The 138,476-nt window shown below is 34.0% G+C and overlaps 9 protein-coding genes, 1 long non-coding RNA gene and 1 pseudogene across 24 annotated transcripts; 8 read left to right on the plus strand and 3 right to left on the minus strand.

Moving 5' to 3' along the window:
- The first annotated feature begins 3,948 nt into the window (after positions 1 to 3,948).
- LOC142536659 (putative amino acid permease 7) lies at positions 3,949 to 11,892 on the plus strand. Its single transcript, XM_075641948.1, has 7 exons — positions 3,949 to 4,174; positions 4,542 to 4,778; positions 5,156 to 5,249; positions 9,085 to 9,299; positions 10,469 to 10,602; positions 10,705 to 10,932; positions 11,322 to 11,892. Exons 1-7 carry the CDS (start codon positions 4,084 to 4,086, stop codon positions 11,721 to 11,723), a joined length of 1,401 nt encoding a protein of 466 aa, XP_075498063.1. The 5' UTR covers positions 3,949 to 4,083; the 3' UTR covers positions 11,724 to 11,892.
- A 491-nt stretch (positions 11,893 to 12,383) lies between these two features.
- Positions 12,384 to 30,385, plus strand: LOC142536675 (flowering time control protein FPA). The gene is made up of 4 exons (XM_075641949.1): positions 12,384 to 12,631; positions 13,537 to 13,848; positions 27,610 to 28,835; positions 29,039 to 30,385. The coding sequence occupies exons 1-4, from the start codon at positions 12,629 to 12,631 to the stop codon at positions 30,174 to 30,176; spliced, it is 2,679 nt and encodes an 892-aa protein (XP_075498064.1). The 5' UTR covers positions 12,384 to 12,628; the 3' UTR covers positions 30,177 to 30,385.
- A 2,148-nt stretch (positions 30,386 to 32,533) lies between these two features.
- On the plus strand, positions 32,534 to 34,138 carry LOC142537842 (uncharacterized). The gene is made up of 4 exons (XM_075643328.1): positions 32,534 to 32,843; positions 33,657 to 33,733; positions 33,836 to 33,905; positions 34,101 to 34,138. Exons 1-4 carry the CDS (start codon positions 32,534 to 32,536, stop codon positions 34,136 to 34,138), a joined length of 495 nt encoding a protein of 164 aa, XP_075499443.1.
- On the plus strand, positions 34,031 to 35,012 carry LOC142538029 (uncharacterized). The gene is made up of 2 exons (XM_075643474.1): positions 34,031 to 34,208; positions 34,352 to 35,012. Exons 1-2 carry the CDS (start codon positions 34,167 to 34,169, stop codon positions 34,751 to 34,753), a joined length of 444 nt encoding a protein of 147 aa, XP_075499589.1. The 5' UTR covers positions 34,031 to 34,166; the 3' UTR covers positions 34,754 to 35,012.
- Positions 35,013 to 37,517: 2,505 nt separating this feature from the next.
- On the minus strand, positions 37,518 to 47,622 carry LOC142537844 (uncharacterized). Its single transcript, XM_075643329.1, has 6 exons — positions 47,531 to 47,622; positions 42,086 to 44,226; positions 41,817 to 41,998; positions 40,174 to 41,031; positions 37,910 to 38,113; positions 37,518 to 37,820 (listed from the first exon to the last, which is right to left on the minus strand). The coding sequence occupies exons 1-6, from the start codon at positions 47,620 to 47,622 to the stop codon at positions 37,518 to 37,520; spliced, it is 3,780 nt and encodes a 1,259-aa protein (XP_075499444.1).
- A 4,689-nt stretch (positions 47,623 to 52,311) lies between these two features.
- Positions 52,312 to 56,903, plus strand: LOC142536690 (C2 domain-containing protein At1g53590-like). Of its 8 annotated transcripts, XM_075641954.1 has the most exons (13): positions 52,312 to 52,763; positions 52,852 to 52,926; positions 53,398 to 53,541; positions 53,698 to 53,793; positions 53,893 to 54,024; positions 54,219 to 54,371; positions 54,509 to 54,550; positions 54,701 to 54,749; positions 55,022 to 55,114; positions 55,185 to 55,368; positions 55,737 to 55,860; positions 56,060 to 56,121; positions 56,437 to 56,903. In XM_075641954.1, the coding sequence occupies exons 1-12, from the start codon at positions 52,614 to 52,616 to the stop codon at positions 56,096 to 56,098; spliced, it is 1,281 nt and encodes a 426-aa protein (XP_075498069.1). In that variant the 5' UTR covers positions 52,312 to 52,613; the 3' UTR covers positions 56,099 to 56,121; positions 56,437 to 56,903. The 8 variants fall into 8 exon arrangements, with proteins under 8 accessions (XP_075498069.1, XP_075498067.1, XP_075498068.1 ...); XM_075641952.1 differs by lacking the exon at positions 56,060 to 56,121 and having other exon boundaries at positions 56,376 to 56,898; XM_075641953.1 differs by lacking the exon at positions 56,060 to 56,121 and having other exon boundaries at positions 52,312 to 52,745; positions 56,376 to 56,898.
- A 3,384-nt stretch (positions 56,904 to 60,287) lies between these two features.
- LOC142536694 (putative callose synthase 8) lies at positions 60,288 to 74,330 on the minus strand. Of its 3 annotated transcripts, none has more exons than XM_075641961.1 (41): positions 74,019 to 74,330; positions 73,318 to 73,418; positions 72,671 to 72,792; positions 72,508 to 72,589; positions 72,259 to 72,363; positions 71,996 to 72,115; positions 71,784 to 71,870; positions 71,600 to 71,691; positions 71,255 to 71,381; positions 70,603 to 70,740; positions 70,448 to 70,524; positions 70,187 to 70,343; positions 69,836 to 69,973; positions 69,634 to 69,751; positions 69,129 to 69,457; positions 68,666 to 68,718; positions 68,503 to 68,587; positions 68,017 to 68,098; positions 67,883 to 67,932; positions 67,671 to 67,757; positions 67,450 to 67,584; positions 67,272 to 67,366; positions 67,091 to 67,175; positions 66,849 to 67,009; positions 66,559 to 66,682; positions 66,360 to 66,454; positions 66,116 to 66,254; positions 65,779 to 65,930; positions 65,431 to 65,537; positions 65,210 to 65,332; positions 65,043 to 65,111; positions 64,759 to 64,927; positions 64,546 to 64,657; positions 63,615 to 63,734; positions 63,418 to 63,530; positions 62,720 to 62,803; positions 62,429 to 62,541; positions 62,115 to 62,344; positions 61,100 to 61,948; positions 60,828 to 61,013; positions 60,288 to 60,742 (listed from the first exon to the last, which is right to left on the minus strand). In XM_075641961.1, the coding sequence occupies exons 1-41, from the start codon at positions 74,266 to 74,268 to the stop codon at positions 60,509 to 60,511; spliced, it is 5,895 nt and encodes a 1,964-aa protein (XP_075498076.1). In that variant the 5' UTR covers positions 74,269 to 74,330; the 3' UTR covers positions 60,288 to 60,508. The 3 variants fall into 3 exon arrangements, with proteins under 3 accessions (XP_075498076.1, XP_075498077.1, XP_075498078.1); XM_075641962.1 differs by having other exon boundaries at positions 68,503 to 68,563; positions 74,019 to 74,329; XM_075641963.1 differs by lacking the exons at positions 73,318 to 73,418; positions 74,019 to 74,330 and having other exon boundaries at positions 72,516 to 72,589; positions 72,671 to 72,793.
- Positions 74,331 to 89,648: 15,318 nt separating this feature from the next.
- LOC142536695 (tyrosine--tRNA ligase 1, cytoplasmic-like) lies at positions 89,649 to 95,463 on the plus strand. Its single transcript, XM_075641964.1, has 10 exons — positions 89,649 to 89,804; positions 89,979 to 90,126; positions 90,838 to 91,127; positions 91,214 to 91,310; positions 93,443 to 93,548; positions 93,641 to 93,723; positions 93,816 to 93,961; positions 94,583 to 94,688; positions 94,813 to 94,872; positions 95,231 to 95,463. Exons 1-10 carry the CDS (start codon positions 89,725 to 89,727, stop codon positions 95,249 to 95,251), a joined length of 1,137 nt encoding a protein of 378 aa, XP_075498079.1. The 5' UTR covers positions 89,649 to 89,724; the 3' UTR covers positions 95,252 to 95,463.
- Positions 95,464 to 96,767: 1,304 nt separating this feature from the next.
- On the minus strand, positions 96,768 to 98,863 carry LOC142536696 (interactor of constitutive active ROPs 4-like). 6 transcript variants are annotated; one of them, XM_075641968.1, is made up of 3 exons: positions 98,603 to 98,863; positions 98,155 to 98,213; positions 96,768 to 98,072 (listed from the first exon to the last, which is right to left on the minus strand). In XM_075641968.1, the coding sequence occupies exons 2-3, from the start codon at positions 98,166 to 98,168 to the stop codon at positions 97,031 to 97,033; spliced, it is 1,056 nt and encodes a 351-aa protein (XP_075498083.1). In that variant the 5' UTR covers positions 98,169 to 98,213; positions 98,603 to 98,863; the 3' UTR covers positions 96,768 to 97,030. The 6 variants fall into 6 exon arrangements, with proteins under 6 accessions (XP_075498083.1, XP_075498084.1, XP_075498085.1 ...); XM_075641969.1 differs by having other exon boundaries at positions 98,155 to 98,207; positions 98,594 to 98,863; XM_075641967.1 differs by having other exon boundaries at positions 96,769 to 98,072; positions 98,155 to 98,246; positions 98,603 to 98,862.
- Positions 98,864 to 102,167: 3,304 nt separating this feature from the next.
- On the plus strand, positions 102,168 to 104,160 carry LOC142536698 (polyphenol oxidase I, chloroplastic-like; annotated as a pseudogene).
- Positions 104,161 to 110,174: 6,014 nt separating this feature from the next.
- On the plus strand, positions 110,175 to 110,807 carry LOC142538030 (uncharacterized). The gene is made up of 2 exons (XR_012818632.1): positions 110,175 to 110,520; positions 110,619 to 110,807. It is a non-coding gene; the product is annotated as an uncharacterized LOC142538030 (long non-coding RNA).
- Positions 110,808 to 138,476: the final 27,669 nt, after the last annotated feature.

Consider the following 138,476-nt stretch of genomic DNA (forward strand, 5'->3'; position numbering starts at 1 on the left):
TTTAATTTAATTTTTGTTCGTATTAAAATTTCGGAAGTTCGAGCATTTCATGTCGTTTTCTAAAGAAATCCCCAAACAAGATTACTATATGCAATAAATTACTGAATATTACTGTTAATTGTATAAAGATTTTATTTTATATATTATTCTAAATTTTCATATAATTTTAAATGTGTGGTTAAGCTCCACCTTGCTATATGCTCATATTAAATAAATAAAAAAAAAAGCATCATTTAAATAAATTAAACATAATAAAAATGTCATTGTATTTTCTTTGTTTTATAAGTATAAATTTTTTTTCAAAAAAAAATATTCGAGATATTTTAAAGCGTCCGACAAAAGAAAGGGAAATTAGTTGTACAGTACTAACCCATTTAAAACCTCTATTTTAAAAAATAGTCTTGCTTGTTGAAAAATAAAAAGTTGAATTATTGAATGTTGAAAATAAAAGTGGTAAATATTGAAAATTAATGTGTGATAATGTATGTAATGATGTATTTATTTTTGGATTATTTTCAAAGAAATTCTATAAATATGTCTCTCAATTTGTGAAGAGAAAAACAATTTAGTATAAAAAATTTTATAAAGTGTGTAATTTAATATATTTTGTGTGTTTGAGATTTTTACTTTTTACCATAAATTTTTACTTTTAACATGATATCAGCACGATACTCGAAGAATCGGTTCTCCATATTTTTCTAAACTCCAAAACACAATAAAAAGATAACAATATTCAAAAGTAAAAATATATTTTAATGTTTATTTATTTTTATTGTGTATATATTTAATATATAATATCATGTTATTATATAAAAGTAGTCTATGACATTTCATTATAATAACGTGATGTGATTATATTATTACACTGCTTATATAATTTATTGTGTCACTATTTATTTATTGTATATATAAATTTTAATAATATCATATTGTTATATAAAAAAAGTCCATGACACCTTTTTATAATAAAGTGATATAATTATTTCACTGTTTATATATTTTTATTGTGTTATAATTATATATATTTGTATAATGTCACATTATTATATAAAAGGAGTCTCTAACACCTCATTATAATATTATGACGTGATATACATAATTATTTAAACATGACTAACATTATATACATCATATTATTATCATAAAATTTACATATACATATATTTATTTTTTTAAGATTTTGTAACGGTCATAAACAGCTAATTTTTACCCTATAAATATGATTTTACAAACACGTTCAATCACTCCAAACTTACTATTCCTCGCTGAAAATTTTCTTCGTCAAAATTTTCGAAAAAGAAGAAGATAGTTCTTTCAAGGTTATTTGTATAATTATTTTGGTTATTATACTCACTTATCTCTGAATTTGATTTTGGTTTTCAGGTTTAAATTCATTTTTACTTACAACATTTGCTTCTGAAAATTCTGTTGATCCAGTGCGTCGGAACTGATAATTTATCATCAGCAGCTCGTTGTTCTTTTCCGTCACAAGAAGACATGCGATAAGTTCAGAATATCTCGCAAATCCACGCACTCTATATTATTGTTGTAGAGTTAAATTTGATGTGTGAAAAGTGAAAAATGTTTTTTCAAGCATTTTCAATTCCATAACCTCATGTCCACAATTTTAACTGCAAGATTATTCGATACATAGCCGAATTATAATCACTGACTTTTTAAAATTTTGGAATCTTAACGTATTCCATTCATCACGGGCGGTCGGAAGTATAAATTCTCTTATTTGTTCAAATATTTCTTTTAATCATTTCCATAAAGCCATGAGATATTCATATTTTAATCATTCATCAAGATGTCGACGCAAAAATATTATAGTGTTTACTTTTTCTTGTGATAATGAAATACTATTTTCTTTAATGGTCTCACTTTGACCCGATAACTCAAGTTGTATTTCTACATCGAGAGTCCATGACATATAATTTTTCCCGTAATGTCGAGCGTAACAAATTCGAGTTTAGCCAAATTTGACATGGTGGTACTAGAAAAATAAAAATACATTTTATCAGCTAAGTTCTAAATCTATTAATATGACAATAAAAAGTAACAGATAAATTATAAATACAACCATTCTTAAAAATAAAAAAAATCGCAAGGTGGATATTCTCCGATAAATACAAGACTAGCGAGTATAATAACCAAAATAACCTTGAAAGAACCGTCATCTTCTTCTTCTTCGAAAATTTTGATGAAGAAAATTCTTAAGGAGGAAGAATAAGTTTGGAGTGATTGAATGTGTTTGTAAAATCATATTTATAGGGTAAAAACTAGTCGTTTATGACCGTTACAAAATTTTAAAAAAAATAAATGTTTATATATGTAAATTTTATGGTAATAATATGATATATATATATATAATGTTAATCATGTTTAAATAATTATGTATATCACATCACAATATTATAATGAGGTCTTTGAGACTCTTTTTATATAATAATGTGACATAAGACAAATATATATATAATTATAACACAATAAAAATATATAAATAGTGAAATAATCATATCACGTTATTATAATGATGTATCATAGACTCCTTTTTATATAATAATATGATATTATATATTAAATATATACACAATAAAAATAAATAAACTGTAAAATAAAAATTATTATTTTTGAACGTTTTTACTTTTTTCTTGTGTTTTGAAGTGTAACGCCCCAGATTCGACGACTGTCCTCACTGTACCAAGACGAGTCTTTCCAGCGTGCTTATGTCCTCACTCACACGCACCCTAGAAAACTTCCCAGGAGGTCACCCATCCAAAAATGGCCCCAAGTCAAGCACGCTTCACTTTGGAGTTCTTATGTGATGAGCTACCGAAAAGAAGATGCACCTTCGTGATATGAGTAGTACAAATCAAATCTTTTAAGCCCTCTTCAACTGTACAGTCCATTACATTGAACAGTCTCGGAATCCCCTCTCATTCCCGTGTGGGTCGGTTCATTCATGTTCCCTCCACCTAGAAGCCTGCCAGGAGCCGCTCATTGTCCGTGCAACTGATGGCACCGTCGATCACCCCCCGCCCTCTTCGGCCCCGAGCCTCACATGCCCACCAGCTTCCGCTTGGTTCATCCCCGAACCACATCGTACTAAGAGAGGTCGGCTCTAATACCAACTGTAACGCCCCAGATTCGACGACTGTCCTCACTGTACCAAGACGAGAGTCTTTTCAGCGTGCTTATGTCTCACTCACACGCACCCTAGAAAACTTCCCAGGAGGTCACCCATCCAAAAATTGCCCCAAGTCAAGCACGCTTCACTTTGGAGTTCTTATGTGATGAGCTACCGAAAAGAAGATGCACCTTCGTGATATGAGTAGTACAAATCAAATCTTTTAAGCCCTCTTCAACTGTACAGTCCATTACATTGAACAGTCTCGGAATCCCTCTCATTCCCGTGTGGGTCGGTTCATTCATGTTCCCTCCACCTAGAAGCCTGCCAGGAGCTGCTCATTGTCCGTGCAACTGATGGCACCGTCGATCACCCCCCGCCCTCTTCGGCCCCGAGCCTCACATGAAGCTTGGCAAATTATGGTCAACCGAACATTCGAGTATCGAGCTGACAACGTGTTAAAAATAAAAATTTACGGAAAAAAGAAAAAATCTCAAACTCACAAAATATATTAAACCATATACTTTTATAAAATTTTGTCTACCATTGTGTTCGTTCTTCTTCCCAAATTGAGAGACATATTTATAGAATTTTTTAAAAAATAATCAAAAAATAAATACATAATTACATACATCATAAAAAACTAATTTTCAATATTTACAAATCCTATTTTTAATATTCAATAATTTCAACTCTTTATTTTCAACCATTTCTTTGTTTTTTTTTTTTGTTTACGTAAAAAAGATGCAAAGAAGACTAAATTAAAAAAAATGTTTGAAAAGGTATTTTTAGAACTTGATGGATAGCATTAGTAATACGTAGACAACAATCTATTTGGAACTTCGGACGGTTCAATAATTGAGGCAAGAATCACTGTTTGCTACTTCTCATTGGCAGTCGAACAGTCAAGGTTGCTAGCTGTGCCCAATTAACAGCCATCAAGTTGCAGAGTTATGGTTGAGGTTGATAAAGAAGACGACTGCACCACTCCGTTGCTCACATATGCTTCATCTTCAGATTCTCACAATTCCTTAAAAAGAACAGGTCTGTTGGATCATGTTTTCTGTCAAAATCTGATATTTTCATCATAGATTTGTGGGATACTGCCCTTTAATGGAATGGATAAAGTTAGTTGGTCGTTCTTGAAGCTAGATGGATTGAACTTTATGATTACATCTAATCTTGAAATTACTGCTTTACCTTTCTTGATTTGTTTTATGTCAAAAATGTGATAATTGTCATATTTGTAAATTTTTTGGTACTGCTCGTTAATGGGTAAAAATGTAAGCCAATTCTGTAAATTTTTACATATTTTTTTCTTGACGAAGGAACTGATTTTTTTGAATCTTGAAAAGAATGAAGTTTTCGGTTTTATTGTACTCATTGTTCGTTGTGTGATGTGGATGTGAAGGGACTGTATGGACGGCCATTGCGCATATAATTACCGGAGTGATAGGCTCGGGGGTGCTGTCTCTGGCATGGAGTGTGGCTCAGCTTGGCTGGATAGCGGGACCTGTATGCATGGTTGTGTTTGGAGTAATCACAATTATTTCTTCAAATCTTCTATGTGATTGTTACAGATATCCTGATCCTGTGGTGGGACATATCAGAAACAAGTCCTATGCTGAAGCCGTGAGGTCATATCTTGGTAATGTACATGCATTACTTCTTCCCTAAATTGGTAATCATTATGAGAGGCATTTTGTGTTGAATGGTTTTTGTGGTGCAAGCCTTTTATCTAAGAAATATGATTGAATTCATGGATTTGAAGTTAGATAAAGGAGGATGGTGTGTTTAATTGACTGATAAAGAGATTTAAGATCGATGGTTGGTATGACCTTGTGTGAGAAATTGAGCTGTGTGCTCTCGAATTTTCGTTTAGATGAACCAAGGAGAGAGTTTTAAGGATTTGTGGTATCGTCTTGCTTTTCGGCTTTTCCTGCCATACTTATGAAATCTAAAGAAGCCATCAAACATCTTTCATTTGAGATGTGATAAATTTTTTAAGAGTTATAATTTTGGCAGGAGAGAAGAGTATGTGGGTGGCAGGAATATTTCTTCAAGAAAGCTACTACGGATATGGGATTGCTTATACCATAACTTCAGCGATCAGCATGAGGTCTTAATTTTATTTCTTTTGGTACTACTCTGGATTTAAACTCCATGATTGGTATGACTTGCAATGAGATAATGATATAAAGAAATTGTCTTGATATAAGTTTGGTGACAATAACGAAGTTTCTAAAATTAAATTGAGGCAGTGAACACAGATTGCCATCACTGTTCTTATCTAGGTCTGCTACCTTGTTCAGAAAAAACAGAAAATGAATTTTTCATCCATCTTTCTGGCAATAAAAGATTGCTCAATTGTTGTATGAGTTTTTTTTCACTTTTTTCATATGTGAAATAATGCGCCCACCCTTAATATGAGTAAGCACTGGGATTGGGCAGTTGGTCGGAAATATCAAGAGTATCTAAGAGTCACTGTATTTTTCTTTATAATACAAGTTCGAATCAAGAAAAATGCTTCCATATTAGGTCTACAATAGGTTAATCAGACTCTGAGCTGCTCTTCCAAGCAGGGACGGATCCAGGAATAAAAGTTGGGGGGGCTTGAAGTCAATATGATAAGTTATATATTATTAAAAAAAAATTTACATTATATCGTTCAACGGAGTTGTGCCCTACGAGATTTTAAAACATAAAATTTATCAATAATAGAATTTACATCAATATGTTTAGCTAAATCTCGTTCAATATAGAGTGTCAAACAATCGGCAAGAAAGTCATCCTCCATTTTATTGCGAAGTGCCGTCTTCACATGCTTCATTGCTGAAAAAGCCCGCTCAGTAGTGGCAGTAGACACAGGTATGTCAAAACAAGATGAATCAATCTAGTCAACATAACATAACACTTGACCGTCCACTCTCGGTCAATTGCTGACACAACTCAACAAGTGTAGAAACCTTTAAATTCTGCATCACATCAAGTTTATAATGTATCAATTCATACTCCAAAGCAACAATTTCTTGATCTGTGAAATCTCCACGATAAAACTTCTTCGCAAGCTTGCAAATATCATCACTGTTAAATGAGTCAAATGAATTTTTAGGATCTAAAGCTGTACTAAGAGAAAGAAGTTCCACCGATGACTCATTGAACCGAGTATTTAACTCCATCAAAATGAAATCTATTGCTGCATTAAAAACATCAAAGTGGTAATGATGTTCTATTGTAGTTTGCCGACAGGAACGTCCAATCTTATATAGACAATCAAGGTCAGGTACATCAATTTCATTTCTTGAGCAAAAAACTTTAACTTCCTGAAGAAATTCATTCCACCCACATTCTCTAAATTCTTGAAGGCAAGTTTTGGTAGTAGTGACAAATGTGATAGCAGTCAAAATGTCTTGAGATTTTCTTTGAAGAATTTGACAAAGAGTATCTGTTGTTCTCATAATTTTATGCATTAAGTGCAAAATAAACACAAATTCAAAGCTTGCCATGTTTCTGTAAATCCCCCGAACTTCAGCCTTAACTCTTCCATTTGGAGAATAATCACTGAGAAATTCAAAAACTTTGCAAGTTGCAGTGTACATACCTATCAAGCTTTTTACCGAATCATAGTGAGAACTCCAACGAGTAGCTCCTGCTCGTTGCAAATTACCAATCTGGTTTGCACCACTTCCAGAATCACGTTCTCCAATTGACAACATATACTCAATTTCATTTCTTTGTGCAGTATGTAATTCAACAATGCGCTTAGTAGAAGAAGTGACAATATTAACAATATTGTCCAAATGAGAAAAGAATTCCCAAATAACACTAACATTCTTAGCTGCAGAAACATGTCAGTTGTAAACGATGTGCAAAACAGTGGACATAGTATGCATAGGGACAATCTTTGAGAAATAATGCTTGAAGTCCATTCCACGCTCCACGCATATTGCTAGCACCATCATATCCTTGGCCTCTGATTTTCTTAACATGGAGATCATGATGAACAAGAACATTTGATATCTCATTTTTCAAATTCATTGAGGTGTGTCACTAACACTTTTGATGGCAAAAAATCTTTTTGTCAAAATCCCATTATTGTTCACAAACCTCAATATAATGGCCATTTGCTCTCGTTTAGATATATCTCGGGCTTCATCAACAAGAATACAGAAGTATTTATCTCCAACTTCTTCACGAACCATCTGTCGTACTCTATTGGCCATAATATGTAAAATCTCTTTCTGAATTTCTGGAGCGATATATTGGGCATTTTTTGGAGCATTTTCATGCACAACTTCATCAATTTCTATATTCATTTTTGCAAAAGCCTTCACCAATTCAAGAAAATTTCCACGATTAGATGAAGATAGAGATTCATCGTTACCTCTAAAAGCACAACCTTGAAGTGTTAGCCAACGAACAGCTACAATTGAGGTGCTCAAACGCAAACGATTTTTCTCTTTTTCCTCTTTAGATTGTGCATGCATCACTTTATCAATATGTTGTGAGGGCTTCATCAAATTTTCAGCCCTTCTCTCACACATAGTATGAGATGAAGAAGCTGCAGAACCAATATGGGCAAGAAAAGCACATGTTTTTCCTTGGTTTACCCTTTTCCAATTGTCAAATCCTTCATTGACCAATGCCGAGATATTAGATGAATTAACATCATTCAGGAAAAGAAAACAATAGAAACAATATGCCTTATTTGTTGAAGGCGAATACTCCAACCAATAAAATTTCTGAAACCATTTTTTCTGAAAACGACGATTCTGGCTTCCAAATTTTGTACCTGGATACTCCAACATATCTGGTTGATAAGGCCCCATATTTAGATATGAACGTCTTATCTCATCTCGTACATTAACATGATATTCACATATCTGTTTTCTTTTTCCCGAATCTCGTTCAATAAAAGTAGACGAAGACTGATGATCGTCTCTAGGAGAGGAACATGAAGGAATTTGGATATTGGGAAATAGAAGACTTTCACTGGATTGATGTTGCATTGTAAGGACCGTAGGAACTGAAGTATCTTCACTAACTTGACGATCTCTCTTCTTAAAGAAAGAGTATATCAATGTTTTTCCTTTCTTTGCAGCAGATTGATATTCCATTTTGAAATAGTTCAATTTATAATCCTAAACAAGAATAAAATAATTATTAAACAAATAAACAAGTAATAGTCAATCAACAACTCAACAACAAACAATCAAGAAACCACAAATCACACACAGAGAAGCTATAAAAAACAAAATAAAAAATGTATAGCCGATTCTTACCTGGATTGTTGCCTTGCCGATGAGCAATTCGATTTCTTCGGGAGTCCGCAATTCTATTTTGTCGCTAAAGGGCTTGGGACTTGGGAGAGAAATTTTGTAGAATTGAGGTGAGGCGGATCAGAGGATAAATTTGGTCTCATCCTTGTAAATGGACGGGACTTGATTGGACTAAGACATTGATGTACGACGGTTTTTGAAAGAGCGACGGTTTTTCAAAAAACAGTCGCTATTTAGCGACTGTTTGAATAAACCGTCACTAGTAGCGACGGTGTAATTAAAACCGTCGCCGATCCACATCGGCGGCGGTTTTACTAATACCGTCGCAAATATTAGCGACGGTTTTTCAAAAACCGTGAATACATCCGTCTACAGCCCAGTACAGCCCTAGAATACATCCGTCTCTGCTTCCAAGTGAAGTTGTTGGCAAAGGTTTCGTTCAACGTTACAACTTGTTACTGCACCGGTCAACACCTTCAAGAAATTATTAATTTGATCATTTATGATCGTCTTCTTACCTTAGTACTAGACATTCTTAATTGATGCCTGGCAGTGACCTATCAATCTGAACTATGAAGCTAATTTCTATTACTCTTTAAAATAGAAGAACTTGTGTGCATTTCTTAGTATATAGCAGCTGTAAATATGATCTGTATCGCTTTTTTGGTTGTTTAGGGCAATTCTGAAATCAAACTGTTTTCACAAGGAAGGGCATGATGCACCATGTGACTACGGAGAAAGTTTGTTTATATTGTTGTTTGGAGCTGTTCAAGTCGTTTTTTCTCAGATACCTGACTTCCACAACATGGAATGGCTCTCAATAATTGCAGCTTTTATGTCCTTTGCTTATACCTTCATCGGACTGGCTCTCGGGCTTGCAAAAGTAGTAGGTATGGTAGTTCTGGTCAGTCTTGATCCTCAGTATTCATGTTCATTTGGATATGACTCCCTTTTTCGAGTCTATAAATTATGTTAGAGGTGAGAGGTGCATCATATGAGACCTAGAGGTGCACATGAGCCGAGTAATAGTCGAGCTATTGTTAATTGCATGTGATAATAAATTCACTACAGAAACTCGATTTTGAGTTCGTTGAAGATCTGAATTTTGGGCTGGAACTCGATGCACATAATATCGAGTTACTTGAATTCAGGCCCATAAAGCTTGAAAATTTTCAAAGTCAGTCGAGATCAAATTAAGCTTGAGAAAGAAAAATATGCTTGGGTAGTGGATGCACTAATTTATCTTTATGGTTTGTGAAAGTAACTGTCACAGTGTGATTTATGAAAAAATTAAGGGCATGACAAAAATTTTAATAATATAAAAATAAAAAACCAATATTACTACTCGAGCTCAAGTAGCTCAACATGTACTCCATCGATTCAAGTAAATGATCGAGCTACTCAATCAAAGCTGTCATTAAGCTGCTCATGAGCTACTTGGGAGTGACTCAGCCCTCTCGCACCCAGATAAGAGTTTTTAGAGTTACTATGTGGTTGGTCTCTTTGGTATGATAAACCTATAAAATTTCGATACCACCCTCTCCTCTAGGTGTCACACAAAAACCATATTAATTATAATTTTCCTGCTCAAAGTGATTTCTCACTAAAATCTTTACATACTATTGGAGCCTGGAGGACTTCATAATAATTATCATCATTTTTTTATATTTCAATGTTCCAAAAACACCCTCATATGTGATGTTTTTAGCCAATTAGGACTTCAGTTTACTTATGTTTAAAAGAAAATTTTAATTTTTATCTCAAATTATTCTCACTGTTTTTGGTTGGTTTTCCATGCAGATAAATTTTATAAATGTTTGAATGTGAAATTGCTTACTTTGAGCAGTTAATTTAATTTTGTGTCTTTTACAACATTTATATTAGTATCAAATCATTTAAATATAACTAATTAAAAATTGATCAAAAAGCTTATCTATTAAATATAATGGTTATGCAATGTATTAAGTTTGCCTAAATGACTAGTATCAAATGATATTTGAATACCATTGGTAGATCCTCTTTATCTTGCAGCGCGGTAGATAACTATTGGCCGATGCAGGAGATGGAGAGATAAGAGGTGACCTTGTTGGAGTACCCACGGATAATGTGGCTCAAAAAGTATGGCTCTCATCACAGGCAGTTGGTGACATTGCTTTCGCCTTTACCTACAACATAATTCTATTGGAAATTGAAGTAGGAAACGATCCTTGCCGTATAAACTTGTAAAATTATTTCATGTGTTTTTTATTGTCCATCTATGGAATTTGACAATTGATAATAAACTTGAAAATGAAGGATACTCTTAGAACACCTCCACCAGAGAACAAGACAATGAAGAAGGCATCAACTATAGCTATACTGATAACCAGTTTCTTCTTTATCTGCTGCGGTTGTTTTGGATATGCTGCATTTGGAAACCAAGCTCCTGGGAATCTGTTGACAGGATTTGGATTTTACGAACCCTACTGGCTCGTTGACTTTGCTAATGCGTGCATTGTTCTTCATCTCGTGGGAGGGTATCAGGTAGATCCCATTGCTCAATGCATCAGGCATATTGCTACTTGAAGTTTGAAATATTTGAATACATTCTTGTTTGGATTGATATTTTCCGTATAATTGAACAAAACACACAAAAAGAAAATGTCACCCTGCATTACAAGTTCCCTGGCTGATTTTATGACGTTTATGTGATAAAGAAAATTCTCAAGTACCTATATATGCTTATTGTCTCATCCAGGTGGATCAGATCACTTGATGATAATATGCTAAATCTGAAGTCCAAAAATATTTTGCAGTTGAACCTCATCTTCTGCAAGTTATTTAATGTGAAATTAATTAACTCTTGAATATTTATCTTTTTTGCACGTTCATCATCTTGGATCCTGGTATCTTCTACCTGTACTTTCCAATAGATATACAGCCAGCCATTGTTTGCGGTATTCGAAAGATGGATAGCAAGGAAATATCCAAGAAATGGATTTGTGAACAATGAGTACAGCATAAAACTCCCACTACTTCCCACTTTGAAGTTAAATCTTCTGCGTCTGTGCTTTAGAACTGTCTACGTTGCATCTACGACCGGACTTGCTTTACTCTTTCCTTACTTCAATCAAGTTTTGGGAGTTCTTGGGGCCTTGAATTTTTGGCCTTTGGCTATATATTTCCCCGTCCAGATGTATCTCGCGCAGAATAAAATAGGAGCCTGGACAGGAGTGTGGATATTTCTTCAAGTTTTCAAGATTTTCTGCTTGCTCTTCACTGTTCTATCTTTCATTGGGTCGTTAGAGGGACTGATAAGCAACAAATTAAGCTAGGAGTCATCAATCTGCAGGGTGCTTGGTCTTTTGGCCAATGTTCTTCTTAGTTTTGATTGGATACAAACAAACCTGAAGCCTGGATTGATATTTGTGTGTTGTGGAATGTATCTGAATCATATTCGATACATGCACTTGTTCCAATAAAGCTTATATCCTTTGAGATAAATGATAATGCGTGCAATATATTTTATTTCATTTGATTGATTAATCACAAAAATGAAATGAAAATAATGAGGTTCTTCACATTTTATAATCTTTTTACAAATTCAGACAATCAAATGTCATTAGTTTGAAAATTTTCTTTTCACTTTAAATGGATAGAATTATATATATATATATATATATATATATATAAGCACTTGATGTGCAAATAATTTATATTAAAACATTTAAAAAAATTTAAATGGATAGAATTATATATATATATTAAAAGCACTTGATGTGCAAATAATTTATATTAAAACATTTAAAAAATTTTAAAAAATAAATTTACGTATGTTTAAGTTTTAAAAATAAATTCATGTTTTAAATAATTATAAAATTTAATTATCTTTGATAGAACTTTACTAAGTTATTTATTTATTGCCTACCAATATTACTATAAATTGGAGAATAATTCATAAAAACATTATTTTTATTACGGTTATCCATGGAAATTTCCACTTCTCTTTCTCCAGCCGTTCGCCGGTGATTTGTGCTGCTTCGTTTGCCCTCAATTCAACCCTAATCGCTCAATCTCATGATCAAACCCTAATTGGCTTTTCACTCGGCGTGTATGGATGGAATCGGTTTCACGATCGATTATCTACGGAAATATGTTTATCAATTGTAAGATTAAGTGGAGAAGAAGCCTTGTTTTGCTAGCTCTTTGAGAATCTTTCAGTGCCTTAATCGAAATCTAAATGGTCCGTTTCTTTTTTTAATTCATCTCTCTCTCTGTAGTAATTAAAAATACGAATTTTACTGTACCGATAATCTTTTCATAGTAAAACATTCACTCCGCAGTTTTGGGTGTTTCATTTTTTTTTTTCCTTTCCATGAGTCTTCGATTGAATGGGGGTTTTTTTTTTTTAAAAATTATCTCACGTCTTCCTGAAGCCTTTTTTTCCCCCAATTACGTGTGCAGGTTACTGGATTTCTTATTGGTTACCTACATGTGCCCATGGTTGTTGTTAAGATCTATGAATGTACTTCTTGTTTCTGTTTTTTTCGGTATGTTCATGATATAGCTTATGAAAAAATTATGGCGGATTGCATTGGCTGTCCCCAGGAAAAATCAAATGAATGCTTATATTTCACTCGGGATTTATGCTTGGGATTTAAATATTTGGGGTATCAAAAGACTTTTGGTTTTGTGCGAGGGGTTTTCTGTTCTTTTTACATTTTAATAGGTTCTGAATGCAATTTACCCAATTTTCTGCACTGTCGGCTTTCAACTTACCATATACACATCATAGGTAAATTACTGGCTTGATTGGTGCGTATGTAAATGTTAGCATGCACCTTCAAACTGCTTTTTCAATGGCAGCATAAATTGCATAATCACTTTGAAGACATTCTGAACAAGCCTATTCGAAAAGTATAATTAAGTTTCTTCTTTCTTCGTTTTTTGTGGTTTTGTGGGATGCATGTTTTAATTGTAGTAAAACCCAAGGAATTTTGTGAGAAGAAAAGAACGTGGGACTCTTTGGTGTTGTGACACGTTCATTTTTTGCGACAAGAATCTATAACCTTACTTTTTGAGGTATGCATTAGATTGATAACACATTTTATGTAATTTGTGCCTAAGCATTTGAACATTCCTTTGCAGGGCAGCAGAGAAGGAAGAGGCAGGCCTCAAAGAGATTACCTTACCAGAACAGAAGAGAAAATCAGTCATGGCCGTGGAAACAATCCCCCATCAAGGCACCTCTGGGTTGGAAATATTTCACATAACTTAAATGAGAGTGCCTTAGTCCATCACTTTTTGCAGTTTGGAAAACTAGAGAGTGTTGCGTTTCAACCTGGCCGGAGCTACGCTTTTATAAACTATAGAAACGACGAGGATGCTTTTTCTGCTATTAAAGTGCTTCAAGATTATGTTGTTGAGGGCAATCCGCTTAGGATTGAGTTTGCTAAGGCGGTTAGTTTTGTCGATCTTTGTCTAGCTTTCTTTTGGTGCTTTGTTGATGTCCTTTATGTACATGTGTACAATTTTTTATTGGTTCTAATCTATGACTATAAAATTTAGTTAATGGCTATAGACTGTCGGAGCCATACCATCGGCTCATTGTGCCTTCAAATCCTTCGCTTCATTCATTTATCAAACATCATCCTTTGGAATGATGCTAAAACCAGTATGAACAGTTGAGCATAATATCTTTTGACTCACTCTTTGATCCAATAATGCTGCTACTTCTCATGGTGGCTGCTACTCTTGCACGGGGACGTCTATTGAATAGGGAATTTTATGAGGTTTTTTAGTTTATTTTATAACATGTATTTTTTGTACTGGTGGCATTTATCTACTCATCAAAACGAAGCAATTGCATAATATTTTAAATCAAATATATTATGTTTCATAAAATGAAGATATTTGTCTATACAAGCATCCATAGAAAGATAAAATCATGCGCCATTGACTATTGAAATAGTTCGCTACGGATTCAGGCATCATGAACAGGGTGAACATCTCGTAGAACTCATTTGCATGGAAAATATGCTAAGATTGAAGTCCAAACATGATTTAGATAGGCTACTATAACAAAATATTAGTTACTTGCAGTTTCCTGTGACTTGAACAAAAATATATGCAGTTGGCGATTGTTAGGAGATCGAAATAAATTGGCAACTCTATTTTTGATGACCTATCTATAATTTGGCAAGTAATATCCTACAAGATATTGAGTTGTTTAACAATTATGATGTTGTGGACATTCTATGATGAGATATCAAGACTTATTCAGGCTTGTGTCATTGAGTTTTTGTTTGTTGTTCTAGCATGGGAGAGTTTTCCGGCTTACTCCATTGTCATACGGTATGTGACTCTCAGCATGTTTTATCAGCCCAAATCTTTCCCACCCTAGCACTGGTTCAACTCCAAACCATTTTGTGACTCTTGAAAATGAATTCATTTCCTACTTCTTGGCTTATGTATCATAACATGCCTCAGATGTAGTTGATCTGATTAGATAGCCCATTGGACAACCAACCTAACCCGGCACATCCAATTCCGCTCCGATCAACAACTTGGAAGTATGGCTGACCACGCTTAAGGCATTTAGTAGCTTGGGAAAATTCTATATTCATCCCTAGACTCGGGGTAACCTAACTCATTGTATCATAGGGGTGGTGGAGACTAGTATCAATGAATAAAGTTACTACTAGTCCATCAAGTCCAACAAGCTATTCATGATACATGTATTAAGTTCCAATTTCCAAATGCAACTTAATAGCTTCATTGCTTGAGAAACATGAATTTCCCATTCCATGGTTACCATTCGTTGGAGTTTGATCAATTGATAAGCAAATGAGAGGATGATATATTTTTGCGTTATTCAGATGTGGAGAACGATTTTTTCTCTAGCATTATGTGTTGTTGGGTCGTAGTTCAATTTAATTTCAGCAAAATCAAAAGTTGTTAATCTTTTTTAACTGAAAATAATAAAGCTTATATGTCATGACAATACCAAACATCAATATGATGAAAATAGCAAAGGCATGCATCGAGCCATTATTATATAAACGAATTAATTTTCTGTAGCGAACCAATCAAGTAAACCAAACTATACTTCTGGAGTAATAACTAAGAGCCATACCATCAGATAACATTGAGATCCATGCTGTCAGATAATTTCCACAACACTTTTTTTTTCTTTTTTCATTCTCCTGATAATTTTTTTTTACATTTAATAATCTTATGTAATGAGGTAGAATTTGGCGTATTCACCAAAGTAACCTTGGTATAGAACAGGGGGGGCCCCAAGGAAACATATTTTTCCTTGCCAAATATTTCCCCAAGGGGAAAGAAAAAACAAGAACCATGACAAAGATGATTCACCAGAATGATCTCAATTTGTTATAGACTATAGGTTTTGAATGCAAATATTTGAAGTATGGTATAAGCGAATAAGTGTTAATAAAAGAAGAATGAATAACAATGTCATTGGCATTCTTGAAGTTGGGTTGTGTTTGAGGTCATATATATGATTATTGGTTCTGTATATTCTGGAAAAATGCCATATATATTTGTGAATGTGAAAGTGTGATGCTTTTAGTTGTGAGAGCCAAGTGATTTACCTACTAGAGTTATCAAGGATCAGAAGCAATTTGAGGCCAATATGTTTTGAAGCAATAAGTTGGATGCTTTACGCTAAGTGTTATCTTGGCATTTATCAAACAATATGTTCACTACAAGATCTTTCTTTCACCACCTTCTAACAAAAAAGTAGGGTTCTTAAAAGTTGTTTGTCAAGTATAGGGAAATGTCTTGTTTTTTTAAGAAACAAAATTTATTATATAAATTAATGTACAACTGAATAATAAGACATCTATCATATCAAAATTTGTAAACTATAGATCGAAAACGTGGGACATTATGTTGTTTGGCTCAATCAACTTGTGTAATTGTTGCCAGTTCTAATATAGGTTGCCAACCGATTAACAGTGAATTAGATGAAGTCTTTTTGAGGGCTCTATTCACTTATGCACAAAGTGCAACGCTATTATCTTGCATTTGAGATATGTGTCTTCACCATTATAGTCATCAAGCAACATGACTAGTATGCATTACGTATCATCATAAATCCAATTGTCAACTCACGCAAGCAAACCAAGAAGTTGGAAAGCATACATTTTCCTTTAGAAATAGAAGAACCTGTAGATTAATTATCTAGGTTTCCTATCTTCCTCTCGAAAGTGGTAACGTTTCTACCAACACTTCTACTATATTTGTACGGTTACCAGATGACATCACAATTCCAGCAAAAGAATCATCCACTATCCACTATTAGATCCACTACGCAGTTTCCAGCTAACATTGTACCATGTCACCGTTCTTTTTATGCAAGCGTTTAGTTAAAACATCAAATGTGCATCTATTACATGAAATGCCCATTGAAGCGAAAAATAAAAAATCATTACTGTTATTTCTCAGTCACATCAGAGCAAAAACTTTCAATAACCTGCTAACCATCTTCAGCATATCTAGCTGATAGACCCCAAGTTTTATTTTACTTGTCAGTTCACACAACTCTATATTTATTGAAGGCCGTCTCTTAAACAGATAAATTTATGTACATCTGGAGATTTTAGACAACAGATAGATGCATCCAACAATCATAAGCTGAAGCTTAAGTTACAATGTAAAAACACCAGTCTTCGCTCATAAAGAACAACTCTTTCCAATTGTAGGATCAAATTCTCACCATTCATCAAACAGGAGACATGATGAATTTTCCATGTATTCAGCAAACTCGCCTTAATGACATTGTTTTGTCTTAAACATGCAATAAGCATCCAGTCCAGCTTATTACTCGAAATCTATCTGCATCAAATTTCATTACTCGATCCTTGATACTTATAGCTGGTCACTTCTGTCTCAAAACTAAATATCACATCTTACATAATATATGAAACAAATACTTACAATGGCGTTTTCTCAGAGAAGATTTACTCGAAACAATTATCTCGCATTACATTAATAAAAACGCAAAAGTTCCAAGAGGGCCATCTTGCACAATAGAAAAAATGTTTATTTTGTTTGCATCAGGTAGATTCTACTAGACGATCAACACTTTATTTTACTATCTTGCAACCTATCACGGGACAATGAATCGCAGAACGTAAAATAAAAAGGCCTGCTTTCAAAAGACATGAATAGAAAAGGATTATTGGTGTTTGCCATGAAAAGACCTACTCTCAAAAGACATGAATAGAAAAGGATTATTGGTGTTTGACATAATGGCTATTATTTCTAAAAGATAGCTTAGACTAGACAAACTAATTTACTTCACAAGAGTGTTTCGTTTTAGGATATAATATTTGAAACTTGTCTTCTATTTACACCTTTGAAGTGCTTCTAAATGCTTTAAGTTACTATCAGATGTATCTTCATTATTTTACCTTACTGAAAATGGACATCTTGTGGTTCTGGTGAAGTTCATAAAAATTGTTTCTCAGCACCATAAGATACTAGTTAGATTACTGTTCTCTGCTACCAGCTACAGAAAAAATATATCTCCCTCTCATCAATTTAGCAAATTGAAATATGAACCAACGAGGAAAAACATAGAATGAGAAATTCATGTTTTAGCTGCAAACGAAGTTGCTGTTGCGCGTGGTTTTCTGGACTTGTACTGCTCAATACACAGGAACACTGAGCATATTCAATTCTATAATTGATTAATACAGGTGTGCAACGATACCATGTACGCTTCGATTAACACATATGCCCTAGAGCTTAATGTCACGTGCTGAATTCTTCAAACTCGAGCACCGTGCGGCACTTAGGCAATCTTCTCTGAAACTTGTTTAAGTAATCCTTAACCAAACAAGAGCACAAGAGAATTCAAGAGGTGTTTGTAGAGAAACTGTATTGTTAACATAACTGAGAAACTTGGGGGTTGTGTACAAGTGAGAGTTACAAGCCTATTTATACCACTATCTTACTTTCTAGAGTATTCTACGATTATGTACAAATGAGAAGATTCTAGAGTGCTACTCTGTTGTTCCAAGTTGCTTTAACACTCTAAGTCATGTCTAGAATATTCCGTACCCTTCTACATGATTCTAGGATGCTCGAGATACTTCTTGAACATTCTAGGTTAGTCCCTACCCTTCTGTTGAATTCTTGAATGCGTCGGATTAAGTGGGGCTAGACAACCATAGATCGTTCTGAAATGAACTTAACCTCTTGCAAACATTTTGGCTTTAGCATACTTGAACGAAACTGAAGACCGGATCTATCTCTAAGTATTTAGGGAGCTCAATGCAGGACAAGCCTTGATTGACCCTCTCAATCACCCGAATCAGTCCTTCATATTTTCCCATCGAGTATTTATGCATATCACGAACGCGACGTTCCATCTTAACAATGACTTGATCCTTAGCTGTGTACTCTCTTGACCGCCGCTTGTTCTGCCTCATCCTTTGATATTTGGTTCTCCCCTCTATTGGAGAGTACCTTGGTTGTACCACTGTAGGCACGAACTTTGTACCCGTGCTTCCACTTGTCACCATACCCCTTTGGTGCATTTTCCTTGTGAACCTTCTTGTATGAGCCCATAGAAGATGTCTCTGCACCTTCACCATTATCCCATCATCATCTCTTCCACACCTTTGTCCGTGGACTTGGAAGATTTGAGTGACTTGAACTCGATGAGCGACTGCGTTGCTGCAATGGATTGGGAAGTAGTGCACACCCAGTCGTAACAACTCCACCTTGGCCCATATCTTGAGATCATCCATGTATGTAAACAACGCATCGCTTTCGCTCATGTCCGGAACCTCGAGCAACAACCCCTGAAACTTCTGGCAGTACTCTCTCGCTTCACCCCGTTGAGTGATGGGATGTAGCTTTCCCCTTGGTTCCTCCTCAACGTACTCCGGATAAAACTATTGCTTCAATTCCCTTACAAATGCCTCACAAGCGACGATGGCGGCGCTTCCTCACCTCACTTCATCGCACTTTCTCCTCCACCAAGTCATAGCAATGTCATTTAAGTAAGCAATTTGTACCTTCGTGGTAGCGTCCAAGACAGCTATACACTAAAGTGTTGCTCCATCCCCCACAAGAAGTTGTCTGTGTCCTTGGCAACTCTCTTCCCTGCATAGGCTTGAGGCTTGTGCACGTCTATCCTTGTTAGAGTGTGGTCAACAGTTCCTAATCGTCTTGTATCATCCTTGAGTGCCGCAAGTTTTTCCTCGAATTCCCTCGACTATGCCCGTAACGCTTCGATCGTGGCCTCCAATGCATCACTCTTGTGTAGCGCATCAGCAGCAATATTCAAGGCTCTTTGCATCTGCCCACGCAAATCCTCGTGGCTTCCGTCGGCCTCGATTTGCTCGATGTGTTCCTCTTGTGCGGCATGCCTTTCCTCCATATCGGAAAATGCAACTTCCAACCTTGCAAACCGAGCTTTGAAAACACTGACCACGTCGTTGGACTTGTCTCTATGTCCCTTTGATTGCTCTGTTATTTCCGACATGATGAACTTTAGATGTCCTCTTGTACTCGAACACTGGCCAATCGGGCTCTGATACCACCTGTCCTGAATTGTTCAAACTCGAGCACCGTGCGACATGGTGGATCAATGGGGGAATTCAGGGGTGGGAAGGTTACAAATTCATGCAAAAATTGAAAGAGATAAAAAAAAGGTTTCCAAATGGAACAAAGAAGTGTTTGGAGACGTGAGTGTCAGATTCAAAGAGTTGAGCAACAAGATTAAGCAGTTGGATGGGATTGAGGCCGGTGGACTATTTGTAGGAAGCGTTAAACGAAGAAAGAAGGGAAGTAAGGTGTGAGTTGGAAAATGTGTCATCTAGAAACTTGCAAATTCAAAGCCAGAAAGCAAAAGTTAAATGGCTCAAAGAAGGGGATCATAACTCAAAATTTTTTCACTCTTTACTGAATAACAGAAGGAACAGAGCATTGAAAGACAAAGTGGAAATGGAGGATGAAGGTGTGGTTACTGAGGAAAAACAAATAGAACAGGGGATTTTAAAGTTCTATGGGAATTTTTTTAGGAAATCGGACGGTGAAGGGAGGAGTTTTGATGAGGTAGTGAGGGGTCTCAATGGGCTGGATTGGAGGCCTCTACAGAGTGTCGATGCAGAGGAATTGGAAAAACCATTCGAGGAGGAAGAGATTAAAAAGACGGTTCGATAGCGATGGTACCAAAGCTCCAGGGGCGGATGGGTTCACATTGGCTTTCTTTCAAAGTAACTTGGATACAGTGAGAGTGGTCTGTTAAAGGTGTTTGCTGAATTTTATGAAGATGGGATTGTTAATGGAATTACAAATGAAACTTACATCTGTCTTATCCCAAAGAAAAACGATGCGCGAAAGATCAACGACTTCAGACAATTAGTTTGATTACGAGTTTGTATAAGATATTGGCTAAGGTCTTGACAAGTAGACTGAAAAAGTCTTGTGTCCAGTGTGCTTTTATTAAAAGAAGACAGATATTGGATTGCTGCCTCCTCGCGAATGAGATTGTGGAAGAATATTGACGAAAGAAAAAGAAAGGATGGGTGCTCAAAATTGACTTGGAAAAGGCATATGACAGCGTCGACTGGCGATTTCTAGACTTTGTGTTACACAATAAAGGATTCGGTGAGAGATGGAGAAGGTGGATCAGGGGACGTATTTCTAATGTATCTTTCTCAATCTTTATTAATGGAAGACCGTGCGGGAAAATAAAAGGGGAGAGAGGATTAAGACAAGGGGATCCATTATCACCGTTCCTATTCAATTTAGTCGTCGATGGGTTGGGGAGGATGGTGGACAAGGCAAGGGCCCTTAATGAATTAAGGGGGCTCGAAGTAGGGAAAGATAAAATCGAAATTTTGCATTTACACTTTGCAGATGATACTCTGTTCTTTGCAAAATCACAAAAGGATGTGTTGGCAATAGTGGACATACTCAAACTGTTTGGCACCAATTCAGGGTTGAAAATTAATCTGGGTAAAAGTGTTGTGTTGGGATTGATTTGTTCGGAAGAGGAAGTCGACGATATGGCAATAACTTTTGGGTGCAAAAAAGAGAGGTGGCCTATTAAGTATCTTGGGGTGCCGTTGGGAGGTAATCCCACAAAAATGGAATTCTGGGAACCTGTGCTTTCGAAAATGTCCAAGAAATTAGCAAGTTGGAAGAAGTCGTTCCTTTCGAGGAGGGGTCGCCTTACTTTGATTAAGGCTGTGCTTTGTGCGATACCATTTTATTTCATGTCCCTTTTCAAAGTGCCAATTAGGGTGGCTACAAGAATGGAAAAACTAATGAGGAATTTTTTGTGGGATGGTGATGACGAGGAGAACCATTGCCATGTGGTCGGATGGAAGCAAGTGTGTAAACCAAAGGAAAAAGGAGGTTTGAGATTGGGGAATATATGTCTCAGGAATAAGGCTCTTCTTGGTAAATGGTGGTGGAGATGTTCAGTGGAAAGGGGGTCGTTGTGGAAAAAAGTAATTAAGAACATCTATGGCTACAGGAAAACGGGTGGGAGTTGGGGTTGGCGGAGAAAGCGACATTCAGAAGTCCTTGGAAGTTTATCTCTCGGTATTACCAGGCTTTCCATCAACTTATTGGGGGGGGGGGGGGGGGGGGTGCCAAAACAGGGAAATATCATTCGTTTTTGGGAGGATGTTTGGGAGGGAGGGGTCTCGTTTAAAATCAGATTTCCGTCTTTGTTTCGTATTTGCATTTCAACCAACAAACCTATCCGTTATTTCGTAGATGTCGTCAATAGGGGGCAGTTATTCTATCATTTGGGATATGAGGTTTAGAAGAGATTTTACTGAGGGTGAGTTAGGTGAGTTCACTATCCTGTTAGGAGTCTTAGAGAGTGTCAGATTGTAGATGAGTATTGAGGATTTTATAGTTCTGTTGGGGGATCCTTCAGGGTTGTTCTCTGTTAACTCTTTCTTCCCTATTTCAAATTTCCCATTGTTCAGTTTTTTTTCATAATATCTGGAATGTACAAGTCCCACAAAAGATTAAGATTTTCTCATGGATCGTGGCCTTGGGGAAGCTGCCTACGTGCTATTCGGTGCAAAGAAGGTGGAAGGATTGCGTTTTAAGCCCGCAATGGTGTTGCTTATGTCGAAAGAATGAGGAGAATCAAGATCATCTACTTCTGCATTGCTCATTTTCTAGAGGTATTTGGATGAGGGCTCTAAAAGAGCTGGGATTTCAACGGACTTTGCCGAGGCAAGCTAAAGATCTTTTTTATTCCGACTCCGGGTGTCCCATAGCGAAAAAATTCAGCAATTTCTGGTATTTGATAATACACTACATATTTTGGTCCCTATGGTTAGAAAGGAATAACAGAATATTTGAAGATGTTTCAGAGTCCGTCGATCAAGTCTGGGAGAAAATAAAATTAAGAGTCGCATCTTGGACGACAAACTTGCAAGAGTACAATCATTTATGTATTTCGGATTTAGTTAGGGATTGGAAATTTGTATGGTCGTGAGATTTGTGTGATGATGTCATACAATTGTGCTTTAAGTTAGTCTTCTTGTAACGTTGTTGCGGATTACTCATCCGCGCGTATGGTGTAAACTCAAACTATTATAATAAAATTAGTTTTCTATCAAAAAAAAAGTTGTATTTGGAAGTTGGAATTTAATACATGTATCAGGAATATCTTGCTGAACTAGTAGTAACTTTCGTGAATGTATTTTCCATTGTATATTTACAATCGTACATTTGTCATTTATACAACTTACATAACTACTCTTATTCACCAAACTTTGGATTGAATCCTAATAATAATCCCTGACTTATGGTAATCAAGGATATACTCTATCAATCTAAGATACGAACACATCAATTAAAGATAGGGGTGTCAAAATGTGACACGATCCGTCAACTCGACACGACCCAACACGAAAAAAATCAGGTTCGGGTTGGGGTTTTTCGGGTTCGGGTTGGGTGGATTCGGGTTAGTGCCATGTTAGGCGGGTTTCGGGTTGGGTCGCGGGTTGACCCGCGAACTTTTTTTTGAAAATATTACCTATATTTTTATATATTGTATGTTTGAACAAAATTTATTGTATATTTATCATTTAATATTTATTTTGCATATTTTTATTTTTTTAACAATTTTTTATTTGATTTAATAAATATACTTTTAATTTTCTATGATTAAACTTTCAAATTTAAATCGGAAATTTTGTTATTATGTGTTTAAATTAAAATATTTTTTTTTATTTTTTTGAATTTTTTTCATTAATTTTTTTTAAAAAATAAATAAAATTCGGGTTAGACGGGTTGAGTCGGGTTATACGGGTTCGTGTTCGGGTTGGGGGTTTTCGGGTTGCTTCGGGTTCGGGTTGGGGGTTTTCGGGTTGAAAAAAAAATAAAAATATTTTCGCGGGTTGACCCGAAACCCGACCCAACCCATCCGATTGACACCCCTAATTAAAGATACATAAGTTATTATCTAAACAATCATCTAAGATAATGCAAAACACATTCTTTTATTGTAACACTCCCCCTCAAGCGGGTAAAAATAGATATTCCATTCTCAGCTTGGACGTGACTCTTTGAAAAAATGTACATATGTAGTTATTTTGTAAGCACATCAGTTGACCATTGGACAAACGGAGTACAAATCAATCCACTATCTAGCTTTTCTTTTACGAAATGTCTCTACTTCAACATGTTTTGGTCTATCACGTTGAACTGGATTGTAGACAATATTTATGGCTGATTTATTGTCTCAAAACAATCTCATTGACCCTTCCCATTTAATTTTCAAATCGTCAATGATTATCTTGATCCACAGAAATTCACATAATCGGTATTCCCAATGCCATTGCACTAACTCAGCTTCCACACTAATCTGTGCTACATTTTGCTTCTGCTCCTCCACGTCACAAGATTGCCTAATAAGAACATGTAATAGCCCGAAGTTGACCTTCCATCAACACAAGATCCTGCATAATCAGCATCGATGTAACTCTCAATGCTTAATCCAGTGTTTCCTTAAACAAGATGCCTCTGCCTGGGTTTGCTTTTAGGTAGTGTAGTACTCTATAAGCTACCTGCAAGTGTAACTCTCTAGGGAATGCATAAATTGACTTATGACCCCCACATCATAAGCAACATCTGGCCTTGTATGAGCAAGGTATGTAAGCTTCCTTACGCCTTTGATAGTTGATACATCTCTTTGCCATGGTCCTTGTCAACCATGGCTCCGCCAGTAGCATCCCCCAGTTTATGATTCGAATCAATCGACGCGAGAGCTGGTTTGCAACCTAGCATTCCAGTTTCTGTTAATAAACCAGTCCCATCCTTTTGTTGAGAAATAAAGATTGCTTTATTAGAATGAGCTACTTCAATTCCAAGGAAATACTTCAATCTCCCAAGTTCTTTTATTGCAAACTCCTTAGCTAAACAACCTCTTAGAATATGTTTTCTTCATCATTTCCTGTCACAATTATATCATCCACGTATACCAAAAGAATTGTGACTCCCCCTGAATTGGAATGTTTAAAGAACAATGTATGATCTCCTTGACTGTTTGAGGCCAAGCTTATGGCGGTGAATCTTCCAAACCAAGCTTATGGTGACTGTTTGAGGCCATATAATTCTTTCTTTAATTTGCAAACCTTGGTGCCTTCTGTATTCTCCTTGAATCCTGGAGGAATATCCATATAAATTTCTTCTTTGAGTTGCCATGTAGGAATGCGTTCTTGACGTCAAACCGCTCTAAATTTCCAGTTAGAATGAACAGCCAATGACAAAAGAATTTGGACAATATTCATTTTGGCAACCGGAGCAAATGTCTCTTGATAATCCACACCATAGGTTTGCGTGTAGCTTTTTGCAACAAACCTCGCCTTGTACCTTTCTAACGAGGCATCGTAAACACCAATTTGCAACCCATAATTTTATTTCCGGTTGATTCTTCTCCAATGACTGCATTTCAAGATTCATAGCAAGTCTCCAAGTCTCATTGGATAAAACCTCATATACAATATTAGATATGTGGATAGTGTTTAAAATTTACCAAAGAAAGATTTGTGTGGCAGTTCAAAATTTTCAAATGTTACAAAATTATTTATAGGGTAAAAGGGATGTTTAGTGCATTCCCTTTTCCCTTTTTGAAGAGCAATAGGCGAGACATGATCGCAAACAGTATAGTTTTCTGGGCATACCTCATTCTCAGAATTTGGTTCAGATTCTTGAACTTGATATTGGGTAACTTTGTGCTTCTTCCTTGAGTACATATGGTCAAATTGCACATTGACAAGGGTAAGTTTAGTAGGTTATGGAACCAATTGTGTGGTGCCGAGCTTAGTTGAGTAGGTTCTGGAATAGGATGGGACAAGGAATTTCTGAAGATTGAAGTAGATCGAAAAGCCAACAATTCATATCCTTATCTTTAAGAGTGGGCAGTGTCTCCCCGTAGAGCTCTCAAGCGTGTTTTTATTCAATATTTCTCAACAAAAAAGGTTACAAATGCTATTATCCATCGACCAAGAAATTCTTCATTTCCATGGATATTACCTTCGATGAACAAACACCATAATTCAGCCAACCTTATCTTTAGGGGGAGACACCGCCAACTCTTGAAGATAAGGATAGGGATTCTTGGCTGCTTGATCTACCTTTTTTTTTAGAAGAAACTAGATATTATTAATACTTAAATTTTTACAAAACAAGCGGATGAGTAATCCGCACGATGACTATCAACACAACTTAACAAGTACTATCCTAGTAACATCATGCCCATACATATTTCCAATCCCTAATTAAATCAGAAATAGACAAATGTTGAAAGTCTATCATATTTATTGTTCAACTCGCGACCCTGAACTTTATCTTCTCCCAGACTTCCTCTGTCGTCTCCGAATCCTCTTGAAAAATTCTTTTGTTTCTCTGCAAATTTCTTGTCACATCCTGTTCCACAACCTATTGAACTAAGCCTTGCACCAACACACCTACTGCAATGACTCTTTAACAGCGTGCAGTTTGACCATATGTACTCAAGGAGAAAGAAGTCTGAAACTACTTGGGAGCAATTTCAAGAATTTGAACCTAATTCTGAGAATGAGATATGTTTAGAAAACTTCAATGCTTGTGATCATGTCTTGCTTGTTGTTTTTCGAGAAGGGACTAGGGAATGCACTAAACACTGTCCACATTATTAGTGTTGTATCTAAGTCTTATCTGATGAGAATTGAATACTTGTTATGAATCTTGAAATGCATGCATTGGAGAAAAATCAAACATGAGAAATTGTTGATCTTTCTCAAGGAAATAAAATTGTGGGTTGAAAATGGTTGGTTACGGTGAATACAGGTCCGATGGCTTATTAGAAAGTCACAAGGTGAGGCTTGTTGCAAAGGGCTACACACAAACCTACGGTGTGGATTATCAAGAGACAGTTTTACATTAAATTGATTATTTAGTTGATACAGATGTGACTTTATTTTGCAGGGAGTTGAAGTATGGTAAAAACCTAACACTTACTGAGATCCACGTTTCTGCTAGGATTGGACCATTTTTTAAGCTTGTATATCTTTAATGCCAGTGATTCATTTCAGTCATGAATCTGTGTTGCCTTTCTTGCGTAATTGGGTCCCATTTTGTTGGAGGCTTAAATATTGGTATTGAATTGGAAGTATAGAAGGTCATGCCTTCAAGCAACCACAATTTACTGGGATTGTGTTTCAGAAGATTTTAGATTTAACTTCATCATTCTGCTTCTTCAAATTAAGAGAAATCTATCTAGTTTGAATTTCATTCACAGTTTGGGGCACTTAGTCAGATTTCTCAATCCGAACACCTAACTTATCTTACATGGTAGAACTAAGCTAATATGATCCTAGAAATGAGAAAATGAAATGAGATTTGCAATCTTGTTTAAGTGCACTATTGATTTAAACTGTTTTTTTAAAAGCAATATTTAAACTGATTTATACTGTTTTAAAGTATGCAATATCACCATTAAGGTATTGGCTCCCTTTACCCTGAGATTGTTGGTTGTGGATGATCATTTCAATTTTGGCTAGAAGATGAGAATTGTGTACCAAAGTGAAAACATTGTGTTGCGCATGCGCATGAGTCTTTATGGATGTGAGATAATTTTGTTCCCTAGTAACAGAACATTGCCTTTAGTTTTACTTTGAAATTTTACTGTCGATACTATCTCAATGCAACTTTATTCCTCAGGAAAAATCGTCAACTGCACAACGCGTTGCAGACTACTCTCAGCGGCGAGAGGAACCACACCCTGTAGCAAGGGGGTCTCCATTTACTTCGAGGGACTACAGAGCACGTAACTCTAGTCCTGAACCACCGTATCCAAACAAATCCAGGATAAATGATAAAGATGCCGAGCTCAGTGAGGTCTTATGGATTGGGTTTCCTGCGCAGCTGAAAGTTGATGAATTCATCTTGAGGAAGGCCTTTTCACCGTTTGGCGAAATTGAGAAAATAACCGCATTTCCTGGTCGTACTTATGCCTTCGTTCGTTATAGAACTGTGGTGGCTGCACGCAGGGCTAAAGAAAATCTTCAGGGGAAGTTATTTGGTAATCCTCGTGTACATATTTGTTTTGCCAAGAATGAATCAGGACCACCTAACAGAGAAAGGATTTCAATTAATGCCCCACCATCCCCACGTGCTGGGTCATATGGACGCCCTGGATCTCCAGAACACCGCAGAGCAGATAGGAACTTTGGTGGTATGTCTGGAGATCCTAGAATAAGTTCTCCGCTCTTTATTCGAAATCTGGATCCTGGTAACCATGATGCTGTAGGTTTGTCTAGGAATTCCAATATTTGGCATGGTAGAAATGATGCTCAGGAGCAAAGGAGGTTCCCAGTGCAATTGTCTGAGCTAGGATTACCAAGAAACATCTACGACCATCCTAACAGTCCACCGAAGGATATACGAGCTAATTTCCGAGAAATCTCTCCTCAGAAATTTTCTCGACAAGGCCCCTTCTATGATGATCAATGGGATTTTCCAGAGGATGACTCAATCTTGCGTGGAACAAAGAAAGTAAAAACCGACTCATTTTCACCCGAGAATGAGTTGCCAGAGTATCCTTTCTCCGAATTGGACAGAGTAAAACGTGTCATTCCTCACGACATTTCTCAGTCTCGGGTTCTTGATTTTGATTCCAGACAGCCTGGATATAGAACGATCCCTGATCACTTGACAAACGCAGGGCAACCATTACGAGAAAGGAGTGATCGCTGGAATGCATCACTCAATAACATTCAAGGTGGTTCAGTTCCACTGCCTACTCCTGATCCAAGGAGATCAACTCCTGATATACGCAAATCATCTGCAAAGGAAGTGTGGAAGTGGGAGGGAATGATAGTCAAGGGAGGAACTTCTGTCTGCCGTGCTCGATGCTTCCCTGTTGGGAAGCCCATGGATATGGGCCTGTGAGTAGTATTGTGTCCAATATTATTTTGTTAATAGATTTGTTGTCATATACTCTTAATATTTTTCTTTTCCCGTAATCTGAATGTGTGAAACCAACATTCATAGAAGGATTGTCATGGATTAGAACGTTGACAGGAAATAAGTAATCTACATCCTTTTATACTGACTCGATTTTCTCACATATTGATTTTCAATGCTGCAGACCTGAATACTTGGATTGCACAGCAAGGACGAGCTTAGATATGCTTGGAAAACATTACTATCAGGCAGCCAACGCTTGGGTTGTCTTTTTTGTTCCTGCGCACGATCCCGACATTCCATATTACAACGAATTCATGAATTATCTTGCAGAGAAACACAGAGCAGCTGTTGCAAAATTGGATGAAAGGACCACCTTATTTCTGGTACCCCCGTCTGAATTTTCTGAAAAAGTATTAAAAGTACCTGGGAAGCTGAGCATCTCTGGTGTTGTCTTAAGGTTGGATCCCAACAATTCCGAGTATGGGTATCTTCCACGACAGGAGTACAAAGAAAGTAATTTTACATCTTTCCAGAGCGATGAAATTTACCAAAAATCAATTTCATCTCCAAATCTGCCTTTTACGAATTATGAGAAACCCGGAATTAGATTAGCTCCCAGTTCCGGAAATACATTTTCAGGAAACATGCCTGGAACATTTCCAGGTGCCGCTCATTCAATGAGCAGCATACAATCAGCAAATACACAAGGGCAAGATTATGCAGGGAAACCTGCGCCTGGACCAAACTGGGCACCCCATGATTTGCAGAACTCAAATCTGAGTATTAGCAACATCCCTTCACATGCATTTGATTCCTCCAGTGGTTTCGTCGGTGGCACATACTCTCCAATGCCTAGAGCTATGCCTGAAGCAACTCAAAAAGAGTACACAAATGATATTTCAGGTATACCTTCAAGTGGAAATGGCAAGTTTCCGGTTCCAGTTTCAGGCCTCCCAGCAGAACAACTAGCTCAGCTGACGTCGTCACTTCTTGGTCAACAAGGGCAACTCGGTGGTTCATCAACAGCTGCTGAGTATAAACCATCAGGAAACATCAATCAATCTGGTTACCCTCAGACAGAGTCACAAAATCATGGATTACCAATCGAACTGATGTCTGCTGAGTATTTACAATCACAATTTAGTCAAGTGCAGCAGCAGCCGCCGCCAGCAAACTTCTTAGCTGCGCCTCAAAACGAGGCTCAGTTACAAAATGCTGGCCAAGATGATGAAGAAGCTGACCCGCAGAAGCGTTTGCAGGCTACGTTACAGCTGGCTGCGGCTCTTCTTCAGCAAATTCAGCAAGGGAAGGGAACCTGAAGACTTGAACTGTGTAAAGGTGATTATGATATAGCTTTTTTGAGTTTACAGGTCTTGTGATCTACTAGTTTGTTCGGCTTTCTTGCTTGTTTACTTATGTGACCTGATTATAGTTTGAAATGGGGTAGAACATGGATGGAAGAAGTAATATGCATCCTTGTGTTCATTTTATTACTCGAAAGTGAATTCACAATACTTTCTATTTGGAAGTTTAATCTCCAGTTTATCAAGTTTAATCTCCAGTTTATCTCGAATGGCTAACAAAATCCCCGGATTGGTCAGTTCTCCCTGTTTGGAAGATACTAGATATCCAGCTTTCCTCTCGAGGTTTTCTGGTGGGAGGATTTAGTACTTTTCTATGGTATAGTCTTATTTCATTACTCGCAACTTTTGTCCAGCATAAAGGGTTTTCTGACTCCATTTAAAATTAATGGAGTCATCAGAACATCGCATTCAATCTCAAATCAATCAAGGTGTTGTGCAACATTTCCGTCTAACAGTTAAAAATATAAATTCTTTCTCCACTTTGTTTTGTTTTGTTTTGTTTTTCTTTTATGTACATAGAAAATTTTATATCTTGGGAAATACGTAAACATCTATAAGATTAATATCGTTTTTCGGACAAATAGTCACAAATTCTCCTTTCACTATTTTAAATTACTTAACATTTATACTGTATTATTAACTTTGACACTTGAAGAAACTAGCTTTGGTGTCAACTAAAAATATCATATTTTTTTTCAAATTACAAAAAATTCTACTTTTTGTTTAATGAAAATGTCATTATGCTCGTTTTAGTTGATTTGTATCTTATCTATCTATCATGTCATCTTTGTATCTTTATGTGTATTTTGAAATTTTAAAATAAATAACCATATCATTCATAACATAAAAATTATTATAAAAACATTATGAAAGTTTTAAATTTTAATATAATATCTCAGATTCAAAAAAAAATTTAAAACAAAATATTTTTAATACATATGTACATAACATGCCAAACGACACATCTTTATACAAGTACTCATAACTAGGGGTGGATCTAGAATTCGATTATGTGGGGCCGCTTATAAAATAAGAACAAAAATATTAAAAGAGGAAAGACAAAAATTACATCGATTATATTCAACTAAACATAAAAAGTACATTTTAAAAAGAAAATTTCTTACTAAAAGGAATTCAATGTTCCTTAAAATTTTCAAACTCTTCAATAATAACGTCTATACAAATATTTTAAGCAATTTCTCTTTCAATAAATATCATCAATACATTCGAGAGAAAATCATTATCCATTTTGCTCTGCAATTCAACACCGGATAGTAGAACGCCCTCGTGGGCTCTAATGTAAATCCGCCACACCTCATGTTATTTTGCGTATTTACTCCGACACTTTCAACTTGAAAATCTTTATAATTTATATTGCAAATAAACATCTATGTATTTTATATGCAAATATAAAATACAAAAAAAAATATACATTAATATATTTCTCTGACTTAAATATTTGGAGATAGATATATTTGTTCATAACGAAAAATATCTCCAATTTTTTATTAAAAAAAGGACATTTCTCAAAACACTAAATTTTGAAATGAAAATGATTTATAAATTGTTTTTTGAATAGAAATAAACAATTTTAAAAACTCTATGTTCTTTTAATTATTTTCTATCTACAAAACTCACGCTTTCAAAAAAATTGATTCCGGTATATGACTTTATATCTTCAACAATGATAACATTTTATATTTTATAAAAATCATATATATAATTTGAATATGTTAAATGGAGAATAATATGTTTTCGTCATGTTATCAGTTAATTCACCGTTTTAATATATCAACTTGCACGTTTTTTCAATTTTTTTAATGAAATGCATATGACGTCGAACCATATCAACTGAATAAGATGAACATTTTTCGAATCCATATCAGCAATTCTCGACTATATGTCCACATTAGGGGAAAAATAATCAAATTGAAAAAATACAAGTTTGTGTATTAATACAACATGAAAGTCAAGGGACAAAATCTTATTCTCCATTTTTTAAATTATTTTTGAATGCGAGTGCTTACCAAACGAATGCAGACAATCCCGCGAAACAACCTCAAAAGCAAAAAAGCCCCCCAAAAAGTTTAGTCCACGTATTGCATGCATGCATGCATCGCTTAGTCGCTACACACCAAACGCGCGCCCATGCATTACATCAAATCCTCTCCTACGTGTTCTTAATCACCTCGCGTAACGTGGTAAACTCCTACAGAAGGGACGGGATACACCCTTTGCTTATCTGTACTAATTAATCTCCACTCAACTGCCATTTATTTGCAGATCGACTGCAAAACCTTGATTTTCTTAAAATGGGGATGGGAAGAACTGCTTTGGGAGGTTCGGGGTGGTCGGGTGGCGTAGGAGGAGGTGTGGAGAGTGTGTTTGAGGGGGTAGATCAGCATGTTAACCGAGGACTTCCGGTGATTATTGGTGGCTTTGACCAGGTTCAGCCTCTGCAGCCGGTTGAGCATGCTGGAATGGTGGACTCTTGTGAGGAAAAGCAGAACAAGTGTTTCAATGGTTGTTCTCGCACTTGTTTTTCGACCCATCGGCTTCGTTGGACGCCGGAGCTTCATAAACAGTTTGTTGATGCTGTGAATCTTCTTGGTGGAGCTAATGGTAATAACTTGATCTCTTCCCTTTTTTGTTTGGTTTCTATGAGATACCGTTTCATCCCGTTTTGTAATGTATATGATGGACAAAATTTTAGCCATAGCTATTTTTAAAATCTTTATTGTTTGGTTTTTACAAGATTCGTGATAGCTTTTTTTAAATTTTTTGTATTATTTCGTTATGTTGTTTTATAACGGATATGGGACAAATTTGTCGCGCGATAGTCTTTTTTAAAATTATTTTAGGCTTGTCGCGCGACAAATTTGTCGCGATATCTTTTTACAAAATCATTATGGACTAGTCGCATGGGACATATTAACGTGTACGGCCATATCTGGCCATCGATCTAGTGACATCCAGAAAACCATATCATTTATTCATCCTTCTCATTAGTCGAATAACAACTAAATTTCGTTTCCATCGCTTGTGCTGGCCTCCGTCAATTCCTTTGAGTTTCTGGAAGAAATCGAAGAATTTCTTTGAATTTTCCAATATCATGCTAAGAATAACTAGGATTTCCAGAAGAAGATGCCATTCGTTTTCATCTTCAGTACTGTTTCAACAAGGGAAACAAAAACAGAAAAAAAAAAGATACATCCCATGTTCTAATTTTGAGAAGGTATGTGAGTACATTCAAATAAATTAAACAAAAAAATTATGTGCCTAATTTTTCAAAAGTTATCCATTCTGCCTTTAAAATCCATTCCTAATACTAAAATTCAGAGGGGGCACTTTCCTAGACCTTTACTGTGTATGACTATTTCAAGTTTATGTATGAAATAAAAAATTACTTCACATTAATTATTTTATATGGAGCAGAGGCAACACCTAGGGCAATCTTAAACATGATGGAAGTTCAAGGACTCACTCTTTACCATATAAAGAGTCATTTACAGGTTCAAACATAAGCTCTTCATATATTACCAATTATCAAAAAGATTCCGAAGATAAACTCAACGATGCGATTAGATAAACCATGATTTCACTGATTGATGCAGAAGTACAGAAATGGAAAAACTGAAGTAAGATTGTGGAGAAAGCCATTTATACCTTTACCATCCAGCTATTGTAAGTTCTATCAGTTTTATATGCACTAATGCTATTATGCTATGTCTCGGTGATCGGTGTAAAATAGTTTCTGTTGTACTTGTGCAAATTTGTTTTAGACTCAGGATACAGACGGGACACCAGTTTTCACTCTAGCACATTTGACATTGATCGGTATAAGTTGTTTATGTTGATTTTATCGTATGCGTTACGCAGTTTCTGTTTCATACAATGTTGTGATATCCCTGATTTAGATCGCACCGTGATTATGGAATCAACTCAATGAAAGCTAACACAAATGGAAGCCTGCATCAACATGTTGAGGTAAACTTCCAGACAAATTTGAACTCTTCTTGGGAAAAGGACCGATAAAATTCATTAAAACTGATTTAAGATTGCATTTTGGAGAACCATTTAATATTATCTAATAACTTCATGTCTAAAATTTAATATTGGATATTGAGAAGCCTCAGGCTACATTTAAGGACTTGGAAGTGGCAAAAGAAAATGCAAGTGCTGCTAGTCCAAAAGAAGGCCTTGTTGTTTCTTCAGAATCGGCTGCATCGGAACTTCTTCCATCGACCCAATCTGGTGGGATTGATATCCAATCACACCATTCTCTGGATTTTTTCGATTTTCTCGTTCGAGGGAAACAGAAATCAGTTGCTCCTCGACCTGTGGACGATTCATCAGTGGATGATTTCCTGAATTCTGTTGGCTGTTCGACCGAGTTTGATATAGCTAGTTTCCCTGAATCAGGTCGATCTAGTGTGGGATTTGGAACCTTTTTTGACGAGGTAGCGAGCTTTTCAAACTTGGATGATAAAGGGCTGAGCCCGTATGGAAGTATCTTTGCTGCTGATTTCTGAGTGTATTTTCTTGAAACAAGTAACTTTCAATGACATTGAACTAGTTTCCATTATCCTGCTTCTATTGTACAATTTGATCTTAGTTACATGAATGGTCCGTTTAGATAACTTAATTTCTATTTTTCACTTTTTCTTTGAAACATTGGTGCCTTTGTTCCTGGTATAAACAATGCAACTCAAAACCGAACGGGAGCAATAGGGGCCGGGGCTATTGAAAATATTTCCGTGCAAAAATTATTAACAAATGGCACTTCAGCAATCCCCGATTCACCCCTTTGCTTCTACACTGTCGACATAGTAAGCAGTTGAAAATTCATTCATGGTCAAGTTTAAGAAAGTTATTGAAAGTTCCGTTTGCACGGGATGAATGTGACGAGGGTGAGTGTTGTGTGTATCAGAATGTAGGTGTTGTGCGTAGGTGTTGTAACACCCACGACAACATGCAGCGAAAATTATAGTTTAATACATTAACACACAACTGGAATGACAATAATACGAGATACGAGAGATAAATTATGCACAAGTATAATACTTGTGCGGTGCCTCAGGGCAAAATAATTCACTAGAAAAACTTGTAAGTTTACAAAAACCAATACTAGTGAAGGAATAAAACAGCTCCCTTATTAAGGCGAGTAACAAATTTCATCCTAAACCTCTAACAAACCGTATAACCAAAATACATAGGATGCATCAACTGAGAAGTGAAAAAGTCTTCAAAAATCAGCGCACTAATCAAAACAGTGATTAGGTGTTGTCTTCAGATGTAGTCAGCATTTCACAGCAACACTTTATCAACGACGCGAGATTGCTTCAATCAGAAAATATTTTCTTCGTACACATGCATCTCTGTCTCTCCGAAAGTTTTATGCTCTATATCGTGCCCCTCTTTTTTGTTTCTTCTCCTTTGAGTCCTATTTAACATAGAAAAACCAATTTCATTAGGAAACAAACTCTTTTTAAAACAAGGGTAATATCTTAAAGATATTGTGATATCATATCTTAAAGATATTAAGAGTCATATCAAATATAGTCTTATATCACATATTGAATTTATACGAGATCATATCATCAATTTCGAGATTATCCTCATGTCTAGAAAGGCAAAATATTAAAGATAAAAAAGGAAAATATATCAAGGAATAAAATTCCTTTCAATCTCCCCCTTTTTGCCTTTCTGGACAAAACAACCCAAAAATGATTGTACATCTCAGCTCTCCCTGAGTTAGCAAATCAGTGACTCAGCCAACTTTAGTTGACTCCCCCTGAATTCTACCGTTAAGCCTTCCCCTGATGAAAAATACAGTTCACTCAGGTGTTGTATGTTAGATGTTGCAACATTCAGATCATAACACCGAAATAGTTCATTAATCAGGAGGGACAAAGATCAGAGAGAATAAAAGGACAACTAAAATACTAAAACCATCAAGAGAGAAAAAAAACTCAAAATCTCATTATCCTTCATTACTGCCATCATCATCAGCCATTTTTGTTCCACTGGTTCCAGCTATATCTGTATCTACTCCCCTTTTTTGTCCAGAATGGACACTTTCACCCAGCAGAAGCTCATAGTCAGCCACTTGATTTTCATAATGTTTAATGGTTTTCTTGGCATTTTCAATCTGTTGTCGACCATAGGCAATCTGAGCTTGAATGTAGGAGATAGACAGTGTGACATAACCAGTAGGAGGAACATCTGTAGGTGGTTGTTCAGCTGTCTCAGGCACATGTTCAGATGTTGTATCATCAGTGTTGCCAACATCCGGAGCAACATTTGAATGCAGCCAAGGCAGATCGATCTTTCTGTTGCCTTTGAAATAAGCAGGAGAAATCTTCAGAGGATCTTTGACAGGGCAATGATCTTCATCAATATCCTTAATGAAACCTTGAGATTCCAAGATTCCATAAATCAGTGAAGGGTAGGGCAGCTTTGTTTTCTTGAAGTCTCCTTCAGCATATTGCAATGCTGTCCTGAACACCAGATTTCCAAGTTAAAGGCCCTTTCAGTACCAATAGCAAACAACACCAGGGCCTGAGATCTAGTCACAGTAGTAGAATTGGTTGACGGTGTCCAATTCCAGATTGATGTCTTGTGCAGCACGGAGAAAAAAGAAGTGAGATTAGCAGCACTCAACTTCTTGGGATAATCAGGGAATACTTTGATCAGGCCTCCAGTGAGCACAGAGGTTACAGCATTTATGTCCAGATCCTCTTCAACTTCCTCAATATCCTGAGTGTTGTAGAATGCATTGATCACAGAATGTGAGAACTTGTAGATACGATCACGAACAAACACTCTCCCATACTTCACCGATTCCTCATCTCCAACACTGCCCAGGAGACTGCAGTAGAATTCTAACACTACACGGCGACAGTAGGGCATAACAGTAGTGACTGTGGATAGCAACCTTCGGTTTTTGAGAAACTCAATCAAATTGTATTTCTCATATGCATTAACATCAATATTTTTCTCCTCAATCAGCTCTCTCTGAACAAACAGCGGCCATAATGTCAATGCATCCTCAGAATAAAATTTGGGGAAAAAAGACTTACTTAAATCATAGTCAGCCGAGTCAATGTGGCGCTCGGTGTTGTCAACATCCACCTCAACACCGGAAGCAGTAGCAGCAACATCATCAGAAGACTCACTAGCTTCAGAGCCAATATCCTCAGATTCAGCATCACCCTGTTCCTCAGATTCAAAGTCAGATACAGACGATGAAGAAGAAGAAGCTCCAGGTCGGTTTTGCTCAAACTCCTTCATCATTTATGAATCAGGTTCATCATCCTTAGAAATTTGTTTCTTGGCAGCCTTTTCTTCCTTAAGGTGAGCGAGAAACTCGGCCAGAGATTGTTCATCTTCTAAAGGTTCATCAGGAACTCTTTCTTCTGCAACATTTTGAGTATCTGTGATGGGGTTTTGTTTTTGAATACCAGAAATAGAACCAGGTTCCTTTGCAGCAATAGTTGGTTTGGAGAGAGCCACCAACTCAAAATCATCATCATTGGAGTCGTCCCCAGATGAGAAATCAGGGTCCAGAAGATTTGAGGAGGTAGATGCCCGTGGTTTCTTGGTTGGAACAAAGTCAGGATCGAACCCTGCTTGTCTCTTTGACCTTCGGCGCGCATAGGAGCAGTGGGAAAAGCTTTATTCAAGACTTCAAAGTCCGGTGGATTCTCGACATTGATCTCGTTCCCAGGTTCACCAGGAGCGATCATTTCCAGCGGAGTTGGTTCTTCTGACACGCCCACAATTTCCATCCCCTCAACATTGGTTTCGGCTGTGGGTGTTGTGTCAGGTGATTTTCCACCCATGCTCGCAGCCATTTCACTCCTAATGTCGTGAGGATCGAAGCCAGCCATCTGCGAAATCAAGAACAAAAGAAGTAGATCGGTTCGAAGGACACAGAAAATCGCGAAGAACAGAGATATTTTAAGCAAAAACAATGAATAGTGAGGGCAGGAGAAATTTTAGAATGTGAGGGAAAATACTAAACAGTAAAGTTATTCTCGTCCATTCCTAATTATTTAAGCACAACTCTCCAACGGTAACATTCTGTTGAGCCGCAACTTCAGCACCTTTTCAACTCAATTTTTACTCTCACCCAACGGTAACTTTCTGAAACAGTGCCATCATTATTTCAAGAAATCAGGCAGGATAAAACACCACGTCGAATTAACCCCACAAACAGTTAGAAATCAAGAAATTTCAAAATTAAGTCGGTTAGGGTTTTCTTCGTATTTCATGAATTAAAAACTGATAGCCCACTGGTCATGATGAATTCACATAACAGCAGTATGAATGACTTAAATTTATGCCTAAAGTATGATCAAAAATGAAATGCACACGCATGTGATCAAACTGTGATCAGTATGTACTTAGGTGTTGGCAACACCTCTTGGCAACACTCACAAGTTGGACTCAAACTTTCTTGAACATTTTTAATTCAGACATGGTAGCTCCCACTCTAGAAGAATGGTCTTCATAAGACTCCTCTAGGTAGCTTTTTCCATCTGTATTTTGAATTAGAAGTGGTAGCTCCCACACTAGAAGAACGGTCTTCATTGGACTCCTCTAGGTAGCTTTTTCCATTTTCTTCTAAACAACAATTTTTTTTTTCTTTTCTATTTTTCACCTTATTGCTCAAGAATTTTCTAAGTCATTTTCTACATTGGACAAGATCATGTGGTACACGAACATCCTCACAGCTTAATGACTTAGATTCAGCACACTCCATACTTTAGAAAATTTTGATAGAAAGCTTGATTCACAACTGAGAGCACACCATTCAGTATCCTTCACTTGTACAGGCTTCACACAAAACAGGATGTATGCAATATGTCTAGCATCCTAAAAATAAAATGCACATGCATGCTGAGTGTTGTCCACAGGTGTTGTAACACCGAGGACAACATCCGTGAGTGATCATTGTGCACACAAGCTGAGAGACTTCCTAAGATTGAAAAATCTCTCAAAATCCAATGGTTTTGTAAAAATATCAGCCTGTTGGTTCTCAGTTCTAAAAAATTCCATTCGAATTGTACCCTTATCAACCAAATCTCGAATAAAATGATGTCTAATGTCTATGTGTTTCGTTCGAGAGTGTTGTACTGGATTTTTTGAAATATCAATTGCACTTGAATTGTCACAGTATACAATTAAGGTGTCACTGATGAAACCATAGTCTTTAATCATTTGATTCATCCACAAAAGTTGTGAACAACAGCTAGCAGCTGCAACATATTCAGATTCAGCAGTGGACAGAGATACACAATTTTGCTTTTTACTATACCATGACACCAAATTGTTACCTAGATAAAAACATCCTCCAGTGGTACTCTTCCTATCATCTAGATTTCCAGCCCAGTCAGCATCACTAAACCCCACTAGATTTGTGTTTGTTTCTTTGGTGTACCACAAACCTAAGTTAACTGTCCCGGCTATATCTCAAAATTCTTTTGACAGCTTTTAAATGAGTGACTTTAGGATCAGCCTGGTACCTGGCGCACAAACATACACTAAACATGATGTCGGGACGACTTGCACTTAAGTAAAGAAGACTGCCTATGATTCTGCGATACTGGGTGTTGTCAACACCTGCAGCAACATCGTCTTTGGACAATTTTTCAGTCGACCCCATTGGTGTTTTCATGTGTTTAGTGTTCTCGGTAGAAAATTTCTTCACCAAATTCTTGGCATACTTGGATTGACAGAGAAAGATACCATCATGCATTTGTTTAATTTGCAATCCAAGAAAGAAACTTAATTCTCCTACCATGCTCATTTCAAATGTGATAGACATGCATTTAACAAATTCATCAACATGCTTTTGAGAAGAAGCACCAAAAATGATGTCATCCACATAAATTTGACACACAAGAATATCATGCTTCGATTTTTGAATAAAAAGGGTTTTATCAACCTCACCTCGTTTGAAGCCTAAGTCAAGTAGATATTCAGTAAGCCTACCATACCATGCTCGTGGAGCTTGTTTAAGTCCATAAAGTGCCTTCTTCAACTTGTAGACATGGTTCGGGTGGTTTGGATCTTCGAACCCTTTAGGTTGGCTTACATAAGCTTCTTCATTCAAAATGCCGTTCAAAAAGGCACTTTTCACATCCATTTGATATAGTTTTATGTCCATGTGACAAGCGATAGCAAGTAAAAGTCGGACTGACTCAATCCGGGCAACAGGGGCAAATGTCTCATCAAAATCAATTCCTTCAATTTGAGTATACCCTTGAGCAACTAACCTAGCTTTATTTCTCACAACAATCCCAGATTCATCAGTTTTGTTTTTAAAAATCCATTTGGTTCCAATAACATTCACATTATCAGGTCTGGGAACCAAATCCCACACATCATTCCTAACAAATTGTTCAAGTTCCTCATGCATCGCATCAATCCAAAATTCATCTTTTAAGGCTTCATTTATATTTTTGGGTTCAATGAGCGAAACAAAACAAGAATGGCTTACTTGAGAGTATACGGAAGTCATGCATACTAGACCCATCATTTTCCGATAATCTACCTTCTCCTTTCTTCTAGTTTGCATTCCTCCAAATGTTTCTCCAATGATCTGAGATGATGGATGATTTTTCTGAATCTTACTGGGAATATCAATCCCTTCATTGGTTACAACATCATCATTTTCAGTATATTCTCCTGGTTCATCATTTGATTCTGCCAGTGCAGGTGTTGTCTCAGGTGTTACAACACCGGGTGCAACATCTGTGTTAGGCAGTGTCTCACTTATGTTCAGTAGCCCATCAATATCGTCCTAGATTGTTTTTCCCGTTAGATCTACAAGATCGTCAAAAACAACGTTAATAGATTCCATATTCGTTCTTGTTCTGAGATTATACACGCGATATGCACGACTATTGGATGAATAACCAAGAAATAAACACTTGTCACTTTTGGAGTCAAACTTTGCAAGATGGTCTCGGTCATTCAAAACATAACATACACACCCAAAAACATGAAAGTACTTCAGGTTTGGCCTCTTTCCCATGATGATTTCATAGGATGTCATAGTAGAACCACTCCTTAAGTACACACGATTTGAAATATGACATGCTGTGTTTAAGGCCTCGGCCCAAAATCGTTTTGAAATATTCTTTGAACTCAACATGACCCTAGCCATTTCTTGCAGTGTCCTATTCTTCCTTTCGGCTATTCCATTTTGTTGAGGAGTCTTAGAAGCCGAAAATTCATGAGTTTCCCTCTCTTTTCACAGAATGATATAAAGTGTGAGTTTTCAAATTCTTTACCATGATCGGTCCTTATCTTACCAACCCTCAAATCATGTAGATTAGTAATCTTAGTATGTAATTTCTTAAAAACAGCAAATGTGTCGGATTTTTCTCTAATAAAACTTACCCATGTAAAGCGAGAGAAATCATCCACACAAACACATGAATACTTCTTACCTCCAAGGCTTTCCACTTCCATTGGACCCATAAGATCCATGTGCAAGAGTTCAAGACACCGTGTTGTTCCAAAGTGTTGCAACACTTGATGGGAAACACATGTTTGCTTACCCTTTTGACATGCACCACAAACATAAGGAATTCCAGAGGATAAATTAGGCATACCTCTCACAGCATCGTACTTACCAAGGTTCTTTAATGTCTTGAAGTTTGCATGACCCAATTTTTGATGCCACAAGTTTAGTTCACTTACTTTTGAATGATTGCACACAGAGTCCTCTCCAAGTTGATAACAATTGCCAGCCGACCTTGTACCTGTCAAAATACATGTATCAGTATTATCAAAAACTTCACAATTGTCTTTATCAAACTTAACATGTAAACCATCATCACAAAGTTGACTTATGCTTATTAAGTTTGAGTTAAGTCCTTCGACATAAAGCACATTGTGTAGACTAGGCAGTCCATCAACATTCAAGGTCCCTTTGCCAGCTATTCTTCCTTTATCACCTCCACCATATGTCACATGACCATTCCTTAGTTCAACATAGTCAGTCAAATAGTCTTTAGAACATGTCATGTGGCGTGAACAGCCACTGTCAAAGTACCATATTCCTGCAATGTTAGTTTTTAACGAAGTATAAATAACAGAACATTGAATATTAGCCTTTGGCACCCAAACCCTTTTTACCGATGGTTTCCTATTGGCAGTGTTACGCCGGATGTTGTACAACACCTGTGGCAACACCTGTTCAGATTCCCATCTTTTGTAGTCATCTCTCAGTTTAAAACAGTAGGGTTTGATATGACCAGGTCTAAAGCAATAGTTGCAGATAAAGTGGCGTTTTCTGGACTTGGACTTCTTTGTAGATATTGGCCTCTTTGATGAAACACCTTTTTCAGTGTATGTAGCATTCGAGATTTCAGCACTTCCTTTGACAAAGACAGTTGGTTTTCTTTCAGTGTTGGAAGACTCTCCTATTTCAAATTGGTGATTCGTATAACCAAGTCCAGCTTTGTCATTCTTTCCAATCATCAAGAGTGAATCAAGTTTGGATGAACTTGAATTAAGCTTCGCAAGAATTTGAGTTGCTTCTCCAAGCTCTTCCTTGACTTTGCATAATTCCAGATCTTTCTTACTTAAGATTACTTCAAGTCGTGATACTTGTGACTTCAGCTCAGTGTTCTCTTTGGAGAGAATTGCATTCACTTTATTTCTTTTGATCCAGTCTTCATATAATTCTTCATACATTGTCTGCACACTTTTCAGAGTGACTTCATCATCATCTACTTCTTGGTTTTCAGACTGACTTGATTCACCAAGGGTTGTAGAATTAAGATACACTGAATTTGAAGAGATGTTGCGACCAGGTATTGCAACACATGTGGCAACACCCAAAGGATTGATTTGCATTAAACGCTTCTCCTTGATCACAGCAGACAACGATGTGTGATTTTCAGATTCATTTGATCCTTGATCATCATCAGACTCTTCATCACTCAAAGTGACAGCCATGCCTTTGTTTCTCCGAAGTCGATTGGCACACTCATTGGCATAGTGTCCAAATCCAGAACACTCTCTGCATTGTACTGAGTCCAAATTTCTGACATTTGATTGGATTTGCAATTCAGTTTTTGGTCGAAATTGTCCTTTCATATGAGTAAACTTTTGAGCTTTTGCAGAAGTGGTGATATTGGGCAATACAGATTTTTGTCCAATTTTCTTCTTCTCTCTCATTTTCTTCAAGTAATCACCGAATTTTTTAGTAATTAGATAGATAGAATCTTCACCTAAATCAGATTCATTCACTTCTTTAGATATTTGAAGGATTTCATCATAAGAGTCAGTTGAAACTTCAAGGGCTATTGTCTTCCCTTTATCCTTCTTTTGTAAATCAAGATTCATCTCAAAAGTTCTGAGGGAACTCATTAATTCATCCAGGTTGATTGTTGAAGTGTCTTTAGATTCTTCAATTGCACAAACTTTGACATTAAATTTCTCAGGTAGAGATCTTAAAACTTTGTTCACCAATCTTTCATTGGACATGGGATCTCCAAGACTGTGAGCTTCATTAGAAAGTTGTCTCAACCGGCTATCATACTCAAGAATAGACTCCTTGTCCTCCATTCTCAGGCTTTCAAATTTTGATGCCACCATCCTTAGCCTAGTTTTACGCACACTCTCGGATCCTTCACAATGTTTCTGAAGTATATCCCAAGCTTCTTTGGCACAAACACAATTGGTGATTAAATTAAACATCCTTGTGTCAACAGACGAGAATATAGCATTGAGAGCCTTGGAATTAAAATTTGACGTTTGCACTTCATCGATTGTCCATGTACTTTCAGGTTTGAGCCGAGTGTCTCCATCAGCATCCTCAATCTTTGGTGGACTCCAACCATCAAGTACACGCTGCCAAGCTCTTTCTTCAATTGATTTAATAAAAACCATCATCTTTACTTTCCATAATGCATAGTTTGATCCATCCAATACGGGAGGTCTAAAAACAGTGTTTGTTGATGCTTCCATGATCCTTTTCCACCTGGAAAACAAAACAAAACAGGATCTCACTTAGTAGCGTCAAGTGGAGGCTCTGATACCAATTGAAAGTTCCGTTTCCACAGGGTGAATGTGACGAGGGTGAGTGTTGTGTGTATCAGAATGTAGGTGTTGTGCGTAGGTGTAACACCCACGACAACATGCAGCGGAAATTATAGTTTAACACATTAACATACAACTGGAATGACAATAATACGAGATACGAGAGATAAATTATGCACAAGTATAATACTTGTGCGGTGCCTCAGGGCAAAATAATTCACTAGAAAAACTTGTAAGTTTACAAAACCAATACTAGTGAAAGAATAAAACAACTCCCTTATTAAGGTGAGTAACAAATTTCATCCTAAACCTCTAACAAACCGTATAACCAAAATACATAGGATGCATCAACTGAGAAGTGAAAAAGTCTTCAAAAATCAGCGCACTAATCAAAACAGTGATTAGGTGTTGTCTTCAGATGTAGTCAGCACTTCACAGCAACACTTTATCAACGACGCGAGATTGCTTCAATCAGAAAATATTTTCTTCGTACACATGCATCTCTGTCTCTCCGAAAGTTTTATGCTCTATATCGTCCCCCTCTTTTTTGTTTCTTCTCCTTTGAGTCCTATTTAACATAGAAAAACCAATTTCATTAGGAAACAAACTCTTTTTAAAACAAGGATAATATCTTAAAGATATTGTGATATCATATCTTAAATATATTAAGAGTCATATCAAATATAGTCTTATATCACATATTGAATTTATACGAGATCATATCATCAATTTCGAGATTATCCTCATGTCTAGAAAGGCAAAATATTAAAGATAAAAAAGGAAAATATATCAAGGAATAAAATTCCTTTCAGTTATCTTTCTTCGTAGTTTACAGGAGAGTGAACAAAGTTATCTGCACATGATGATGCCACAAATTAGAGTACAAGAAATCGGGGAACCCCAATTATTATAAATAAAATAGCAAGACACGTTTTCTTTTATTCTTAGGCAATAAGCGTGTGTACCATTTTGTATATAAGGACAATTATTTGGCGCTGAAAGTCAGTGCAGTGATGAAGAACATCCCATTTTCCTCCATTTTTGTGTCTAACATGGTATTAGAGCAGCTTTAGCTAGGTCGTAGCTCTTATTGTCTTTAATGGCAAGGGAAAATCAAATGCAGATTCAAGCTCAAATAATTCTAGTGGTCGAACATTTTTCGAAGATTCGAGTAGCCCATTCTACTAGCTGAATGGTGATCATCCCAGATTGGTCTTGGTTTCTCATCGACATTGATTGCTAAAAATAAGATTATGATACACAATTGTGTCCTGCGTCTGGTGAATTGTTGTATGGTGCTTGGATTCACTTTAATAGCATGGTGATCTCATGAATTTTGAATTCTGTAAGCCATGAGATTGTGGATTGTCTATTGTATATGTCTACGGCATCTGAAATCTTGAATGATTTGAGAGATATATTTCATCGAAGTTATGCTCCGACAATTTTTTCAAATTAAGAAACACTTGACTAGATATTAGTTCATATTACAATAGAATGAGGACATTGTGGGACGAATGGAAGGATTTTCAACTAATTTATGTGTGTCACTGTGGTTCGATGACAGAGTGGTTGGATTATAACCAGGAGTGTGTAATACTGTTCCTAATGGGTTTAAATGAGTAATATGCTCATATTCATGCTCAGATCTTGACGATGGAACCAATTTCAGTAATTTCGAAGACCTTTTCTTTGGTAGTTCAAGAAGAAACGCGGAGTTATAAACATCACGAAGTTTCTGTGGCTCTATCTGTCAATCTCTATTCGTGAACACCTCGAATGTGGCTGCTGCAAGAGGTGCTTCCAATGTTAGGGGAACCAAATCTGATAAGCCTATTTGTTCACATTGTCATTTTCCTATCATGTTGTTGACATATGCTACAAATTACCTGGATATCCTCCGAGTCTTCCAAAGTACAAGCAAAAACAAAGTGAAGGAAAAGTACATGTTAACCAGACTCGCAACTATTCTGATGCATTAATGCCTATTGTGGGTGAGACTCTAAATCTAGATCATTGTCATCGACTTATTGCATTCTTGAGCTTGCAACTTCAGCTTGATAACAGCAACACTTCGATTTCACAACAATAGCCCGACATCTCTGCACCTTGTTTCACTGGTACATACTCTTTATCAACTATTTGTACTCCTATTTTTTCTCTATCTTGGATCATAGACACATGTGCCACACATCACATTCACATAGCTTGTGTTCAACAGGCTTCAATTTCGATAGCTTCCCATTTTATACCAACATCTTCATTACTTTCTCAATCATATCTCCAATTCCACAATCTCATAGACTGGAATTAGCTCCAACATCCAAAGCTGCTAATGTATCTTTACAACTAGAAGTCATATACAATGTTCTAGTTTTTTTCCCACGAGCAACAATTATGGCTCATTTGTTTACTTTTCAGGAACCATTACAAAAATTCACATTATGTCTTCCTCATTGAGCTGTAAGATATCATATTGCATGTAAATTTTGATACATGCCTTATTTTGTTATTTTCCAGACATATCTATTTGACTTTTTCATCCAGACATCATTCATATCAACTATTTCTAAAAGTTTTCCATCGTCCACGAAAAATTTTCCTTAATTTCTAGCAATGTAATGTTGAATACATCACAATTATTAGTGGTATGGAACAAAGCTCGTGAGTCCATAACCCAATAATCAATCGATATTTCCATAGATAGTAATAAAACATCATGTATCTCCTCAGTAACAGTGTTAGCATTATTTTTCGTTGATTTACAATTCTTTTTCAAGTGACAATTTTCATTAGAACTCCAGCATTTCAAATTTTTTTTCCAAATGTGATTTTGTCTTTTTCATTTCTTGACTTGGTTGTGCATTGGTTATAACTTCTTTCGCCACTCTTGTCCCTACCTCTGTTCTCGAGATTTAGAGCATATCTCGATGATTTCCCTTCACATGAATACATCATGCGAACTTCTTCAGCAAGAATTTGATCTCTGACATCATTAAATTGTAACTTTCCTTTTCCAAAAGAGTTGCTAACCGGTCTACATCGGTTCCAAATTATTTGGTTAAGACGTCAAAATAATAAGTGCACGGATCTCATCATCAAAATTTATTTCAACTGACGTTAGCTGAGAAATAATCGTGTTGAATTCATTGATGTGTTTAGCTAACAAAGTACCTTATCTCATTTTCAAGTTGAATAACTTTTTCATGATATGCATTTTGTTGTTTGTTGATGGCTTCTCGTACATGTCCGACAAAATGGGCATCATCTCATCAATGGTTTTTGCCTCAACCACATTATGCGTCAGCGTCACGTTCTTCATTAGGGTCAATCGCATTACACTTAACATTTGTCGGTCAAAGAACTCTCAGTCATCAACCTCCATCTTTTCTGGCTTCTTTCCTGGTAGGGATTGATTCAACATCTTGCTATACAGATAATCTCTGATATGCAACTGCCAGAACAAAAAAAACTGTCTCGTCGAACTTGTTGATTCCAGGATCCGATCTATCATCTCTGGCCATTGCTTCTTTATCCTTAGCAAAAAAATCTCAAAAAATCTTTTATGACATGGAAGACAAGACAAATCTGCAACCACATAGCATATTTAGAATTTTAAAAAATTTTACAGCAAAACTTTGATACCAGTTGTTGTGGAATATACCGAAGCGATAACGATCATGACGGTAATATAAAACCAAAAAATTGCAAAATAAAATAATCAACAAGAACAAAAATATTTATGTGATTCACCTAACATAATTTAAGTCCACTGTAATGCCCGAGAATTTTGATTACGGTAATCTGATATGATTTGTTGACAATTGATGTGATTATAGACGGAACGGATCAGATTGAGATAGCCGAAAAGAAGATTGATCTATGTGCGAGGATAAGCCCTCGCGCATATGCGCGACCCCGCCGGGCGCATATGCGCGAGGCAGGCAGAGAACCTCGCGCATATGCGCGACATGGATCCGCGCATGAGCGCGAGGGTACCCGAGAGTTGTGAAGGACCTCGCGCATATGCACCGAGTAAGTGCGCGCATATGCGCGAGCTGCCGAGAAGATCATTGCCGAGACCAGTAGGTCTAGCGCATATGCGCCGGTTGAGGTCGCGCGTATGCGCGAGACGTGTTGGGCAAAGAGGAAGCCATTTGCCCCTTAACATGAAATATATATATATATATATATATATATATATATATATATATATATATATAACTCCTTCATTCAGTTGGACGGCAAGAGGGAAATCGAGAGAAGGCTTCAGAGAATTGTGAAAAATCTTTACGTCTTTTATTTTAGAAATTTGAAGTTTGTGAAAGATCCGCCCATCAGAATTTGAATCCGACTTCAGTACTGTGTTCCTATCGACGCAGGCTACAACTGGACGTAAGTTTTCTTAAGTTTTGATATGATTTGAAATTATGGTATTACCAGAATCGGATATGATTTATATATGGTGTTTTTGATATGCTAAACATCGTATAATTGAAATCAGATTGAAAAACGGATATCGTATGAAATTGTTATGAATTTCAGATTAGATATGATTGAGATTGATATCAGATTGTGTTGTTATCGATTGTGAATTGTAGTAATTGATATCGGTTGATATTGTATTGACGAGGATATCAGGATTGTTCCGTTATGCCGTTGATCTTGAGTTAGATTCAGATTGATCAGATTCGGTATTGAGTTGAGCAGTATATTGATATTGTACTTCTTGATATTGTCATTGCCAGATTGAATATTAACAGACTTCGAATTCCAGACTTGAACGTTGTCAGAACTACAACTAAAGAAAGGTATAAGTCAATGTCGAACCGGGAGAATGACTCGAGTGTGAAATGCTTGAATTTCCCTAAACCACATACTTATTTTTATTGTGTGCATTGATTTGATTGATTTGCTTGTTCTATTGATTTATAGAAAGCATGTAATAGACGATTGGTCTTGTGACAGACGGGACTGATGGTGATGGAATCGTCACTGACCCATTGCACATTGTCACCGAATAGTGATTGGCGGAGGTTGCCAAAGTCTGTGACGGATAGGTCAAGACACTGGATGTTTGGCTTATATCGATGTTTGATTAGAAGTGGATTTACTTCTTTTACTAAATTCGATATAGTATGCCAACATCTGGAAATCGGGATCCCTAGACTAGGAATGAGTCTAGTCTGAGATATGGAGTCATGAGTTGATTTACAGATTATATTGAATTATGCTATCAGATTTTGATTCATATTACTGATATCTGTCTCATACTTTATATTGATTATATGATTGCATGTATCGTTGATTTATACTGGGATATATTTCTCACCGGAGTTATCCGGCTGTTCTCGTGTTTGTATGTGTGCATTACAACAGGTGAGACAGGATCAGGGTCGAGGAGATGAAGAGAGATCGTGAGTAGAGTGGAGACTACGTACTTGGATTCTAGATAGGGTTTGAACATTTGATATGTAGTTGTTAAACCTTAGTTTTAAATGATTGTATATGGTACAAGACTTGTACTTTGTTTTCGATGTATATATTCGAATGAATTCCATTACGTTCCGCATTTGACACTTGTATGTTAAAAAAAAAATTAGACCCTGTTTATTATAATTGATTTAATTATTCCCACAGACGATTAAGAAATGAATTAGCGTCCGGGTCCCCACATCCACGGAGCTACGACAAATCTTTGTTATAAGGAGAAAAATACAAATGTATACAAAACACTTAATATCTCACAATCCCCGACAATATAACCAAATTGTATGCCACAATCATTTCACATTTTGTTAGCCATTTGTGTCTGTCACCACCAACTTGCATCTTTCTTATCCGTTGAAAGAGTGAAAGAGCGTGTGTGTGTGAAGCTGGAAATGAATATATTGTACTAAAAAATAAATAATTAATTTAATATGCCATATTCATTAAGATGTCTAGTTAATTTCGCTATTATATCATTTACTTTAGATATCTTAAAACAATATTTTACCCTAAATTTTACATTTTGCATTAAAAAAATTTGCATCAACTACCCTACCCTACCCTACCCATTCATTAAATTAAGATTTTATTAGCTGATGCAATTTATTGTGTAGTAAAAAGTTTAAGATGTCAGATAGAAAATCTCGTGTGGATGCTCTAAAATGTACGGTCTTTGAGGTCAACAAATATAAACGAGGATAATGTCCTTAAGATATGTTAAACTAAATCGTTTGGATAATTAGAAAATAACTTACTAACTACAATTATAAACGTATAAAGTATAATTGAGAGACGGGTAAATTATAGAAACTAGTAATCGTGGCACACGCGTTGTGTGTGTCCTGAATATATGTGGTTAATATATTAAATATTCATGATATTACAACACAATGACGTCACAACATAAAGAAGAAAGTTTATTTTTCACGGTGGCTAGTTTGGAGAAGAAATAATATTATTTTTTACGTGAGCAGTTTCCTTATGACGATGAATATAATATTATTTGTTAAGAAAAAATATAATATAAAAAATGAGAAAGGGTAAAATAGGAAAGATAGTTGGTATCCTTGTAGAGCGGTTATTATTAGGGCATCATACTTAATATAATAGTATAGATTATCAACAACGAAAAAAAACATTTTTGGAACAATGACTCTTGCTTAAATTGTAATTTCCTTATGAGTAAGGTCTCTTGTAAGACGGTCTCACGAATCTTTATCTGTGAGACGTGTTAACCCTACCGATATTCACAATAAAAAGTAATAATCTTAGCATAAAAAGTAATATTTTTCATAGATGATCCAAATAAAAGATTTGTCTCACAAAATATGAACCGTGAGACTGTCTCACACAAGCTTTTGTCTTTCCTTATTCTTATTCACTTCATAAAAAATTATGGATCTCATATTTAAAAACAAAAGAGTCATTGGATACATAAGACAATGTCAAAAGATTGAAGAAGGAAGCATCGTGGCATTAAATTTTTTAAAGAAGTATAGGGGCCAAAATTTTGAATGCAATTAATGCTTGGTTTGATTTCTTTATACATTAAATTTTAATTTAATATTCTCTTATATATATATATATATATATGGCAGACCCTAATCAAGACTAGGTGAAGAGAATTAGTCTCAGGATTCTTATATTTCGATGACTGAAAATAAATTATTAATATTTTTTAAAATGAAATATATAAGTAAAATGGACGTGATTAAGACTGAAATTTATAAATTTGATTTTGAGTAGATATCTTGTGAGACGATCTCACGAATCTTTATCTATGAGACGGGTCAACCCTACCGATATTCACAATAAAAGTAATACTCTTAGCATAAAAAGTAATAATTTTCATTGATAATTTAAATAAGAGATCTGTTTTACAAAATACGATCCATGAGACCGTCTCACACAAGTTTTTGCCTTAAAAAATGCAACTTTCACTCTAAAAAATTATCTTCTATTAAATAAAATTTGCTTAAAAATAATGTATATTAAAAAACAAAGAATAAAATACAAATGCACAATGCCATGGCCGTTGGCTGGTTTGGTTTGTACCCGCCATTTCTGTTATATGAAATACGATGTATCAGGTAATTTCACTATTTTGTGAAATTTAATTATTATTATTTTCTCATGGGTAAATTGTATTATATATTGTAAATAATAACTCAGTAAAAGATTTAATAAAATGTTTTTGCATTTGATCAAGATACAATATAATGGTACATCGTTTTCGAAAATTGACCAGAATATCATAATTATGTTGGAAAATATTAAGATTTAATAAAGATATATTATGATCAAGAAAATACACTATCTTGAACATATTAAAATGAAATCTATACGTTAATATTTATATGATAAAATTAAATAAAATATGTATTTTTTGGCATTGAATTGAAGGTGGTACTGAAAGTCTAAAAGCATTTTATATATATATTTTTTAAAATTTTATTTTTTTTAAAAATATATATAATAATAATAATAATATATTATTCTGTCAAAATTTCTTTCTACAACAGATTGCTGTACGAAACGTAATAACGGGGATTTGACCGGGAAACGTAAGATTCAAAGAACCATTCTTAGCGTACTAGGAAAAGGAATACAAAATGAAGACTTGTTGGATGTACAAATTGCAGAAAAATACCCATTTGAAAGTCAACTTCAGCCTGAATCTGTGCGAATTAGGGGGAAATCTTGGCTCTGTTGTTCTCCTCCATTTATTCCATTAAACTGTATAAATTCATTTTGGGCCTCAATGCCGTTCACGGGATCTACCTCAACAAGATTCTTATGCATGCGGATGGATGTATGTATATATTTTGAACTTTGAAGATGGTGGTCAGTGTAAAAGACGCAACTTTACTCCACCACGCTTGTATTATACTGCTTTTACTGTGGCTTCTCAATTCATTCAACTGCTGCCACACTGTTGCTTATTGTCTATCCTTCGTCTATCTCTATTTCGTAAGCTTCTTGATTTTTGTATGTGTCTGGTCTTATTATATTCTGGATCAAAGTTCCTTTTCATCCTTAAAAGAAAAAAGATTTATGGGTCAGGATGCTTTTGCAGGTTCATGAGGAATATGTGATTAGATTGAGAAAGAAACTGAAGTTCGAGGCAAAAATAGAATCTGATCAAGAAAGGGTAAATTATGATTCAGTGTGTGTTTACTTAGTTGATTGTGTTGTGTAGTTTAGTTGAAGAGAAGATTATGAAATCAGTGTCCATTTTGTATTTGTTTAGTTGAGTGTTTCTGTTTATAGGAAGAAGAAAAATGAAAATAGTAAGAGGCAGATGGACCAAGATTTGGATATCAGGGTGATAAAGGATTCGATGTATGATAGCCAATTAAAAACGAGGGATACAATTATATTTTGTTGATATTATTTTGAGCTAGGGAGGCCATGTCAGTTCCATAAATGAGAGAAAAGGTGCCAATCGAGTTGAAAGTATGCATATTTTTTCAATATTTAACATGTGAAATACTCATTATTTATGAAGGTGCTTCACTGGGTTGATTGCTTTCCATATTCCCTTTTTATTGTAGTTGGATTGAATTTTGTTAATTAGGGTAAATAATATGTTTCTTATCTGTATTGATCACATTTTTTGTAGGTGTTTTCAGATTCTGAAACGGTAAGATGGTTGAACCATGCTATAGAGAAGATTTGGCCTGTTTGCTTGGAAGAGATAGTTTCTCAGAAAATCCTACTTCCTATGGTTCCTTGGTTCTTGCATAAATATAAACCTTGGACTGTGGTATGAGTTGAAAAATTTATATAACCTCGATGACATTTTTTATGATATTTGTTTGTTAATTGGCAAATGCCAATGGGATGGACGGATGGGGCTACTACAATGTTGCTGCCTATTTTTCGCTTTTTGATAGGTAATACCGTATTTTTTAATGCGCAGAACGATGTTGAGATTCAGCATCTTTATTTGGGAAGTTCCCCGCCAGTATTCACAAAAATGAGGGTTCTTCAGCAATCCGATGGTACTGATGACTTGGTAAGTGAACTAGAATCAACGACCAATCAACATGTATTAAACTTTACTCTGCTTTTGCTGCTACTCCAGTGAAGGAATATTACTGCCAACCAAATGCAGGTTTTAGAATTGGGAATAAATTTTCTTAGTGCAGATGATATGAGTGCGATACTCGGTGTGAAACTGAGGAAACTACTGGGATTTGGGATGTGGGCAAAATCACATTTGTTAGACATGCATATTGAAGGAAAGGTGAGTAAAATGTTACTCTGTTAGGCAAATCTAGTAATTTTGGCGAGCTTTAAGAACTTGCAGCACTGGCTTTGGCAATCTAATTGGACTGTGTGTTATTTTAAACATACCCCACGATTTCAAATCTTTGGAAATGAAATGTTGCTCATTGAATTCACATGATATGAATAGTTGTAAACTTTCTTTTCTGGCAGGTGTTAGTTGGGCTTAAGTTCCTGCCTTGTTGGCCATTTATTGGTCGTTTGCGTCTATGCTTTGCTGGGCCACCATATTCTCAGATAACTGTCAAGCCTATATTCACACATGGCCTCGATGTATCAAAATTTCCGGGGATAGCTGGATGGATAGTAAGTGCATAAAATCATTTTCATGCCAAGCCATATAGAAAATGTAAAAGAGAGAGAGAGGTAGAGAAACCAGTTTTGAATTCTTCCTGTTATGAAGATTCATCTGACTTATTGTGAATAAATTTTAATTGGTTTAGGATAATCTTATGGCCCTTGTCTTTGAGCAAACTCTAGTGGAGGTGAGATGATTTACTTTATGATTCTTGAACCTTCATTCATGTTATTGCCAATTAGGTGCATGGATACTTCTTTTCTTATGTCGTTTATGATATCTTTAAGCTGCTGGAATGTTTCATGTACCAACTTATAATGTTCTGTTACTTTTATAGCCTAACATGTTGGTGGTTGACGTCAAAAAGTTTTGTTCACCCCTACCAGGTATCTTGACTCTTACTTCATGATTTCTAATCTTTGTCCCACGAAGTTGAATTTCATTTGTAAAAACATTGTGTTATTTTCTATCTTGGAGCAAAAAAAGGTAGAGTTACGCTGTTAGTCTCAGTTGTTCCTAAGGCTGAGCTGTGCAGATAGAGTGAGTTTATGGGCATTCTTCTATTTTCAGCTGTGTGAGTAATGAGACCATAAAATTTGGCGATGGTTTTATTGTTCAATGGTTCTTTTATCACTTTTTCTTATTGCCCCCATATCAGAGAACTGGTTCTTCATTGATGCAAAGGAGCCCATCGCCCATGCTACTGTGGAAATTCTTGAAGCTGCTGATATGAAACCAGCAAACTTGAATGGTTAATTCAACCATTTCGTTAACAATTATGTTCACAAGATTTTCTTGATTGTAACTAGAGTTGATTTCAGGTTTAGCCGACCCATTCGTGAAGGGACGATTAGGACCCTACAGATTTCGGACCAAGACTCAGAAGAAAACTTTGGCTCCAAAATGGCACGAGGAATTCAAGATCCCTATTTGCACATGGGAATTACCTAACATCCTCATTATACAAGTTGTAGACAAGGATTTCTTCTACAATGACATAATGGGGTAATGACACAATGAGATGTGTTCACTGCTTTTTTGTCATTGATACTTTATTATGTTCACCTTGTTTGGACGTTTTCAGTATTTATTGGTAGTTTGTTTTTTAGATGTCTTCTAGAAATTGGAGCTAGTTCTTTTCCTTGCGTTTCCAAATCCCGATCTGACTATATCCAGAAAATGTAGTTTTAGCCAAATCTTGTCAGGAAGCTTATGCTTGTTACTGATATACGTCTTTATTTTAGAGAACTAAATACATATTTGACATATTTTATCGAAGCCTAGTTTTTCAGAACTGTATTTTCTAAGAAATATTGACAAACTAAATTGTTATTTTCTCAATTTATAATGAATTAATAAGGTAAACGGTGCAGAGATTGTTGTGTGAGCATCGATGAAATCCGGGATGGCCGGAGGCATGAGATGTGGTTGCCGTTAAATAACATTAACTGTGGAAGATTGTGTCTCGCAGTGACCGTTTCTGAGTGCAACAAAAAGGTACAATTTATCCTTCGACTCTAGCCCGTTTATATGCAATCCTGCTTTCCTGGGGATGATCCCACCTGTTTCATTTGAATCTTTGAAACAGGACTTGAAATTTTTTAAAACATATCTACAAATTCCCTATGAAAATCTTAAATGGAATAAGCAGATCACTCTTATTTATGTGTGTGCGTGTTTTGCATCTATAATATAGCGTGCAAGATCTTGGACCGAGCCAGAGTCCACTTGTTAGTCCGGTAAGCTTGCTCAAATAAGGCTTAACTGGACTTAAATTGTTGAACATGAGGTTATGTGTCTCAGAAAGGCTATCGAGCTGGTTCGTAAGCTTTTCCTCGTTATAGGTTTATTCATATAAGGTTATAGATGTGGCATTACATGGACAAAATCCAACCAAATTTATCCTCATAAAATACGTCCCTACCTTCACAGTTTTTATTATTTAGCATAGTTTTTTTTATGTAGTTTCGTAGTTCTATCTTTATAAACGTTAAATTGTTTCATCAAAGCAGCGTGCAGAATATTCGTATGATCTAAAACTTCTGAACGAAGAGTTTGATTTCACTAAGAAAGGCTCCTTGTCAAGATCATCCAACATATCCCCGAAAGTCGACGATGTATGTGAAACTATGGACAACACAAGAAAACCAAGTAATTGAATTCGGATTCATCCCTGTGGTAAGCAAGCTCTGGGTGATGGTCATAATTCAACACGGAAGCTTGTTAAGTCCAGGGGCTGATGCATCCAACCAATGTCTGGAAACTAATACGATCACATTGATAGATCTAGGCGTTAACAAGGGCCTCTGAAAGATTGGCTCAGTGTTCCACAGAATCCACGACGAAGAACACTGAATTCACGACGAAATGTAGGCGTTAATCGGTCACTGAAGCGCATCATGAATCATATATACGGTGTGGTAGCTTGATTATCAGGGAGGCTTTGGCATTGTCGTGGTGCTAGTTTTCTTGAAAATGTTTAGTTTTATATTACTAGCAGGGAGAACGTAATATACTGTAAAAATCAATTATAAAATTAAAATTTCAATTTCAATTTTCTAAAAAAATAATTTGAATCATTTTGTTATCTATCTGAGTTTGATCTCTTGTCATATTAAACGAATAAATTAATTAACAACTTATGTAACTTATTTTCAAAATTGTTTCCCCACTTAAAATTCAAATTTTAGTTTAATGCTATATAATAAATTATAATTAACATAATATATAGTACGAAATGAACTTAAACAAATTTTAAAAATATAAATATATTCAAACACCATGTATAAGACATAATAATCTAAAAATCAATCAAATTATGGATTTTATCAAAGTACAAATCGTAATTTAAATAAGTGAAGCAAGACAAATAATTATCAATTTAAAATATTCGTAACCAACTCAACAAAACAATATCTAAACTTAATAAAATAATAATATTGATATGAAAATATAATACATAATATTCAATTTAAATAATATTTAATCTCCTACCGAATTTTTACCTTTTGTTTTAAGAATTATATATCGTAAATAATTAATTTTATATCAGAGTTAATCTTTTGTAAACTACATTGATGACTATTAATTTATTGTAAAATACAATTTTAAAATAATAAATAAATAAACATATTTAATTAAATATACATTTAAATAAGATTATATGGTAAATATAAAATAAAATCAAATACAATAATTATTAAATATAAATTTTAAACTACATGCATGATTTTTACCATAAAAATTTGAAATATAACCAAAGAAATAAACTTTCATGAAAAAATACTATTTTTTATGTTTGTTGGATTAGTTATTTTGATTTCAAAATAATTAAATAAAAATATTAAAAATATCATATGTAAAAGTTCTTATATTTTGACAAATGTTAATAAATGATTATTATAATTTATATTTATTATAAATATTATGTCATATATTTTTTTAAAAATAGAAAATAACTTATGTGTTTTAACTGCTCATTAATATCTATTTTTCATGCATTACATATTTAAAGTTTTGATTAATAATTGATTTTGACAAGCAGATGCATGTAACTTTTCAGTTATACAATTCAATAAAATAATCATATATATAAGATATATATTTATTATAATTTTTTATTTTCATTTTTTTGAATTTTTATTATATTTTAAAATCAAAATCAAAATTATATATGTATTACAATATAAAATTTTCATATTGATAGTTATTATCTTGTTTGAAAGAAAAAATATATGTGAATACATAATTTATTTTACAATCAAATAATTTTCATATACATTAGTTAATTAATAATTTTTTAAAAAATATATAATTTATATTTTCATCAGGAATTCAGATGTCATATATTTTTTTTATGTATTCGTATGTGCTTAGTGGTTATATATGTATGTAAATTTGACATTACAAATTATTTGCTTCTTTGAGCTATTTTTAATATCAAATATGTCGTAATATTGAACATTTGAAATCATGTTTTTTAAGTTTTAGAGTTGTATATATTTTTGTCACTTATTTGACTGGATTTTTTAATTTTCTTAAAATTTCATAAATAAAACATACATAGAAATTTAAAGTTGTAAATCAAAAGATCACATACTACCAAATTTTGTGTATTGAATTTATAAATTTGTCAGAGATATAATTTTTTGAAAAATTGTTACTATGATCCATTTTTAAATATCAAATAAAATAGTTATACAATATGTGATACGGTGAAATTATTTGTTTAACAGTTATGCTTTAAATTTAAATATTATGAAAGCTGATTTTGGAATTAAAACCAAAAAAGATTTTAATTCTAATTTTGGTTTCACTATTCTTGAAAATATGATCGAGTTTACCTTTATATTCTTAATGTTTCAAATATTATTGAATTTTATTTATTGAATTTTTAAATTTGTCTGATATATGATTTTTTTAAAAAATATTTCTAAAATATTTAAATTTCTTATTATAACTAATTCTCTGAATTCTTATAAGAAAATTATATTTTATGATATTATTAATATATTAACATTCATAATTATTGATATATATATTTTTTAATAATTTATTAAACGTTTTGGTTTCAATTCTTAGTTAAGAAAAAACAACAAAATATGTTAGTATTAAACTTCGTATTATTATATTATTATATATTCATCATGTTATTCTATTATTGTATATATAATTATTATTTTTCATATATCTTATTTTGATACTATAATTTATTAATTAATTATAAACTGCATTAAAAAATAATTACAAAATTGCATTATAATCATAGAATAAAAATGTATAGGAAAATTAAAAGAATAAAACATCTCAAGGTAGTATAAAGATGAATTATTTGAGAAAATTAATAAAGGAGTTATATTTTATTCTTGAAATGATTAAAATTACTACAATCAATATATATTGTAGTGATAATTCATTAGCATTTGTTAGACTATTAATTATATACTAAGTTGAATAATTAAACTGCTAATTAATTATATATTAGGTGGAATAAATATAAAATTTTTCTATTTAATTTTTGCTCTTACAACAATTAGAATTATATATATATATTCATATTAATTTTTTTGATTTGTATTGATAAGGATGTCATTTTTATTTTTTGAAAATTGTTAAACATGACCCACGATCCACATTTTTATAGCTATATAAATATAGATAAAAAAATACATTTTTATTATCAAATATATCATTTTTAATGTATCATTGTTATTAGATTTCACAAAAAATTGTGTAGAAAATTTCAATATAATTAATCTAACAATACACAATTTAAGGGGATAGTAGAAAATTTACAATGAAAAACTTTGTCATTCTTTTTACACTATTACATGTATAATAGATAAATATATATTTTTTAAATGTTTTTTCTTTTAATATTTTTAATCAAAAATATATATTTTTATTCAAAAATATATTATTTTAATATTTTTTCTAAGAATATGTACCAAAAAATTGTTATTTCTCTAATGTATTTTTATTATAAAATTTCTATTCAATTTTGCGTAACATTATTTTCAAAATTTCTTATGTTGTAATTTTTATTAAAAAAATAAAAATGCTACTATGATCTTCATGTATTTAATGAGTTCAAAAAAACAAATGCACCAATAAATGTATAAACAATACATTGACAGATAGAAGGACCCTAAGTTTAAAAAAAATCTGTATCTACTGTCGACATTATTTATTTATTTTTTAAAAAAACACTATTTATTTTTTAAGTTCATATATTATGTGTCAACTTACATTGCACAATAACAATAAATTTAAGATTTAACTGTAATGTTTTTTTAACATAAAACGGGATTAATATTTTAATTGATCATTAAAACCATATTCATCTTTCTTTTTCTTTTTCTTTTTTGGCAAACTAGACTTTCGAATATTTATTTCAGTTTGGGGAATAATTAAGAATATGTAAATTGATCTTTACAGAAATAGGTAGCTTTTGGCAACCATTATCGTTTATTGCATAGACCTTAAAAGGGGCTGTAAATGTTTGGACACAGATTTCAGTGTCTCAATCCAGAAAAAATTATACAATATATATGTTAGTAGTCTAACAGCTAACATAGTAATGTTTATCTTTCGGCTGTACAATACAAGAGTAAAATGTATAAATTTGCTACATACAGAGTGTAAATCACCTACGTTTTTTCTTCTTTCCAGCAAGAATTGGCTGAATCTGTAGCCTCCTGCTGAATGCCTCATTGAAAAGGAATCGAGTTTGAAAAGCAGATATGATCGGGAGCCATGCTAAGACGGCCACAGGAAAGAAAAGAAGGACGCCCATGCCATAGTCGTAAGCTCGGGCAAACACACGAGTGAACTCCCACAAGCCAATACACTCCATCTTAGGCCTCAGAGTTTGTGAAACCTGATCAATAAGCCAAGAATTAAGACTGAAAACGCTACGCGAAGAGCAGAATTTGACATAAACACGAACGTTGTTTCAGACTAACCAATATCAAGCCCCAACCCGTTGGCAGAAAAGCAAGACAACAAATGATCAAATCTTTGAGAGATAAATCACATATGAACGAAAGAGTTACTATTGTTGCCACAACACCCAAGAAAAGGATGACTTTGAACAGCCGGAATGCCATGTGAAAATTGGCACTGAGATATTGCCTCCCCAAGTTTACGACCTGCTTAATAATAACATAAATATGCAACTTAGACGTTTCTTTGAGTAAAAAACATTTCAAAGGGAACCACAGAATCTTGAATTTACCTTGAGTAGCAGAAATATCACGACTATAACCGCCCACGATAGCACATACACAAGAAAGTTCTTGCTCTGTTTAGATATATCAAGGTGATATACCAAACCATATTGATAAATAAAAAATCTCAACGAGAGAAGTAATTCTATAATCAGCGAAGTGATCCCAGAGTGAAGAAGGTGAGCTTGCTCTTCATTCCACCAGGAGTGCCAGCTTTTATCTTGCTGGATTCCTATTCCACCCTGCTGTTTGATCCATTTGTTCCAATCTGTCCAGTCATCTACTATCTTTCCCCAGTCAAATCCAGAAGGATTAAACAAAAATGGTGCAAAAAGCCAAGTCATTGACATGAACCAGATTGCATATGTTATCAACACGTATGCCTTGCTGCTCTCGTATGACCATCTAAATAAATCATAAACAATAAGAAGCAGCAAAAGCTCGAACCCTTTAACAAAGTGACTCCGCGAATATAATCTATAGTTTTCAGTAAAGCTGGAGTGGAAAATCACCACTTTGCGTCCGGTGGGTCTATACTTGGCTCCCCCATGAAGTATTGTTCGGCCATAGTAATGAGATTTTGTCCCATAAGAAAAGGTAAAGAAAACAGAAGCTAACTGCAGTTGCATGAGAACAAAATCTTTAATGGCGTTGAGGAATCCTCTCTCAAGTCCTATCTCAATAACCATTGGCAAACCTGTTAAGAGCCCGAGTTGTATAAATGATTGGGAGGCCAAAGCTGTTTCCAACGATTTGATGTTTTTCACTTTAGCCTCTAGCAGGAGGGATCTTTGAAGACCACTTAGTACCAGGTAAAGCTGTCCATAGAGAAACAGGTATACTGCAATCATGGATATCTGCAAAATTGGAAAATGTAGTGTGAAAGTAATCAACAAATTTCAAGATAAAATTATTCTGCCTAAATTTACATCAAATGTAATTTGAGTGACTATTAGTTAATAAGTATTTATAACGTTCAAGGGAAAGAAGCACAAAAGATTTCAGAATTCAGATAAAACTTACAAGGCTGTTAAAATAAAAGCCAACAGTGGTGAAATAACAAGAAAGCATCCGAAAGAAGTCAAATCTACGTCCAAGGCGGTAAATATCACGACTAAGAGTTTGCTCACTGTTCCCGTTTGCCACTTTGGCTTCAAATTTTGAAATTTGGTTCAGTCCAACATCGCGGCCTTTCCCAACTTGAATATACTCATGATATGTAACATATCCCTTTCGCAGTGTAGTATTGAATCCTGTAATGTATAAACTCTAAGTTGCATTCACAAATACCATATAATTATTGTAGAAAAACAACAGGGCAAATTGCAAACAAGTACCTGCATAGACATCCTCACTCAAGTTAATTGTTTTTGATGCCTTGCTAATGCCACCTCTTGTCAGGTGAAATATTCTGTCAAATAAATCAGGATGTCCATAATGGAATCGAACCCTGCATTATTTCATGACCGTGAAAAATACAATCATTGAGTTGTTTAGGATCCAAATGCAAATTAAATTCATGTAACAAGCACAAAAACTGTAACACCAAAGAAAGTGAGCATGATAATAAGAATAGTTTATCCTAACTTCGATTTGATTCCATTAGACAACAAAAACTAGTTCATTACCTGAGAGGATTTGCTAGAATTCTTTGACCAATTGTGACAAAGCTGGTCTCTTGGTAAGACATAAACCATGCCAAAGAAGAAACACTGCAGTACAATATTATATTAGATTTCATGGAGGATTCTCATGATAATACAGATAGAAAATGTCATCCCTTTTTTCTTCACCTTCTTCTCAATGTTCTTGCATGTATTCATGACATATTTAGCACCTTTTCCTTGTGAAACAACTAATATATCACTTCATATGATGTCTCAACAAGGCTGAAGAGCTAATAGTTAACAAAATTAATATTGACATTGAACATTTTTCTTATGGCTTAAGATAAAATACTAGATGGTATTTGGGAAAGCTTCTTTTCTGTACAGGAGAATTAGGCAAAACCTGAAATTATCATTCAGATCAACGAAAAAAATAGTTTCTCGTTCACTTCTTTCACAACTGTGACAATTATGTACTAGAAATTAATTTTGAATATGGAACTAAGCAATCTACTATCCTAACAAAAGCATCTCAAAGTTCTTAAGATGTAGCAATTAGTGTAATTTCATCAAATGCTGCAATTTTTCTGAGGAAGCCAAATTCTAGTTTCAATGACTAAAAAAACACATAGTGCAAGAATCATCAGAAGATATCAATCTGTTGCCTAGTTTCTGTACATAATGAGGCAAATTTTATGTCAAGAATCTTAAGAGCTGACCTTCCGGTGAATATGTGCTCTCTCATGCCAAGAATAGTAGGCCTCCTTCCCTGAACTCGTTGAAATTCTTGCAGTAAATTTCTCATCTTGAGAGATTCCTCCAGATAATTATCCTGCCAGAACATTGTAAGATACCACACCATGAAGCCATGGAAAACTTGGAAGGGAGAAGAGTATAAAAACAAAAAATACAATACCTGGTTCATATCGATTGCTTGCAGAGCTTCACCGCGTGTGAAAATTATTGAATGATTTTGATTCTCGGGTTTACCTTCTCCTATATTTGGTGATCCAGGAAGTTTTATGCGATAAATTTCCTGCAAGAAAATCAAGTTAGTAACTCTGACTAGTAAAATTTCAAGGTTATATGATAAAAGAATTGTGTTCATTGCCTTCATGTAAATCGATTGGAAGCGTATAAAATCAAATTTTTATCTGCAACTTTGTGTTAATTGAAATTCATGCAAATACCGAAACCATTAGATTTCATGATATTTGTTGCAACCACAAAATGTCTTTCGCACTTTAACAGATGAAGGTAGCAATTGAAAGAAACAGCCACCAATAAAAATGCTGAAATGAAACTGTTATTTCGAAATATAATGTATGAAAAGATCCTCCCAGAGAACAAAATTTCTCTACAAGGGATAAATAAACCTTATCCCTAGCAATGCTAGTATCAAAACTCTAGGAAGAATAATTGAATGCATATCAACTTCCCCCCTCCTCACATTTTATTCTTCTCCTTTCCTCCCCTTCCACGTGAACTGTGGCTAGCTATTGACCTCCTTGACTTGGGCCATGATCCTTCTCTTGTTAAATCTTTTAAACTAACCTTCCTTCCTCAACTTTCTCGGCCCAATATTTCGTGCCATATCAATATTATTTATTATCAGAGATTAAATTTTTTTCGACAGAAAGCAATATTTTATTAACATGAGACTTTAATTACAAAAAGCAGGCCAGAAGTTTATGCATTATATAGTAAGACCGGGGTCATATTAACATAATAATATAAGACCTGAATTCCTATACAACTTTGAGACCGAAACATCTTGTCATTATGACATGTTTCTCTCATCAATGTTATTTTTATGAACAGAGCAATACATCTCATTTAGTTGCTACCTGATCAAATCCATTGACAGCTCTGACTAATATAGAAGAATAAACTTTCTGAGTTACCCCACTCACAATCTCTTCTTTCTCTTCAACATACGCAACACGCAGAGCAGGATACCTATGAACAAAGTTGGATAATATATTTTTTTAAGTGTATCAGCCAAATATATTTGTCATACACTGATAAATTTTGAATAGAACTCTTGTCTTCAGAACTACCTCTTCATTAAATCAAGTATGTCTTGGGCCTGAGGATCTCCAGAGGATTTTTGGGATCCGTATATTTGACATGAAACAACATGAGTAAATTTCATGTCTGTTAAGGCATCAAGTTGTGCTGATAATGTATCGTTTGCCTTATCAATTGCATCGTAACTTTGGATAATATCTGGTGAGCATGTCATACAACATGAAATGTTTCTTGCTCAAATTCACATTTCAAAATAGCCTCAAACTGGATCCTGATGCAATTTTACACTGCTGAATAAATTAATGAAACTTACCATCATCCTCAGTCATGTCCAGAAAAGCTTGTAATTTGAGGGCTTTCCTGTAATACATCATTCCTCTAACTGTTTGAAATATTAAAAAAAGAGTCAATATTGTAAACATTTTGGACACTAATATATTTTTCACAAAAACAGATGTCAATTATGCTCTCATGACTTACCGGTCCTGCTCAGTGTTTGCCCTCGGAAAGAAGCCCAGTCTCTTAAGTCTTCTTCATTGATTTCGTCATTTACACTGTCTGGTTTTTCACTGCCTATGCGTTCGAGAAAATTTTCCCATTCATCTGAGAGCAAATGGAAAAGAACATGATGAGACAGTCGAGACAGTCGAGAGGCTATTATACCCAAAAAAAAAGGAAAAAAATTGCCCTTCAATGATAACCTGGATATATCCTTTGCATATAAAAGTTAATCGAAACCCCTTCCTTGGCTGAATGAAGCTCCTTCTTCGAGAACTTAACTTCTTCCATGAAGTGGGGTGTTAGGACACTGTAATTAAAGTGGATCAACAAGGTGATGACAACACATTTTGTACATTGATAGATAGTCAATGTTATATGGGATGATGGACTTTTTAATCAAATTGGCAGAGAAGCTGTGAAAGTTTGATTTGAAAAAGAGTCTTACGAGTTTGAGATGATTAAATTATATTGCTTTACTTAATCAAAATATAGCAGAAATGATAGGAACCAAGGAAAATGCAGGAGGAGGATAAAAAAAGAGAACACACCTGAATGACAACATACTGCGCACTTTTGGAGCTTTAGGCATATCCATGAAGAGAGAAGTAGCAAAAAATGAAATCCGTCTACGAGCTTCCAAGTTTGAAGGTATATACATAGCTTTGTCTTTGACAGTAAGCAACAAATGAAAACGCTTAATCTGTCATAAAAAATTGGGCAGATACATTTGATATTTCATTTGGTGTGTATTTGTACACTTGGCTCTACAGCTCGTTATTTCATTTGGTGTCTACTTGTACACTTGCTCTAGAGATATATTGTGTAACACAATATCAATATGAAACCAACTCTTCATAACACAAAATAGGGACCAAATAAAGGTACCTTTTCTATCAAAGGATCAGAATCTGGCAATGGGAAATGAATGGAGTGACTCGATGCAAATAATTCTGGCTCAAAGTGGCTAAAGAATTCGGTTTCGTCTCCTTCTAGTTGTTGATAAGCGTGGAGCAGATCCAGCGTTCTAATGCATAAATATTGAATGTAGTACTTAAATCAAATAAAGCAGAGATGGTAAAGATACTGAAAAAATCTCTGAACCTTATGCTTAACATTGACCTACACCAACCTGGAACCATTTACCAACAAATCATCAGTTACAAGCTCAAAGATATCTTGAAGCACCTTCACAACTTTGTAATGATGATCTTCATTACCATCAACCTTAGTAAAAGTATCATGTTAGTAACACCTAAATATAGAGGTTCATGACCTAAGACAAACTTTTACTTCAACAAATATATTGGAACTTGCTTATGAAAAATTACCAGAAGCTCGACCAAGTCAATACATTTAGCGTATAAATCTTGCACTTTACTTATGTGTAGGTCCTCAAGGAGAGATGACTTTGCAATACTTTCCTCAAATTCATCAATTATACCCGATATTATTCTGAAAAGAGAATAAATTGCTCTAAAACATCAGTAGAGGAATAAAGATGAGACTGTAACCTATGGGTTGTGAATTACAACAAACAAAGATGAAATTTCTCGCTCTGTTCTTGATAGGTCCAGTTTCTTCTAAATTACTATATGCAACTAATAAAAAAATTGTCTACCTTCTCTCTAGGTCACCCACCACAAGGATATCCAATATGTACTTAAGTGATTCATAACATTCAATCACAACCAAGTACATGTAGTTATCCTTTCTAATCCTTTTCAAGAGAGTGTCGTATTTTCCCACAAAATCTCTGGCAATGCTAAGTGCTGTGGATAACTGCAATCAGAAGGAAGAGACAATGATATTCTAAGCATCATTTTCATCTTACACAAAGGAGTTTGAACCCAAATGATATACCTTATTAGCTAAGAGGAAAACAGGCCAATAGACCCGGCCTGAATATAACTCGGAAGACATGGGTATTATCATCAAATCCATTTCCCTGTTCGGATTGTCGAATATTAAACATTACTAAAATCAAACTCAAGAAATATTGATTACGAAAAATTATAATAAGACATTGAAAGGCACAATCAACCTGTTGCTTATTAGATCCTCGTCACGAAAGCTACTTATAATTTGGTTCCATACAAGAACAAACTTTATAACTCCACCTTTCTTGTTCTCTAAATCCTGAAATTAGCTTGGTTAAGAAAGCAGCAATAATTTACAAAAATCAAAAAGTTCATTTTGTAGTACAATTTCTAGAAAAAGACCTTCAGAAATCCAGGGTGGCAGAGCCAATCTGTGATCCATTCTTTATTATCTTTTGACTGCGGTGGAATAAGGCTGGCATTGAATGCAGAAGCCAAAGTGTCAAATTTACTTCGCAACATCCCCTGAGTACGAATCTGGTTGGAAACAAAATTATTGAGAAAAAGATTATCTCTACTTCATGAAAGAGAAGATATGAGAATAAAAATGGAAGATGGCTTACTTCACCAAGATGGTGCAGAATTCCATAAACTCCACCAAAGACAGAACAATAGATAGAATACCATATTTGCGCATCCATGAAGTATACCTACATAAAAATGAAGGAAAAATCACTTGAAAAGTGCATTGGCATGTTGTAAATTGACTTTAATCAGGGGAAGTATATTGCATCTTAACATGCTCCAACATTCTGGTATGACTTTAGGCACTCACAAGGATAATGGGAGACCAAATAGCTGCAATTGCGCAGGCATTGCTCTTGACTGAATGATAAACCAACATCAGATGATCTATAAAATGAAATTGCAAATTTTCAAATTTATTGTCCAGATGATCTCAGTGGCTACCTTTAGGGAAAAGCTCGTGCCAGTCATAGTTTTTAATCCCAATTCTCATGATCTGTCTTGTTGGCGATATTAGTGGTTTGATCTGCATATTCCAAATACACAAATTTACAGGTGCCTTCATGAGTTTTTTTAACATCGTCATTAGAATACAGCCAACATCCCATAACAAGAATTCTGTAAGCAGTAGTTTCAACTTCCCATCAAAAGAATTAAGTTCGTAAAATATATTTTCATTCGTATCAAGGACGTTGTCAATTTGACTGTCAGTGCCATTTTAAAATATCTAACAAAAGAGGTACTTAGTTCTTCCATTCAAATATTTTCTCGCAGAAACTTGTCTTGTAAGTTTGATTTCACAACTCTGCAATTGACACGAAGCATAATAGTGATCTTTGGTTCAAGATACGCACAAATTAAACTACTATGTTATTCTTGGTATACCCCAGATTGATGTGGATACCGGATAAGAATGTGTAAACTACTCACCTCAAATGTATAGCTGAATGAAAATTTGCTTAGCAATAAAAGCATCCAAAACAATGTGTACCTGAAGCAACACCAAAATTTATCCCTGTCAGAAAAGACATCATAGGCAAACCAAATAAACAAAAATTGAAGAAAACGAATAGTGCAGAGATTTTGGAAATACTTCAGGAGGGATACTTGGCTCTCCTGCATTCCTCTTCCAATATATAACCTAGGCTACAAATTCGGAGTATTTGCAAAAAGTGAAAGAAGACACATGTACTAAAGTAAGAATCACATGATAATATTTATATTAGCAAACTGAAAGAAAAAGTGGAAACAATGATCAAAATACTACCAATAAAATTATTAAGAAACAAAAAAATTTGACAAAGGAAATCTTTAGACATTTGTGTTTCTCGATGGTGAGTTCTATCTAATATAATACATGGTATAAAAAAAATAAATTATTAAAACTCTCTCTTCTGTATCCATGTACATTTAATATATCTAGTTCTCAGAAGCAGGATCGGAAGCTGAAGCACTTTTATTTGGGAATGGATCATTTAAAATAGTAATTATTAAACATCTCAACTAAAGTTTCAATTTCCTTGGAAACTAAGAAACAATTTTCCCTAGCTTCTCACCCGTGTCCACCAAGACAGCATAGTACACATTTGAGTATTGGATGTCTCGATATATTTTCCAACCGCAGGCACAAGGAAAAGAACCATATTGACTGCATTACTGGTCAAGTAAAATGCAACTGCTATCATGTACGAAGAATAGCACCACTCTCCCAGCCAGCTTCCATTCCGTGTAGAGTAACATGTATATTTTCCTCTAGATTTCGCATAAAATATTGGAAGAATGATGGTCCACATCATTGCCATTACCATCTTCAGCACATCTTTTCTACGATGAGCAGTGTCCATAGTTCTTCTAGCTTTCCATGTGAAAACGATGTCAAAAATAGCTGCAAAATCAGTTATTTTTTTTCAAATTGCTTTCGCATAAGTTTAATATATGCTAATGTAATACCTGGAATTCTATAGTTTTGACTTGAATTAGATTTTAAGAAAGAGATGAGAGGTTCAAGTATCACTTCAATTGAATGAGTCTCCCTGGCACATATAAAACATTGATGCGCACCTTGAATGAGCTTAAGAACTGCTGATGTAATGAATATGCTCATAACATCCTCCAGTATTGATGCATCAAATAGTTGTATAGGAGATTCCAAATCATGACAAGCCATAATTATCATTGCCTAAACAAAATAAAAAAGTAAAAATTTGGTTCTGCATATTTTACCAAGAAAAAAAGCACAAGTAGTGGAGCCACAAAAATATACCTGGAGGGATAAAATAAGAAAGCTCCACATTCTATCAAAGCTTCTGAAAATCTGCCAAAAAGAACGTATTTCTGCAAAATTTGTCTTCCCTAGCCATATTGGCCGCCGAGTCTCATCTGCAGTGGTTGGAGAATTGCCCTAGCATAACATGTTTGTAGAAAAAAAATTAATGAAAATTTTACGTCTTTGTCTACATATTGTTTGGCCCTGGTCGAAAATGATAAGCCACTCAGATGCACAACCAGAAGAGGGAAGACGAGTGAAATTATGAGAACTACTTCCCAAAGCTGAATTCTCTAATATTACATGTGATGTAATGATATGGAAATGTGATTTGAGAAGCAAGCTTACTCCCATTTCATCATCTTCATTGTTTTCTCTTCTGGCTTCCTCACGGATCTCATTTGGTGCTCGGGATTTCTTGGGCTTGTCATTTTTTAAAGGGTCTACACAAAAGAAATCATGGTCCAGGCGCATGGGCCAACCTATCCCAAAGCAATCTGGAGACCTGGATTTAACAAGAAAGCATGGTAATGCAACTTCTACTTAAGATAAAGTGACAACCCCAGCCAAAGTGTTTTCCTAAGGCTGCATCGGAAGTCCATTTCTTACCAGAAAAACTCATTTAGGTCATCATAGTTCCTCCATGTTGAATGATCAGTTGTTCCATTTCTGTTTTTCATAGCTTCCTGCAATAAAGATGACATAAATTATAAACATGGGCCAAAAATTTCACCAACTGAAATGATATCTAAGCTTCACAGTACCTTAAGTATAACCTCATATATGGGAGAAATTATACAGTTAAGAAAATTCTCTGATCCTCCTCCATATGCTGGCGTGACTCTTTCTCCAGTTATCATACTCAGTGCGCCACTCAGCATTCCATGCAATTCACTTGCCATCTGAAAGAAACTAGTATTGACAATACTCGCACATCTGTTCATACTCGTACATATATACTAATTCTTAGTAATTAAAATAGAAAAATAGCTCATTATCATGAACTATTTCTATGATTCTATAATAATTTTCCAAAAAATTCGAGGGACATAGGAATCTACGAGGATGACGTAACACTTTGAAGCAAGAGAACTAATGAATACAGTAGCATAAAAAGTGCTAATGTATCAATCCAGTATCCCCGGCTTCATCTGAGGAGGTTGGCCAGATTTATCAAGAAATGAGGCTCTAAGCATCCCCAGAAACCAGTTAGAGAACTGAATGCGTGAACATGTTCGAGCGTATACGTCTGTGGATTTAACGACCTTGGACAACCATTGAACGGTTCAAACTCAATTTAATGATCATGCTTCAAGTGAAATCATACCTCAAACATTTAAGGACAAAGCTGAAATCTGTACAACGAGCTTTAAAAACTGTGAAGCATCAGGTGATGGCAAAAAGAAATCAACTTACATGGTGGAATATGTAGCACAAGCATTCTGGCATAAATCTTAAGTTTGCTGCTTCTCCCCATATTAACAGGTAAAGTGCAATATATAAAAGTTTGTGTTGTTGTGAGTCCTGTTTTAAATATGGCAACCTGGATAAGAGAATGAAATATGTGGTCATGTCACTAAAGGTAAAATTTGAAACACAAGTTTTTGTACGCTCTAGAGAAAGTTAGCAGAACAAAATCAAGAATGAGAACAATGAGGAATCTTCTGTAGTGCCTAGATAACATCTACCAAGCATGGTTCTTAAAAAATTCCACAACTCAAAAACTTCATTTCAGTTCAAACGAAATAGCATATTACTCACCAAATGTTGCTTTTTCTGTTCAGAAACTTGCACCACTCTGTGTAATTTTTAAAAAATTTATTCATCAGTGCATCCAGAGCTCCATCCACTAACTATTATCCAAAAATATTTCTTAAAGACATCAGGAAAAAGGAAACAAAAATATCTTCAGAATCGATTGTTTAGTGAATAGCATTAGGCACACCTTTGATGATTGTTTATGAGAATGCCGAACATGCGTATTGGCAAGCAGGAGGATTAAATGTTCTCTTTGGTTGGCAACATTTCCCTTCTAATAAAAGTTGACAAGCAAACCAGTTTAAGATATGGATAGAACAAATAAGTTAAGCAAGTTTGGACATATATTAAAAATACTGAGAACTAGAATATTGGAGAAACAAAGAAACAGAGAGGCACCTGAAATCCGAAGCAAAACTGAAGCCAATCAAACAAATCAAGGTAAGGTGCTTGCTGTCGGAAATCATCCAGGAAAGGCAAACTTCGAACATTGCGGACAGCAGCCACTGCAGCTTTAATCTGTACACCTCTACAAATCATCAGAAGTCATTTTATCTACTATAATGATTGTGTGATGCCGTATCATGCTAAACAAACCGAACTATCAATTGAAGTGCCTTTTAAACATAATAACACTGAATTGTTATCGAAGAGCGCAAGACCTCAGGAAGTTGCATTATTGCATGTGGAATGCCTCCTTGGTCAAGAGGAAGAATGTTATATGGCATGTAGAATTCAGATCTTGCATTTTCAGTCTCAGCATGGGCCTGTAGAAGAGTCAAATGCAGTGTTGATGTTTTTTGTGTAATCAAGGATACTAAACCAATCAAATGAGTTTCATAGCCATCATAAATAGGAAATTAAGAAACATTGGCCTAAGAGTAAAAGGGAAAATGAGACTCAAAGGAAACCTGTGAACCTGCAGCTGAAGTGACCGTATTTAATACTTCAAATAAAATCGATGCAATGCCACGTGCTCTAATCAACCTCTCTCTGGTAAGAGAAACATTAACAATTTCAATAATTATCCTAATAGATTAATAACCAGATATCTAGAAGAACCAGAACCGTCACCTATTCTCCAAAGTATATTCTCCACCATGTTTGATGATGTAATCTTTATACTGTCTATAAACACGTCTTAATTCACGTAAATCACTCTTTTCTCTCCTTTTTCTGATTGTAACTTCTTCATCCTGGGGAAAGTAATTTAGATAGTGAAATAGATAATTAAGACATCTTTATGGCGAACATTTTTTTTCTTAAGTGTGTTCCTGGTTTTGAGTTATAGAGTTGTAAAAATAACCAACCATGGAGTTTCAGAGATCATAAATAATGCGACTCTTCCAATTTTAGCAACATAAAATTATACATCACATCAAGTAACCTATAGACACACAATGTGTGCTAAGGATCATTTTCAGTTTCGAAAAGATAACACCATAACCTTATCATCATCAAGAATTATTATACCAAAGCCTCGAGCAATGCCTAAGGGACTCAAAACTTTACGAATATGTGTTTTAGAACAAGTACCTTGCTTCTTGATTAATATTGAACATGTTTTATTGATTACAAACAAACATAGGCCTCTGAATATTGAATTTAGAAAAATATGGTAAACAGAAAGTTATATGGTAAAAATTGTGACGATAGGTGCATTTTACGTAAAAGGGCAATGACGAAATTTTTTTTCCTTGTCCCTTTAGGCCTCAGTTTACCTGTTCAAGCCGCTGAAGAAGAGAAGTTTTGAACTGTCGAACACCTCGACCACTTGAATTTCTGTCTAAGTTATGTGCAACTTCAAAGGCATGAAATCGACCTGAGTGAAAAACTTGATCAATTTGTGTTTGAACCAACTTGTAAGAGAGATTGAAAACCCAATATCATCATGGCAAAGCATTTTTAAAACGCAAGAAATAGAATCAGCAAACCCCCTATGCAAATTAAATTTGTGCACTATAAACAAAAAAACATTTAGCAAATAATGAAATAAGCCAAGGATGAGACAGCAAAAAGTTTTCGGCTCAGTCATATTCCCATTCAAATAATTCAAGAACCAACAGATTGTAACTCAACGAAGTTAAACCTGAGAATTCCCATCAGAATGCAACCAAGACGTAATGCCGCTATCAGAGTATTACATATCATGTAGAAACCTTATTTTGAACATATAGGAACGACTTTCAGAGCCCTGACACACAAACAAATTTCACCTCTAAATTATAATGGAAAAAGGCAAATACAAAAAACAAAATTTAAATTTCAAAACATCTCAATTTAATCAAAGTTGGCACTTCCTTCTACCAAAAGCACATTTTATTAACTCGAAAAAACTTCACCATTCAAGAAATTCAACAGTCACTTCACAAACTCATATTTTAGTTGAAACTATCACAAACTATATACAATGAACACTCACATAAATAAGCAACACGGGGCTCTTCAACTTCAATCTGATTGGCCACACGAAGAAATTTCTGAATCTCCGAAACCAAAGTAACAGGCAGCTTCTCACTGTCAAAGGGCTCCGGCACATGCTCACGGCCTAGAGTGAGCGATCTTATAAATGGCCGCTTAGTATTAGCAGTATCGTAAACTCTTCTCCGGCTAGTGCCAGCAGAATTTTGGTTCGCATCATCTGTGGGTTCTGCAAGAACAATTTCTGCCATTTTGTGGGATACCAAGAAAATCTTGGGAGTGGAGAACAGCAGTGCTGAAATTGCATGGACAAAGGGTATATATATTATGGGATCTTGTGTGTATATGCATTGTGTTTTTTGGGATCTATTGAATATTGTTTAATATTTTGTGGGTTTTGGCCTTTTGGGGTGCTTTTGGTTATGCGAGTCATCTTTTTTGTTTTCAATAATTTGCTTTAGCTTTTGTTGAAATCTTGAAGTTGCTGCGTGCTCAAGTTGGTTAAGACTATTGTGAAATGAGTTAATTATATTTATATTCACAAAAATTCGTGAGACAAGAAAACCATGTTATATGTACGATAATAAATAATATTTTGACATAAAAATAATATTTTTTCGTGAGTTACTTAAGTAAAAAATTTGTCTGCACAAGATTAATATATGAGATTAGCTAACAAAAGTTTTGGCGAAGAAATTTAGGTGTAAAACGGGAGAAAAGAAAAAAGACTTAAAGCCAAAAAGGAAAAACATCATGCCAAGGCATTGTCAACTAAGTTAAGGTATTGACCTCTTTTTATGTTCTTTTTTATGTATTTGTGTGTTCTTAGTTCTTATATAGGATAATTCAAATTACTTGTCTTCTATAATCCATTTTAACATCAAATAGGTCGTAATATTGAACATTCGAATTAATTTGGTTTTTAATTGTTGGAGTTGTAGCATATCAAATTATTTGAAATATTTTTGTCACTTACTTAACTGTAGAATTTTTAATTTTCTTATTATTGTTATTTTTATTTTCTTAAAATTTCATAAATAATTAAAATATATATAGAAATTGAAAAGTATATATCAAAAGATCTCATATACTACCAAATTTTGTGTACTCAATTCATAAATTTGTCTGATATATATATATTTTTTAAAAAGTGCAACTGTGATTTATTTTTTAATATCAAATAAAATAGTTATACACTATATGAGACAATGAAACTAATTGTTTATCAATTATGCAACAAAATTTATATATTTTGAGAGCTAATTTTGGAACTGAAACCAAGAAAAGATTTAGTTATGATTTTGGTTCTAATGTTCTTAAGAACTATGGTCGGGTTTACCTTTAGACATTTAATGCCTAAATCTTAATCAATCTTGGTAGATGTTTCAGATATCACAAAATTTTGTGGATTGAATTTATAAATTTATTGTATATATAATATTTTTTAAAAGTGCTACTAAAATATTTAATTTTCTTATTATAGCGAAACTCTCCAAATTTTTCTAAGCAATTCATATTTGATGAGATTATTAATATATTGACATTCATAATTGTTGATATAAATTCTTCTAATAAATTTATTAAACTTTTTACTTCAATTCTTTGTTAAAAAACCCATAAAATATGTTAGTATTAAACTTTATTATATCATATTATTTTATATTTATCATGTTATTCTACAGTAGTAAAATAAAGTTAATTTTTTTTCATATATCTTATGGTGATACTATAATTTATTACTTAATTAGAAATTACACTAAAAATATAATTACAAAATTACAATAAAATCATTAAAAAACATGTAGAGAGAAAATTAAAAGGATAAAACATTTAAATGTAGTATAAAGATGAATTATTTGATAAAATTAATATAAAAGTTACATTTAATTTTTTGAAGTGATATAAATTACTACGATGAATATATATTGTAGTGATAATTCATTAACATTTGTTACAATTTTACACATATATCATTATTGAGTTTTTTGGATTTGTATTAATAAGAAGGGGATTTGAGTATTTTCACAATTGAAAAACAAATAAATGATCCACACTTTTATAGGTATATATATATATATATATATATATATATATATATATATATATATATATATATATATATATATATATTATTTATTTATTTTCTGTTTGTGTAGAAAGAATGAAGTTATCAATATAAATTTTATTGTTTGGTATTAAATTATTAGGTTAGAAATAAGAGTTTAGTCGTGTTATTTTGCAAACAATTTGACTTAAAATATTTAACAAAAATGAATTTTTCCTGAGCAAGGATTTCACCAAATTTCGACGTTAAAAACATATATTATTCATAGAGACTACTTTTTCACTGTTTGCTGTAAAGAACCATTTTTATAGTGCATGGTTGAGGTTCAATCAGATGTATTCTTACAAAGTAATAATATAACATTAAATTGATCTTAAAAACAAATCATACAACTTCATAGCCAGACTCTCACATGGACACCAAAAGATTAAAGAGATGAGGAGCACAATGTTTAGTTAATCGTAGCTTTACAATATATTTTCTTTTGAATTTTTCTCACAGAACATATAATATTATTCCGACCTAATAATAAATTTTGTACCTTTCGATAGATCATGTGACTATGTCAAAAACTATAGCTACCTGTCATACTAATGGCAGCACAGATCGCACCGACTTGAGTGTTATCGAGTCGTGTTATTATGTTCATAAGTACACGTGGCGTCACTCTTTTACGGCTTACCTAGCTAACCAAATCAAGCAGCGCAACGTCAGCAAATTGACGTACGAGAATTTTCTAAGAGGTCACCTATTTCAGTACTACTCATAAAATAAAAGAAAAAATAATGGGTGAAATTTTGTGCAACTCACAAAAAGTTTTCATATTTAGGCAGGGGCTGGGATCGTAAAGAAGAAATTTAAAGCTCCTCACTTTTGTTCTGAGTAATAAATCACCTTTTGGTTAAAAAAAAGGAAGAACACCGGAACACGTTTAAGGGCGGGCTGTAAAAATTTATTAGTGGTGTCAATATCTTTATTCACAAAATTAAAGTAGTCGAAAATTTGCATTATTGGAGGCCTTTTTGCCATTATAGATCATAAAATGTGGACCTCGTCAAAAAGAGAAGAGATTTATAAAATTATTGGTTGATCTCTCTTTTGAGCAAACTTTGTTCCTTCCCCTCTAAGATTATGGAACGAGTACTTATATAAAATTGTTGGCCTTATGCGAATGAATACATATTCAGTCTTGTCGTTGTAGTGACATAAATCTCTTCTACATATATGATTGTATAGTCGTGTAAATATTGATTATTTGACGATACATTCGTTTAGTTATTTCGACTTAAAAGTTTTTCGAGCTATTTATTTAAACTAGCAAGAAGCACGTGCGATGCACGTGAATATTAATTATTTAATAAAAATTAAAATTTGATTTTTTTAAAAAATAATTTGAATAAATTTTTTTTAAATTTATATTGTGTTGGTAGAATAAAATTCACAAAACACGTTTTTAGTAAAACACATTTTTTTTATTTTTAGTTTAGTATAAATAGTTCATTTTCTTCCTTTGGATACAATTTTGGAAGCTCATTTATCGCGGTAAACCGAACAATGAAACCTCTCCATTTTCTGAGAAATGTTCTTATGAGTCTTAACATATTGGTTTAGTCTATTGTCATATTAAACGAATAAATTAATTAAGAACGTATATACCTTACTTTCAAAATTGTTTCTCAAATTAAAATTCAAGCAATTGATTTTATGTTATATAATAAATTATAATGAATATAATATATAGAACGAATTTAACTGAAACAAATTTTGAAAAAATATATATCTAAGCACCACGTATAAGTTATAATAACATAAAAATCAATCAAATTATGGATTTTATAAATACATATATAATAATTTATATAAGTGAAGCACACTAAGGACAAATAATTATCAATTTAAAATATTTGTGACTAACTCATCAAAATATTATCAATACTAATGAAATAATAATATTGATAATAAAATATAACCCATAATATTTAATTTAAATATTATTTAACGTCATACAGAATTTTTTTACCTTTTGCTTTAGAATCATATATTATAGATAAATTAATTTTCATATACATTAGTTAATAAATAATTTTTTTAAAAGTATATAATTTATATTTTTCATTAAGCCATCAATTACAAATATATATATATATTATGTATTTGTATGTGTTTAGTGATTGTATATTACTGGAATTAGAAACGAATTTAGTTGGGGTGAATAAACTCTTTTAAAAATATTTGCTTTTAAAATTTGTCTTCAATCGTTTTTAGGCGGTTGAAAGATTTTCTCAAACGGTTAGAATATGAATCACGTTAAAAGTGTGAAAGACGATTCAATATTTCTAATATTTTCAACCGGTTGGCAATTTAGACAACAAGATATAGTTTGAAATGTAAAAACTTGTGAAAAGTAAAGACACGAGAATTTTATAGATGTTCGGAGAAAAACACTCATACCCCTTCTTCCTCTGTAGGAAGGATTCCACTAAAACACTTGTCTGATATATATATATTTTTAAAAAATTGCTACTAAAATATTTAAATTTCTTATTATAGCTAGCTCTCTTAATTTTTCTATCAGATTCATATTTTATGATATTATTAGTATATTAACATTCATGATTATTGATATAAATTATACTGAATAATTTATTAAATTATTTACTTTCAATTCTTAGTTAAAAAATTATAAATATATTATTATTAAATTTTATATTATTATATTATTATATACTTATCATGTTATTGTATTATTGCATATATAATTATTTTTTCTTATATCTTCTTGTGATACTATGATTTATTATTTAATCAGAAACTACATTAAAATATAATAACAAAATTGCATTAAAATCATAAAATAACATGTAGAAAGAAAATTAAAAGGATAAAATATTTAAAGTTAGTATAAAGATGAAATATTTGAGAAAATTAATATAAGAGTTACATTTTATTCTTGAAGTGATATAAATTATTACAATCAATGTATATTGTAGTGATAATTTATTAGCATTTGTTAGACTATTAATTATATATTATGTGGAATAATTAGGCTACTAATTAATTATATATTAGGCGGAATAAATAAAAAAATTTGATATTTCATTTTTACACTTGCAACAATTAGAAATTACAAATATATCTTTATTGAATCTAGGATTTGTATTGATGAGGAGGTCATTTTTATTTTTTGACAATTGAAAAACATGACTAATGATCTACACTTTTGTAGGTATATAGATAAAAAAATATTTTTTTTATCAAAGATATATTCATTTTTAATGCATAGATTTCCTATAAATTGTGTAGAAAATTTCCATGCAATTAATCTAACAACACACAATTTAAGGGGGTAGTAGAAAATTTACAATGAAAAACTTTGTTATTCTTTGTACACTTTTATAAGTATAATAGTTAAATATATATTCTTTTAATATTTTTAATTATTTTTTAAAATTAAAAAATCTATTCTTTTAATATTTTTTCTAAGAATTATGTATCAAGAAAATGTTATTTCTCTAATGTATTTTTATTATCAAATATCAATTCAATTTTTATGTAACATTATTTTCAAAATTTATTTTGTTACAAATTTCTATTAAAAAATAAAAATACTATTATTATCTTCATGTATTTAATGATTTTGTAGAAAATTTTTCATACAATTAATCTAACAACACACAATTTATGGGAATAGTAGAAAAGTTACAATGAAAAACTTTGTTATTCTTTTTACACTTTTATAAGTATAATAGTTAAATATATATTCTTTTAATATTTTTTGTAAGAATTATGTATGAAGAAAATATTATTTCTCTAATGTATTTTTTATTATCGAATATCTATTCAATTTTTATGTAATATTATTTTCAAAATTTCTTATTTCACAATTTTCTATTAAAGAATTTTTAAATTACAAAATTATGATAACTGATTTTGGAATTGAGACTAAGAAAAAATTTAGTCTGATTTACTGTTCTTGAGAACCATTGTCAGGTTTAGCTTTAGATATTTAATGTCTAAATCTTAATCAATCTTAGTAGATATTTCGAATATCACCAAATTTGTGTGTGCTGAATTTATAAATTTGTCGTATGTATAATTTTTTTTAAAAGTGCTACTAAAATCTTTACTTTCTTACTATAGTCAAACTCTCCAAATTTTTCTAAGAGCTTCATATTTTATGAGATTATTAACATATTGACATTCATAATTATTGATATAAATTCTTCTAGTAAATTTATTAAACTATTTACTTTCAATTTTTTGTTTAAAAAACCATAAAATATGTTAGTATTAAACTTCACATTATCATATTATTTTATATTTGTCATGTTATTCTACTATTGGACATATAGTTAAATTTTTTATATATCTTCTTGTAATACTATAATTTATTTATTACTTAATTAGAAATTGCACTAAAAACATAATTACAAAATTATAATAAAATCATTAAAAAAATGTAGAGATAAAATTAAAAGAATAAAACATTTAAATGTAGTATAAAGATCAATTATTTATAAAGATCAATTATTTGATAAAATTAATATAGGATTTACATTTTATTATTTAAATGATATAAATTACTACAATCAATGTATGTTGTAATGACAATTTATTAGCATTTGTTACAATTTTACATATGTATCCTTATATGATTTTTTGAATTCATATTAATAAGAAGACATTTGTGTCTTTTCACAATCGGAAAACAAATGAGTGATCCACACTTTTATAGGTATATAGATATAGAATCGCACTAAAAACATAATTACAAAATTATAATAAAATCATTAAAAAAATGTAGAGATAAAATTAAAAGAATAAAACATTTAAATGTAGTATAAAGATCAATTATTTATAAAGATCAATTATTTGATAAAATTAATATAGGATTTACATTTTATTATTGAAATGATATAAATTACTAGAATCAATGTATGTTGTAATGACAATTTATTAGCATTTGTTACAATTTTACATATATATCCTTATATGATTTTTTGAATTCATATTAATAAGAAGACATTTGTGTCTTTTCACAATCGGAAAACAAATGAGTGATCCACACTTTTATAGGTATATAGATTTTTGAATTCATATTAATAAGAAGACATTTGTGTCTTTTCACAATCGAAAAACAAATGAGTGATCCACACTTTTATAGGTATATAGATATTCAAGCAGGAAGTTAGGAATTTTAAGTGTGGAATGAAAAAGTGATTTTTTTAGTTAATTAAGTTTTAGCATACAATTTAAATAGATAATGCTTCACACATGCTTCACATTTTGTTTATTATTAGAAAGCACCAGTGAACAGCCACCTTCAAAGTTCAAAGGTAGGGAGGTCTAAGTTGTAATTTACGAATCATTAAATATTAAATATGAAAAAAGAAACAAACAAACAAAGGTACATTAATCTGACTTTATTAAAAAATAGATTATTATTTAATCATAATAACCCAATATACTAGTTTTAGTAACAAAAACACCTAAATTAACATGATTTTTTCTACGAAATAAGAAGAACGAAAATATTTCTTAACAATCAATATTATTAATTAAAGATTTTTCTGTTTGATTGAGAAATATCTTCTAATTAAGCTATTTTTATAAATTCTTATTACATAAATCTGACTTTCCTTTCAAAATCATAAATATATGCTAGTATTGGAGACAAAAACTTGTGTGAGACAGTCTCACATGTCATATTTTGTGATACAGATATCTTATTTGGGTCATTTATGAAAAATATTATTTTTTGTGCTAAGAGTATTACTTTTTATTGTGAATATCGGTATTTTTGACCCATCTCACAGATAAAGATTCGTGAGATCGTCTCACAAAAGATCTATTCCGTATGGGATACAATTGAATCTCGATAATGCTAGGACATCTTACTTTTCTTTTTCCTTATAGTTAGAGGGTTTCAAAACATCTTATGAAAGGAGTGCATTGTATTCCAGGTCTATTACGTATAGTATTATATATATGTGTGTCTAAAGTTTTATTTTCAAATAAAAAAAATGACCAGTATTAATTGTTTAAATTTTAGGATGGATCTATGTTACATTTGGAATAATATCCCTTCTATATTTTAATACATGTTAAATTAATAATATGATATGCCCAAGTATTTTTATTTTGAATTTAGATAGTCAATTGAATATGTTGTATTAAAATATAGAAGGGAAATACTTGTGTGAGACGGTCTCACGGGTCGTATTTTGTGAGACGGATCTCTTATTTGGGTCATCCATGAAAAAGTATTACTTTTTTTGCTGAGAGTATTACTTTTTATTGTGAATATCGGTAGGGTTGACTCGTCTCACAGATAGAGATTCGTGATAACGTCCCACAAGAAACCTATTCAATATAGAATAGTATTACTTCATGTGTAACATGAAACTGACATTAGATTTCAAGAATATAATTCAGGAGAACACTAGTTAATTTTTAAGACAACATAACCAAGTCAAACCACAAGGTCGATAACAAGTTTCACAACTCTCAATCTGATGGACAAAGTTTAACTTCCTCAGCTAACGCCACCGCCACCGCCACGGCCAGCACAACCGCCATCGCACCCACCTCCACAGCCAACACAACCACCACCCCTAGCCCCTGAAGCGGCAATCACAACATTCGTGAAAACGACAGCAGCAGTCCAGCTGCAACCGCCCAGTCAAAATCTTCAAACCCCCACTTTATCTTGTATCATGGGTTTCGCCACCTTCATTTCGATTCGAAAGAGTGGTCCTGGAATGTATTGTTGTGTTCGTGGAAGAATAAATTTTTTTTCTCCTTGTATTTTTTGCTCATGCTTCTGTCTTTTACTATGTTAAAACGAGTATTTTTTATAAATCATTTAAAAAGAAAAACAAAAATAATGCAGATGGATGACTTTTGCAAAATTACAGCAAAACTCTACCATTGATACTGATGGACACTGCAAATATATTGTAGCATCCGCCGATGAAGGAGGCGGGTGTTGCAGTATCCCCACTGCAACCTTGCAACGTTTGCTACGGGCAAAATGACGACACAATCGTCCTGCATAACTAATGCACTCGTCAAACTTAATTCAAGAGGTTTCCTTCTCCTTCGACATTCTTTCTTCCCCTTCAGACGATAGCAAAATATATTTGTGCGAGTTTCAGTTTTCATTCGTAAGATTTAAAGGAACTAGCATTATTTTTTGGAAAGAAAATTGGAAAGAATTTGATAATTCATTATATACTAGTTACTTTGCACACGTAATGCGTGTGTGTACAGTCTTTTTTATCATTATCGATGGACTAAAGTGAAATTTGACAAATTATAGAGGGGCTAAATTGATATTTGAATTGTTGAAATAAAAAAAATAAAAAATAAAAGTGTGTGTTGAAATTTAAAAAAAAAACAAAAAACAAAAGTGTAATATTAATATGATATAAGGGTAAAGTTGGAAGAAAAGTTGGTATCCTTCCTAAGTGTTTACTATCATGTCCTCAACCTTAATAAAATAGAATAGATATATGTATAAACTGTTTTAGTATTATATTTGTTATTTATTATATTATAATTATTTGTTTATTATATTATATTTAATTTTTATTTGTTCAAAATATTAATACTATTTCATATTAATTTATGATTTATATTATTTGTTATAAGATAGCTGTAAATCGATGTCCAGAAGATCCCAACATTCTACATTTGCAAGCTACATATATGTCATCAACAGCTTTTTCTAAAACAGTTGATGATATTGTACGAGTTAAGCGTTCAGATAATCTATATGAGTGTTATTTATTGGGAATAATATACACAATCGTGTGTTGTAATATTTAAATGATATGAGGTTATATGGTGTTTTACAATATAGGCAATATTTGATAACTATCTTATTTTGCTATTGTTTAACGACGATTTCATTCTAGATTTGGTAAAGCAACAATCATGTTACAAGATGTTTAAGTTATTTGGGGACTGAAAATTGATGGTGAGAAGTGACTTTAGGAGTTTTTAGGATTTGAGCATCAAACATCACATTTTAAAGGAGATCACTTGTCTATGACCGTTTTACATGATCATTATGCATCGACATTTATTGATAATGATATCTCGGAAGTAGATGTCATACAATATAGTTGATGTTTGACTTTGATGATTGTCGGACGAATAATATTTTCGGATTATCAAAAAGGGTCGGCCAGACTTATGTTTTTGCAACTGCTCCAAGATATCAATCGAGTTAAATCCTACATTTGGGGAGTACAGTTTTAACGTTTCTATATCACGAGTTACGCAATGCAACACATATAGAAAAATCAAACATAACTGGACCTGTATATATCCAGCATGTATATATATAAATATATAATATTTTGATTATTTAATAAATCAATTATTTTATTTTTAACATGATTACTATTATTGACATATATGGGTCTGAAACAGGATTAAATGTGTTAACTCGGACAGAATAGTGTAACTCTTGTTGTGCCCGGTGGTGACCCTAACATTTTTTCTAGTTGCTCCATATGGTGCTTGATAATATTTGAAATTTATGTTGTAATATAAACTTATATATTGCGTACATTTTTGAATATATAATCATATTTTTTCATATATTAGGTAAAAATATGTGTTTAGTTACACTCGTTCACTAAAGCATGTTGTAGCGAGACTATTTTTATTGATTTAAGTATGCATGAATGTGAGCAATTTTGGGATGGGTGAACTCCTAGGAAGTTTTCGAACGTCAAACTGATGATTTTGCATCGTTTGATTTAGTTGGCTAGGTGGACCATACAAGAGTGACACCATATCATAAAGAATAATATTGTTTCTGATGGGATAAAGTCGACAATAGGAAAATTATAAGATTGATCATATATAAGGGATATGTGATAATACCAACAGATAAACACACATCTCCAAATACTCATGTGCCTAACATCCCGACTCATTCGCACCAAAGTATGTACACTCTGTGTTGCCACGGGTATAAGAAAACAAAGTTGTACCTTAGTTAACAACTATAACTTTTAGCTTAGTGGTGAACGTTTGATCTTAACAGTTTTGATCATATGAACAATGATGAAGTACTTATTAAATTATTAATTAAATTTTTTTAAAATTTGTATGGTTTTTATTTTATTTACCCTTTGTATTTTTTTTAAATTTTTTTCAGTTTAACTGAAATTTTTTACAACGAAAAAGATAATGATATAAAAACAGTTATTGATTTATACGATAATAATATATGGTAGTGTGTTTTTCCTTGATTATCTTCAAGATTGTAGAGATGCATTATTCCAATCGTGTGATGCGATGTTTCGGAATAAGACAATATATTACAACGCATTCACTTGACAACGAGGACCTATAAAATATCACATGAGCAGGTCATCACAAGACAGTTGGGAACTCATATCATAAAAATGCAACTCTTATGTGGAATCGAAAGTCCAGGTATGTTGTACAAGGTGAACTACATATGAGATCAAGACAAATTGATGATGATTATAAGCAGTGGTTTGAGCGAATAAATGTATGCATTATATCACCTACAATGCATGGGCTTGGTTTCTGGCCATATCCATACGATATGTTTTTTGTCAGACAACGACATCCTCAACAAAATTTCAATATGTATTTGTCTTGATTCGCATGAGTCATCATTAGGGTTTATTCCTGAGTTTGATACTACTGGTCCATCTGGTGGGTTTGATACTAGTGGCTCATCCCATGGGTTTGTTGTTGGGGGTCCATTCGGTGATATTGTCGGTTAATCTGGTGGGTTCGATGTTTACGATTAACTTAAATCATATAATACTCATTCAAATACGGTACTTAATATTTATTAATTTGTGCAACTTTTATTCATGGTAATATTTTGTATACATATGTCGTGGATGTTGAATATATCGAGAATTATAGTGGGCTTTCGGTTAAAATATATGTCATTTTCCTTTGAAGTTGAAAATGAGTTCTTCAAATAATTAAGCATGCGTACGTAATTTTCTCCACTAGAGACATAAATGTGGAGTTCATACGCGATGATGATATCATAGTTTGTTGAATGATAAGAGAGATAATATATATATATAAAAGGCAGTTATGAGATGTGATAATTGAATGACGTATGTTATAAGAGAATAATAGATTGAAACATATTAATAATAGAGTAGATCTCTTGTGAGACGGTCTCACGAATCTTTATCTGTGAGACAGGTTAACCATACCGATAGGCGATATTCACAATAAAAATAATACTCTTAGCATAAAAAATAATATTTTTTCATGGGTACTCAAATAAGATATCTGTATCACAAAATACGACCCGTCACACAAGTTTTTGCCTTAATTAATATGCAGAAGAGTATATAACTTAAATTATTGTAGTAATCAAGCCAAACGTCCTAGAGATATTTAAGAAAGTTATTCTATATTTTAAAATATTTCATATATTGTTTCTAAAAAATTACGAATAAACTATATTCGGACTTCAATCCTTTTTCTTGAATATGTTGCGGTGGAAGGACAAATGTTACTCTACCTGATAGATGAGATGTAACCGTTACCAGAATACTAGTTTTAAGCGTATCTGTTAAGTAAGTTTTGTGTTATGTTAATAACCTATTTCACAAATGACTAATGTTGCAAAATTTACTAAAGTCATGCTTCAGGAATGATCATATTCATTTGTTTATGTTACAATTTATATTGTTTGTATTTATATCTCTACCTGATAGTTAGGTCTCGTGTTCTTACAAGTTTACATTATTTTTTGGACATCTTGTCGATATTACGCTTTGGATGGGGATATGCTATTCCTATGTGTGGTGACCCAAACCTAATTCATCTTCTTAATCATTATTAGGATCATTTAATAAATCTGGATCTAATTTTTTTTTTTAAATACATATGTGCGGAACATATGAAATAAATCTTATTTCATTTACAAGATCAATATCCAGATCTAAGTACAAGTCTTGTACAAAAGTAAATCACAACAAACTACTGTTCATTCACTACATGTAAGGTGATGTAACAGATCTACTTCTAAGTCCGGATCTCCACGCTAATCTTGAATCTCTCATCCTCTTCGTGACCCTGATCCTGTCCCACCTGTTGTCATGCACACATACAAACACAACAACAGCCGGATAACTCCGGTGAGAATACAATCCCAGTATAAACAATGTAAACATGCAGTCATATAAAAGCATATATAAAAGCATGAAACACATATCAATAGCATGTATCAAATCAGAAAGACATGTATCGATATAAAGCTGTAAATAAACTCCGGACTCATCATCTCAGACTCGACTCATCTCTAATCTAGGGATCCCGGTTCCTGGATATTACAATATACCGAATCTCAGCGATAGGAATGAATCAAATCCTAAGCGACATCGATATAAACCACATATCCAGTGTCTTGGCGACTTAGCCGAAGACTTGGCACATCAGCCAATGACTAGGCACATCAGCCAATGACTCAATACATGCTCTGCTATAAATCAATAGACTAAGCATATGAATCTCAAACATTGCAACATATCAAGGCAATGATAATTCAGTATGTGATTTTGGGAAACTCAAGTTAAATCAAACTCGAGTTGTGCAATCCCGGATCAACATTGATTTATACATTTCTCTCTGTCAATCTGACTCTGTTGAAGTCTCGAATTCAAAGCCTGTCAATATCAATCTGGCAATGATAATAACGAGGAGTACAATATCAATACCCCTACTCAAATCAATACCGGATATAATCAGGATTCAATCAAATGCTGTTTCAACAGCATCACTGCACAATCTCAATATACCCAGCGATACAATATCAGTCAGATATCGATTCCCAGCAACTCATAATCAATAACAATACAAATCTGATATCAAATCTCAATCAAATCAACTCGGAAAATCATAACAATTCTATACAGTATCCGTTCTTCAATCCGGTTTCGATTATACGATGTCTAACATGTCAGAAATACCATATATGAATCATATCTGATTCTTTCCACACCATAATTTCAAAACATAACAAAATGTAGTAAAACTTACGTCTAGTTGAAAGCTCTTGTCGATATGAATACAATACTGAAGTCGAATTGAAATTGTGACGGGCGGATCTTTCACAATCACAAATCTAAATATAAAAAGGCGTAAGGATTTTTCTGAACTTTCCCTGACCTTTCTCGTTCTTCTTCCTTCGTGCCAACTGAATGAGATTGAGAAAGTTTATATATATCATGCATGTAGAGACCAAGTGGCTCATTCTTGGTTCAGCACGTCTCGCGCATATGCGCGACCCTCCTCGGCGCATATGCGCGAGACACTATGTCTCGGCGCGTCCTCATCACGGCATATCGCGCATATGCGCGCCCTCGTTCGGCGCATATGCGCGAGGTTCTTCACAACTCTCTGCCATCCTCGCGCACATGCGCGGGTCCATGTCGCGCATATGCGCGAGGTCTTCTGCCTACCTCGCGCATATGCGCCCGGCGGGGTCGCGCATATGCGCGAGGGCTCATCCTCGCACATACATCAATTCTTCTTTTCGGCTGTCCCGGTCCGATCCGTTCAATCTATAATCACCTCAATTATCAACAAATTATTTTCGATTATAATAACAAAATTCTCGGGCATTACACTATGTTTATCAAAGTTGGTTGTCTATGGTTTCTACTTGTCTTGATCAATCTCCCATTTTAATATGATGTATATCTATCATATATATTTATGTAAATGTGACATTCATACATTGGATGTGATAAAATATAATGTCATATTGTTTTGTTTTGTATTTTTTCATTATTTAAATTATAGTATAATCTCTTGACAAAAACTTGTGTGAGACGATCTCATGGGTCGTATTTTGTGAGACGAATATCTTATTTGGGTCATTCATGAGAAATTATTACTTTTATTTTTATACTAAGAGTATTATTTTTTATTGTGAATATCGATAGGGTTGACCCGTCTCACAGATAAAGATTCGTGAGATCGTCTCACAAAAGAGTTCAACTTTTTAGTTTTAAAAATTATTATATGATTTCTATTTAAAATAATAAATTCTAGTTAAATATGAATTATTAATTTTTATCATTATGATATTAATTAACTATAAAAATAAACTCAACAGACACGTGCACGCACTGGTTTGAATAAAGCTCAAAACTAGGGGTGTAAACGAACTGAACACGTTCACGAACTTTTCGAGCCGGTTCAAATAATATTTGGTTCGAATTCGAAATTATCGAATTCGAGCCGAACTCGAACATGTTCGAATATTTTTCGAATCGAATTCGAGCTAAAATTATATTGTTCGATTGTTCGCGAACTATTCGCGAACTTTAGCATTATATTTAAAAATAAATAAAATATTATTACGCGTGTATATATATATATATATATAATATTATAATATATAATATATTATTCGAGTTCGAATCGAATTCGAACTCGAGCCGAATTCGAACTCGAGGCTCAGTTCGAATCGAGTTCGAATCGAAAATAATAAAAGTTCGAGTTTCGAATCGAGCTTCGAATTGGTTTAGCTACTCAAAAACCTAACGCCATCTCTTGTTAAAAAAAATCACCTAAAATATTACGGAAACCCTAAACTTCTTCATTATCAGCCATGGAGAACGACGATAGCCACCGTAATGAGGCTTCTCCCTCTCAATCACTTCAATCCCTCTCTATTTCTCCTCAATCCCAGTAAATCTCTCTTTCTATCTTCACGCGCTGTTGATTTTTCATAATCAGTTATTTGTAGAAGTTTTATGCTGCATTTAATAATTTTCTTGTTTTTAGTATTTATATTGTTTTCAAATATATTTCATTTTGGAGTATATTTTGTGGGTTTGAATTTTTTGATGAAATTATTGGTAGAATGAATGTAAAGGAGAGGTTCGATGTAATAAGAAGCATTGGTGAAGAGTGCATACAGGAGGATGAGTTGGAGAGACTGTTGGCTAACAAGCCCAATCCCATTTGCTACGATGGGTTCGAACCCTCTGGGAGAATGCACATCGCTCAGGTCATTTACTTTATATTAAATTTCAGAAAAGTTACCCCTTTTTCAAGTCTAAAGAGGATAGCTCACTGATCTTGAATTGGTTTCTCGGTGTAAGTTAAAATTTGGTGATTTTTGTTATTTGAGCTTATTTTGACTGATATCCAATTTTGGTTTTAGGATATTATTTTTGGTTGGAACTTGAAGGTCGATGTGATTAAGTTGTTTCTTGCATAGAACATTGACAAGTTGTGTGAATGGGTATGGATATCTTGGACTGCTTTAAAATTCACAATCCTTTTCTGTTTGTGTTTTTCTGTGGGTTGAACTGACCAGCATGCAAATCGTTAAAATCATTTTGTTCTGCTTGCCTGTGAGTTTGTCGGGGATTAATAATCTCAACAACAGCATCATTGTTGAGGATGATGGAGGGTAGTTTTATTTTACCATCTTATGATTGAAACCGGAATACCATTTTTATGTCACAGCATTGACAAGGCTGGATTTTGTAATTGCCAATAGGTGCATAGTATTTTATGCTTCTGCTTTTTTCATTTTGAATATCTATTATTGATCAAGTTTAAATATTGTTCCTTGCTCTGTCTCTGATGATTATTCAATATATGAGCAGTCTATATTATTTTTCAGAGACTACAGAGTGCATTTTCACACGAGATAAAGATATACATTGATATTTTTGTTTTATAACTATCTCTGTAATGTATCCTTGAACAGGGAGTCATGAAGGCCATTAATGTCAATAAGCTGACCTCTGCTGGCTGCAAAGTGAAAATTTGGATTGCAGATTGGTTTGCTCAGCTAAACAACAAAATGGGCGGTGACTTGAAGAAAATTCAAGTTATAGGACAATATTTGATTGAGATATGGAAAGCTGTAGGAATGAATCTTGAAAGTGGTCAGGTAGAATTTATATGGTCTTCTGAAGAGATCAACTCCAGGGCTCATGAGTACTGGCCTCTTGTGATGGATATAGCTCGGAGGAACAAGCTTCCGAGGATTGTGAGGTATTTTTTTTCTATTTTCATTTTAATTGATATTTGAATATATTAATATTAACAGATTTGTTCTCTCTTTTGGGTGACGTACATAGGTGTTGTCAAATTATGGGTCGTTCCGAGCAAGATGAATTGTCTGCGGCTCAAATATTCTACCCATGCATGCAATGTGCTGATATTTTTTTTCTCAAGGTGACTGTTTATGTATGTGCTTTACTATAAGTTAATGCTGACAAGTCTCAATGTGTATTCTCAGTCCTGGGTTTCAAGTTGTTTTTTTAATAAAAAAATATAGACTTTTCTCTCCTAAATTCAAGTGATTGTTTGATTTTCACGCCAGGAATTATTTTAGTCATCAAAGTTTTTAAAGATTACAGATTATTTGTTTTCTTACCATTGGTGGTTGAGAATAATAATAATCACATAGAGGTTGTCGGGTATAATAATTTTCCCTGGTGGGTAGAGCGATCGAAACGTGGTGCTTGAATTGTTATATGGTTTAAAAGATTTGACTTGTACGGTTACCATAAGTTTTAGCTTTTAGTAAAAGCGTCAAGTGCTCAGTCCTACAATTGTTATCGGAGTCAAGATCACTGGTTCGATTCTCATTGATTGCAAGTAGTGTAATTATTGAGAGGAAGATTGTCGGGTGTGATAATTTTCCCTATTGAGAAAAACAATCGAAATGTGGTCCTTGAGCTGTTGTATAAGTGTTGCATTATTTTGATACCTGCAAGTATACGATGTCAAGTTTTAGTACTCGGTGGAGCACATATATCGATTCCACGTAGTGCAATTCAATTATAAATTAATTACCACAGTTAGAATAATCAGACTTTATTTAGAAAATTTAAAAGAATGTTTGTTGTTAATTATGAACTAAAATTAATGAAAGCACACAAACGATTTAAATCAGTGTGAGTAAAAATCTAAAGGTACAATTTCACTTGGCCTTCATTATATTAAATTATAATTGACATCTACATTTATAATATCAACATATTTACTACTCAAGAATTCTCAACTATTCATATTCATTTCCCAAGTGGTGAGTCGATTTAAATAACCATATTAAAAGTCAAACAATAAATAATTTAAATAGAACAATAATTCTTTTAATGGATTCATTGGAGTTATATGTCTCCTGAACTCTATAACACTAGCGATATATTTTCTTATGGTCCTATTCAAAATCTCCTCTCCCGAGTAATAGTTCTCAAGTAAATATGACAATCCAATTAGTGATCAACTGATTGAAACAATAAGATTCGGAAAATATAAATAAACAAATAAGTAATTCGCATATACAAATAAACAATTCATAAATAAAGATTCGACCAAGCTACGTCGTCTTCGAGATTAATAAATTTGTTAATGAATGAAAAACTGACAAAATTAATTCATGTTCTTCAACATCACTAATAGACGAAAACTAAGTGAGAAGAAAGAAAGAAGCATCGAATCAGATTTGCGACTCCGTCCCTGGTAGATGCGCTCTTCGTTCTTGCTCTTTTTCCCATTCTCTAGATTTTTGTGTGTGACTACGGCTCGCCCCTTTTTTGCGCTAGGATTTCAATATTTATATTTGTGTCCAAATCCCTAGAGCCCACGAAAAAGCCCGTAGAGTTCTGCGCCGCGTGCATGTGCGCAGGATTATGCGCAGGTGCGCGACTGGCGGCGCTGTCTTCGCTCTGCGCGCGCACTTCTGTCTTTTTTTTTTCTGCTCGCGCTTCTTCTTCTTTCTTGTTCACTTTGTTCTTCCATTTTGCCATTTAATTTATTCCTTGTTGGTCACAATTTATGCGTCCATGTTTGATTCCTGCAAACGACATAAATAACTACGAAAACACGTAAATCCGCTCGATATCAGCGCACTTTCATGCCAATTCTTTGGGTAATTTAAGTGCAAAATTTGCACTTATCAATAATTTAAAATATTTAAGTTAGCTACTACTAGCTATAGTTTTTGGTAAATCGGTAAGCGTTATGTTCTATAGATGTCAAATTTAATTTAAGAGTGACATAAAATCAATATCATGCTAGTGTTTTCGCCAGTAGCGAATTGAGATATCAACAAATTCATTCGTTAGCTCGTGTGAACCTTGAGCTAGTTAATTTTTTGCCCAAAATCCAGTTCTATCTAAACAAGAGTATAAAGCAACAGACAGTGTATGATGAATTTTTTAACAATGTTCTATTGGTTGTGTGCCATAGGTGTAGATGATCTTTTCCATGTGGTACTGTTTCTTTGGTAACTTATTACTGTGACCAAAATATTTTTTCATTCTACTTTAACGCCAACCAAACACTGGTGGTTTATATAGGCTGATATCTGCCAATTGGGCATGGACCAACGTAAAGTGAATGTGCTTGCTAGGGAGTACTGTGATGACATCAAGAGAAAAAACAAGCCTATAATATTGTCTCACCGTACGTATTTGTAGAATTTTTTTAACTTTAACTTGACACTCAATTTTAATAGTACTAATTGCTCTGTTTCATTTGGTTATTTTCATGTGCAGATATGCTTCCTGGTTTGCAGGAAGGACAGGAAAAGATGTCGAAGAGCGATCCATCATCTTCCATCTACATGGAAGACGAAGAGGTACCTTCCAGTTGGCCATGTTCTTTTTTGCAATTTGGTTTTTTCTAAAAAACCTTATTTCAAATATGGACATGTTACTCACAAATCCACAGGCTGATGTGAATTTGAAGATAAAGAAAGCATTCTGCCCTCCAAAGGTGGTGGAAAAGAATCCATGCATGGAGTACATCAAATACATTGTTTTTCCATGGTTCAATGAGTTCACAGTTGAGAGAAAACCAGAAAATGGTGGCGACAAGTGAGTCTTGTTTACGTTTTTACTTATCTGCCATTTGTTTAGTCACTATTTGGCCCATGTGGCGAGGGAGATAGGCTCCGCATAACTAGCTACACTAGTAACTATTGTGCATTCGTTCACTTCATGAAATTGATTAGCTTAAGTCGCTAAGAGAGTTCAATATATTGTTCTATAAATGATTTCGAGCTCTTCACTAAAGACAATATGAGATGGGGGTAATACAATTAGCTTTAACTTCAGCAAAGTGATGTTCGTGTCGATGTAAGACTTAATTCAGGATCTGCCAGTGTCAATTCTAAACGTGGCTCATATGGGGTCAAGTGATGATTCTCATTCATGTAGCTCGTGAGATTTCTTTTGTATATAACATTTTGTATTTGCATCACTTGGCTCTCAGTGTTCCAAGTTCCAACTCATAGTGTTCTCCGATAAATTTTGCATGTGACGAGTAACAAGGTTGGTATCGGGATGAGGATCTGTAAGAAACTCTGCACGATAAGCTAAGCTAGCAACTATTTTGCATAGATTCTTATTTTGCTAAAATTCGTTAAACAACTTGATAGAGAAGTTCATTGTATATACCCTTTCCAACTTCTCCCATAAAATAATGTCTTGTTTTAGGACCTTCAAAAGTTTCAAAGATTTAGCTGACGAATATGAAAATGGTGATCTGCACCCGGGGGATCTAAAACCCGCTCTATCAAAAGCGCTAAACCGCATACTACAGGTCATTCATGTTTTACCGGTTATACTCATCATTTTTACAAGTTACATAAAATATAATTGTGGTTTTGTCTTTTACATACTGACATTTGCACTCGCTCATGCAATTATGAAATTTGTGTTTTCAGCCAGTGCGTGATCATTTCATTAACGACCTCAAGGCCAAGGAGCTATTGAAAAGGGTAAAGGTATGTATTTATTTTATTAGCTCTGGCTCTACTTTGAATTTGATGTACAAATTAATGGCTTCGTTAATTTTTATGTAGAAAATATTTATGTACTAATATACAAAACATATTGATTATGCCTTTATATATACACATATGAATATGTTATAAATTAAGTAGTAAAAGAAAAATCTCAAACTGAGGGTCGAACAAGTGAAATATAATTGACACCTTTATTTTGGGGTTTGGATTATTAGTGAGACATTATTAATTACGTTGGATTTTGATTTTAAATGAATAGTGGTGATTGTTAGTCCACATTATTGAATCAATATGCCTCGCTTGTGCTCACATTCTTCATTTTTTCCCAAAATTGTAGGGTTACAAGGTAACCAGATAATGTGGAATGGAAGCGAACAATCTCAATGCCATGATGCTCCACTAATTTCATCTACTCTTGATATTTTTGTCATTTCTTCAACTATTGAATTTGCGTCCGTATACTGTCACACCACCACACCACAATTTGTGTATGTATTACAAATTAAGCTCAAACCGAGCTCAAGCTCGACTCGTATTTAACAGTAATATAATAATTGTTACTAACCTTTATTCAGTATTCAAATTAAGACTAAACATGTATTAAGACTTAAGACTCGAAACTAAAACCAGCACTTGTAGCTTCGCACAAAATATACCTTGATTTGGGCCTTGTTTTCCCAAAAAAGGTAAGGTAACTTACAGTTCATCGAACTTCGAAGTACATATACCTTTGGAAGCCTGAGAGGCTTTCTTGATGGAGAGGGGAGTGTGGAGAGTCTCTGTCAGTGTTCAACATCAAACCTCTCGGGGTTAAGGCAAATGATGAAGAAAGATTAAGGCAGAAGAGGTAGATTGTTAAGAAAACAACAATAAGTGCCATGTCGTTTAGGTATCAAAAAATTTGTAAATATGACAAATATAATGCGTTGCTCATGGCTTCTTATATTGGAGCCCGTCCAATTTTTTTACATCTACTGCGACGTTTTATCCGTTGTGTTTCATTCATTTAATTAGTGTTTTTTTATATATAAGATATTGGTGACGGGTATTTATCGCGATTCGAACTCGAGATCTATATCGTTTTTAGAACACGTGATACTAGTGTCTCATTTTTGGGACATTTGGTGCCATTAGACCAAACGACCCGTGACAATTATTGTTTTCTAATATTCAAGTCATATAAGAGTAGGTCTATTGTGAGACGGTCTCACGAATCTTTATCTGTGAGACGGGTCAACCCTACCGATATTCACAATAAAAAGTAATACTCTTAGCATAAAAAAGTAGTAATTTTTCATGGATGACCCAAATAAGATATCAGTCTCACAAAATACGACCCGTGAGACCGTCTCACAAAACTTTTTGCCATGATTTATATAGCTTATGAAATACAATACATTTGTGAAACACGAGATCTGTAGATCGTAGTGTGAATTAACTTAATATTCTTTTTTTCCTTTTTTTACTTTTGAGGAGTAATTGAAGTGATGTGTTCTCTTAAAATCTTCTCTCGTTGAACCAAATCATTCTTTTCAAAAATGGATTATGCATCTTCCCAATCTAGTTTATTTTATTTATGGGAAAAACTCGAGTTTTGACATGTATTTAATTATTTTTCAGTTCTTTAAAATAGGGCAAAAACTCAAGCTTTGACATGTCTTTTAATTCTTCTTTGCAAGTGGCTTAAGTTCAGTCTCATTTGACATGCATTTAATTCTTTTGTTGGCAATTTAGGGGCTATTTATTTACTTATTCATGTCTTTCATTGTATATTTTCACTAGGAGAGACAAATAGTTTGCGATAAACATTTGTTCGAGTGGAACTAGGATATTTAATAGTAAGACACAGTCACACAACTCATTACTTGAGAAAATACTTTAAGCAAAATCTGATAGAATTTTCAATTTTTAGAGAGAACAGATGCCAATCCACTTAGTTGTTCATGGGCTATGTGTCTGTACAAGAGGTCACGGCAAATGCACAAAATTCGAGAGATATCTTAGTCAGTCTAAGATCAATGCCAAAGTCTGTCTAGAGAGATGGACGAACATAAGACTTTGAAGCCAAAATACAATGAAACTATGGACAAAAACATTGAGCAAGAATTTCATCGATGAGCAAGGTTTCGAGGCCATGCTACTTCAGGCCCTTTTTTTTCCACAGCTCTCCGAAGATTTTAATACCAGAACCTTTCCTCTTCCCACTTCCAAAAACATCATCAGAATCGTCCTCGTTCTGTCCAGGAGAATCAGCATGACCGACTTGTAGGAACGTGCTTCCATAATGTTTATCCATCGATCCACACCTCTCGGGAATCCTTCTTCCAGTTATATTGGTTCCCCCTGCTAGAACTGACGCTGCAGCATCGGCTGCTTTTCTCCATTGCTCGGTTTGCACACGTAGCATCTTCATCTCGTTTTCTAACTCCTCCCTTGCTTTTTCGATTGCTTCTAACTTCTCATTCATCTGAAAAGCACTGGCTTTAGTGTTTTCAAGTTCTTGATCAGCCTTATTCAACCTCAATATCAGCTCATCTCTTTCAGATTGAGATGAAGATATTTTAAGTGACTTCTCATTAAGCTCATTTCTTAAGCTCTCATTTTCTTGATGAAGAATGTCCAATTCTTGGCTCTTCTCAGCTAATTTGTTCTTCAATAGAGTCACCTCATCATTCTTAGAAGTCAACTCATCAAAGGAAGGATTTTCAGGTTCTGAAGTTGTCTTGGTTTCCATAGCAACTTCAAAAACATAGGTTTCCTTGCAAACATCCTCTGGCTTTTCAATCGTTGCACTGATGATGTCTTTCAGCATTTGTGTTTCTATGTCACCAAAGGGCTTTTTAAGAATTTCTTCTGGCTCGGGAACCTTTTGTTGTTTCTTGGATTTCATCTCCGGTTTATCTAGAGCCACTTTTTTACCAGACTCTGCAGAAGCCAACTGGTCCTTCAGATTCTTGAGCTCATTCTGTGCTTGACCAAGTTGAGATTCCAACTCTGCAATGCGTGTCCCTAGTTTCATTTTGTTTGCCGGATCAGATTGGACACCACGAGGGGATCGACCCTCTGGAATTTTTAGACTCTTTTCAGTCCTAGGCCGATGCAGGGACCCGGTATCAGAGCTTGAAGTCTTGAGATGAGGTGGGCCTCGGGGCGATTGCCTCTGAGACATTTCTGTTAACCTGTTGCATGATACTATGCATCAACTAAGTGGAAAGCCAACAACACACTGCATAGAAGGAGAATCTTGATTCTGAGAACTACCTTGATCTTGGCATTTTTTAGACAACTAAAAATATTTTCACTGCAACTCAAAGCTCGATCTGCATAATTGCGATGCAAAATCTGAATATGATCTAAAGAACAGAAGATGAGACGAGGTCATACAAAACTAAGATGAGATCCTTTGAGCCGATTGTTGAGCGTCGCTACATACCCTTCATCGGACCAAGTTCAAAGACAAAGAATATCAAGATTCGTATCGAAAAGATTCACTTTTGTATAAAACTTAATAAAAATTACAGCAAAAATTACAAGCCCTTTTCAGTATCAGAACAGAACTAACAAACAGATTACAAAACCCAAAAGAAAGTAACAAAAAAAAAAAAATCATCTCTAACAGCATGAACATAACCAGCAGAAGCACATCATTAAACTCTTCAAACACAGGACAAATTACTAAAACAAACAAACAAACGCACACAAATCTCACCCTTGATTATGCTTACTTAGTTATTCAATTTTCTCTGAAAGTTTAATCTCCCTTCCCTTAATCATCCACAGACAAAGAAGAAGAAGCAGCAAACATTAATTAAGAATTGGAAAGAAGAAAATGTGTTGGGTTTATCCATGTATTGTAGCCGTTTGGATTGCATTTTGTGGACATATATATCGACAGCTCTTCTCGAGAGTCGAGACAATCTGTAAATCTGTATGTACGTGCAATAACCAACAACAACAAATCAAAGCTCGAGAGAGAAAAGTCCTTTCAATTTGAAAGTTTGAATTAAAAGTGCTATATTCCAATATTTTTTTTATTTGTTTTAATAGTTTTTTAACCCACAATTTTAATAACACAAAACTTACGTGAGACGATCTCACGGGATCATCCATGAAAAAATATTACTTTTTATGCTAAAATTATTGCTTGTGAATATCAGTATGGTTGACCCATCTCACAGATAAAGATTCGTGAGATCGTCTCACAAGATACAGTAATGATTATTTTTTTTATAAAGAGATTAAATAAATAAATAAAGAATTCGGGTAAAAAGAAGGCAAAGTGCTTTTCACATATAAATGTTTAAGATAAAAAAAAAATTATAGTCACAAATTTTTTCAATTTTAGGTATTTTAAAGTTCATAATTTTTTACTTTTTAAAAATTTGAATTAAAAAGATATTATAACTTAAAAAATATTTATGATAAACAATCACTTTGTTAGATAAATTGTTTGCATTTGAACCCGTTCTGATATTAAGTAAATTTAATTTAATTTTCAATCGTAAAAACGAAATAACTCAGATATGGTCCACAGATTATGTAACGCCCCAGATTTGACGACTGTCATCACTGTACCAAGACGAGTCTTTCCAACGTGCTTATGTCCTCACTCACACGCACCTGGGAAACTTCCCAGGAGGTCACCCATCCCAAAATTTCTCCAAGTCTAGACTTTGGAGTTCTTATGTGATGAGCTACCGAAAAGAAGATGCACTTTCGTGATATGAGTAGTACAAATCAAATCTTTTAAGCCATCTTCAACTGTACAAATCAAATCTTTTAAGCCATCTTCAACTGTACAGTCCATTACATTGAACAGTCTCGGAATCGCTCTCATTCCCGTGTGGGTCGGTTCATTCATGTTCCCTCCACCTAGAAGTCTGCCAGGAGCCGCTCATTGTCCGTGCAACTGATTGCACCGGCGATCACCCCCCGCCCTCTTCGGCCCCGGGCCTCACAGATTAATTCAAAAAAAAAAATAGTGAATACCATTTTATGGATTAAAATCGTTCAATTTATATTACAAAAAATAATAATTATTTATATAGTTGTATTTGAATAATTAAGTAGCCTTATTTGAATTTCTTATCAAACATATAACTATAGATTTGATATATATTCAACATATTGAAGCTCATATCAAAATTATGATAACAATTTATTTTAATATGTTTTTTTATTTTAAAAGGATGTTAAAAAAATCTCAGATTACTTGAATTCCAATGTGCTTATTTTTTATCTTAACTACAAAAAAATATTTTATGTGAAAGATAAATTGTACATACTGTAGGAAGAAAACTATGAGAGCAAAATTACATCAAAAGCTTGTTTTATTTATTATACACAAAGACTCATGTGAAACGATCTCGCGAGTCAATTTTGTGAGATAAACATTTTATTTGTATCATCCATTAAAAATTACTATTTTTTATGTTAAAATATTATATTTTATCATAAATATTAGCATAGTTTACTCGTATTAGGCGTGAAACTATCACGCAATTGATCTATTATATATTTATTATATCATTATTATCTTTTATTAATTATTTGAATATAACCCTAATAATTCATGCAGTGCCACGCTCTGTAAGTCCAATCTCGCTGGCCGAGGTTCACGAAAAGTAATCCATGTCTCGTCTGCATCAAAGCGCGCCCAAGTATACCATCAAAGCCCGTCCGTTCGATAAAACCACCGGGGCCATCGAACAGAATACCATCTCCATGCTCCAATCTCGTACTTTAGCACAGAGGACCCAAGTATCGGAATTTAATCGGCTCAAATTTTTCCCATTTCTCCATTGCAATGGCGAGACTTCACTCGTGTATGAAAATTTGAGATCTCTCCAGCCTGGTTGCCTGGCTCTCATAGCGAGATGACATATTTGATATGTGAGTGTTTTTATGTTTCATGAACCGTCGTAGTCTATGTTAGAATTTGAGGTGATCATAATATCTTGTACCCCACAACGCACGAAGTCTATATAACAGCTGCACTGTTTCTTGGTCAAGAAATCCGTTGATTTTGTGGTCGTGGAAGAAATCGTCATTTTCTTGCGTATCGAGTTACTCGGGTTGTAATTGTAGTCCATGAATCCAAGAAGTTCCAGGTATTTTTCTTCAACACAGTCAAGCCATTTGCATGCATGGTTTCCTCCTTTAGAAAGTTTTCAGGTGATGATATTGAGTTCGACGAATGCAGAGCAAAGAAGAAAAGATTGTATGAAGAAGCAACTTTGGAGGTCATGATTTCAATTTCGACGTGTTTTACAACTTTTTTTGGGTCTTTTTTCCATGTTTTCTTCGCAAGATTCACGCCCAATTTGATGTTGTTTATTGTGATTAAACTCATTTCTTCAAATATTTGAAAAAGGAGACAATATTTCCTAGTGGCAAGAGTGAGGCCCAAGATTATTCTGGTTTTGAATATTTTTAAATGAATCCCCAAAATCTCTCTTTACTTTGCTTAATTATATTCTTACCCAATTGTTGTCCGACATAAAGAAAACAACGCAAAACAAAATTATAATTGACTAAAATTGGTGGAAAAGATGTTTTCTCTGTCATATGATATAATCCTTCGTCCATGTGACTTTGGTGCGTCTTCTAGAATGTGATCGCTGAATCACCTCCGTTTCTTCTTCTTCGTGCACATTACTTCTTTTAGAAGTATATGATTAATCTTGCTTTATTTGGGTCGGATTCTCGTCAATTATCCATTTTTTGGCCCTGTCTTTAATTTATTGGTCCATTAGTTGTGAGATGTATTTGATATAATGAAGTAATTGGTTGATAGAATTGCAAAAAGAATGATAAGATTAACCAGCATTGGAGCGTGATATACCTATACTTCTATACTATATTATTAGGTATAAGACCCTTAGAATAACTATTTTAGAGAACACCGAGCATATTTAATTCCATAATTACCCTTCTAAAATGAAATTTTCTTCATTAGATATAACATTTATTTCTAAGCCCATAAAATTTATGAGGCAAGTATCACAATCAAATCGAACAATTCTTCTAAATTGAAAATAATTTTGTATTAATTTTTTAGTATTATTTGATCAAATTAAAAATAATAATAACACATACAACGCGTGTGAATCTTTTACTAGTTCAAATAATTGATTGGTGTAAAGTATTGAATTTTATGGGCCATGAGATCATTAAGATTTGAGAAGCCCAAAGAAAGGTATAAAATTATATAGTGTTAAACAGCTGACAGAAGCCCATTTCCCAAATCCTCTCTCATCCTCGTTTCTACGTTGTATAAATAAACCGAAACTGAAGCGCATTACCTCATCCCAAGCCATGGCTTCTCTTCATCTTCCATGCACCCACTCCACTTCCTGCTCCGACACCCACCGTGCCTCTTCTCGCCGTATATTCCCCAAGCCATCGCACTTCACCACCCGTTCAAAGCGCACCCACCGCCTGCAAGTTTCTTGCACCGCCGCAGCAAACGGTGGCCAAAACCAGAAAGAACCCTCCTTCCAAAATGTCGAAGCTGCTTCTGAAGGGAAGGTAGACAGAAGGAACATGCTTATGGGTTTAGGCGGCCTCTATGGCGCTGCCAAACTTGTTCCTACTCCGGCCGCCTCGGCCAATCCCATTCAAGCACCGCAACTAGACAAGTGTGGCACCGCTACCAACTTGAATACCGGTCAGCAGCTAGACACCAGTTGCTGCCCCCCTATAGCAGCGAGCATCATTGATTACCAACTCCCTCCAGTTTTGCAGATGAGAAGAAGGCCAGCTGCTCATAGAGTTACTCCTGAATACATTTTTAAGTACAATTTAGCCGTCGATCGGATGAAGCGTCTCCCGGCGGACGATCCACGTAACTTCATGCAACAAGCTAACATCCACTGCGCTTACTGCAATGGCGCTTATGATCAACCAGGGCAAGGCACACTGGATCTTCAAGTCCACAATTCATGGCTGTTCTTTCCTTTCCACAGGTGGTACCTTTATTTCTACGAAAGAATCCTTGGAAAACTGATTAATGATCCCACTTTCGCGTTACCATTCTGGAACTGGGACAATCCTAAAGGCATGACGATCCCACCCATGTTCGTAGATCCTAAATCTGCTATCTACGACGCGAAACGCAACCAGAAAAATTTGCCTCCCGCTGTGATAGATCTTGGCATGACCGGGAACACCGACCCTCTTCAAGTTGTGGCCAACAACCTAACTGTAATGTACACAGAGATGGTTCGTAGCAACTCTGATGCGTATGATTTCATGGGCAAGGCTTATCGGGAAGGAACTCCAGTTAATCCAGGTCCTGGTGCATCCGAGCGCGGCTCTCACACCGCTGCCCACGTTTGGGTCGGAGATCCGAGAGAGCCCAGCGGAGAAGACTTGGGTAACTTCTACTCAGCAGGACGGGACTCTTTATTTTACTGTCATCACGCAAATGTCGACCGAATGTGGACTCTTTGGCAATACTTTTTGCCTAGCGTCAAAATTCCGAACAAGAATATTACAGACCCCGATTACCTCAACACTTCGTTCCTGTTCTACGATGAGAATGCGCGGCTCGTTCGCGTCGCTGTGAAGGACTGTATAGATAATCTGAAAATGGGATTCGAATACGAGAGAATCGATCTTCCATGGTTGGACTACAGGCCTCCACCCCAAACTTCTAAGGCTAGAATCAGCAAGAATTGCCTCCACGGCACCGAAAGCGGAAACTTTGTTTCCATTGAAGCTGGAACAAGTTGTCAGGTTCGAAGTCACCAAGACCAAGAAAGGAAAAGCCGACGAATTGCTGGTCTTGGAAAACATAACACTGGACACATCTAAATTCCTGAAGTTCGATGTATTTGTGAACGATGAAGATGACAATCCAGGGGAGCTGGACAAGGCCGCTTATGCTGGAACTTACGCACAGGTGCCACACAAAACGAATACCCCATCGGCCACCACTTCAATACGGCTGAAGCTCACGGATTTGTACGAAGACATGGACCTCGCAGATGATGACTCTATTGTTGTGACATTGGTGCCTAGGCACGAGGGCCCTGGAGTTACCATTGGTGGTATCAAAATTATTGAAAATCCTACCAAAACAAGTTAATTATCAGGTCCCGGTTTCCTCTTTCGAAGGTTCCTTGGGTTATCGTTTGTATGAATAAAACTTCCTTGGCATGCACCATTCGCCCTGGGGTGCTCTTGTTTGATTGCGTGTATCAATCGTATCGTTTTCTCCATCTTTTTGCTATGAATAAACTTTGTATTATTATGTTCGAATCACTTTTGTCTGCTGTTCTTTTTCCTAAAGTTGAAATATCTCGAAAGTGGCTTTTTTTTTTCAATTAAACTGTAGAGTAGAACAAGGCGAGTCCCGTATAGAGATGGACATATCCAAGAGCTTCTCATGTCTGTGTCTCTCAAAATTACATTTAGTTCCTCAACCAAAAAAAAAAATTTACATTTAGTACCACACATTTGTCTCCCCATGACCAAATATATATTGCTACATCAGATCTACAATATATGTATACTTTTGTTTCACATGAGTCATCTTCGAGTTTCCACATACATATGTTCGGTTTTGTTAATGCTATTTACATATTCAGTATTCTTGTCCAGTATTCTTGTCCACTCAACACATGACATGTTGTTTATTTAACATTGATATATGGATGAGTAATCACGATTCATCTCCCAAACACATACGTATCATGTGTTGAATGGACAAGAATATTACTTTATAAGTAGCATACACGAAATATATTCAACTTTCTTTCTGGCAAAGTGTGCAAATTAAGTGTTTCTTTATTTGTTATTCAAATTTCCTTCTTGCAAAGTGTACAAATTAAGTGTTTCTTTATTTATTATTCGATTGGGAGCACACTACACACACCCACTTTACAAATTTCATTTTTAATAAATTTGTGGTTGAAATATTAAAAAAAAAATGGGTCAAAAGTAGAAAGAGTCTTGTAAAGGAGATCATATTTATTTCGACAAATCCAAAACATTTAATGATAGTTGCCCCCACGTGTTGTTCTTGGCTCTTTGGTAGGATTAGGGCCATAACCCCAAGATCCCATTTATTCATATAATATTTAAACCAAAAGCTTAAAGTACTGAAGCTAAGCTTAGGATTAATAAATAAATCGATTTTAAATTTCTTTGACGACACATACGGTAAAGTTTTGTTTGCTTATGTAAAGATGTATGGTTTGTTTTTATTCCAACTCAAAATATATATATACATTTCCATATTCTAATATCACATGTCGATAAAATAAGAAAAAAATAGTTTGTATGTATAACAAATCAATGGCACGAATGTTTTAAAAAAAAACAAATAGTTATTTTGTGAGACGGTCTCTATGATCTTTATTCGTAAGATCGAACAAACTCCGCTAGTTGATATAAAAATTAATATTTTTCATGACTGATCCAAATAAAAGAATTGTCTCACAAAATTGACTTATGAAACCATCTTACCAACAGTTATATATTGAAAATAACATGACTATGTCACGAATTTGAATGCAGGTGATTTCACTTCAACATATTTTTGTAACTTATACAAAAAAAAAAGCTCTAAAAAGTCGTCGATCCGCGTCGAGTTTCTCAAGCATTCTTCCACTTTTGTCTAACAATTTAGCTCGTGAATCGAAGGGGTTAGGTGGGCGAATTTTGCACCGAGGGTAGGTGTGTGCGAATGGGATTCTGATTCAAATTTAAAGGAGCGTAGAATATGAATTATGGATAATTTATTAATCTGATAGATGACATACATATGTATTATTGTAAATAAATAATTTGTACTTTATGATACGTCGTGTTTCATGTTTTATTTTTTAAAATGATAATACAAATTTCAGCGTAGACCATATACAAAATTCATTTGAGATAGTCATATAAAATTTGGCTTGGCAGAGAGCAGCTAATCAAAAGTTTTTCATACCCGAGACATTTTAACGTTTTATATTTATAATAAAAAATAATAATTTTGACGTAAAAATTAATTTGTCTCGTAAAATCGACACGGTTTTAACTGATTCGATATGGACTAAAATCGGGAAGTACTAGTATATGTTGATTTTGCATGTCTATGTGTGGTACTTTATTGATAAAGATATTCGTAATTGTGTTAAGACTTGAGATAGGTAATGCACATTTAAATATTTTTAATTTAATTAAATTAATCAACTCTTGCAGCAAAAGGAGAAAGTTAAAAGTAAATATTTTATATTAATTATTAGCATGTAACTATATTTTTTTTAAAGCTATCAACATATTTTTATTATTAAGCTGTGGTCATAACTTTTATCATAGAAATTCACAAAAGAAACCTAAAATAAATTTGACCAATTTGAGAATTATTCGTTCCGGAAAAAACAAAAATTTAAGTAAGACAGTTTCACGGGTTGTATTTTGTGAGACGGATATTTTATTTAGATTATCTATGTAAAAATATTACTTTTTATGCTAAGAATATTACTTTTTATTATGAATATCGGTAGGATTAACTCGTCTCACATATAAAGATTTGTGAGATCGTCTCACAACATATCTACTCTCTGCCGAAGAATGTAGAGTGGATCAAGTGGCCTGTTTCTTCACTTCTTCCAACGACAGGATTCGTGCCCATTATCGTAAACTTTCTGACCTTATCCATTCAAAGAATTTATTACTCGACTTTAATTAGATCTATACTATTGTTATTAATTAAAAATTGCGAAAATTTCAAGATTGAAAATTTGAACTTAATTCAATTTTATTGATCAGTTAAAAAAATATTATCTAATTTCATATATATATATAACTTTTAGAGATTTTATCTAACCGATGTGAGACGACTGACAATCCAAATGTATACATGCAATTCTCGGATATTTTATATATAATTGGATATGCGACGAAAACTTTCAATAACATATCTTTAAAACTTTTGGAAACGAAATAAGATATTATCTCAACGTCATTTCAAATGTTTTAATCAAAACCTTGACAAAATAACAGTTTAAAATTTGAGAGGGAACCCAAAAAAAATTATTAAATGAATGGAGTAATTATTGTTTCAAAATTTTGTTAATTTAATTAAAAATTGTATACGGTCGTCCACCTAACTCCACTACATACACGTGACTGGTCGAAGTTCACCTAACTCCATTACATATTAATCGATCGATCGATCGATCGTAGTGGGCAATCGATTCGATTTTCAATGTACCGAGTTACTAGCAATCATTATTATTTTTAATTATTATTATTCCACGTGGTCGGTCACAGTTGTTATTATTATTATTATTATTTTGGTTCTTCCTCAGTTTTAAAATCCCAATTTTATTTCAAGACCATCTCCAATCATGGCACCACATTGGTGCCACATCATTGTGGTGCCATGATTTTTCACTCCAATCCAGCACCAACCAACAGCTCTACAAGCTGCTCCATAAATTGCTGGGCCACAATTTTTTTATTTTTTATTTTTAATTTGATTAATTTAATATAAGTTTTTAATATTTAATTAATTAATATTTTTTTGAAATTTTAATTATAAAATTTTTAATATTCTGATTAGAAATTAATTAAGTGTAAAAATAAAAAATAAAAAAACGTGTTTATGGGAACAATATAGTAATTCGAGTATTTAATATTGTATTTTTGTTGTATTATTAATTTAATATCAAATGAACGTGTTTTTTTCAATGATATTTTGATTTTATTAAAATATAGTTTGTATTAAATAATTGTACGTAAATCAAATAATTATTTTGTTAATATGAAATAATTAATTCAAATTTTAATATATAAATCAAATAAAATGGCACGATCAAAATATGTTGGATCAATTTTATTTATATAGGCTTATATTTGAATAATTATGTGTTGTGGGTTGTATATTAAGTTAAGTCCAAAATAAAGTGATCTACTAATTTTCGGGTTATTGAACTTTAATGTATCTAATAGGTTGTAGGTCTTTAATGTGCAGAGAAAGAAGTGTAATTTTTGTTTTTATGATGGGATAAAACAGAAATATGAGAAGATAATGATAAACATTATCTATATATATTGATCATGATCCCCAGATCTCGCGTTATCACGTTCTATAATCTCTCTCTTATTAAAAAAATAGTTTTGAAGAGAAACTAAATAATTATTTCAAGGAAAGAGCGCGTAGATCTGGAAGATCAAGACACGTTATAAAGAATTCAGAAATATGGCTTCAGGTACGCTTCCGCTTAAGTTTTCTAGTCAAATTTTTAATGATTTAGTGCGATCGATTATACCGTCTTTGGTTTTTCCTCAACAAAATCCGCCGTCATTTGGCTCTCGTGATTGCGAATAACTCCCTCCCTCAATTTCGATAAACTTGATAACATACCAAAGCGATTAAAAATATATTTGAGATGGTCTTATTTAATATAATGTTATGCAAGAAGCATGGTATTTATTGTCATATATAATAAAAGACCAAATTGATTGATGTAATGACAATGACGTTGACAAAATAAAAGATAACGAATTGTAGATAAGGATAATGACATGATCTGGTCGCATTTAATTGCGCTGAATTTCCCATTATCTCGTCCTCTTATTTGCATTTGGTTTCGAATTGTATAATTTTAATTTTTAGAAATGTCTTTTAGAATGATCAATTTTTTATTTTTTTAAAAAAATTTGTTAAAATTGATATTTTGGTTTTGCTTCCACAAGTATTTTAAATTGTTTTATAAGTTAAAAAATTTAAATATGTGGTTGGATAAGATTTTATAAAACTTTTTTCGAAAAATATTTTTTTAAAAAAAGTGTTCTGCAAGTATAATTTTAAATAACAATGAACGGGAATTTTTTTTTTAATGTTTTTAGGATAATCAAACAATTTTCATGTTTTTAGCTTAGTTGAATAAAATAATAATTGCTGCCAATTAAGTAACCGAAAGAGAACATTTTTTTTGGTGAGTACATCTCATGTGAGACTTTATCCGTGAGACGGGTCAACCCTACCGGTATTCACAATAAAAAATAATACTCTCAGCATAAAAAATAATACTTTTTCATGGATGATCTAAATAAGAGATCTGTCTCACAAAATACGATATATGATATCGTATCACGCAAGTTTTGCCATTTATTTTTTTAGGAAAAAACAAAAACAAAATCCCGCGTTCATGTTGTTCAAAAATTGTTTAATATAGATAGATATCTCGAAATGTTGTAAAAAGATTACAAAGATCCAAATTCAGTCGAGAAAGCCCGAAGAAAGCTATCGATCCATATTATATATTGTTTGGACTTTGAGCTCGTATTTGGGCCACCTAAGGAATTTCAAATGGACCTACTTCCAAACATCCTTTAGTTAGACTTATAAATGGGCTAGCAAATATATATTACTAATAATTTTTGGGACGCTCAGCATTTTTGTATATTTTTTTTAATTAATTTGATTTATATTTAAATAAGAATTATATCGTAATTATGAAAAAAAATACTTTGATACAATGAATTAAAAAAAACATAAAAAGACCCAAAAAAATGAACCTGAAGTTTAAGAAATTGATAAATTTAATATTTTATTAATATACATGTTTATATTACTTTGCGCTCCCGAATAATAATGTATTTATATCTAAAATTTTAACAAATCCAAATATTATAATAAGGATGTTAATTCAGGTGGGTTGGATAGGTTTGGTCGAGTTGAGCAATAGTACTATTCAAAAATTGTTCAACCCGAACGCGAGCCAATCTGAAAACTCTTAACCCGAACCCGAATCAACCAGATTAACTCGATTTTGATTTTTTTAATAAAATTAAAAAAAATAAAAATATTTTAATTTAAACACATAATAACAAAATCTCTCAGATATATATGATTTTAATTTGAAAGTCTAATCGTAGAAAAATAAAATATATTTACTAAATCAAATAAACAATTTTTTTTAAAAATAAAAAAATATTCAAAATAAATATTAAATTATGAAGATTTATTATGTAAATATACAATAAATATTTTTTCAGACACACAATGTATAAAAATGTAGGTAATATTTATTAATTATATTTTCTAAAAAAAATTAAAAATTTCGGATCAATCGAACCCAACTCAATCCGATCATTTTTTTCGGTTCAGCTATCGGGTTCAACCTAATCTGATCCCAATCCGAAAACCCGAAACTCAAACTTGATTTTTTTCGGGTTAAAGAAATTAATTATTTTGTTCACCGACGACTGATCATAAGTGAATTTCACTATGCTAACTAGTTTATGATAGGACAAGTGTACTGCTCTATCTTGAGTACTGCAATCTTTCCTGTGTGAGAATTGGTAGTACTGCTTGAAGTACAACACTTTTTTCTAACAACTTGATGATCAGTTTCTTTGTCTATCATTCAATCTTTATAAAATGGTCGGGGACAGACCCTCGATTCCGCGGACCCGGTGAACACCTGTCGCAGGAATACAGATGGCTTTGATGCGGCGGAGCTACCACTGTTGTTGGTATCAAAATCAGCGAAGAGGGTCTTTATAGATTAACTACGTTGACCTTGATACCATCAATGGTGGCGGCGCCGCCCTCCAGTGCACGGCCAGCGGTAGTGAATACTCATGACGGAAGCCAGATTAGATCAATATGTTATTTGTCCGGTTGTAGAATTTGATTGATGATTTTTGTTTGTGTTTTTTTTAAGGAATTGCGTTTGATTTTGATCATCACAAGATATTGTTTGCTGTTTGCCGGGCAGGAAATTGAAGAATCAGAAAGACAGAAAGTGAACAAGCCTGAGAGAGGAGAGACAAGGTCATACGGGTAAAAGAGAATTCCCAATTTTATGTTTGTACTAAATAATTATATTGAATAAATTTGTCGTAGAAATTGTATCGAGGTCGATATTTTTTTTTTGACAAATCAAAAAAAAAAAAATCTGCACCAACTTGCTAGATACGAAATCGATACAAATGAATAATTTGATTTTTATATTCAAACTAGGTGGATCTTGATTTGATCGTTATTTATAAGAAAACTCTTTAACAACAAATTTAATATTATCATTATAATAATATTTTTACAACTAGAATCGAAAAAATTTGAATGAATATGTTAAAGCTAAAGAAATTAAGCTAATGAAAATTGTAATAAACGAATTAAAATAAACTACAAATGACTAATTTTGTAGAAAATTTTAATCTGATTTGTTGATAATGAGTTGTGTGTAGTCTTTCTGATCATTCTTCCTACTTTTGTTTGTATTTGTCCAAGTGCTGCTATTTCATGACTATGTCCTAGTAATGAATAATTTGTTAATCTTCTGTCACACCCGTGTCACACAAAATCACCTAGTAATGAATAATTTTAGCATTCGTAGTTTTGTTGATTACTACCCCTTTGATTTCTCAACTGGTTCGCATTTATTTTACATGAATGTTAGTTGGAGAAATGCGAGAATTTGAGAACTTCAAAGTTCAATGCAAAAGTAAATACCTTAAAGACTATTAAAATAAAATAGATCTCCACATAGGAATGCCACCGGTAAGTCTGAGAAAATTATCAAACGTGAATGAAGATGTTTGCAAGCAGCAGAGCACATACGTACGGAGTTCCACGCACATGGAGAAGAATTAATACACATATACTAGGGTAGTAGTTGCACCAACACACAATATTTCTTTCCCTTATATTGTGTTTTGATAATTTTTGGATGGAAAATGTGGCATTTCCGACCAGTTTCCGACCAGCATTCTAATTCGTTAACCTATAAATTAACAGTTTTGGTATTTCCAAAAATAATATATGTTGGCTACGGCTACTGGATGAATGAATGCGGACATTAGGTCTGCATTCTTATAAAATCTCTCTGGTTATTGACCCATTGTGTTGTCAATATTGTGTTTTTTTTATTTATTTATATATATATGTTGTGTTTTAGGTTGTGGCTGTGTTTTATAGGGAAATTTCTGCAAAAATTTCGTAAAAATTGCCAAATGATTTGTTTTATATAATGTATTACATAACCAATACATCAGTGTCCTTTTAACTATCATCAAACACAAATAACTTAATATTCAATCACCAAACCATTTCGCAAGCGACTGGGAGATTCAAGCTTCCACACCATCATTATGTAAATTATTCAAGGACAACATATCTACAAAAACGAAAATGAACCACCACTTCAATGGTTCAAGGACATGGATTGGCCAATGTATTATTTATACATTAAAATAGCTAAATGATCATCAACTTTACTTGAATTTTGCATTGGAAACACTTTTATACAAAAAGTGGCTTTGAAGCAGCTTCTTTGACAAAATACTCATCGATTTCACTGTTTAATATAGTTTGGACACTTTTTATGAAAAGACTAGGTAAAAATTACCTCGAAAATTTCTCCTGACCGCTTGCTGAAATTTTTTCACAATTGCCTGTCAAAAACTCCTATGAGTCATCACACAATATAGATTTGAACTCATTTGGCAATTTTATTGTTTTAGTGGCACAATCAACTGAAATTGTTATCTGTCAGACCTAAAAACTGACTCTTTTTACTCCAGGAATCACATCCTCGAACACTAGACATCGTCATACACATTTATGTCTTCATTGGCTCTTCTGCAAAATTTAGACTTGGGTTTTTGTGGTTCTACTGTCTGGACTCTTCTTTTAGCGACATTCTCCCTCAACATCTTGTGTTTTTGTATTCTGGTTGAAGGACGAGAGGATTTCTTGTATCTTACAACTTGCAAAACCTTGGGACTGTGGTGGATATCCTTTGAATATGAGGATTGACTCTCTCGTGACTCCTCTATTGAGATGAGTACTGGTGATCCCTCAACTTCTGCCTTGGTGATCATTCACCTGAAAATTCAATTATTGGCCTGAGATTATGTGATCCTCAAGTAGGATCAGGTGATCGTCGAACATAATTAAGTGATTCTCGATCAGGATTAAGTGATCCTCCCATATATGATCGGTTCCCTAACCTAAAGGACGTGGATCCTCGCGCGTATATGTGATCCTCAGCTCCCTGGCATAAGGTATAATCCTCCGAACATAATCTTTGTAAACCCTACCATTCGTCTCAAACATCATATCCATTGGCACAAAACCCTTTTTTATGACTTCCCTGAGCCATCCATATTTTTTTATACAGGCTTGAAAAGTGAAAGCTCTGTTGTTACATCTTCTTTTTGAGAAAAAATTTCCTTCATATTAATTGTATTTTTCATTACCTGAGTGGTGGATTTCCTCTTCCATATTTGTGTACCTTTAAAATGAATTGATAAAGAGATTATGAGAATTGCCTGATGATTCTCCTATCTCGACATTTTTTGTGGGCATTATTCTTGTATTCTTTGTGTTGACCAGAATTCTGCTGATATTCTACAACTTATTTCAATCCCCTCAATGTGGTCGATATGACCTTGCTCACGTTTTCTCTCATGCGACTCATAGATTCCTCTATAAGTATCATGACACTCGACATAATCAAATCCAATCTCTCGATTCTTTTATTGTACTCTATGTCTGAAGTGACGAACTAATAGACCATCAAGAATTTCTTTAGATTGCTTTTTTTTTATATATATATATATGTTTATCTCAATTTGTTCCGCCATATTATGAAAGTGTTTTGTGCCAATAGATATGATGCATAAAAACAAAAAATACTAGTTCCGACTTTCCAATACGAAGCCCCACTTTTTATTACCATCAAAGCCTACCCTAAAGCTCTTAAGTATCTGTATCATTTTTCACACTACATCGCTGTACCCTTAAACTTTATCATGAAATTTGAATTGAGTTCATTTAATTTAACTTTTGAGTTTTATTAAACAAAAACTATATTATATAAACATATTTGGTGTGAATTAAATATAGAGTAGGTCTCATGTGCAACAGTTTTACGGATATAGATCCGTGAGACGGGTCGATCTGATCTATTCTGCAGTGAAAATTAATATTTTTAATTCAGGTCAATATATATTACACAATAATATAATTTTGACATAAAAAATTACTTTTTTTATTCAAAACAGCATATATTATACCATATTTATTTATAACAATATAACAAAAATAATATTTTGAATTGGAAAATAATATTTTTTTATGAATTGAGATACATAGAACATATGTCTCACAAATTTGACATGTAAAACCGTTTCATATTAAGTTTTTGTATTAATATATGTATACCTATTAACTAAGGTAGAGTAACTACTTTTGGGTGAATGACTCTTTATTTTTAAACTTCCTCTCACAAAGATTAAATCAAGATCAATAATTATTTTTAAAATTATTAAAATAATTAATCATTTATAATTTTATTTATTTCTTCTAATATTTATGTTTTTCAGTATTTTTATTCAATTGAGTTTAGTTTGTAAAAATATATATGTATTCAATTAAAATATATAAGTCAAATGGTAATGCTGGTTAATTCAATTCAACTGCATTTGTTTGTTTTCGGTAATATTTAATTTAATTTGTTTTCGATTTATATTATATATAATACACACGGTTTTTTGTGATGTCGCAAAGCAATTCAAATTAGTCTAGAATGCGTGGTCACTGTAATATTGTAGCTTTCATGTTTTTATTTTGACCAGTTTGTCGGTCCATTTATAATTTTAGTCGACTATTTGTACTTTTGTTTTTAATTTTAGTAATTTTTCATTTGATTTGTGATGTGACTTCAGAATGACATGGTATAAAAAATTGTTGATGTTATGTTAATGATATTTACTGAAAATTTAGTGTCCGGCTCCAGCAAATAACAATAGTCTAGACTCAGGTTTCGAATTTTTCCTGAGTCTGAAATCACGAAGGAGACCATTAGAAGGGGGCTGAGAAGGTATCCCGGCGTAGCCCTGTAAGGCCCGAGATGTTATTATTTTAATCCGAGATTATTAAAATTATGAATTTTGGAATGTTGAGTCATATTCTATGGTTTTACAATTCCATAGGATTGAAATTGAAATTAAAAAGAGTTATTGAGGACTGAATTGCAAATAGTGAAGAATTCAGGGGCTAAAGTGCAATATTGGATTTGAGTGGACACTTGTCCTTGCCATGCTTGTTGGATGTATATAATATGTAACAATCTTCATTCCAGCCAAGAAAACGAACGAAAGTTCAGAGAAATCCTAAAGCTTCATCTTGTGTTAGATTTTTGATTCTACAAGATCCGATTATCAGAATTTTACTCTGAACATATTTCTGAGATCCTCTCGTCACCTACTACACAAGAACCGTTTAAGTTTCATTACTTTCTTATATGGTTTGAAATTTATTTATTGGGAGAATTATTATTTGATCATTATGATGTGTTCTGAGAATACTAGACATTGCATAATCGAAGTCGGATCGAAGAACAGATTGATTATGGAATTGTTATGAATTTCTGATTATATCGATTGAAATTGGACAGATTTGAACTATGAATTGATTACAGACTATATTGGATATGGGTTATGATTTGTAATTAATATATGTTGAGGTTGTATTGACGGGAATATTCAGATTGTTCCGTTATGCCATTGATTTTGAATTAAATTCAGATTGATCAGATTCAGTGTTGAATTGAGAATGGAATGTTGATATTATGATTCTCGATATGTCATTTCAGATTGATAGAGACAGTCTTGAATTCAGAACTTCCAGTTCGTCAGACCGAGACTACGAAAGAAAGGTATAAGTCAATGTGGTATTGGGAAATCGACTCAAGTAGGATATACTTGGGTTTCCCGAAATCACATACTTATTGTTATTATATGCATTGATTTGATTATTATATGCTGTTCTATTGATTTATAGGAAGCATGTAATAGATGAGCATTAGACGAGTGATCTTGTGACAGAAGTGCCTGATAGTGGTGGAATCGCCACGGGCACATTGCACGATGTCACAAGATAGTGTGTTGGCGATTGTGCCACAGTCTGTGACGGATAGGTCAAGACACTGGATGTTTGGTTATATCGACGTGGATAGAATCGGAGTTCTTCTATTATTGTTGGTCGATATAGGAATGCCAACGTCTGAAAACCGGGATCCCTAGACTAGGATTGAGTCTAGTCTGAGTCGTGGAGTCACGAGCATTGTCGACAGTTTTATATTGATTATGTTTCAGATTTTGATACATATTGCTGTTATCTGTCCATGCTTTTATGTTTAGCATATGATTGCATGTTCGTTGATTTATACTGGGATTATATTCACCGGAATTATCCGGCTGTTGTCGTGTTTGTATTTGTGCATGACAACAGGTGGGACATGATCAGGGTCGATGAGATGACGAGAGATCATGAATAGAGTGGAGACCACGGACTTTGACGTTGCTGTAGATAGGGTTTGGACACGTGATAGCTAGTTGTTGAACCTGAGTTTTGAATGATTATATATAGTACCAAACTTGTGCTTGAGTACTGATATGTATATAAGAATGATTTCCATTACGTTCCGCGTTTAAAAAAAAAAAATTTAGACCCTGTTTATGATAATTGATTAAATTGTCCCAATGACGATTATGAACTTGATTAGCGTCCGGGTCCCCACAAGAGGTGGTATCAGAGCGATAGATCATTTAGACTGAGATAGAAGAAGCTAGTGAGCGGGGTAGATTGAGTTATCTTTCCTTGCTTTTGATATGCTAGCATGCGTTACTGCTTTAATACATGTTACTTGATTTATCTGAATTGATATGGTAATGTGTATTAATGAGTATGAATCAGCACCGATTCTGAATCGGCAGTAAGATGATCGGAGGAGGACTGAAACAGAATTATTGTTTGGGATTATTAATCTTTTGATAATCAGATATGCCTCCCAGAAGAATACCAGAACATGGTAGTACTTCAAATCCTCCGATGGATGTCACAGCAACTCCGATGGAAATACTTCTGAAGAGATTTCAGTCATTCCATCCACCGACTCTGAAGGGTACTGAGACTGCAGTGGATTGTGAGAGTTGGCTAGATGACATAGAGATGCTGTTTGACTCATTGGACTATACAGATGAGCGAAGAGTGAAACTGATAGGGCACCAGTTGCATGACGTTGCAAAGAACTGGTGGATTACAACGAAGAAGGCATTGGAGCATAGAGGTACGACTATTACCTGGAATGTGTTTAAGATCGAATTTTATCAGCGGTTCTTTCCAGTTTTATACAGGAAGGACAAGGGGGCCGAGTTTGCGAATTTGAGACAAGGACAGTTGAACATTGAGGAATATGTGTCTAAATTCTCTACACTACTGAGATTTGCTCCACATGTGGCCGAAAATGAAGAAGCGGTGGCTGATCAGTTCATCAATGGCTTGAATCCAGAGATATTTACATTGGTGAACACTGGGCGACCAAACAACTTTGCTGACGCCCTGAACAGAGCAAAGGGAGCAGAAGCTGGTCTGATGAGACAGAGAGGAGCTTCATATATTGCCCCAGCAGTGATACCACAGCAACCCCTCCCAGATTCGAGAGTGGTAGCAGCAGTGGTGGAAAGAATGACTATTTGAAAGCCAGAGGAAGACAATTTAAGAAGTCTGGCAGCAGTTCTTCCAGTTCCAGTGGCTCGAGACAGATTGGTCAGAGCCAAAGTTATACATGACCATATTGCAGCACTTGTAGAGGGAAGCATTCCACAGAGCAGTGCCGAGGAGTGTTTGGCTCTTGTCGTATATGTCGACAGCAGGGACATTTTGCCCTAGTATGTCCCCAGAGAGGTGCACAGGGATCCCAGGCAGCAGAGTCATCTGGATCAGTGGCTCAGACTGGGAGACGACCATCTGCTGTCCATTCTTTCCAGCCAGCACCGTCTACCCAGTCACAGCAGAGGCCAGGAGGAAGCCAGACAGTGAGCCAGCCTCCGAGACAGCAGGCCAGAGTTTTTGCGTTGACTGAGGAGCAGGCACATGATGCATCTGATGATGTCGTTGCAGGTAACTGTTCTATTTCTGGTTATCCTGCTTATGTATTGATTGATACTGGTGCATCACATACATTTATTTATGAGAGATTTGCATTGATGCATGCATTACCTGTTGAGTCCCTATCTACTGTATTATCTGTTTCTTCTCCTTAGGGAAAAGGTCTTGTATCAGTGACTTCTGTTAGATCTTGTATACTACAATATGACGGGCATGAGATTGAGTTAGACTGTATTGTGCTTGGGTTGTCTGATTTTGACTGTATTATCGGAATTGATATGTTGACCAAGTACAGAGTACAGTTGATTGTTTCCACAAGATTGTGAGATTCAGTAATGAGATGGCTGAGGAGTAGAAATTTTAAGGTAAGGGTTCTCGAGCCAGAATTCCTTTGATATCCGTATTATCTATGACTCGATTATTGCAGAAAGGAGCGGAATGATTCCTTGTCTATTCAGTTGATTTACTGAAGTCGAGTCCATCATTGGCGGACTTGCCAGTGGTGTGTGAGTTTGCTGATGTCTTCCCAGACGAGATTCCTGGATTGCCTCCGATTCGAGAGATAGACTTCAGCATTGAGTTGATGCCAGGTACAGTTCCGATTTCTAGAGCTCCGTACAGAATGACACCGATTGAACTGAAAGAGTTGAAGGAGCAGTTGGAGGATTTATTGGCCAAGGGATACATCCGACCGAGTGTATCTCCTTGGGGTGCTCCCGTGTTGTTTGTAAGGAAGAAAAACGGTTCAATAAGACTCTACATTGATTATCCGGCAACTGAACAAAGCAATGGTAAAGAATAAATATGCATTGCCCCGTATAGATGATTTGTTTGACCAGTTGCAGGGTTCTTCTATTTATTCCAAGATCGATATGAGATCTGGATATCATCAGCTGAGAGTCAGGGATTCTGATATCTCGAATACAGTGTTCAGAACCAGGTATGGACACTATGAGTTTATTGTCATGCTGTTTGGTTTGACCAACGCTCCAGCTGTGTTTATGGTTCTGATGAATCGTGTAGTTCAGAAATATCTCGATGATTTCGTGATTATTTTTATTGATGATATTTTGATTTATTCGAAGAATATGATTGAGCATGCAGAACATTTGAGAACTGTGTTGAAAATTTTGAGAACTGAGAAATTGTATGCTAAACTGTCAAAATGTGAGTTCTGGTTGAGACAGGTAGTATTTATGGGTCATATCATATCCGGAGATGGTATATCAGTTGATCCCAGCAAGGTTGAGGCTGTGATTTCTTGGCCGAGACCGACATCAGTGCCAGAGATTCGCAGTTTTATGGGTTTGGCAGGATATTACCGTCGGTTTATTAAAGATTTCTCGAGCATTGCCAAACCGATTACTCAGTTAACTCAAAAGAATGCTCCGTTTGTGTGGTCAGAAGACTGTGAGTCCAGTTTTCTGGAATTGAAGAAAAGATTGACCAGTGCACCGATACTGACTATCCCCTCAGGTACTGGTGGATTTGTTGTTTATTGTGACGCTTCTCACAGAGGTTTGGGTTGTGTGTTGATGCAGCGAGGGCATGTGATTGCTTATGCCTCGAGACAGCTGAAGCCACACGAGACTCGCTACCCAATTCATGATCTTGAATTGGCAGCCATTGTATTTGCTTTGAAGATATGGCGACACTACCTTTACGGTGAGAAATTTGAAATTTATTCTGATCACAAAAGTTTGAAATATCTGTTTTCACAATCAGAACTGAATATGAGACAGCGAAGATGGCTGGATTTACTGAAAGAATTTGATTGTGAAATCAAATACTATCCAGGAAAGTCCAATGCAGCAGCTGATGCATTGAGTCGAAAGGCATGTGCTTTATCCTTATCGACAATATGTGTTTCGAATTTTATTGAAGAATGCTGTTTGTCTGGATTGGTATTTGAGACAGATTGTAGACCGTTGAGATTGTATGCTATACAAGCTGAACCAGAGCTGATTTTGAAGATTAAAGCGGCTCAGAAAGTTGATCAGAAAGTTCAGAAATCGATTGAGATGGTCAGATCAGGTCATCAATCAGAGTTTCAGATACGTGAGGATGTACTGTATGTGAATAATCGTCTTGTTGTGCCGAATGTTTCAGAGTTGAAACAGCAGATATTGACTGAAGCGCACAGCAGTCGATTCAGTATCCATCCTTGTGGCAGAAAGATGTATAATGACTTGAAGACACAGTTTTGGTGGAAGCGAATGAAATCTGATGTAACAGAATTTGTGTCAAAATGTCTGAATTGCCAACATGTAAATGCTGAAAGAAAGAAATCATGAGGTCTACTGCACAGTTTATCGATTCCTGAATGAAAATGGGATCACATTTCCATGGATTTTGTGACGCAGTTACCGAGATCCTCCCGAGGTGGTGATGCGATTTGGGTCGTGATTGACAGATTGACTAAATCAGCATGTTTTATTCCGTACCAGATGACATACATGTATGACCAGATGGCTGAGATTTATGTTAGAGAGGTGGTCAGATTGCACGGAGTGCCGAAGTCGATTGTATCATACCGTGATCCTCGGTTCACTTCGTACTTCTGGCAGATTTACAGCAGGATCTAGGTACGAAGTTGCATCTGAGTACCGCATATCATCCACAGATTGACGGTCAGTCAGAGCGGACGATCCAGACATTGGAGGATATGCTGAGAGCTGTAGTGCTTGATTTTAGCACTGAATGGCAAGATGCATTGCCACTTTGTGAATTTTCGTACAACAACAGCTATCAGAAAAGTATTGAGATGGTTCCATTTGAAGCATTGTACGGAAAGAAGTGCAGATCCCCTCTGTATAGGGATGATATCTCTGAGGTTCCTGAGATTGGACCTGATATGATCAGAGAGATGACAGAAAAGGTAAAGCTGATTCAGAAGAGAATGAAGACAGCTCAGGACAGACAGGCCAATTATGCCAATATTCGACGAAGACCGTTGGTATTTGAGGTTGGAGACCGAGTATTCCTAAAGATTTCACCTTTCAGAGGAGTTGTCAGATTTGGCAAGAAAAGGAAGCTGTCTCCACGTTTTATTGGGCCGTATGAGATTCTCGAGAAGATAGGAGATCGTGCCTATCGACTTGCATTACCGCATTTTCTATCTGGAATACATGATGTCTTTCATGTATCTATGTTACGGAAATATCTACCCGATGATTCCCATATTATCCAGCCAGACGAGGCTGAGCTTGATGAGTCTCTGAGTTATATTGAGAAACCGGTTCAGATTGTTGATCGTAAAGAAAAGCAACTCAGAACGAAGACCATCCCACTTGTGAAAGTCTAGTAGACTCGTCATGGCATTGAAGAAGCTACTTGGGAGACTGAATCAGATATGAGACATGAATTCCCAGAGTTATTCCATTGATGTGAGTTTACTATTTTAGTTTCTGTTATTTCTGGTTTGATTGTCTGTGATATGATTGCTTGAGATTTCGAGGACGAAATCATGTCTCAGAGGGGGACAATTGTAAGGCCCGAGATGTTATTATTTTAATCCGAGATTATTAAAATTATGAATTTTGGAATGTTGAGTCATATTCTATGGTTTTACAATTCCATAGGATTGAAATTGAATTAAAAAGAGTTATTGATGGCTGAATTGCAAATAGTGAAGAATTCAGGGGCTAAAGTGCAATATTGGATTTGAGTGGACACTTGTCCTTGCCATGCTTGTTGGATGTATATAATATGTAACAATCTTCATTCCAGCCAAGAAAACGAACGAAAGTTCAGAGAAATCCTAAAGCTTCATCTTGTGTTAGATTTTTGATTCTACAAGATCCGGTTATCAGAATTTTACTCCGAACATATTTCTGAGATCCTCTCGTCACCTACTACACAAGAACGTAAGTTTCATTACTTTCTTATATGGTTTGAAATTTATGTATTGGGAGAATTATTATTTGATCATTATGATGTGTTCTGGGAATACTAGACATTGCATAATCGAAGTCGGATCGAAGAACAGATTGATTATGGAATTGTTATGAATTTCTGATTATATCGATTGAAATTGGACAGATTTGAACTATGAATTGATTACAGACTATATTGGATATGTGTTATGATTTGTAATTAATATCTGTTGAGGTTGTATTGACGGGAATATTCAGATTGTTCCGTTATGCCGTTGATTTTGAATTAAATTCAGATTGATCAGATTCAGTGTTGAATTGAGAATGGAATGTTGATATTATGATTCTCGATATGTCATTTCAGATTGATAGAGACAGTCTTGAATTCAGAACTTCCAGTTCGTCAGACCGAGACTACGAAAGAAAGGTATAAGTCAATGTGGTATTGAGAGATCGACTCAAGTAAGATATACTTGGGTTTCCCGAAATCACATACTTATTGTTATTATATGCATTGATTTGATTATTATATGATGTTCTATTGATTTATAGAAAGCATGTAATAGATGAGTATTAGACGAGTGATCTTGTGACAGAAGTGCCTGATAGTGGTGAGATCGCCACGGGCACATTGCACGATGTCACAAGATAGTGTGTTGGCGATTGTGCCACAGTCTGTGACGGATAGGTCAAGACACTGGATGTTTGGTTATATCGACGTGGATAGAATCGGAGTTCTTCTATTACTGTTGGTCGATATAGGAATGTCAACGTCTGAAAACCGGGATCCCTAGACTAGGATTGAGTCTAGTCTGAGTCGTGGAGTCACGAGCATTGTCGACAGTTTTATATTGATTATGTTTCAGATTTTGATACATATTGCTGTTATCTGTCCATGCTTTTATGTTTATCATATGATTGCATGTTCGTTGATTTATACTGTGATTATATTCTCACCGAAATTATGCGGCTGTTGTCGTGTTTGTATGTGTGCATGACAATAGGTGAGACATTATCAGGGTCGAGGAGATGACGAGAGATCATGAATAGAGTGGAGACCACGGACTTTGACGTTGCTGTAGATAGGGTGTTTGGACACGTGATAGCTAGTTGTTGAACCTGAGTTTTGAATGATTGTATATAGTACCAAACTTGTGCTTGAATACTGATATGTATATTATAATGATTTCCATTACGTTCCGCGTTTAAAAAAAAAATTTTAGACCCTGTTTATGATAATTGATTAAATTGTCCCAATGACGATTATGAACTTGATTAGCGTCCGGGTCCCCACAAGCCCTCTCCAACTCTCAATTCAAAGACTGAAAATATAGGAGGAGCAGCTAAGGGTGCTGCTGAAAAATAATATAATGAATTAATCAGTTATACATCCGAACCAGATATTTATAGGAGAATACCTAGGTCCGTGTTGGATTTGTCTTCTATTTTGGCTAGAGATGGGCAGGGGTAGTGAGCCCATCTATGAGGTATCACCAGTAATATTTATGATGCGTCCGATGTCACCTACTTTGATGAACAAGGCTAAAATCGAAAAAACAAACGTGCAAATTAATAGATTAAAATCATGAATTGAGTAATAACAAGATCAAAAATAGAAAAAGCGAAAGTTATAAGATCAAAAATATAATTTATCCACGGTAATATACAATATAACGTGAGTTAAAATGGAAATAAAATTATCAAGATTTGAATTTGAGATATTCACACTTCTACATCAAGTATCATTTTTCGAACATTATATTAATTCCCTGACGCATATTCATGATAAATATTGGAGAAAATAATTCATTTTATTTTTTTTTATGAGGTAATTAAAATTATGGTGAAGTCATAAACTGTGTAGAAGTTTCATTGTATAGATATTTGCAGATTATCTATATGGTTTGAAATGGGTTTGTTTCATCCTATCAGTGCAGGCAGTGCCTGCACGGACAATGAACGGCCCGGATCACTCCACATGAGTGATCCGGGTCCACCTCCATGTAAAGAAAAAAAAAAATTGGCTCGAAAAAATCCGAGCCGTTGGATCGACCCCTGCAGGCAGTGCCCGCAGGGGTAGGGTCGACCGAACCTTTGAAATGCACCGTCGAAATACAAATGTTTTACGGAAGCATATCTTATGCTTGAAAATGAATTTAAATTACCTCTATTTTCTCATTTGGCCAGCTAAAGTTGGGAGTTTCCAGAAGGAATGATTTGTGAAAGCGTCAATATTGCCCAAAAATTATCTTTTAGGGGACTAGAAGCACATACATACATACATATATATACATACATACATATATATATATACATATATATATATATATATCATTTGGTTCATGGAATAATACGGTGAGATATATAATATAAAAAGGATAAATGAGTAAGTTTCTCGTGACACGGTTTTATGAATCTTTATCTGTGAAACGGATCAATCCTACCGATATTCACAATAAAAGTAATATTCTTAACATAAAAAGTAATATGTTTTCATGGATGACCCAAATAAGAGACATGTCTCACAAAATACGACTCGTAAGACCGTCTCACACAAATTTTTGCCATGATAAATTTAGTATAGTACAATATGAGATTTTTAATGTCTGAATGGAACTTAAAAAAATTGAGCCTCAAAACAATAAAGTGTATTTTTTAACTAAAAATGATTTTTCAAAACTTAACTTAGAATGATTTTTCATTCAAAATGTAACTTATGCAAATATTACTAAAATAGCTACACTTAAAACTAAGATGATGTTGATCTCATTAATCATAAATAGTTATGCTATAATCTCATCTATTATGTGAAATGAAATATTAGAAAACTTGATTAAATGATTTAACAAAATACTTTTTGATCGTTCGTTATGGTTGTGCAAGATTACAATATTGCAAGGGGCGTAACCAGAAATTTTTAATCCGGCGGACAAAATTTATTTAGAAGGATACTTGTGAACATAGAAAGTATGCACTCTCATTATTTTCTTTTCCAAATACAAAACAAACGTTCAACAGATTAAATCAATAATTTACACATCATTAACAAAATCATAGATTAATGTAACTCGAATTCATATTTTTTTTCTTTTTTGATATAATTTTGAATATATTTTTATTCTCGATGAAGAAGATGGAGGGCGGAGGCGGGACTTGAGAGTTGGAGATGATAGAATGCAAACATGAAGTACCCCGTAACCAAAATTTTTTTGGGCCGGGCCCCTTCTTATACCTGAGCTTGAGGCGATAGACTCATTCGACTCATATCAGGTACAAGTTTGGATAAATTAACATATATTAATAAAATTATGCTTTACAACTTTAATTAGGGATAATGGTTCAGGTTTGGGTAGGATTTCATATCTCCTTCTCCATATATTAGAAAAAATAACAAAATATTATAAATAATTTATCTTACAAAAATAATATCAACTCTATACTATTAATTTTCTTCATTTTATCCAACTAATATCATTCAACAAAGCATATTGAACTAATATAATAGCTAAAAAATCATATATATATATATATATATATATATATATGAATTTTATCGAGTATTCGAGTCGAGTATAGATATGATTATTTAAAACTCGCCTCTATCTCCGTACCCAATTTACATTTATTTAATCGGACAAAACATCTCCATTCTCTCTTCCATTCTGGTCGAATATCAGATTCTTCGTCGGGTTCCGGATAAAATTTACATCCTTGGCTCTAATCCTTTATAAATTTGAGTGATTCGTAACACGAATTAAAGATGTGTAATCAGTTAACGTTTAATCCTTCGCATCAAACACATAATCAGATGAGAGTTTATCAACTACCTTGTTCATCGATAATATTTAAGATCAATTATTTCCTACATTAGCAAGACTTCGAGGTAGGAACAAAGTACCAAAACAAAATTCACATATCTGTATATATAATATTAAATCTACGAATTCTCATTTTCATTCTAAATGAAATTATAATTATATATGGTTGAATATTAGATTCACTATCCTTTCCATTTGTGCAAGTTCATCATTCAAGTCTTGAAACAAACTTTCGTCTACTTAGTTAGAGTGTTCTCAAATCCCAAGTAATTTCGGGATGCATAGTAAATAATCAGAGCATTGAGTAGCAAATTTATTAAATATTTCAAGACTCGAGTTACTGAATGAATCGTCATTAGTCATACTCAGTTTTATTAATTCGTAAGTTCGCAATTTTCGAAATATTTTATGTAATTGACATTTATCTCCGTTCTGAAATACAAAGTCTGGGGGGCGATCGAGCGTCAAATACATCAAATAGAAGGGAGAAGAATACAAAAAAACCGAATAAAATATATGCACCAAAATCTGATCATATAGGCAGCCAAACAGAAACTCAAGGAAGAAAGCAAATCACCAAATTATTTACACACATATGTATAAATACATAAACCCATAAAATATAAAATAAATCTTAACTATTCAGAGCAAAGCCTGTAGAGTTCTTCAAGTGGAGGCAACTCCTTAAACATCCTATCGAATTCCGTAAACGACAGCCCCCGCGACAAAATCGGCTCCATTGCATTACGGGAAACTCGACTGTCTGGTTCAAAGATCTGCTGTTCTCTTACGGGAGCCACGACGGAGGGCACGGAGGTTTCTTTTCCGGTGAGCCGTTGAACGACGGATTTGAAACTGGTTGCATCAGTTTCCACGTATTGCGTGTTGATGATGATCACCTTGACGCCATCTCTACTCCCACCTGCCATTGATGTTATACGTATGAATAATATCAACTGATTATAGGTTTTTGTATGTATATTAATGGTGAATGATCCGAGAATTTATAAATAATTTTCGTGGTTCCGTGGAGCGTTGTAAGTAAGAGATGAAATAAGTTGACCGTTATACGTGAATAGAGATCGAGTCTATAAGATTTTCTTGATTCGGTCAATTCATGCAATTTGGAAGAAGCATCTGTGTTCTAACTGGGGGCTACTTCATTTTACTAGCCTTATTATTGTACGGAGTGTTCTGTCCGATGCTTGCAGCGTCTTTAAATTTTTTTTTTTAAAAAAAATTCTTTAGAATTTAATATTTTTTTGTAATTAGCTTGATTTACTATAAATTAATGTTAATATTATAATTATTGTAAATTGTATTGTACTGAAGTGCGAAAAATAAATAAAAAATAAACCGGAAACAATAAAACTGAGCTACACTACCGTGCTAATAGAAGGTGTATAACTTTAACATAGATAAAAAGAAGTACTTATTTATTAGACGTACAATTTTGATATGTTTATTCATTAAATGTAATAAAACATATCAAAATTGTACGTCTAATAAATAAGTACTTCTTTTTATCTATGTTAAAGTTATACACCTTCCATTAGCACTGTATATATATGAACATCGATGATATGAAACTGATTTATTAGATATATACAATCTTGATATATTTTATTACATTCGATTAATAAGTGCTATTTCATCGATGTTAATATAAGTTTTCGTGTCCAATATATCAAATATTAATATATATATATATATATATATATACTCTTGATCCTTGGGAAACACCATTTAAAATCCGTACTTTGAAAAATGTACCTGTCATGCTCCGAGAAATTTGTACGTCTCCTGGTTCATGTATTAAATCCAAATTAAATTCACTGCTTGTTGATAAAGTCTTGATGAATTTTATATATTTTAAACTCTTTAATTTAATTATACTTTTGAAATCTCTCTTTTCTCTGTCAAAAGTGTTTGTAATATATAAAAAAATTTATTTTTATATATAATTTTTTAAAATTTGTAAAGAAAATCTAAGAATCATTTTTGAAGAGATAACGACTATCAGTGTGAAAAATTAGAGATAGATTTAAAAAAGTATCCTAACAGTTAAATTATATATATATATATATATATATATATATATATATTATAAAAGTGTATCCCCCTTTTCTTATTATTATTTATTTTCACTTAGTTCAGAATTGACTAAAACATTGACTAATTCCCCAATTGTATGAAATTGGAAAACGTCGCGTGTTCTAATATCCACCTCAAGTTAATACACGTAAATTAATTAATGTCTGTGTGGACAACTTTGTGCAAGTTTGATTTTCGCCTGTATTTCTCCTCGGTTAGCATAGACGTCAATATATGGACATTTTAATTAAAAATGAGAGTCCTTTTTAACAAGGTAAAGGAGAAAATTAGATTTTTTGTCATGTAAATTTTTTAATCCTAGCATGTTTTTAATTCTTATTCAATGTCAATTAGTTTATGATCCGATTTTAGCATTTTTCAATCGGGATGTAGATATTGTGTCGAAAAGATGATGAAGTGGTGTTGGATATTGCTAAAGTGTCTGATCCACTCCGGTGGAAAAATGATCAAAATCGTAAAATTTACATATTAACGTAGTAAGACCGTAAATTGATCGACAATACGATTAAATATACAAAATATGCTTTCCACTTCTGATTAGAGATCGATTTTACAAATTTGACGAATATAGGAGCTAAGCTGTATATGGAAGAAGGCAGAGGTACGATCCAACGCAAATAAACCTTATACTGAGAATGGTATTTAGGTCCAAAATGCACTTAATGATTTTCAGTCAACTCGTATGAATGTTTTGTAGTAGGGTTCGAGATGATGCTCCCCAAAAACTTTCCAATACTTCAAGGTTTTGTATAAAAGATGAATTTAATATTTTTTTGTTGTTGAAGTTATTCAATAATGAAATTTAGTTTCGGGAAAAAAACATGAAAATAAAATTCAAAACTCATAGATTTCAAATTAATCAATCCAAATACAACCAAAATCTAAATATACATAAACGTATTAAAAATAAGAAAATAAATGAGTGATAATATTAATAACTACGACGATGATACATCAATATCACAATAACAACAAGAATAATAATGGGAGAGCGATCGATATGTGACATTTGAGTTGTTATTGTTGGGAAAACCCATAAATCGCAGAATCCATCATGATAAATCATCAAGAATTTGACCGAAAACTTAAGCGGAAGCGTACCTGAAGCCATAATCCTGAATTCTTTAGAACGTGTCTTGATCTTCCAGATCTACGCGCTCTTTTCTTGAGAGAATCCTTTAGTTTCTCTTCAGAACTATTTTCTTAATGGGGAAGAGAATAGTGAAAGTGATAACGCGAGATCTGGGGACCATGACCCATATTTATAGATAATGTTTATCAATATCTTCTGATATTTCTGTTTTAGCTCATCATAAAAATAGAAATTACACTTATGTCTCTACACATTAAAGGCCTACAACCCATTAGATACATTAAAGCCCAATAACCCGAAACCTTATTTGATCATTTTATTTTGGATTTAACTTAATAGACAACCCACAACACATAATTATTCACATATAAGCTCATATAAATAAATTGATCCAACAATCTCCCACTTGGGCTATATGTGCAACTTTATAATTATGTTTGTGAAAATAACCTTATGAGCTCAAAATTGTTGTCATTCCGAAATGTATCTATAACCAATCCGGTCCATCAATCACATCAACATAGGATCAAAGCAGTCTTCGCTACACTCAAGGTAACTAGACCCATCAATGGTCACATATGCCAACACAACTGAATGACATGAATCATGAAGTGGATGTGTAGCATGAAAATTTCATGCAATGTGACCGTAACATGCCTATTTCCAACTGGTCCTCCCTTTAACCTTATCGAGATCAAACTTTAAATCATAATCAGAGTGTGACTTAACTTGAAATTTATTTCTGTAGAAAATAAATTACATAACTATAACTGAAAATGTCTACAACTAAAAAGCATTTAAAATAACAAATTCCCACTAAAACTGGATTTCCTCAATTGATATAACACCCATACTATCAGTGTGCTCATGAAATTGTTTGGGTGGTAGTCCCTTAGTAAGCGGATCCGCAACCATGTAGTTTGTACCGATATGCTCAATAGTTAACTTTCCACTCTGAATTCTTTCTTTAACAACCAGAAACTTGATGTCAATATGTTTTGACTTCGTCGAGCTCCTGTTGTTATTGGAATACATAACTGCTGATTTATTGTCACAATGTAATCTTAGTGGCTTTTCAATGCTATCAACAATGCGCAGTCCCATGACAGAATTTTGCAGCCATATTCCATGATTGGATGCCTCATAACACGCCACAAACTCAGCTGCCATGGTGGAAGAGGCTATAAGTGACTGTTTAGCACTCTTCCAGGAAATGGCACCTCCAGCAAGGAGATAGATGTAGCCCGACGTAGATTTCATACTATCTTGGCATCCAGCAAAATCGGAGTCAGTATACCCAATGATCTCAAGCTGATTCAACCTCCGATATATGAGCATGTAATCTTTTGTTCTCTGTAGGTACCGTAAAACTCTTTTGACTGCTTTCCAATGTTCCACTCCTGGATTACTTAAATATCGTCCCAACATTCCTATCACGTACGCAATATCTGGACGTGTACAAACCTGAGCATACATCAGACTCCCCACTGCAGATGCATAGGGAACCTTCAGCATTTCTTTTTCCTCAAAATCATTCTTTGGGCATTGTTTGAGACTAAATTTGTCTCCCTTAGCCACAGGGGTATCTGTTGGTTTACAATCTTGCATCCCGTATTGCTGGAGAACTTTCTCGATAAAGTCTTTCTGAGATAATCCAAGAATACCCCGAGAACGATCCCGATGTATTTGAATACCCAGTACAAAAGATGCATCACCAAGATCTTTCATCTCAAAATTCTTAGCTAGAAATCTCTTGGTTTCATGCAACAACTCTATATCGTTGCTAGCGAGTAGAATGTCATCAACATATAAAACCAGAAAAATATGCTTACTCCCACTGAACTTATGGTACACACAATCATCGACCAAATTCATCTCAAAACCAAACGAGATGATCACTTGATGAAATTTGAAATACCATTGTCGAGATGCCTGCTTGAGCCCATAGATGGATTTCTTTAATTTGCAAACCATATTATTTGTGTCTTTGGAGACAAAATTTTCTGGCTGCACCATATAAATCGTTTCATCAATGTTACCATTTAGAAACGCAGTCTTTACATCCATCTGATGAAGCTCAAGATTGAAATGCGCTACCAAAGCCATTATAATCCTTAAAGAGTCTTTCGAAGAAACCGGAGAGAAAGTCTCTTTATAATCAATGCCTTCTTTCTGTGTAAAGCCTTTAGCGACAAGACGAGCCTTATATCTTTCTGCATTGCCTTTCGAATCCCTCTTTGTTTTAAATATCCATTTGCAACCAATGGGCTTCGTACCTTTAGGCAATGGGACAAGATATCATACGTCTTTGTCCTTCATGAACTTTATCTTCTCATTCATGGCATCATTCCACTTTTGAGAGTTAAAACTTTCCATGGCTTGACGGAAGTTAATAGGATCATCCTCCATCAATCCAATGTCTGCCTCATGTTCTTGAAGAAATATAATGTAATCATCTGGCAATGCATTTCTCCGCTCTCTAGTGGATCTCTTTAATGGCATAGGTTCTGGAGGTGCTTGAGTTTGTTCATCTGGAATGGGAGGATCTCTAATATTGTCTTCCTGTATTGTGTCTTGGTCAAAGTGAGGAATATGATCATGATCAATGTCCAATACACCTGTGGGAATATTTACATATTCATCTTCAAAGACAATATCCCTTACTTTATCTCCCCCCGCAAACTCAACATCCTCAAAGAACCGGACATTTCCTGACTCAAAAATCGACTTACTCGTGGGATCATAAAACTTGTACCCCCTGGATCTTTCAGAGTATCCAATAAAATAACAACTAACCGTCCTTGAGTCCAGTTTCTTTTCATTAGGCTTGTATGGCCTTGCCTCAGCTGGACATCCCCAAACGTGCAGATGCTTAAGACTGGGCTTTTTACCCGTCCAAATTTCATAAGGGGTTTTGGTCGCTGCCTTAGTTGGAACCCTGTTAAGGATATATGCTGTGGTCTTTAGTGCTTCTCCCCAGAGTGATTCTGGTAAGGTAGAATGACTGATCATACTCCTCACCATGTCCTTAAGCGTTCTGTTTCGTCTTTCAGCAACACCATTCATAGTGGGCGAACCCGGCATAGTGTACTGTGGGACGATACCGCATTCCTCCAAGAATCTAGCAAAAGGTCCTGGACGTTGTTCACCTGAACCGTCATATCTACCATAGTATTCACCACCACGGTCAGATCTAACGCTTTTAATCTTTAAGCCAAGTTGATTTTCAACTTCAGATTTATAGTTTTTGAACACATCCAATGACTGTGCCTTTTCATGAATGAGATAAATGAAGCCATATCATGAAAAATTGTCTGTGAACGTTATAAAATACTGTTGACCATTCCAAGAAGCCGAAGGGAATGGTCCACAAATATCAGTATGTATAAGTTTTAAGACGCCTTAACACCTGTTGGCTTCAAATCTCCTTTTGTTGGTTTGTTTTCCTTTTAAATTAACACAATTATTAAAATCTGTGTAATCTAAAGGTTCGAGAATTTCGTCTGACACAAGTCTCCTTATTCTCTTTTCAGAGATATGACCCAATCTTTTGTGCCATAACGCAACTGAATTCTCACTGATTAATTTTCTTTTAGTGCCTCTACTTGTTTGCAGAGATTCATTAAATGAAGCAATAACATCCGAAGCATAAAGATTATCGTATCCTGATAAAGAATCAGAACCAACCAATTTTGAATCGAGAAACAAACTGAATATTCCATTTCCAAAAGAACAAGAATAACCAAATTTGTCCAATGCAGAAATGGAAATCAAATTTCGTCTAAAAGACGGCACATCAAATGTTTCATAAAGATCCAAATATATTCCAGTCTTTAACAATAATCTAAATTTTCCGATTGCCTCAACTTCAAATTTGTTGCCGTCACCAACATAGATTAATCTTTCAGCATCACTTGTTTTTCGGCAATCCAGGCAACCCTGCATAGACACACTGATGTTAGTTGTTGCACCAGAATCTATCCACCACGTGTGTCTACGCACTGAAGTTAAATTAACCTCAGAACAAACCATATTCAGAAGCATACCTTTCTTAGCACGCCAAGCGTGATAATTACTGCAATGCTTCTTCATATGCCCATCACTGCCACATAAAAAACAACCAGAACTTTGAGAATCACTAGGATTTTTCTGTTGTTTCTTCGGAGGCTGTGTATCCGCAGCTTCCTTATCCTTTCGTTTCTTTCCTTTTATCCTTCGAGGTAGAGGCACAATGAGCACTTTCTGTCTTGTCTTGCTTCAACCTTTCCTCTTCCTGGACACAGTGCGAGATGAGCTCATTCAGAGACCAAGTTTCTTTCTGACAGTTATAACTCACCTTGAACTGGTTAAACTGAGGAGGAAGAGATATCAAAACCAGATGCACCAGCAAGTCCTCAGAGAGGTCAAGCTTCAGTGCTTTCAACCTTGAAGCAAGATGAGACATTTTCATAATGTAATCCCTGATGTTGCCCTTACCTCTGTACCTCATTGAAACAAGGCTTGCCAAAAGTGTACCAATTTAAGACTTTTCACTTTTAGCAAACCTCTTTTCGAGGTCTTGAAGGAAAGCCTTAGCCGTAGCAATGTCGCTAGACATTGTTCCTCTGAATGTTTCTGGAATGGCCCTCTTCATGATCATCATACACATGCGATTCGATCTCTCCCACCTTTCAAACTCCCTCTTTTCATCAGAGGTACTCTTATCCGTATGGCGGGAGGAGAGTCAACCCTTATCGCAAAGTCCAAATCCATGACTCCGAGAACTATCAATAAATTCTCTTGCTACGATTTAAAATTCGAGCCATTTAATATAAGAATATAATTTATGTTGGAATGAATATTTGCAGGAGTCAAATCTGAACAGAGAACAAAAAACAAAGCATACATGCTCAACCAAATATCCAGATAAAATAATTAATAAATTCAAATAATGTAAACCCCCATAAACAGAATATCGAGCTCTACATTAATGTTTCATCTTTGGACAAAAGATTAACTTGTAAGTGATATCCTGGCGCAGCAGTCAAACACTGATATTAACTATCATGTCAAATAACAACCTTCCTTTGGACCGATTTATTATTCACATGAAAAAACCGAACAACTATCACATGTTTACCACCACAATTGCATATGTGATTATATTAAATATTAACCTTCCTTTGGGCCGATCAATATTCATATAAATCACATATACCCAAAATCCTTTTGTATTTCAAAATAAAATTAATTTCCATAAAAGAGGTCACATTGGCAACATTTTATTTCAATTAATCAATTTTAAAAATACATATAGCCTTATCATTATTTGAATTAATGAATATTTAACCTTAAACGAATAAAATTGAACCGAAAAAAAAAAACTTTCGGAAATTCCGTACGGGTCGGGTTGACCTGGTTCCGTATGACCCGGCCCGAATCCGTACGGGTCGGGTCAACCCAGGCCCGTACGACCCGACCCGAATCCGTACCTTTTTTTAAAAAATTTTTTTTTAATCCGAATTTTCGATTTTCCTCTAAAATATTTTGTTGAACAAAACTAGAAGGGAAATCGAAATTTTATACCAAATTTTTTTTAAAATTTACAACCAAATCTTTTTATCAAAACTGAAACTTTAAAAGATTTGGTTTTCAACCAAAATATTTTCCAGATCTGAAACCATATCAAAAAATTTTAGATCTGAAAACATATCAATATATTTTCCAGATCTGAGCCATATCAAAAAGTTTTTCAGATCTAAAACCATAACAGAAAAGTTTTAAACAAAATTTTCTTTTCCAGATCTGGATCCAAATAATATGCAAAACTTTAAACAAATCTTAATGATTCAAACATGAATGGCTCTAATACCACTTGTTGGGGAAAACCCATAAACCGCAGAATCCATCATGATAAATCATCAAGAATTTGACTGAAAACTTAAGCGGAAGCGTACCTGAAGCCATAATCATGAATTCTTTAGAACGTGTCTTGATCTTCCAGATCTACGCGCTCTTTCCTTGAGAGAATCCTTTAGTTTCTCTTCAGAACTATTTTCTTAATGGGGAAGAGAATAGTGAAAGTGATAACGCGAGATCTGGGGACCATGACCCATATTTATAGATAATGTTTATCAATATCTTCTGATATTTCTGTTTTATCCCATCATAAAAACAGAAATTACACCTCTGTCTCTACACATTAAAGGCCCACAACCCATTAGATACATTAAAGCCCAATAACCCAAAACCTTATTTGATCACTTTATTTTGGGCTTAACTTAATAGACAACCCACAACACATAATTATTCACATATAAGCCCATATAAATAAATTGATCCAACAGTTATATGGTTTAAAAAATTTGAGTTGAGTTGTGTTGTTACCACCTGCTATAATTTTTTGTAAGCTACAAACATTTGATCATACAATTGGTATCGCTGTTAAGGTCGTATTTGATTCTCATGTTTGCAATAAAGTGCAATTATGTGAACTAGTTGATCATGCTAGTAAAGCGACGATTGATACGTGATGAGTTGAAAGATGTATCGTTATCATAAATTATAACTTAATAATAATAACATATAACAATAATAATAATAATATCTTTGTGTATATCGCATTGACTTTTGTACGAGCTCTTTAAATGCAATTTATACGTGGCGTTGTTACGCCTTAAACGCCATCTCTCGGCTAAGCAGGCTAAAGGGCTACAACATGAATTTATTTTTCCTGGTTAAACTCGAACCTTGTGTTTACCATTTCCTGGTTCATCTCTTTACCTTATGTTCTAACCAAAGACTCTTATATTACATTAAATTCCAAAAATTTAAATAGATCTTTTATTATCTCAATCTGATCTCAAGAACAAATAAATATAGATCATGTCATAGTAAGGTAATAATTTAGCACAAATACTTTAGCCTGTCATTCAGGTTAAACTTATGAAAATAGAAGTTAAAAAAAAACAGTAAATAAAAACAGAAAATAAAAACAGTAAGAACTTACAAAGTTGTTACCAGAACTTTAAATTTTATTAACAAGCTTCAGAAGGGTTTTTACAAGAGAGAGAATAGAGGGGAGCAAACTCAACCGTGTCCTCCTAAAGACACAGAATGAACCTATTTATAGATAGAAGAGCCGGACATCAAACCCCGGATTCCATCTTAAAATAAAAACAGTAAATGCTTTAATAAAGCAAATAGTAACATGGTTACAAAATTCAAAAAGTAAAAGTGATATGCCACCCACTTTTTGTCACAATATGTCATGATAAGATGTGATATTCCACCAACTACAGATTCTTCTCCTAATGATCTTAATCATCTTTAATATTGTCTTTTAAAGAATTTTTCAATTTCTCAAAAATGTCATCTATTTGAGAAAATTGAGGAATATCATCCTCAGGGTCTTGAGCATCTTGCATCTTCATTAGATGAATAAATTGATTTTCACTAGATTCGGACGCCATAGATTTATCTGATTTGGAATCAGAACCTCCAATATTCTGAAAAAGATCTTTTTTCATTTCGTCAATATAGATCTCAATCATTTTGTCTTTTGAATATATTTCAGAATATTTCTGAGTAAGAATCTTGAAAGGACTCATAGAGGCTTTCTCCTTTTCTTGTTGATTATTAATTTCTTGTTGATATAAAGAAATTTTTTCTTCCATTTGATGAAGAGTTTCATAACCATATGGTTTTCCAGTTTCTGGATCATCTCTTAATAATTTGTCCCAGAATTTTGTGGAACTGACCCTCCATATGCAAGGGATACCTTCATCAGTGTAACCGAATTCTGGCTGCCATTTCCAGATCCATGGGATACCAAATTCCATGAAAAATAGACATAGAGTCTTACCATCGATCCAATGTTCAGAAAATGATTTTTTAATACTTGGAGAAACATTTAACCAAGTATTCATGGGTTTTATAAAAACCTCTGGCAAAATCTTTGCGGATGGACCAAAAATCTTCCACCATATTAAAAACCAATTTGGAACTGGGTAGTGAAAAACATTTTCACAAATCTTTAAAAACCAAGTATGTTTTCTTTTCTCATTTTCATAAAACAAGGTTTTATTAAAACTTTCAATATAATCCCAAAAATTAAATTTAAAACTCATTTTATGATTTTCAGAATAAAATTCTTTTTCAACTAATGGAGATATACCACATTCTTCAATAGATATAATCTTCTTAATTATAAACTTTGAGAAGTTATAACTTCCTTTCTGCTGAGTATTACTGAAAAAGTGAGTTATGTCAACACTTTTTGTAGATATCAGAAGATTTTCATAAAATCCTCTTTGCTTGTAGGAACCATATACATATGATGTATTGGTTAGATATCTTTCCATGATAGTCCATGGAGGTTTTTCCCATTGGGTATCTTTTTCTTCTATAAGAAGAATCAATTCTCGATGTTTTGTCTCTGTATATAGAGCTGAATCATTATCATCATCTTTTATGATATTAGCATATGATGCTGAAGATTGAGAATCTGTATTACTTCTCTTTTGTTTCAAGAATTCTTGAAATTCATTGTATAACTCATTATTTTGCTCAGTATTACTGGCTGATGAACTGGATAAGTTTTGGGCTATAAGTCTGTGTTTTCCATGCTGTGCAATGATATTAGGGGGTTTTCCCCTACCTCCTCGCCTCTATAAGAGGACTCTCCTCTTCCTCGGGAATACATATCTGTAGATGAAAATATTAGGATAAATATTCTCGAGTTAAGAAATCTGGCAAGTGATTATCTTCACCTTTCTTATAAATGATTTCAAAATCAAAAGGAGCTAAATGAGCTTGCCATCTTGCAAACATTTGTTTAGAAACATCATGTTTAAAATCTTTATTAAACATAAATTTTGCAGATTTGCAATCAGTTTTTATAATAAACTTTTGATTATATAAATCATCTTGAAATTTTAAAATACATCTGACAATAGCTAAGATTTCTTTTGCTACTGTGGAGTAATTTTTCTGGGCATTATTCCATTTACCAGAATAAAATCTAATAAGATATTCTTGTTTATTTTGAGGATATTTTTGTTTTAAGATTCCTCCAAAACCTATATCTGAAGCATCTGTTTCCACAATTTTATCCCATTGGGGATTAGCAAGCATAAGACAAGGAAGGTTTTTAACCTTTTCCTTAATATTTCTAACAGCTATTGTATGTCTTTCAGACCAAGGTAAATGATTTTTCTTTAATCTATCATATAAGATAGCAGAATCTTTAGTAAGATCTTTAATATAAGGAGAAATATAATTTAAACTTCCTAAAAATCTTTGTAACTGAGTTTTATCAGTTATAATATCAGGAAATTTTGAACCAAATTCTATACTTCTCTGTATAGGAATTATTTTTCATTTCTCAATCATATGACCAAGAAATCTAATATTAGTTTGAAATAAATTCATTTTAGATTTTGAGATAACAAGTCCATTTTGAATAACAATATTTTTAAATATATCTAAATTTTTAAAATGTATTTCAATATCATTAGAAAATACTAAGATATCATCAATATAAACAATTATAAAATTGCTGTAATTATAAAAAATATCATTCATAATTTGTTGAAATTCAGAAGGGGCATTTTTAAGGCCAAATGGCATTACTGTCCATTCATAATGTCCTATTGGAACATTAAAAACAGTTTTATATCTATCTGATTCTTTTACCTGAATCTGCCAAAATCCTGATTTTAAATCAAATTTTGAAAATATGATAGCATTAACAAGTCTATCTAATAAATCTTTTTTATTAGGAATAGGATGCCTAA

Source organism: Primulina tabacum, chromosome 2, assembly GCF_025594145.1.
Source record: "Primulina tabacum isolate GXHZ01 chromosome 2, ASM2559414v2, whole genome shotgun sequence".
NCBI classification, from domain to species: domain Eukaryota; kingdom Viridiplantae; phylum Streptophyta; class Magnoliopsida; order Lamiales; family Gesneriaceae; genus Primulina; species Primulina tabacum.

Bases quoted from the DNA above. Each gene is read 5' to 3' on its own strand.
- LOC142536659 (XM_075641948.1), top strand. From the start codon at position 4,084: ATGGTTGAGGTTGATAAAGAAGACGACTGCACCACTCCGTTGCTCACA. The intron at 9,300-10,468 runs GTATGGTAGTTC...TGGCCGATGCAG, and splicing joins CGGGCTTGCAAAAGTAGTAG to GAGATGGAGAGATAAGAGGT. The intron at 10,603-10,704 runs GTAGGAAACGAT...TTGAAAATGAAG, and splicing joins TAATTCTATTGGAAATTGAA to GATACTCTTAGAACACCTCC.
- LOC142536675 (XM_075641949.1), top strand. The intron at 13,849-27,609 runs GTTAGTTTTGTC...TTTATTCCTCAG, and splicing joins GGATTGAGTTTGCTAAGGCG to GAAAAATCGTCAACTGCACA. The intron at 28,836-29,038 runs GTGAGTAGTATT...TCAATGCTGCAG, and splicing joins AAGCCCATGGATATGGGCCT to ACCTGAATACTTGGATTGCA.
- LOC142537842 (XM_075643328.1), top strand. From the start codon at position 32,534: ATGGGGATGGGAAGAACTGCTTTGGGAGGTTCGGGGTGGTCGGGTGGC. The intron at 32,844-33,656 runs GTAATAACTTGA...TATATGGAGCAG, and splicing joins TCTTCTTGGTGGAGCTAATG to AGGCAACACCTAGGGCAATC. The intron at 33,906-34,100 runs GTAAGTTCTATC...TGCGTTACGCAG, and splicing joins ACCTTTACCATCCAGCTATT to TTTCTGTTTCATACAATGTT.
- LOC142538029 (XM_075643474.1), top strand. From the start codon at position 34,167: ATGAAAGCTAACACAAATGGAAGCCTGCATCAACATGTTGAG. The intron at 34,209-34,351 runs GTAAACTTCCAG...GATATTGAGAAG, and splicing joins GCCTGCATCAACATGTTGAG to CCTCAGGCTACATTTAAGGA.
- LOC142537844 (XM_075643329.1), bottom strand. From the start codon at position 47,622: ATGCGATTGACCCTAATGAAGAACGTGACGCTGACGCATAATGTGGTT. The intron at 44,227-47,530 runs GTACGAGAAGCC...TTTGTTTTCCAG, and splicing joins ATGCCCATTTTGTCGGACAT to GTGGAAAAGGATCATGGAAG. The intron at 37,821-37,909 runs GTCTTGAATAAA...GTTCCAACCAAG, and splicing joins AGAATCCACCGGACTTTGAA to AAACCACGGGCATCTACCTC.
- LOC142536690 (XM_075641952.1), top strand. From the start codon at position 52,614: ATGGTGGTCAGTGTAAAAGACGCAACTTTACTCCACCACGCTTGTATT. The intron at 52,927-53,397 runs GTAAATTATGAT...CATTTTTTGTAG, and splicing joins TAGAATCTGATCAAGAAAGG to GTGTTTTCAGATTCTGAAAC. The intron at 55,369-55,736 runs GTAATGACACAA...TAAACGGTGCAG, and splicing joins TTCTACAATGACATAATGGG to AGATTGTTGTGTGAGCATCG.
- LOC142536694 (XM_075641961.1), bottom strand. From the start codon at position 74,268: ATGGCAGAAATTGTTCTTGCAGAACCCACAGATGATGCGAACCAAAAT. The intron at 65,538-65,778 runs GTGTGTTCTCTT...CTTTAATTACAG, and splicing joins CGCAGTATGTTGTCATTCAG to TGTCCTAACACCCCACTTCA. The intron at 64,658-64,758 runs GTAGTTCTGAAG...CTTTGTTCATAG, and splicing joins ATACTTGATTTAATGAAGAG to GTATCCTGCTCTGCGTGTTG.
- LOC142536695 (XM_075641964.1), top strand. From the start codon at position 89,725: ATGGAGAACGACGATAGCCACCGTAATGAGGCTTCTCCCTCTCAATCA. The intron at 91,311-93,442 runs GTGACTGTTTAT...TGGTTTATATAG, and splicing joins CTGATATTTTTTTTCTCAAG to GCTGATATCTGCCAATTGGG. The intron at 93,549-93,640 runs GTACGTATTTGT...TTTCATGTGCAG, and splicing joins GCCTATAATATTGTCTCACC to ATATGCTTCCTGGTTTGCAG.